The sequence below is a fragment of the Tasmannia lanceolata genome, unplaced genomic scaffold, assembly GCF_043159265.1.
Source record: "Tasmannia lanceolata isolate RefF3 unplaced genomic scaffold, GAP_Taslan_0.1 ptg000016l, whole genome shotgun sequence".
Classification (NCBI taxonomy): Eukaryota; Viridiplantae; Streptophyta; class Magnoliopsida; order Canellales; family Winteraceae; genus Tasmannia; species Tasmannia lanceolata.
This window is the reverse complement of record NW_027518693.1, coordinates 6,104,462-6,247,869: the sequence shown is the minus strand read 5'-3', so window position 1 is coordinate 6,247,869 and position 143,408 is coordinate 6,104,462. Positions and strand designations below refer to the sequence as shown.

At 38.1% G+C, this 143,408-nt stretch overlaps 10 protein-coding genes, 2 long non-coding RNA genes, 1 other non-coding gene and 1 pseudogene across 14 annotated transcripts in view; 4 read left to right on the top strand and 10 right to left on the bottom strand.

The window, feature by feature from the left end:
- The window catches only part of LOC143848345 (microtubule-associated protein RP/EB family member 1B-like), a 6,920-nt gene extending 3,192 nt beyond the window's left edge, over nt 1-3,728 (top strand). The window contains exons 4-8 of the mRNA XM_077357265.1: nt 2,199-2,305; nt 2,429-2,568; nt 2,652-2,728; nt 3,042-3,155; nt 3,339-3,728. Coding sequence (XP_077213380.1) covers nt 2,199-2,305; nt 2,429-2,568; nt 2,652-2,728; nt 3,042-3,155; nt 3,339-3,464 — 564 coding nt within the window. The 3' untranslated portion in view covers nt 3,465-3,728. The remainder of the gene's footprint in view (nt 1-2,198; nt 2,306-2,428; nt 2,569-2,651; nt 2,729-3,041; nt 3,156-3,338) is intronic.
- Nucleotides 3,729-6,971: 3,243 nt separating this feature from the next.
- Nucleotides 6,972-13,926, top strand: LOC143848339 (mucin-like protein). The gene is made up of 3 exons (XM_077357258.1): nt 6,972-7,564; nt 13,108-13,297; nt 13,523-13,926. The coding sequence occupies exons 1-3, from the start codon at nt 7,038-7,040 to the stop codon at nt 13,730-13,732; spliced, it is 927 nt and encodes a 308-aa protein (XP_077213373.1). The 5' UTR covers nt 6,972-7,037; the 3' UTR covers nt 13,733-13,926.
- A 4,913-nt stretch (nt 13,927-18,839) lies between these two features.
- Nucleotides 18,840-23,258, bottom strand: LOC143848852 (HVA22-like protein a). The gene is made up of 6 exons (XM_077357911.1): nt 23,080-23,258; nt 22,741-22,767; nt 22,448-22,570; nt 20,990-21,233; nt 19,900-20,007; nt 18,840-19,104 (listed from the first exon to the last, which is right to left on the bottom strand). Exons 1-6 carry the CDS (start codon nt 23,133-23,135, stop codon nt 19,096-19,098), a joined length of 567 nt encoding a protein of 188 aa, XP_077214026.1. The 5' UTR covers nt 23,136-23,258; the 3' UTR covers nt 18,840-19,095.
- Nucleotides 23,259-27,482: 4,224 nt separating this feature from the next.
- On the bottom strand, nt 27,483-34,429 carry LOC143848977 (transcription factor BHLH062-like). Of its 2 annotated transcripts, none has more exons than XM_077358016.1 (5): nt 34,301-34,429; nt 33,122-33,229; nt 32,185-32,303; nt 28,593-28,720; nt 27,483-28,406 (listed from the first exon to the last, which is right to left on the bottom strand). In XM_077358016.1, the coding sequence occupies exons 2-5, from the start codon at nt 33,163-33,165 to the stop codon at nt 27,921-27,923; spliced, it is 777 nt and encodes a 258-aa protein (XP_077214131.1). In that variant the 5' UTR covers nt 33,166-33,229; nt 34,301-34,429; the 3' UTR covers nt 27,483-27,920. The 2 variants fall into 2 exon arrangements, with proteins under 2 accessions (XP_077214131.1, XP_077214130.1); XM_077358015.1 differs by having other exon boundaries at nt 34,187-34,407.
- Nucleotides 34,430-40,498: 6,069 nt separating this feature from the next.
- On the bottom strand, nt 40,499-41,825 carry LOC143848262 (transcription factor TCP15-like). The gene has a single exon (XM_077357160.1). It carries the CDS (start codon nt 41,585-41,587, stop codon nt 40,697-40,699), a length of 891 nt encoding a protein of 296 aa, XP_077213275.1. The 5' UTR covers nt 41,588-41,825; the 3' UTR covers nt 40,499-40,696.
- A 5,025-nt stretch (nt 41,826-46,850) lies between these two features.
- Nucleotides 46,851-58,977, bottom strand: LOC143849109 (uncharacterized). The gene is made up of 4 exons (XR_013235562.1): nt 58,769-58,977; nt 58,543-58,578; nt 58,323-58,451; nt 46,851-47,155 (listed from the first exon to the last, which is right to left on the bottom strand). It is a non-coding gene; the product is annotated as an uncharacterized LOC143849109 (long non-coding RNA).
- Nucleotides 58,978-67,580: 8,603 nt separating this feature from the next.
- Nucleotides 67,581-82,897, top strand: LOC143848012 (thyroid adenoma-associated-like protein). Its single transcript, XM_077356787.1, has 5 exons — nt 67,581-67,708; nt 67,874-71,234; nt 71,424-71,695; nt 78,302-78,877; nt 80,199-82,897. The coding sequence occupies exons 2-5, from the start codon at nt 67,899-67,901 to the stop codon at nt 82,672-82,674; spliced, it is 6,660 nt and encodes a 2,219-aa protein (XP_077212902.1). The 5' UTR covers nt 67,581-67,708; nt 67,874-67,898; the 3' UTR covers nt 82,675-82,897.
- A 6,462-nt stretch (nt 82,898-89,359) lies between these two features.
- On the bottom strand, nt 89,360-89,433 carry TRNAE-UUC (transfer RNA glutamic acid (anticodon UUC)). The gene has a single exon. It is a non-coding gene; the product is annotated as a tRNA-Glu (tRNA).
- Nucleotides 89,434-91,320: 1,887 nt separating this feature from the next.
- Nucleotides 91,321-93,910, bottom strand: LOC143848917 (1-aminocyclopropane-1-carboxylate oxidase 5-like). Its single transcript, XM_077357963.1, has 3 exons — nt 93,531-93,910; nt 92,363-92,687; nt 91,321-91,587 (listed from the first exon to the last, which is right to left on the bottom strand). The coding sequence occupies exons 1-3, from the start codon at nt 93,908-93,910 to the stop codon at nt 91,321-91,323; spliced, it is 972 nt and encodes a 323-aa protein (XP_077214078.1).
- Nucleotides 93,911-103,478: 9,568 nt separating this feature from the next.
- LOC143848337 (NAP1-related protein 2-like) lies at nt 103,479-113,562 on the bottom strand. The gene is made up of 10 exons (XM_077357255.1): nt 113,125-113,562; nt 111,265-111,387; nt 111,073-111,123; nt 110,861-110,932; nt 110,594-110,707; nt 110,433-110,494; nt 107,341-107,401; nt 106,929-106,985; nt 106,770-106,820; nt 103,479-103,990 (listed from the first exon to the last, which is right to left on the bottom strand). Exons 1-10 carry the CDS (start codon nt 113,239-113,241, stop codon nt 103,919-103,921), a joined length of 780 nt encoding a protein of 259 aa, XP_077213370.1. The 5' UTR covers nt 113,242-113,562; the 3' UTR covers nt 103,479-103,918.
- Nucleotides 113,563-116,350: 2,788 nt separating this feature from the next.
- On the top strand, nt 116,351-120,354 carry LOC143848633 (origin of replication complex subunit 6-like). The gene is made up of 10 exons (XM_077357623.1): nt 116,351-116,730; nt 116,819-116,865; nt 117,167-117,271; nt 117,360-117,440; nt 118,646-118,757; nt 118,860-118,922; nt 119,004-119,091; nt 119,280-119,365; nt 119,847-119,943; nt 120,021-120,354. The coding sequence occupies exons 1-10, from the start codon at nt 116,611-116,613 to the stop codon at nt 120,098-120,100; spliced, it is 879 nt and encodes a 292-aa protein (XP_077213738.1). The 5' UTR covers nt 116,351-116,610; the 3' UTR covers nt 120,101-120,354.
- A 1,247-nt stretch (nt 120,355-121,601) lies between these two features.
- LOC143848916 (secreted RxLR effector protein 161 pseudogene) lies at nt 121,602-126,912 on the bottom strand (annotated as a pseudogene).
- Nucleotides 126,913-131,977: 5,065 nt separating this feature from the next.
- Nucleotides 131,978-134,389, bottom strand: PKS1 (phytochrome kinase substrate 1). The gene has a single exon (XM_077357112.1). It carries the CDS (start codon nt 133,673-133,675, stop codon nt 132,182-132,184), a length of 1,494 nt encoding a protein of 497 aa, XP_077213227.1. The 5' UTR covers nt 133,676-134,389; the 3' UTR covers nt 131,978-132,181.
- A 6,503-nt stretch (nt 134,390-140,892) lies between these two features.
- The window catches only part of LOC143847806 (uncharacterized), a 5,538-nt gene continuing 3,022 nt past the window's right edge, over nt 140,893-143,408 (bottom strand). Inside the window, exon 4 of the long non-coding RNA XR_013235234.1 lies at nt 140,893-141,182. This is a non-coding gene — a long non-coding RNA (uncharacterized LOC143847806). The remainder of the gene's footprint in view (nt 141,183-143,408) is intronic.

Sequence of the window (143,408 nt, the reverse complement as noted above, 5' to 3'; positions counted from 1 at the left end):
TTATTTTTAGTATACTTTTCTACTTATTTGCATTTTTATGGTGATATATGCCATTGTTTTCCTTTTTAATATATATTCCACAAATTTTTAGTATGTTTGTTGCAAAATAATTTTTGTAAGTTTCACTCATGTTTCCTACACTTTTCACATACGTTCTCCACGCATTTCCCAAACGCGTGTCACGTATTTCACACATGTTTCACATAAGTTTTCCATATATTTCCCACGCACTTCCTATACATTTTGGAAATGTTTCCCCAATTTTTTTTATCACGTCTCAGAAATGTTTTCGAAACGCATTTCATGGGAAACGAGTTTCCCACTTGCCAAAGATGTTTCCGGGTATTTCGATTACAATAGAAGAACTTTTTTGGATTTTTCCGGGAAGAATAAATTTATATCTAATGAGAATAACCATTGCCAGGAACATTATAAAATCTGAGCATGGATGATTTTGCCACTGTACTTCACATGCAAGATTGTTGAATGCATAGTTTTAAAACTCCCCCGTGTCGTCGTTGACTCCCTTTTACCTTGGCCGTGTTCTGTGTTTTGTTGCCATGTTCTGCGTTTTTTCGAACAAAGCCAATAAAAGTTCCTTTGACTCTCCTGAGTTACGACCACGTCAACTGAGTTCTCAGCTGTGTCGTGCCGAGTCGACTAGGATTTTCTTTGGCTGCGTTTTGACCAGCATCCGTGTTTTGAAGCACTGGTTGAATGCGCAAGGTCAAACCGTCAAACAGATGCTCCCATCAAAGAGTTGTGCGAAAAAACCATGGTTTTAAATTTCGGCCGAAACGAAATATTTTGGTTTCGGTAGAAAACGAAACGAAATTCACAGTGAGTCGGAAAAGTACCAAACTTCGTCAAAACGTTTCGGAAATTTCGGCCGAAACGAAAACGTTTCGTTTCGGTAAAATTTCGGTGAAATGTTTCGGAAATTTAGGTGAAACGTTTCGGTTAAGTACAAAATTTCGGGAAAATTTCGGAAATTTCGGTGAAATTTTTACAAGATTTCGTTCGAAATTTTGTACCGAAACTGAGATTTAAAACCTTGGAAAAAACACATGATGTTTACAGGCAATAATGTATATTTTTACCAATCCATTTTGATAAAGGTAGTGGAGTTATTGTAATACCAAATAATTAGGATTATATGATCAATTGGGTCGTTTCCACTTTGAAAGGGGATTTTGTTGAGATACTTGGACCACATTTTGCAATATTTTCATTGTGCATATCTTCTATTCTTCAAGATACATATAATTGGGCATATCGTTTGTAGAAAGATTGTACACCTTGTTGCTGTCAATCATTATATTGTTGTTTATAAACTTCAATATCTTCTTGTTATTGTCCCACTCATTAAAATATTCTAACAGAACTGCTAGAACTTTTGGGAGCACCCTGCATACTATATGGAAGCCTCTGATGTTTGCACTTCACAGCAGAACTTGTAAAATGTAACAGTATCTATGCAATTTTGAAAAATACCTTTTCTGTCTGCCAAAATTACTTTACAAAACTAGCTTACAGGTTTCTTCATGAAATAGGGGACCTTTTTTTTTTTGACAATGGGTTATGTCGGTAGCGATCAATGTGTACTCTTGTGATCAATTTCCAGATATGTCGGCTTCCAGGGATAAGGATACTGAGATGGCTCCAAGTTGATTATTATATCAGACATCTATTTTATGCCAAATTGTCTTCTTTCTAGTATGGGTATGTGTGGTATTAGTAAGAGATAAATCTTATCTTTCTAATATGGGAATCTGTGGTATTAATATGAGATAAATCTTACCATTAACATGCTAGGCATGAATCTAGAACCAAACATGGTGATAATCTATTAGTCTATCACTTGCCTATGCACAACACTTTCGGATGGTCTCTGAGTGATGGATTGAGTAGGGCACTGGCATTTTCTTTGTTTTTACCGTGTAATGTAGACCAATACATGAGATGCAAGTCTTCTTTTAGGGTATGCATTTTAATTATCATTCAGTGTCATCAAAACTCAAGCCTTTTATTCAATTTTCTCAAACCTTCGCATTTTTATTTAACATATGGTATGCTTTGTAAGTGTGCCTATGCATTGTAGAGTTCCTTTAAAGTTATGCCATTTAACTTCAAGTCATACTATTTTTCATCGTGTTTGATGTGAGTTCCTTTATTTTCCTTACCGGGCATTATGGTAGCATATTGAAGTCAACAAACTTATCAAAGGACGGCCACTGGACAACCTGGAGTTCCTACAATGGATGAAGCGTTACTGTGATTCTGTAAATGGTGGCATAACAAATGAGTACTCTCCTCTTCTTCTCTTCTCTTTCTGTGACCCATTTGCATGAATTTCTGAGTTTGGCCCAATCATTTTCATAGAATTAGGATAGAGTGGAAAATCTTAACCATGCTTTATTGCATCTAGGAATTATAATCCAGCGGAGCGAAGATGCAAGGGGGGCAAGGAACGGAATCCTAAGGGATATCAAAAAGGCTCGAAATCTCTGCAAGCTAACAATGTACCTACGCTTAGTTCCGTAGATGGAGCAGGGCTTAATATTTCTGGTTAGATTTTATTGTTAGTTTGAATGAGGGTGCACACTTCTATTGGTGCTTTCTATTGTCATCCGAAAAGTTTATACATGTAGGTCCCAAGCAAGCACAAGTCTCGGCATTATCAGGTGTGGGAAATTCTGAAGCACAGATTCAGGCATTATCTGAGCAGGTACTATCATCTAGAACTTGTGACCTGCCATTTTTGAGACAATCTATGGCTTACTATGTTCCTTTATAGTAAAAGTGACGGTATTTTGCCTGTTTGATAGACAGAATTTTGTGTCTTATTCTTTACAGTTTACATGGTTCTTTCTTTAGATTCCGACTATATGTGATAGATAGATCACTATAGTTTGTAAGCATTCTTTTCTTGCTATTTATAAAGTGAGAAGTCATCATTCAGTTTCGTTGGACTGTTAAATGCTGATTTTATATGCAAACGTAATGTCACATGAATAGATTTTTCTGCTCTTCACACGCAGATAGCAGAGCTTAAGGTTTCAGTGAGTCATTCCCAGAAAGAAAGAGATTTCTACTTTGGAAAGTTGCGGGACATTGAAATCCTTTGCCAAGCTCCTGAGTTGGACGTGCTGCCGGTATGAGTTTATTTACTTTCATGAATCTTAGTTCTGTGAATATTTTTTTATTGCGGTGTGTCTATCATTAGGTTAACTATTAGTATCCATATGGTTGTTAATTTTAAAATTTTTATTTTTGATTTGCTTAGTTTCCAATGATTTCTTTTAGATCTTTTTAACCGGCCACTTTTTACCATGCAGGTGGCAACAGCAATTAGAAAGATTTTATACGCTGCTGATAATAAGGATTCTGCTCTTGTGGAAGCTCAAGCAATCATAAGCAGATTGCCGGATACTGGTGCGGAATTAGAATATCGATCCAATTAAATAAAATAATTTGACTCATCTAATGAGGCAAGGCTAGGAGTGATTAGCCCTTCTTAACAAGCAGTCGTGGTATCCCATTTGAAACATATCAAGCCCTTCCTCAACTCATGCAATGGAAAAATACTCTTCTAATCATAACATTGAGACATTTTCCTTTTATCTTTGGATCTTTCTTTGTAGCATGTACTGGATGGTTGTTAATTGCTTTCTGGTAGAAGTTTGCACAAATGAATAGAATGTTATCTGATTCTGAAGTACTTAAAATCGTCTAAAACTTGTCGATGTCCATGTTTGAACCACATTTCAAACTTGCTTTCTTAAATGGGGACTGGTAGTTCCTTTCAAGCTTGTTACCTTCCATTTCATGTTCTGCATTAATCTCTCCTGGTTATTGATTGCTAAGAACCTCTTTTTCGTGAGAAAGCATTTTTGTGTTGAATTCTTCTTAATCCGGTATCACCTCCTCCTACCTGAGGACAAGTCGACAAATTCACAATGCAGGTACTATTCTGAACCCGACTAAGGGAAGGACCATTGTTATGACGAAGGCAGATCAGGAGTTCGGTATGCTTGATGCGTAACCTTTGATTGGCGTATTTGGATGTAAACCCAAAGTGGAATTCACATGTAATTTGAGTCCTGTTAGATTGCAGGTTATGGTTATATGGTACACCACATTTTAAAAAGGTCCAAAATTGTAGGCTATTTCTTATAGTTCCTGGTTTGAATGTGCTCGCCACTCCTCACCCTCATCAAGGAGCTCGTAGTAGAGTAGTGGTAGGGGGTGTTATTACCAAGCCCTAGAGTCTCCTCGTAGTTACCTCGTAGTAAGCAGTGTTTAGTTGTCATACTTTCTGAGTAGTAGAATACTGGTAGGGGGTGTTATTACCAATATAGAGAATGGAGTGAAAGAAAGAAAAAGCATCAATCCCAAGAAAATTTAGTGTTTTTTTTGGTAGAATTTTGTTGGGAGTTGGTTGGCATGACACCTCACTAGACAAGGAGACATCCCTGGTAGAGTTCAGGGATTTCGTTCCTCTAATGGCAACCTAACTTATGTTTTTTTATGACGTGGCACCCAAAACCCTACAAATGCCCGGCTTTTGTGCAACCAGGCGTTTTTATGACATGGCACCCAAAACCCAAGTAAAAACCCTACATATGCCTGCCTTTTTTGCAACCAAACCACCAAACAACACCACCATTCTCATCGCCTAAAAAAACCCACTCTACCATCTTTCTGGTGAATGGATTAGTTAAAGGGTTAATGGTGGTTGTGCTGTAAGTTTCTGCCATTATTTTTGGTGTGTTTGACTGATTCAAGTGCTGTGGTAGAGCTGCTTAGGCTTTAAAGCACACGCCTTGCCTCAGCCTAAGGCGATATGATGAGCTTGCACTTTTGAGATCGTTGTCGAGTTTAATCTCATTTTATATCTATAAGAAATAGGCCCACTTCAGTCTTTTGTTGGAGTCCTTGAGATGGTCCTCCACTCTTTCCCCATGGGAGCAAGTGATGTTACCTAGTACAAAAGGAGTGTCCCCATATCATTGTAGGTGGGTCCTGCTGCTTGCCGAATGAAAAAGTGAGTTTTTTTAATTTTTGGATGGCAGGAATTTTGTTGAAAAGTTTGGAAAAGAATAACTTTTTCCAAAATTTCTTACTTTTCCATTGTTTGATTACAAATGAAAAAAAGTAACTTGAACCACAGCAGTCCAAGTTTTATTTATCCGGGTTTTCAATTTATAATGATATCACTCTAAATAAGCCATAACCATATCACTTCCCTCTAACTCTAAATTGAGGAGACAAAAACATTTTCTTCAATCCAAACAGGGATGTTAAATTAAACTCACCCCCTTTGTTTGATGGTTTTAGGATCGAAACTAAAAGATAGTGGGAAAACTTGGTGGCCCGTAATGCTTCTAATACCCTACAATGTACATTTACTTCTATACATAATGGGAAAACTTGGTTAGCCCATGAAATTTCCAAGACCTTACCACTGTGAATTTTTATACTGTCTAATCTATTGAATGTATAAATTTGCAAATATCTATTGAATAACTTATAATTTTAAGATCTGGCTCTATTTTTACCTCATAAATTTATGCGTGAAATCATATGTTTTCTGTGTGACTGCTGTTTCACACATGGCGCGTACTAAAAATCATCAAAACCAATTCAACTTTTGGAGGTTTTGCTTTGGATCTCCTTGTAAAACTAGGATCAGGGCATTCAAACCATGCATTTAGAATTAGAATACCCTGATCACAACCGTAGATCTAATGGAAAGTATAGTTGAGATTTATAAAAATTAATTTATAAACTGGTCTAATCATGCATTGAATCTAGAATACATGGGGGATTAAGAACTTATCTCAATCAGCCATGACCGATCAACGTAAATCTTCTATTGTCTCTCTGACTTGCCTAATCTCCGATGAGGGATATCTCTTTTGTTCAGGTTAGATAGTTGCAGAAACTAAACCCTTATTTATAGAAATTATTTCAACCCACATTAGAGCTCTAATTTACTTAATCCATTTAACCAAGTACATTACCCAGACCTAGTTGATGTGGCTGATTGGGCTATACTAATTATCCATGTCTCTATAAAAATGGGATGAGATTTGATTAACCATATAACTTTACTCATTCTTCGGTCAGTGGATAACTCTAGTAGGCCGTTTGGATACGCGGATTTTACAACCTTGGATTTCCTCAAAAAATCCTAGATAGGAGACCACAGAAGGAGACCGTCCATCGTTTTATAATTTCTCACCCTTCTTCCCGTTGAGTGAGAGAGTAGGAGATCGTTCCGTGTTTCCAGGTTTTATAAATCTCATGATGGGGGATAGATTTCTAAAACCTGAATTCCTTACTTATAATCTAGGATAATGGATTATAAAATCCAGAATTTTACACCGCTTTCAACCTAAAACCTAGATTCTAAAATCCACGTATCAAAACAGCCCTTTAGGCCACGTTTGGATACGAGCAAGATTTGGATTTGGATTTAGTTGATATTTTGAACTAGATCATATCCTTAGAATTTCCAAATCAGTTACAACAGTGCAAAAAATTCCGATTTTCAAATCTTTTTTGCGAGACATTTTTTGGAAATCAACGTTTGTGGCAACTTCCGTCAGCATCGCTGCTCCTCGACATTGCTCCGGCAGCAGCGACACATCCCTCCCTCCCTCACTCTCTCTCTCTCTCTCTTTCTCTCTCTCTCTCTCTTAAAACACGATCATGAAGATTATTGATGTGTTTTATATCCAAAACTCAAATCCAAATCAAAATACAAATGCATGAGGTATCCAAACGGGCCTTAATCTCCTATAAAATGAAGCCAGTATGTAGTTTCCGGAATGTTATTGGATGTTAGGATTCCGGGTGGATGGTTCAGATCAATCAAAATCCATAAGAGATTCAAAGCAAGAGTTATGAAATGGACGGTTGAGATAATCAAAGTGGTGGTGGGACCTATAAAGCATTAGCGGGCATGACCCACTTTATTACAATGAGGTTAGAATAGAATGAGGTGTCACCACATTTAGACAGGTGAAGAAATGCAGAACCTGAAACGAGTTCCTCTCCCTCCTCTATTCCAACTAACCTCAAAAACCCATCTCAATCTCACTCTTTTCAGATCAAAATCCACCAAACCTACCTCCACCAACAAGGGCGACGATGAATGGAACGATGCCTGGGAAACCGCGTGGCTTCCTGAAGACATGGCTGCGAAAAATCGCGCACCTTGGGAAACCGACGTGAATTTCTCAGGAGACAAGAGCGTTATTCTCCCTTCGGAAGTTGACTCAGACACTAAAGCGTTTGTGGAAGAGATGGACGAGAAGTGGAATGAGAGGAGGGCTCTTAAGAAGCAAATTCAAGTGGGAGATTCTGTCGAACAGGTGGCGGGCGGAGCGAAAAAGACGAGTGTGGAGAACATGAAGAAGGATTATAGGTTAAAGAAACAGAGAATACATGCTGGGTTGTGGATGAAGGAGATTGAGAAGGAGGAGGAGGCCAGGTTGGGGATTTCTAATGTTGGGGGAGGTGATGATATTGAGAGATTGCTCGATAGCTGCTCCGAGTAAGTGGTTTTTTTTTGGGGAATCTGGTGATTTAAAGGGTTCTAGCATTTGATTGCATGTATTCAATTTAGGGCTTTGTTTGCATATATAGAGTTTTGAATTTTATACTTCAAGGGGTTTATGGGTTTTTGTTTTGTTTCATTTTCTCTGATCATTGAGTGCCTGTGATTTAAAATTTTTGTTAGGTACCTAACAATACACCAAAAGCTCCTGTCCCATACCATGCTGAGCCCCACCTAGTCCCTTACCTAGGCAGACCCCACTAGACAGTAACATTCGACCGTGCTTCCGCATCCGCCATCTTCAGTGGCCCACTCTGCGATGCCTTTCACTGTGGCCTTTTTTCCAAGTAGCCATTTCCAAGGGTCGCCTCTTCTGCAACGACCCATCATGTGGCAATTTCACTTTGGCTTTTTACTTGGTAGCACTTTTAAGTAGTCCTTTCCTCTTTCGTGATTCAAACACGGGATGTGGTGGCTGCCATGATACCAAATGTTAGGTACCTAACCAATACACCAAAAGCTCCAGAGCTGATTGAACACGCTACGGTAGCCCCTTTAAACCTGTCTCAAACTAAGCTGGGTCCCACCTAGTCCCACACCTAGGCTGTCCCATACCTAGGCTGGTCCCATACTTGAGGACAACGTTGTTTGAAGGGGAGGCAAATGATGCGTGCTACACATCATTGATCTCCTTGAGAGCTAGCCTACAGTTCCCTGTAGATTTGGCATATCCTGGTTGTTACCAGCAAGACTCATTATTCGCCTTGAGAGCTGGCCTATAGGTTTTTTTTTACCCCGAAAGATAACACTTTTATTCAAAATAGAAAGATTGTAGAATGTGAGGGACAAGGTGTCCCGGGGTACAATCCAGGAATATATCCCAAAAGAGCACTATACTTAGCCTAAAAGAAACAGTAGGCTACAACTGTCGAAGGTGTTCAGAAACAATAACGAGAGGTTTTGATTTCAGTCCCCCTTCCTTCGTTAGACCGTCAGCCATAGAGTTTGCCGACCTTCTTCTATGTACTAACGTAGGATGCAAGATATGAACCAAGTCCCGTATTTCATCCAGAATGTTATATAATCTCCAGGGTCCCACTATCCGATTAGACGCCCATGCGATATAGTTCCTTGGAGAAGGAAAGGAAAGATCCTATGGAACATGATACTGTTAGCCGTGATATGGGTCCTTTGGAAGGAAAGGAATGCCCGCATTTTCAGAGGTTGGGTCAAGAGTTCCCAGCATTTATTCACCAAGGTGGTGGCATTAACCATTGCCTGGGTATGACCTAGTTTCAGATTTGTCTCGGCATTTGACCTCTGGCATGGGTGGAAGGAGATTTGCGCAAGCTCAGAACAAGCGAGCACCCCTATCCAGGAATGGGAGGCCCTTGAGCAGTGTCACCTAAAGCTAACCTTTGATGGATTTAGCATGGAAAATCCGGGGCCAGACGGGATTGGCAGAGTTATTAGAGACAATAGTGGATCTATGAGATGGGCCTACTGGGGTCCCATTAGCACCTTTGAATCTAATGAGGCAGAAGTTAGGACGGTGCTTCAGGGTATGAATATGATAGACAGAAGTCTTATGGATCAAGTAATCTGGGAAGTAGACTCCCTCAATGTTATAAGGTGGCTCAAGGCCGGGGCGGAGCTACATGTAGCATAAGGGGGGGCAGCTGCCCCTCTTGAGTTGGGTCAAACTCTTAAATAGGCCCAACTCAATTGGGCTCAGCCCCCTTTTAATTTTGAAGCCTGCCCCCCTTATGTATAAGCCTTCCCCTCTTATGTAGAAATCCTGGCTCCGCCACTGGGGGTCCCATGACTTCCCCATGGAGGGCATGACTTCCCCATGGAGGTTTGCTTCATGCTTCGAAGTGATCCAAGATAGAGTGGCCAGGTCCTCCATTTCTTTTCAGTATGTTAGGTGGTCAGCGAATATTGAAGTTGACAGGCCTGCTAGGGAGGGGGTGACCAAGGAGTCCTTAGAGATGTTTCATGTTTGATTATCTCCCACCCTGAGGGTCTTTTGTTTATGTCTATCCTCTTGTCTATACTTTTATCTTTCTTCAATTTGTACTGACCATCTCGGTCGTGAGTTATCCCATTTTTTCTTATCTAATTAAACTCTTTGCCATTAAAAAAAAAAAATTCCATTTCAGGACCTGTGCATGATCATCTAATAAAGTGATGTGTCAATAAAGGTGGAGTCCAGGAAATTTTTCTCTTATGTTTCCAGATTGTTAAGTTTATATTTGTTAGGATTCTAGTAGCTTCATCTATTCTGGTTGTTAGGTGTTGGTCAGGGTAGCGTCTACTTAGGGATTGGGATAAAATTTAAAATTGAGTTGTTTTAGGAGACATTTCAGCAGCTCATTCTTCTTCTTCTTAATATTTTGTATTTAAAGATTGGATATGCATTAATGAAAAGCACAATCTTGAGTGGCAACTGAACTTGAGGAGGAAGACTTCCCTCGACGGAAGTCAATTTCTTTCTTTTAAAAATTGTTTGCACAGTTATTTTCTTTCTTTCAAAACTGCGAGCATGCATCAATTTTCCTACCATTTTATTTTTGTTTTATACTGAATTTCAGGGTTTGATTTTTTATTCTTGTTTGATGAAGTAATTTGAATATTCCAGGGTTATTGTTCCTTATATGGATTTAAGCAAAACCTTAGCTAATTTCAGTTTTTCTTTTTCCTTTTTCTTTTTTTTTACCATTTCAACCTATGGATTATCATTACTTCTTGGAGTTACTCGTGATTTGTTATTTCAGTTGACGTAAAAGTAAGAACTTTGGTAATTTCATTTTTTTAACTTTAGGGGAACATCATCTATGTTAATCTATCATCAATTCCAGCAATGATGACTTCTTTTTTGATTCATGGAGGAGAGTGAGAGGAAAAGTATCACTTTAGTTGAATTTATATACAAGTCTATCTCTTCTTCAGGGAAAAAAATGAGTATTTTTCTCCAATTTTCATCAATCAAGAAATTTCTTTGGTATATAAACCCTTGGCAAAACAGTTTCAGACTTCAATAGTTTCATTCATCCATCACTGGGACATTCTAATTCATCAGTTTGGATCCTTCATGACTCCAACTTAAAAAACTTCATTATAATCATTTTGTTGCTACTGTTATTACATGTATCATGTTATTATGAAAATTTGAGAAATGGTTAGGGTTTGAAGGTCTCATGCCAGCCTTTTTACTTGGAGAAATGGGAATTCGGGCACTGATCTTTTCATTAATTTTATGATTGTGCATCATATCGTGCATATTCGTTTGTGCTATAGATTAGAAGGTGCCCTTGCTAAAGAACTTAGAAGACAAACATGGCCCAAACTTTGGCTATCATTGGCTTCGACACAATATTTTTATCAGGAAATTTATGAAGTATTTGAAACACCTGAGGGATAATACCTCTTTAGTCATAATGTGATGGTGTTTTCCTTCCTCGAATCATAGGCATAACACATGATCTCGCAACTTGTTCAACTATTTAACTTTACCACTCTTGTTCAATTATTTAACTTTAAACACACAAATGTAGTACACCTATTTCCTTGTGTGGATGTCAAGATCTCATTGGGTGTTAATTTTTTTTTTCTTTTTTCCCCTTCAAATCTTAACCTGACCTGGTGTGTTCTGGAGATATACTAAAGGCATGCCCTATGATGGTTCTTATTTGACACACCATTGACTGTTCCTCTATATCGGTCGATTTATGATCCTCTTGCAAACTACTTTCTCGTTACTCAAAGTCCCTGATGTTCTGGAGTTATACTAAAGGCATGCCCTATGATGGTTGTTATTCGGCACAGCATTCACTGTTCCTCTTTATCGGTCAATTTATGATCCTCTTGCAAACTACTTTCTCGTTACGCAAAGTCCCAGGCTGCCCTATGATGGTTGTTATTTGGCACATTGTTACTCTTTATCGGTTGATTTATGATCCTCTTGGAAACTACTTTCTCATTACGCAAAGTTTCAGGTTTCAAGAATTATATTTAGCACTGGTGGAAGGGTAGTGACACTTAAGGTTGGTAGGACATTGAAGCCAGGGTTAAGGCCCTGGACACGGAAATAAAAAATGGCGTGATTGATGACAATAAGTATCATTATGAGCTATTGTACATAATAGTCAAAGAGATCAGCTGGAGACAAAGGCCTCAAGCTCTGTGGCTCAAAGATGGAGATAGGGGCACTTCTTCCATAAGATCGCTTCATGTAGACACAGAAGGAACTCCATTAGATGTATTTTACATAATGGTCATATGATTGAGGATGCGAATGGGATTGAAGACATTATCATCAATTATTATCAATGTTTATACCATGGTAGGACTGGATGGTTCCCTAAACTAGAAGAGATTAACTTCAAGTCGCTACTGCCGGAGGCTCGAGCCAGTTCAAAGAACAGGTTTTATGAAGTAAGAATAGGGTTTTTTCGATGGGCCTTGATAAAGCACACAACCTAGATGGCTTCACATGGCACTCGTCCAAGACATTTGAGATTGTGTTAAGGTTGACATTATGAATGTGCTTGAGGAGTTCTACAGGAGGGGCAAGCTCAACTATATTCTTAAGATGACCTTTATCTCCTTGATCCCTACGGTTTGGAAGCCAAGGAGGTGAAGCATTTTAGACCCATCAGCCTCATCAATAGTATCTACAAAATCATTGCCTAAACCTTGGCGGAAAAGGACCAGCTACTCAGGGTGGCATCTTTTATCGATGTCATCTTCTGCAGTCACTTATTGATAACTTATGTTAACGATTGTACCTTGTAAAACATTGCTTGTTTCAAGGATATGTTTCTATGATATCTTTGATGGAAGTCATGTTGATCTCCTCTTCTCTCTTCGGTCTCCAATGATTATGTTATGCTATCAATTCCCTCCTTCCTTAGCCACAAGCATGACTCAAAATCTCCTAGCAACATGGCAGGGAAGAAGCTTGGCATCCACTTTGATCTGCACTGCATGGAGCTTATCTTTTCCGGAACGTGATAAGTACCCAGAAAGACCAAAAAAAAAAACAACTGAAAACAGCTTATTGCAGAAGCAAACTCGTTTGCTTATAGACTTGCTAATTTATGAGTAACTTTTCTTGTGTTTTAATACCTCCTCTTACTACTGAAGGTAGGACGGAAATTACTACTTTTCTGTCTTACTACTTTTCTGTCTTTCTATTTTAGTCATCCATTTTTTTCTTCCTTACTATTAAGAAAATAAGAAACTCTTAGTTCTTGCAACCATGCTCTTTCCCTCTTAGGGTGGCATTTGAGTGTATGTTACACAGTTTGATTGCTATAGGCTTGAGTCTTGTTAAGCTATAAATCCTTCTGAAGAAATTTTAGTAAGGCTTCCTTTTGATCCATTTCTGTCTGATTGTATCATTTGTGAAATTCATCTTAGTTCAACTTTCTGAATGCATAATTAATCTCTCTTGGTTGTTTAATAGATTTTTCCGAATTCTTATCCTTACTGTTTATGCTTGCTAAGTTTCTGTGAACTTTCTGAAAAAAATGCAGGATTTTCGACTCTGGAAACAATGAACTAAATGACTCGAAAGTTCCTAGTACTTCCGAGTTCAAGAGTAAGCCTGATGGTTGGGAAACAACATCCAAATCTCAAGATGGAAGTATCTGGGAGATGTCGCAGAGGGAGGAAGACATCCTCCTCCAAGAGTTCGAGCGTCGAATTGCATTTAGCAAATTTCAGGTATATTTACCGACACACTGCGCATCCTTTTCCATATTATTCTGACAGACAAAATTGGAACTATCCTTTGATTCTCAAGCACCTGCCAATACATTTTGATCTGTTGGTGCTACTAATTGGGATATATCAAAGTTTGAAAAAAAAAAAAATCAACCCATAAAAAGGCAAGCTTGGAATTTGAACAAATACTAGATTCTGATTAGGGTTGGAAATGGTGGAATGCAGATTGCTAGCTTCATCAAATCTCATATATTTAGCCGACGGAGGCCCATTGATGGGTGGAAATACCTGATAGAAGAGCTGGGTCCAAATGCAAAGAGGGGGAAGGGCAGTGTCTTGAGGTTGCCTAGTCTATCTGATGCATCAACCCAACCCTTCAAGGAAGAGAAGGTATCCTCAATTGGTAGCAGTTTCACCCCACGCAGAGGAAGATGAGACTGCGTGTAACTGATAGATGAGAGTTATAATTTTTGAGCTTTCTATTACTTGGATCTATATAGTTTGTGTGAATTTTAATGTACATTTTGTTATGAATAGCTCTATTAAATGGTCTTCTTCATCTACCATTTTTTAATCACCAAACCCATTTTACTCATTAATGAGCGTTATACTTTTTGAGCTTTGTACTACTTTGGATTCAATACTTTTATGAGATTGCCTTCATTTTCTTGCTCTACAACATTGGGGGTCTTCTCAAGGGAAATTTTAGCAATTGGATAAATTTGATTGTTTTTACCACATTCACATTCAAATTTTATACATCTCAGACGAGGAAGCAAGGATTAATTTTCAGATAAGGCTATCATCTCTATGGTTACTCCTGCTGCCGAACAAGTTCGATACCAACTGGAGTCTACGGTGCCAGAAAAAAATCCAGCCGATGGAACGAAATATAAAATTAATATTTGATCTATTAATTTCTGTTCTTGGTTTCAGTGAGAGAAATCTTGTCTTTGTTCTTCCTCCAATATCTCATTTATATCGACACAACTATTCATTTGTATCTGAGAAGAACAAGTATAAAAGTTAATACTTCAATGTGACATCAATTAAGCTTTATATAAATAAAGACTGCACCTCAAGCGTAAACTATAACCTTACTTTTCAATTTAGCAAAAGGTTACTTAACAATTACTATCCGTAATTGGAAAAATTCTTTTTTAATCATAAACAATCAATTATTTTACATAAAGTAAACTTAAGCATAACTGTAGCATTAAAGTACACATAAAAAATACGGAAACAAATCCTTAAGCTTACTTAAGTGATCATCTATTACCACTCTCCATATTTGCTTCTCATTATTTTTGTTTAGTAGTGTATCCCATATAGCTTTTATAAGTTAGAATTATGTAAAAAGATGAGTAGTTTGTTCACACTTTTTACATTTTTTTAGAGAGGCCAATCACAAAAGATGAATAATTCATGCGAGGAGAACACTATGATCATGCTGTTTGCACTAGCATAATGCATACAAGTGTAGCAAAAAAATAAAAAAAATACAACAAGGACCACATGATCTAAATCATTTATTTTTTGGGGCCTAGAAGTAGATAGGCCGCGAACCAGAAATCTTCCCCGTAGGATGATCCTAACCCTCCGATATGTGGAGATTTAAAATGGACAACATGTTATAGAAACCTCCACATTGGCGGATCAGGATCATCCTATGGAGAAGATTGGACACGGCATGCATATCTATGCCAGGACCCAATACATAAAATGGCTTAGATCAAACAATATTGAAGGTCCCACAGTATCTTTTTTGCTACACTTAATGCACAACCGTCCACCATATGAAAACTCAATAGGTACATACATGGTCAAAGTTATGTGAATAATGCATGCCATAGATGGACGGGAAATTATATGATGTCCAAGCATGCAAGAAAAAGTACATGGGACACCTATTTAGATGATCCAAGTCATTTATTTATTGGCCATGCTCCAAAAATTTTCTCCATAGTAAATTAGTCTGGCCCCATAAGTGTAAATTCCAGACTCCGCCCGTGCATGCATGGTGTGGTGCATTTTGTTTTGACCTTAAAGAGTTATTTAACTTGTTTATTCTCTTTTGTTGTTGCTTAAATAGAGAGAGTGTGTGTCTAGATTTTGTGTTAAACCTTGGTATACAAGGTATCTAATATACCTATGAAGGGACAAGAATGAAAAAGTCTTTTTATGGAAAGGAGAGGGAGCGGCTATGTTCACTCTTGAAGAGTGTAGAGGAATGCTTGGATGATTTTGTGGGTTGAGATAGAGTAAGGATTGGTTTCAATCTCTTTGTGATCCTTGTATATGTTATTTCAGAGTGGAAGTCTTCCATCTCTCCCATGCACATAAGGCATTTTGCCGAACCACATTAATCTTGTGTGTGCTTGCCTGTTTGTGTATTTCCATTATCTTTGCTTTTCTTTGGGTCTGGATTGTGTTTGATTCGCCAATAAATTTTTATAGTTAGCTTTAGAATTTTGATTTCCCCTAAAAATAGGACTTCACTTTATATATAATTTGGATATCATGATCGACAAAAAGCATTCTCTTATCATTTTTCATGCTTAAATACCTTATATATTCATAGATCATGAGAAAAGCCCAATTATTTTGTCAAAGAAATACTAATTACCCACTTAATCCTATGGTAATTGAGGCATAGTAAGAATCTCCTTGGAAACCCCATACTCGGTTTGAGGTGACTTTCAAAGCTTTCATTTCTATATCCCCTTAGAATCTATCCTCACCTTCATGGATGCCGAAACAGCTTTCATTTCCAGATCCCCACATTCTTATGCTCTAGAATCTATCCTCATCTTTATAGATGCCCAAACAGATACTAAATTTCAAAAAGCCCTAAGATCGGTTTACCAAATGAGATGGTCTTAGGCCCTTTAGGGTGCCTTTGGATTGGCGGAATCAGGAATTGGAATCACTACTGGGAATATTCGGCCAGCCAACCTGCCGGTGCTAGGCAAGGCGAGAGAACATTGACTGAGACCCCACTAGGTCAGCTATTAGAGATCATGTGGCTAGTCATTTGAGCCCCACTCTTCCTCCTAAGAGTTGTGCCACAAGCCCATCTCTAGTTGAGATGAACATGGGTCACACTTTTGAGACCCAAACTACAGTGTTACTTTCAAATGTTTCGAGTGTGTCTGGTTGTCCATGTAGGACATTCGATCCTCAAACTACAGTGTTCTTTCCCTCTTAGGGTGGCATTTGGAGTGTATGTCACACAAATTGTTAACCTATAAATCCTCTAAAAGCAATTTTAGTAAGGCTTCGGTTTCATACCTTTCTGTATGATTGTGTCATTTGTGAAATTCATCTTACTTCAACTTTGTGCATGCATAATTAATTTCACCTGGATGTTTAATAGATTTTTCCGAATTCTTATCCTTACCGTTTATGTTTGCTGAGTTTCTGTGAACTTTTCTGAAAAAAATGCAGGATTATTTACTATGGAAACAATGAACTAAGGCCACATTTGGATACCTCATGTTTTTGCATTTGGATTTGGATTTGAGTTTTGGATTCAAAATACATCAATCATCCTCATGCTCATGTTGAGAGAGAGAGAGAGAGAGAGAGAGAGAGAGAGAGATCTGGCTGCAGCAGCAGCAAGGTCGAGGAGCGGTGAGGGTGAAGGTAATTGCCACAAATTTTGATTTCCAAATAATGTCTTGCATAACAGATTTAAAACTCGGATTTTTTTCCCACTGTTGTAGCTGATTTGGAATCTAAGGATCTGATCCAGTTCCAAATCTCAACTGCAAATGTGAGAAATCCAAATCTAAATCTTGTGGGTATCCAAACATGGCCTAAATGACTCGGAAGTTCCTAGAACTTTTGAGTTCAAAAGTAAGCCTGATGATTGGGAAGATACATCCAAAGCTCAAGATGGAAGTATATGGGAGATGTCGCAGAGGGAGAAAGACACCCTCCTCCAAGAGTTTGAGCGTCAAATTGCATTTAGCAAATTTCAGGTCAATTTGCCAACACTACGCATCCTTTTTCATATTACTCTAACAGACAAAATTTGGAAGTATCCTTTGATTCTCACACACCTGCCAATACATTTTGATCTTTCTGTGGTACTGATTGGGTTATATCAACATTAAAAAAAAATAAAAAAATTCAACCCATAAAGGCAAGCCTGTAATTTGAACAAGTACTAGATTCTGAAAAGAGTTGAAAATGGTAGAATGCAGATTGCTATCTTCATCAAGTCTCATATATTTAGCCACGGAGAGTCGGAGACTCATTATTGATGGGTGGAAATACATGATAAAAGAGTTGAGACCAAATGCAAAGAGGGGTAAAGGCAGTCTTGTGGTTGCCTAGTCTACTGTTACATCAACCCAACCTTCAAGGAGGAGAAAGTATCATCAATTGGTAGCATTTTTATCCCACGGAGAGGAAGATGAGACTGCATGTAACTGATAGATGAGAGTCATAACCTTTTAAGATTTCTATTACTTGGATCTTTATATTTTATGTGAATTTTAATGTATATTTTGTTATGAATAGTTCTCTCTTTGTATGGTCTTCTTCATCACCAAACCCATATTACTGATTGATGAGCATTATACTTTCTGAGCTTTGTGCTACTTGAATGCAATACTTTTATGAGATTGCCATCACTTTAGTGCTGCTACATGGTGTTTTCTCAAGAGAAAGTGGATAAATTTGATTATTTGTACCACAATCTCATTCAAAAAGATAGAATGATGATATGGTAACCGAAGTTGGGAATCGGTTATGGAACCAGCAAATAGCCTCTTCACTCGTTAACAACTACTTGGCTTTATCTTAAGTTCCTTTTTTGGCCTTTTCTTAAATGGCAAAACTACCATACTTGGCTTTATCTTAAGTTCTTTTTTTGGCCTTTTCTTAAATGGCAAAACTACCATTCTCTATGCCATATGGCGTGTGCGGATTTGTTCGGTTCCACTCTCGGTTAGGCAACTGGTTTTCACAGCAGCACTCAAGATGGTGCCTGCCGGAGAAAGAGTCCAGCCGGCAAAACAAGGTCGGCCGGCCACTAAGGAATTGTAACATAGATTTTTAATTGCAACATGGGCTATATGTTTTTGCCAACCATAACAATACAACCATTATATTTATTTATCTTCAAGGTTTGTAATGAAATCGAGGGGCCCTTTTGTTGTTGGGAGCCGATATCCATACCCTTTTATATTGATAGATACAAGCCCCTCTCTTGCTATTAAACTTGTTTCATTGGTCGTCTAAGCTATGACAGCTCATTTGGGAATTGCAACATACAATCCAAAGAGTTTAAAAACAAAGAGAAGTGTGTGAATATTAAAACAAGGGAATGCAAATAGCAGTCTCCAAGCTGTTTTGATCAAAAGATGATTGTCCCATCATTTCTTTTTCAATTTCGTTCAATTAACAGAGATCCATCACATGGCCTCAATGGTGCGACAACTGGGCCACAAACGATCGGAATGGAGGTGGACCCAAAGTTTATTCAAAATGAAACCAGACATAGGAGCTTGAATATAAACATAAGAAGCAGAGAGAATTCAATACACAATACTTAATAGACTAAGTGTAAAGTAACCATCAGGGAACAAACATGTCCCTATATTTCAACACTACAAAGATGATATGGAGCAAGAAGATAACATATCAAGTATCACGAAAAACAAAAGGCAGCTGTACTAGAGCATTATGAAGTCTTAGAAGTACAACTGTGAAGACTTTATATAGATCTGCTGAACTCCCAAACTTTTGCATCACCAAGTAGGGAGTAAACAACACGTTACGTCAGATGATCAATAAGCCTGTAAAAAAATATGCAGCGGAAGAAAATGGGACTGGTCAAATTTCATTTTCATAGAAATAGAAACGAGTTAACAAAAATGTTTGTCGGATGATCGTCTACGAATAAGCCTGTAGAGGCAGCAGAAAAAAAGAGCGAGAGGTCAAATTACACTTAAAAATACAAACTCTGCAACAAGCACGCAGCGTCTGTTTTGTGTGAAAGAACCCATTACTCCAAAAGCTTAAGCTTATTTAATCATTTATGGTTCAACACTTCCCTCACGTGTGGTCCCTCGTTTTTGGGTTGACCGACTTAGGGGTGCAACTCGGGTCGAGTTCAACGAGAAAAAAAAAGTCGGGCCGGCTTGGGTTTTCCCAACCGGGGTTGAGTTCAGGTCGGGTTCGGATTGAGGGTTTGGGCAACCCGACAATTTTTCTATTTTTAGTTTTAGTAAGCTTAAAAACTCGGGTTGGAACTCGGGTCGGATTGGAAAAAGGGTTCTTCGGGTTGGGTCGGGTTGAATCTCATCGGGTTTGTACTCAGGTTGGGTCGGGTTGAGTAAATGGTTCCTTGGGTCGGGTTCGGGTTGGCCTCAACCCGACCCAAGTTACCCGTATTGACCATGCACGTGGCACATGTAGCCCCTCTTTTGGGTTGGCCATATATGCGGATTTTTAATATCAAGTAGTTGTTGAGTTTTGAACCCCCATGAGAAAATAGCTCTGATACCATGTGAAACAACTAATTACTCCAAAAGCTTAAGGTGTTAGAGTTGGTGTTATTTAATCATTTATACTTCAACATTTTGCCTCACCTCATGAAATGGATTGTGGAAGTAGCTCGCTGAACTATGGGCATTATAGCTCTGATCCTCATCAAAGATGTGAGTGCTACTCCTTTTGGACTTCATTTCCCTTCCAGCCTGCAAAATGAAAGCCATGTAAATTCACCTCAAGTGCAAGTCAATGGATAGCAGAAGTATAAGCAGCTGCGGAAATTCTAGCAGAAATGACGAGACATAACTATTTTAGAATCCAAAATGTTTTGGAATTGTGAAATTCTTGTGTGAGAGTGGCGCCCACACCCTTAGTAGAACATTCAAGCAACTATATGCGACTAACAAAGATTCCAATGCAGTGAGGATGTGTAACAATGAATTCTTAATTCTAAAGGGGCTGTTCACCACAGGGATAGAAATCCTTAGATAAGCTGTTCCAGGGATTGGTCATCCTGCATCCTTAAGTCTAACTTGAAATTATCTTGTCTGTTGTTCACCAATTTTGTTCTGCTAATCTTTTACCCAAGAACAAAGGTTGACATGAACAGAGGATAGCAAGTCCATCCAAGGATAAAATAAAACCGGCTTGCTATCCCCATGGTGAACTACCTCAGAGGGGCTGTTCTGCATGAGATAGAAATCCTTGGATAAGCGGTTCCAAGGATCAGTTACCCTGGTTGTATATACCCTACACTTTTTTTTTTTAATGGCAGCAGATTTCATTCATAAGAAGACGACCGAGGAGGTCAGCCCCGATAATACAAGGAAGAACACACACGAAAAGGGAACAACGAAAATAAATACAACCAAAGTCTCAAATCACGAGGGCAAAAATCAAACACCACCAGGACTTGCTTGTCTACACCTTTCCTAGCCAGGCGATCTGCCACATTGGGGCCATTCTGAAGGTGAGTGGAGCGTAGCAAGCCTATCTGAGAATAAAATGAACCTTGGCTTGTTATCCCCATGGAAAACAGCTCCGAATGGATTAAGGGCATGTATTTATCAACTTTCAATGCCCTCCTCACATCTTGTCCCTCAAAGTTCAGATTCTGATGTTATCTTAGTACTTTGAGAAATGGATAACAAATGCAGAAAATAGAAATTATATTTGAATCACTCATACCTTGCTGATGAGTTTCTCAAATGCTTCAGGCCCATTTTCTTCAATGAATTTCTCTGCAGCAAAAAGAACATCATCTGGCCTACTGAAGAGATCCTTCTTTCGGGGAATGTACCAGATGTTGACTGTTTGTGAGTTCACAAAACATGGCCTAACAAAATGTTCATAAACGTATGCAGCACCACTGAAGTACGGTAAGACCAGCCAGCAAGTAACAATGAGCTTTGCATAAGGCCAGAAAGGAAGCCTGTTATATAGATGGAAAAAAAAATCAGTACCTACATTGATGAAAATAAAGGATGGTTTGGAATTAATTGGTGGCAATCATTATGTATTCAGAATAACCAAGAACCTCCCTTTTGTTAGCTTGGAAACATTAAGGATTTCATGGAAGTTTGGCAACATATCAAGAACTAAAATACTACAATTTTTAGTGAACGATGAAAATAATAGAATTCTATAAAGGAACCAATCAAAACCAAGTCGTATTAGTTCACGGCGATAAAAAATAGAAGACATATTGGGCAATGGAAGACGACAATTTTCTGGAACATGAAATAAGCCAACGCTACAAAAATGCAACCAATGTATATTCATTATCACGGAGATCAAAGCACCTTTTTCTTTAATAGTTAATATACTTAAATAACCAACATATCTAAAATGACCACAATTTTCTCGTGAAAGATGAAAACAAGGGAATACTACAAAAATGAAACTAATTGCAGCCAATGCATATTCATGAACCTACTCTTGAATGATCAGGGTCCCCTTTTCTCTAAAGAACTTTGAGAAAACTACGAACACATTTTGCAATTGAAGACCACATCTTTTTAATATGATTTTTCTCTTCTTCTTGAGCTGCAAAAAGGTAGAGCTCTCCAAGCTATAAGCATATGCGCAAGAAAAGACCAAAATGTCCTTGCAAAAGTTCTCCAAGCACCAAAAAGTAACAGCATTTGCACACAAAAAAAATGCATCATGAACAGGAAAATAAGAGAAGGCTCTTACATCAAAGTAATTCACTAATCAATCCATGCGATAGACTCCCCAAATACAGGCATCTATACTTTTAAAATCAAGAAAAAAAGAATCCCAATCTGGCAATACAAACAAAGTCAAATATGATTATAACGATAAAATGGGGAGCATACTTAGTCAACCGCTTTAGCTTCAATTTAGCAAAATGAGCTTCATGGATGTCAGTGTGGATTCGGTAAAACATGCACATGCATTTCTCCTAAATGTAAAAATGCCCATGTATATTTTAAGGAAAAATAAAAAGCAGCCCTACATTTTAGAACTGAAGTTTGCATTAATTCTGAATCAGAAATTTTCATCTAATTCTGAAAACAAATATCCAGTTCAAGCAAAACTAAGGCATTGACAACCTAAAAAAGAATAGAAGAAGAATGCCAAATCATCCAACAAAATAATGAAATTTTAAGAATGTGAATTTACCATTCAATGACTTTCGCAAATGTAAGCTCAAAGAGTGTGATCAGAGAATACAGAACCCAATATGTAAGCCATTGCTGATCATCGATGCGTGATTTAGTTTCTATTGCCCTAACTGAAGCATATCTGTTCAGCACCCAAAAAATACAAACCCTAATTTTCACTTTTTCTCATACTAGAATTGTGAAAATAAAATTCAAATACAAAAGACCCATATCACAACATTACAAAATTAAAAAGTCATAAATAAATCCTTCCACAGCTTATTACATAACCATAAAAGCAAATCTACTTACAGAGGATAAACCAGAGTAACCAGAGGCCTGCAAATAAAAATTAGGAAAAAGAAATTAAAAAGAAGAAGAAGAAGAAGAAAAAGAAAGATAAAGAAATAAATCTTTAAAAGAAATTAAAAAAACAGAAACAGAACCATCATCCTAAAAATCACAACTCTTCTACATACAGTTCATAATTTCCTATTAAACAAAAAGGACCCATCATGGGTTCTGCCCTAAATATCCTGAAACTGAAATTTTCAACAAAAAAAAAAGAAAAAAAGAAGCAGAAAAAAATAGGAACTTTAAATGTATTCAATTTAGATTTTCATTTTTTTTTCTGGAATGTAGAATGCATACCCAGCTAGAACATCAAAGTTCTGGGCCAGCACCTTAAGAAAAGTTCCGGATCCCATTCTGTTTATAGCCTTTCTTTCTGTGTTATTCTGATCTGACAAATTTCAGATGAGAATTTCTGTTGTTTTCTAGTCTGAAGGAGTGTGTAGAAGAAGAAGAAGAAGAGGAGAGTTAAAAGACAAAGTAAAGTGAGTGAAAGATGCCTACAAATAATATATATAGCCTTGAGCTAATACATAATTACAGCACTACCCTTATTCTTGTTGTCCTTTCAAAATAGGGGTCGAGAAGCTTGACGCTGGCCCACCCCATAATATGATCCGGACCCTTTTATCTGAACCTTGACCCGGGCCCACCCACACAATTTTAATATGATTCGAATCCTTAATTGATGGGCCCAGATGAAATTTAAAAAGGGAAAAATACACTTAGGACCCCTGTGGTTTCTGACACATTCAACTTAACCTCTAATGTTTAAAAAAGTTACAAGTAGACCCGACCCCTCAGTTGACGGTTCGTCCATAGATTGAAGGGTTAGGGTGATCCTATGGAGCTGATTTTTTAGGCACACCCTATCTATATCAGGGCCCATCAAATGAATGCTTTGGATCATCCAAACAATGTAGGCTCACTTTGTTTTTGGTAGTGGGCCCAAACCCCATATCTGACCAGCTAGATGCATGTATGAAGTTCAAATTAATTTCTTTGTTTGCAAGTATTCTTTTACTTATCTAGACGTTTAGATTAGTCAGTATTGCTTAAACTGCGTTCACATATATGCTAATAGCGGACATAACATTTTAACTTTTTCAAAAATTCTGACCGGCTTTCAATAGACGTACCTAGGACACTCCGGTGGACACTCTGTTTCGAAATGGGCCGGAGACAAAAGTAATTAAGAACACTCTAATCAGGATCGTTGACATTTTACAATCCGCATTGGATCCCTCTGCCACCCGATATTCTTTTATTTCATCTAAGGAAGTGATATATGTGCCCCTTTTTTTTACTTGGGAGAGCCCCTTCTACTCCTCTAGTGTAAAAGGGCATTTACCAAGTAGGGGTGTAAACGGATCGAATTCGAATCGGATATGGGTATATCCGAATTCGATTACAGTATAGACTATCCGAATTCAGATTCGGATTCGAATTTGATGGATATTTAATATTTATTACCGAATTCGTATCCGCCGGATATTATTCGAATTCGGATATTATCCGCATCCGTTTATCCGGTAAATTCAAACATTTTATTCCAGCACTTTATCTTTTTTCTCCTTCTTACCCCTCGAATGAATTTTCCAAACCCTAAAACCAGACCTCTACTTTCTCTTCACAAAATTAACTCTCAAACTAAAATATATGAGATCCTCTTCTTCCTTTTAAAACAAAGGCAGAGAAAGAGGCGATGGGGATGGATCATGGTGTTGGTAGTGATCTTTGGGTTTTTTTTTTTTTTTTTTTTTGTATATGATGGAATGGGTTTGGGCTATTTTGAACCGGAGAAGTGGGAGTGCTGATTGTGGAAGATGAAGAGAAATGAGGATGGAGATGGGGATTGGGTTAAAGATGGAGGTGAGTGGCGGTGATGGAGGTGGCTGTGAGAAGGTGGAGAGGGGTGGCGGTGGATTTTAGTGGGTTGGAGGCACCAAGGAATGCCGAAGATGGTGTCTCAACCTCCTCCTTTCTCCTCTCACTTGCTTCTCTTTGTAAACCTTAGAAGTCCCATCTTTTAATTGCATTTTGGATTTTTATATAACCATAAGTTGGGAAATTGATCTGAGCCATCCATTTACCATCAATGAAGATGGCCTTTTTGCTTTAGAATTCTCTAGAAACTATGACATCTTCTTTCAATCACCACCACCCATTTGTCTCTTTCATCCCACAGCCCACATTTGTTGCTTCATAAAGACGCCATGTCAAACTCCAAGAATGCCCGGGCGACTATATCATTTCCCTTTATCTAGGGAAATGTTATCAACACTACTGTATTTTGATGATGGCACTCCTTACTTATTAAACGTACGGTAAAGCCATCCAAACCTTCCATTAGATGGGCCACAGCCTAAATGGGTTGTACCCCAAAAATCATTTACACAGGTTAATCCTAACCCCCCAATCTGAATGTTAGACGGTTGATCCTAACCCTCCATAGATCGAAGGGTTAGGTTCAACCTATGGAAATGATTTTTGGGGCACAACCTATTTAGGCTGTGGCCCATCTAATGGACGGTTTGGATCATCCTTTGGTGAGGGCCGTACCGTACTTTTAATAAAGTGAGGAGTGCGATTATCAAAATACAGTAGTGCTAGTAACATTCCCTTTATCTATTGTGACCTTTGGGAAAATTTTATCACCGTGGTTTTTTGTTAGGGCGATGATTTTTTTTTTGCCCCCTTGTAGGATTATGCGCCGCTCAGTGTTAACGTGATTTGACGTCAGAAAGGGTTTAAAGTCTGCCTACAATTCATGTAAAGGGGGCGCATAATCCGGGGGGACAAAAATCATCTACCTTTTTGTTACGGTAGTCAATAGTCTAACTCTATTAGAACTTTGGTGGGAAAAAAAAAGGGGGATTCACTAAGGGCCCGTTTGGATGCCGAGAAGATTTTGATTTGGAATTCTCACATTTGCAACCCTTTTTGCGTTGACATTTGGATCCCGATCAAATCCTTGAATTTCCAATACAGAGACAGACAGTGAAAAAAATCAGATTTCCAAAAAAGCTGTGGAAATAAGAAATTGGAAATCTACAGATCTGGCAGTTTCCTTCACCCTTTTTGCTCCTCAGCCTCTACCCTGCAGTAGGAATTACCCCCTTCCCTTTCTGTCCAGATCTATTCATTTTGTACTGAAAACTCAATTCCAAATCCAAATACAAAATCTGAGGTATCCAAACACAGGCCTGAGCGATTTATTGGAACGCTATTTCCCGGCTCACTTTATCCGGAGATAAAGCTCAGATGAATTAAACGAACAAAATAAAATCTGCTAAGAGTAAGCCTTAGTGGTTGTTTTGTCATGCAAAAGCAAATCCCTACATGTACAGAGACCCTCCAATGTATGAGGTTCCTTTTTCAAAGATTGCTTTTTTGACGGTGCTTGCTTTGGGGAGCATTAAATTACTTTTAATTATTCTTTATCAGAGCCATCTTACTCAACCTTTTGCAAATGTTAGTATTTTATTAATTAAACAAAGTTGATAAGAAAATGTAATTTTACTTTTGCATGCATCAATCATGATGTTTGGGATGTTGATAATAAATTATTGTGGGCTTGAATAGACACCTTAAAATTACTCAGGACTACCATGCTGGTCTGTTCTATATTAAAAGGAGGTAAATGATCATCAAACAAGACTAATTGACATTGTGGTGTTAGTACTAATTCCTTGAATAATATACGAGAGATGCCAACTTAGTATGCATTAGAACAACCATTTGTACTAGACACTGTTCGATTTGGATTGTTTCTAATTTTGCGTTTGGACTCAAGATCCAAAACGAACAGGGCTTTAAAGAGTGAGCAATATTTAATAAGTTTGTAAAGGACTTTGATAGTTGGTCAGTTTTATGGGCTTCTTTGGATACAAGGGAGGCCCTCATTCATGTTGGGTAATCCTCCTATACTAAGCTACTGTTCTGAGCTCCATTGCAGTAAATTAACATTTCAAAAAAGGTGAAGGGGTGAGTTAAAATAAGGAAAAATTGCCAGCAGGGGACATCAAAATATGAGAATTGCCAACAGGGGACACACTTTCGAAAAATTGAGGGGGACGAAATGGGGGTTATCAACCCTCTTTAACCATTTTTCGACAGTGTGTCCCCCATTGGCAATTTTTCCCTAAAATAAAAAAGCAACAGTGTTGCAATTGCTGTGAAATCAGTCATTCAATGAAGATGAGAAGGTAAAATTGAAAACTAAAAGTAACATAAGTTAAGGCTTCTAAAGTGGCCTTAGCTACTCATTTGCAAATAAGATCAACATTACAATTAAGGACCCATTCAAGTGGCATCCAAAGAGGGCCAAAGGCTCTCATCACCCCTTATTATTCTGAAAAAATTAAATAATAAAGCATGAGTGAAAAAAAATTTAACGAGCTCTCCTAGGGACATCTGAATCCAACCGAGTTTGGAACTTGTGACTCGATCTTCACTTGATTAAGCCTCATTTCTTGACTCAGATATGTTGACATGGCAACTCAAGCGGGTCATGGCATTACATTTATACGGAAAAATCATAAAATTATTAAAAACAAAAGAAATGAAAGACTCCATAACAGAGAAAAATTATCAAAAATAAATAAATTCAAATAGAAAAATTACAATAAAACAATTTATAGTCTCCATAGCAGAAATCGTGTACCATAAAAATGTAACAAAAATGAGTTAAGAAAAATAAATGCATAAAATTGTGGATGTATATAGAAATGTCGAAAAAGAGCTCCTTCCTGTTTCAGTTATTGATTCATACAACTCAATAAAATTCATTCCCATCTCATCTAAAAGGAAAAGTTTACGACTCAGTTTGTATATGACTGTGATTCAACAGAGTCAAGTGAGTCACAGTAAACTCATAATCGAGTTGACAAACCTAGATTACACCAAAGTTGACTCGGGATACGGCAGAACTGGGTTGACTCAATCTGGTCAAGAGAGAAATCATGTGTTCTGCAACTATGAATAGAACGTCCAAGCCATGAAACAACCCCTTGATATATTATAAGCCACGGCATGCTTCCATCACCATCTAACTGATTTCTCCAAAGCTCACTAACAAATATGGGAAGATCAGAATATGCAGTTGGGTATGAGAAAGGACCAAATACTTAACCAATGTATCACTCTTCATTATCAACCATACCATGACTAACTTCCCTATCAACTGACCCTTCTTCCCCACTGTTGCTGGTGCTGGTGCTACCACTAATCTGACCTTCCTCCTGACTTGTCTTTGACAATTCCTGGTTGAGGAGCTTCAATGGCCACGAATCCAAGGGGGTGGGATACCGGGCCTGTGGTCTGCTAACGTGTGAGGATGGCTTAGGTGGAGCCTGTGAGGGGAGTTCATGATGAAGGGGGATGACGAGGACGGGACCAACAATGGGTTGGGGCTGAAACACAGGGTCTACAACAGGCAGTGTACGTTGATCTTCTGGCAATGATGCAGCTGGGTTGGCATTTTGCATCAGGGAAGGAGCTACATCCCTGCCATTACTCCATGCGGGTCCAGACTGCATCCTCTCATGTAACTCATGATGCAACTTCCCAATCTCCGTTTCAAGGACAATAGTCTCATCTCTCAGCTCGTTCGTCTCGATGGTTACCTGTTTCCAATAATTGCAACAATCAAACATACAATACATGGGTTGGGAACTTGACAAAAATAAAGCAGAAAACTCTTAATGCAGAATTCGCTTCAATAATTGTGCACAGAGAAGAGGGGAGAGGATGCAAGTGTCATAAAAATAGAATAAGTAGGGAAGAAAACCATCTGGGTCTGAAAGACCTACATAGTGAGATTCCGTTAACAGAGCTGCATTTTCCTTTTTGAGACATTCCATTTGTGCAAGTAGATCCCGTAGTATTCGAGCAGCATCCCCCAATATAGAGGCCTTGCCATTATTTTGCCGAGCTGGCTCTGTAAAATAGACGAATTGAAATTTGAAAACAAAACACTCACTATTTTTTCTTTTTAAACGGTACCAAAATATATTCAGTAGGCATAAAGATCTTGATTCCATAATACAAATCTCTCAAATAGATTGTCATTTTATTCTTTTGTTACCAGAGATGAAAAAAATATTGAAAAAAAGAAGAAAATTACAAAAGATGCTGAGGTTGACCAGCATCCAACTATACTGCAGATTCCAGATACACCCTGCCTGCTAAAATACCTACCGTTTCAGCACTTGCGATCTTCTGAGGAGGCGTAACGTGCTTCTTGCAAGAAGTTGTAGTCATTGCAAGGGGGCAGAAGAATCTATAAACCATGTCTTCCTCCATTGCTCTTTTTCATCGATTGTATGGCATGCAATTATTAGTATCTTTGGTTTCTCTTGGGTTTTACATAGATCAATCTAAAAACTATTGCTTTTCAGGCCTAGTAGCCCATTCGGCGAGTCAGGCCGTTCCCTTTGGAGCACGGTCCCATTTGCTATATTGTGGAACATTTGGCAAGAGAGAAACAAAAGAATCTTTGATGATAAGGAAAAGAGTATCACAAGAATCATATCGGAGGTTAAGATTAATCTCATATCATGGGCAAATTCAGCCAATCTTTTAGCATCATACTCAGTGGCCAATATGTTGAGAAATTAGCAGGCGATCATTTGGGAGAAAAGAGTCAAAAAGCACCCTTCACCATCTTGGAAACTGTCCATTCATGGCTGGTTTAAACTCAACTTTGATGGAAGTGCCAGAGGTAAACCGGGTCCCGCAGGGATCGGAGGCCTCATCCGTGATGAAGAGGGCGATACATTAATCTCTTTTTCAAGCCCGGCTGGAATATGTGAGTCAAATGAGGTGGAAGCAAGAGCAATATTGTATGGTTGTATGGACTTAAGTGGTATGTTATTCATTGTCTCGGACCCTTGATAGTGGAGGGAGACTCTTTCAATGTGATTGCTTGGGGGAGTATAGAAGCCATGGGCCTGGAAAACTCTCTAACATCATTTCGGAAATTCGGGACTGTTGCAAGGTCATTTGCCCATCATTTGACATAATTACAGGTCCTTTAATGAAAAGGCTGATGAACTAGCAAAGGCTGGAATGGCGTTACGCCATGTGGAAGAGATTTGCTTCATCGATGTGTAGAGGAACATGGTCCAGGCTTTTAGAACAGTGTATCTCGTGAATTAGCATATGTACACTATATATTGTTGGGGAACAACTTGTCCCTTTAATCTTTCAGTACGACTGGTTCTTAATTAATAAAGTCCAAAAAAAAAAAAACCTGCAGTTTCATTCACATCTCTATAAGGAACCTACATATCTCTAGTCAATCCATGATATTTTCAATCTTCCAAGGCACGAACTCCTCCAAGTTGCTTAAGATTTCATCAATGAAATAGATGCCCATTGTGAGAAGACAGAAAGACATTCCCAAAATCTTAAACAGCAATAAAGAACAATCAACCACTGTAATTAACTGGTAGGACGACCCTTACATGATCTGAACACTAGATTTAGCAACAAATTGACAATAGTTCTGCCTTACTATTTTAAATTATTAAATTATTCAATACTTTTCAGGACTGGTTGGGTCTTGTGGATCTAATGAAGCAGAAGCACAAGAGTTGCAATGGGGATTAAGATGGTTTGTTATGTCCATGAATGACCCTCCTATTGTAAAAGGAGATTTGGCGAATATTTTAGCTTGGGACACGAATAAGGGCATTGGACATGGCAGCTAGCTGACATAATATTGGAGATACACGATTTGTGCTCCCTGATCCATCTGACATTCAGCCTCAAGAAGTGGTCTGCAAACAGCCATGAGGATAAGTTGGCAAAAAAAGGTGTGAAATAGGAAGCAATCTTGTTCTCAGGCCATATGACAATGAAGTGCTGTTGTTTTACTGCTAGAGGGGCTGCAGGCCTGGAAGTTGGCCGCTGTGCAGCATTTTTGCTGCAAATGGGCTGAATACAGCATAGATTTAGTGGTTGTAGGTGGATTTATCAGACATCTTGTCGCCAATTTTGTGTAAATCGGCTGTTGGTTTATTAATAAAATGTGCTATTTTCAAATATATATATATATATATATATATATATATATATATATATATATATATATAGAGAGAGAGAGAGAGAGAGAGAGAGAGAGAGAGAGAATAGTGTTCCTGCGCAGCTGCTCAGATAGCTTATCTGAGCAGCTGCTTCAAAAACTCATGCGGCTCACATTTTTGGGGTGATCCAAAGCATTCATTTGAAAGGCCCTTCCATGGATAGGGTGTGTACCAAAAATCAGCCCTATAGGATCATCCTAACCCAATCAAAGGCGGAGGGGATAATGGACAGACACGTTTCTGACCATTTTTTCCCTCCACAAATGGCAGGGTTAGGATGATCCTAAAGGGCTCATTTTTTGTACACACCCTATCCATGGAAGGGCCTTCCAAATGAATGCTTTGGATCACCCCAAAAATGTGGGGCCACATGAGTTTTTGAAGCACTTTTCTCATATATATATATGAGGAAATGGTTCGTGAGCAGCTGCTCAGATAAGCTTATCTGAGCAGAGCTCACAAACCATATGGGGGCCCACATTTTTGGGGGGATCCAAAGCATTCATTTGGATGGCCCTTCCATTGATAGAGTGTGTAGAAAAAATCAGCCCTATAGGATCATTCTAACCCTGCCATTTGTGGAGGGGAAAGATGGGCAGAAACATGGACACACAGTATCTGTCCATTTTCCCCTCCACCTTTGATTGGGTTAGGATGATCCTATAGACCTGATTTTTGGTATACACCCTATCCATGGAAGGGCATTCCAAATGAATGCTTTGGATCCCCCCAAAAATGTGGGAAATCAGCCCTATAGGATCATTCTAACCCTGCCATTTATGGAGGGGAAAAATGAGCAGAAACATGGACACACAGTATCTGTCCATTTCCCCCTCCACCTTTGATTGGGTTAGGATGATCCTATAGACCTCATTTTTGGTACACACCCTATCCTGGAAGGGCCTTCCAAATGAATGCTTTGGATCCCCCAAAAAATGTGGGCCCCCCATGGTTTGTGAGCTCTGCTCAGATAAGCTTATCTGAGCAGCTGCACGCACACATACACATATATATTAGTTAGCCATTTCCTAAGGAAAGCAGAAGTAACTGTGCGCATCTTCATCTACAATTCATCGGAGAAAAGAAATCCTACGATGGCATGTATAATTTGGTCTTTCCTTAAAATTTAGGGAAATTAGAGATCATAACTACCCCACAAAAACTATGTAAGTTTTTTCTTTTTTTTTTCAATTTGAACAAAGCAACCAACCTCAATCAAATCTATCCAAAGAATTTGTCAAGACCAAGCTTTAATTGCAAATAAAATATCATAGAAAGATGACAACAAAAGACATTCAAGAGCAGGAAAAGTTACCAAGTGCATGGCCTAGCTCAATGAAGAGCTCATTCAAATTTTCACGTTTCAGCTTCTCCCTCTCAGCCTTGTGAATTTTCTTTGGAACTTTCCCTGGGTTCTTTTTGTTAGTGGAAGACCTGCATCATGAAAAGGTGTCGGATATAGAATCAATATGAGAGAACAGCACGAGTCTACACACATCATATCATCACGCAAAAGATACTCAGAGCTCTAATTGTAATTCTTCCACCAAAATAACGATGATAAACAAACAGAAGTGGGATAAAAAAATTCACATTTTTACACAATAAGGAGCCATCTGAAAGTGCCAAGGAGGTAGAGCTATCCTAAGTATAGATTCTCCCCAAGCATAGTAACCATTGAAGAACTCTAGAGAGAAAAACAATCCACAGAGATAACCCCTTTCTGACCTATTGTAAGTGGATGATAGTTACTTGATATGAATATAGATTAAACCTTTAGTGCCATTGTGTATACCACATACAATCACAAGGTCTGATTTCATCTAACACCAGGCAAAATGGCTAGATAAGCATTTGTAGCATAACGAGAAGGCTGTTGTGTTAAGTTGGTCCAGCTCTTGTATTACTATGTTATCCAGATATGGATATGGGTCACAAATATGAAAAGGTATGGGGATCCTCTAAATTTCATCGGCCATGCATTTTTTTTTTTTCTTTAGTTTTTTCTTGAGGTCAAGCATTATTTATATTCTCTAGATTTTCTAAGAAGTTTGAAAAAGATTCAAGTCTGTAATCCAATTTTTCAATTAGATTACATCCAGTTGCCATTAAAAAAAATTAGATTACATCCAGGTCCCTTTCAATTTTATAATAATTCAATTTTGAGACAATGTCATTCCTATTATAGAACCCCTCACTGTTTGAAAACATGAAGTTTACCATTTAAAGATCTGTAATATCTAATCACTGACCTGATCTTCAATTTTTCAGGTACCAAATGAGCCTCTTTAGTCATGGTAATGGGAACCTCTGTCACCGTGATCAGGTAGTATAATCAGTTAGAAGTACCAGAAAGGAACCTGTGAAACCCATCAACTTAGATTTAGCTTCTCTTCATGATGCCCAAATAAACATAAGGAACACACACACACACACACACACACACACACACACACACACACAAACACATAAGGACCACAATAGGATTGCGTTCTTAGCAAAGAAGCAAAGAATAAGAATTTCCAGAAATGCAAATCAAACGCAATACTTCAAAACTAAATCAAGATGAAACCATAGAAGCAATATTCAGATTAAGAAAGCTGATTCCTCACTAAAATAGACATTTCAACAAGTTGAAACAATAATTTAAATTACTTTCCCTTGAAAGTCTGAATAAACATGGAAATACAGGGATTGCCAAAATTCCTATATTTCTCGACAGTGTAGCACCAGTTATCAAAAACTAGAATTTCTAAAACCAATATTCTTCCTACAAATACAGAAAATCCAATATGAAAACGTGCCCCCCCAAAAAAAAAAATATTGTGGCTTGAACTAGAATAATTCTAATGCTCCTCCACCTTTTCCTCTTCTGTAAAACAAAAAAAAAGCCCCTCAACCACAAGAAATATCTTTAAAAAAAAATGGACCCCAATTCAAATCGAAATCTTAAAAACATAACAGAAAAAAGAGAGAGAAAACGAAGAATAGAGAATGGAAATTTCTCCAAAACAAATTATCATCCATTAAAATTAAATAAAATAATCCGATGACACAGAAAACAATAATGAAAGAGAGCCAAAAATCATATAATCTGCAAATAAAATCCTCCCACAAGCTTTAATCCCAAACCAAAATCAACCAAATGCAGATCGAAATTAAAGTAGAGCTAAAGAATCTCAACAAGAGAATTCCTTAAACAACAAACCCTAATCTTAACTTTAAAAAAAAAACCCTAAATCATGCGAGTGAGAATAAAATGAAAAATTCATTAGGGTTAATAAAATATAAAGAAGAGAAGACTAGGGAATTATTACCTTCAAAACCCTAAGAAACTGCCTCTCAAACAGGTAATTTCGTAGCACAAGTAAACCAAATAAGATGAGAATAGAGGGTGAAGGAAACGAAGACGGAGAAAATGAATTTCATACCCTCGTTCTTATTTATCTATCGCTCGCTCTCTCTCTCTCTCTCCCGCGGGCTACAAATTAGACTGTGGAGAGCCCTCCTTTCACACGAGGCGCGTGTGGAAGCCACTCGCATTTTTATAACGAGAGATTAGAAAAGCGCGTGCGTGACTGCCACGTGGGAGGGGGATCGTGTTCGACCCACCTCTCGCTTTTGGACCTTTGATGGAACTACGTCGAAACCACACGCAATGAACAAACTGATAGGAAGACACACCAGTTGTAGGGACTTTTAGACCTGGCAAACGGGCGGGGCGGGGCGGGCCTGGTCAAAATAACCCGGAAAATTTTATGGGCCATGTACGGGCCGGGTCAATCTGCGGGTCACCCGGATTTTTGACATATTTTTTAAGATTTTTATTGTTTGTACAGGGATTTGCTAACCACCTTCGCCAACCATTTATATTCACTGTTTGAGAGATTTGTCTTATTATCGACCCGGTACAAACTGCAAAGATTGGCAAAAGTACGATTTGTGAAAAAGTTGTTAGCAATAAATAATAATCATGGGGTACTAAGTTTTAAATGAGAAATTATGGAAAATGGTAGCAAAGTATAAAAATTAAGAAAAAAAACTGAAGGAATGTAGTAAAAGGCGACAATTACTGAAAAAACTACAAAGAAAAAGCAAAAATTATGACAATTACTGAAAAAAAAAGTCAAAAGGTGCCAAAACAAATCCTTTTGCACTTCTCTACGGGCACCCGCGAGTCCACACGGCCCGACCCAGTTTTGACGGTCCAGGTGGACCCACGGGTCCGGGTCACTTTTTGCCAGGTTTACTACCAACAATGGCCAATTAGAAAAATACAACCTTGTATGGTTTATTATCTGTTACGGTCTTGAGTGGGGCCCACCTGGGTATGGGACTGGATGGGACCTAGCCTGGTATGAGATGGGTTTAAAGGGCCTTGCCTAACATGTTCCATCAGCTTTGGAGCTTTTGGCATATTGGTAAGGTACCTACTCATGCAATTCCTAATTCCGATTGGCCCAAAAAATGCGCACTTAGTAATGTAATTTTCGTGTCTAAGAACGCCTTCAATGCCCGCTGCCCCTGGATTATCCAAACTAGAGCCCTAACTTTAACCATCTTGCGTTAGAGGGGTGACATCTTGGGATGACAATCTCTCATGCAAATCTCCTTCCAGGAATATTACAAGCTGGAGCTAGGAAGGATTTTAGCACAATAAATGATCAGAGATATCATCGTTGAATAAGAAGAGAATGCACTATCCTAGAATTCTTAGATATATTCCCAGAACAAAATGTGTGAACGGCTGAAAATATAATTTCAAGATAAACTGATCCAAGCTGAATAACCAATCCCTGGAACAATATATCCAGAAATTTGTTATTGGATGAAATATTACTAGAACAAAATTTGTGAAAAACAGAAAGATAATTTCAAGATAAACTTATCTAAGGCGAATAACCAATCCCTGGAACCAAGAATTCTATCCCTATGGTGAATAGACCCATTAGAGGACAATCATGAACCCACCAGTGAAATGATAAGGACCCGTTTTGGTAATCCGGGGTCAGCGGGCATTGGGGGCCTTCTTAGCGACGAGCACAGATGCACCAAGTTGGCCTTCTTTGGACCAGTTGCCTTTCAGGACTCCAACGAGTTGGAAGTCCGATTTTGCATGAGATTAGACTGATGGTGGGAAGAAACTAGGACTAACCTTGTAGTGGAGGGCAACTCCCTTAATGTTATCAGATGGTATGGTTGGGAGCGAGATCTCCTAAACCTTGGAGATTTTCAGAGCTTATTGATGAGATCATCGATCGAGTGGAGGGTCGCTTAGTCGAATTTCACCATGTCAGGAGATCGGCTAATGGTGAGGCTGATAGGCTTTCTCGATCGGGTGTGACTAGACATGCATTATAGAGTTTTTATTTTCTTCCCCTTTGAGGTTTGTTATTATATATTTGCCATTTTCCTCTATTTTTCTTGTATTTGTTGCCTCGACTTCCTCCGTCGTAAGCTTGCCTTTCTAATAAACTCTTACCAGTTAAAAAAATGATCTGTACCCGTATTTTGGCTTGGTCAACAACTTACACAATCTTTGTTTCCACTGAGTTTTTGCAATTTTTGCACATGACGGACATCAAAATTCACTGTGGCTTGGGCAATGGTAAAATATTGTAGTGACTAATTAGGCACAAACCAAGCACAATGCATTGGTCAATCATTGGTAGATGCAAACAAAGTGCAAAGTTCTGAGCGAAATTTTACTTGACAGCCCTCTCATATGTCACCGAGGTGGAGTCATGCGAAGGGAAGCTGATAAGAAAAATCACAGGCAATCATGTCATATCGTCTCGCTTAGGCCCTGTTCATTTTGGATTTTGAGAATTGATTTTGAGTCCAAATCAATTTTGGGCTCAAAATTGTGTTTAATTTTATTTATTAGTTTTGAACTGAAAATAAACTCTCAAAATGTTAGAGTATAAAAGATAAATGACTCTTTTCTCCAACAGCTTAAGCTTTTGGAGAAGTTGATAACTTAACATGGTATCAGAGCCAAAGGTCTCGAGTTCAATCCTCCCGGATAGCAAAAATCCACATGTGTTGGTCGGCTCAAAGTGGGACCACATGTGCCAAGTGTTTGCCAAGTGGGCCACATGTGCGGGTGAGTGTTAAAGTATAAAAGATAAATAATGCCTTTCTCCAACAGCTTAAGCTTTTGGAGAAGTTGGTAAGTTAACAAATAAAACAAAACTTAACTTATAAATTATAATAATACAATTACTGTCCCTTGGAACACATCTATGACAAGCTTGTCTAGTACTGTAGTGCATGTCAACTTCTAATTTCATGCATGCGTTAGATCAATAGATTTTCCTCAGATATCCCTAAGGTCTAAAATATTTATCATAATTAGAAAATTTCGACGAAATCTTTTAATTTCTTATCTTAAGTGTGTGATAAATTGATAATAAGGTGATGTGATCAAGTTGATGGGTCTGACTTGAAATTGGATATGAGATACACATCTATGGCATGTTTTTTTAAATATACGTACGTCCTTGACTCATCGAGCCTTACGTTTGTCTTCTGTCCGAGCAAGTTGTTTCACCCAGTAGGCCTCTAGTCGACCTCTACAAAAAGCTTGTGGGCTTTAATGTTGATGAGCCATAGGCTGAAAATTTTCACTAATTAAGCAATCAAAATCATTCAATTAGTAGACACAATTTTTAGCTGCATGGACCACTATTGATTTTTATTTTTAACCACCCTTGACAAGACATCAATGAAATGGTTAGATAATTACATCAATGTAAATGATAGGGTAATCTAAGGATTTTTTTTTTTATGTTGGGCCTAGAGCAATGCGACTGTGCTAGATGTAAAGTAGGACGATGTAATGGACCCATGACCATTTTTTATATCGGTTCGTTCATACTAGTTCGAAATACATTATGACTTATGACATTGATCAAGCCGTATTATAAACCAGTTTGTGCATACCAACTGGCATATTTATGGTGATCCATATTAGGAACCGGTTCATGCACACCGGTTCAGACTCACTTTGTGTCACAGTTTGTATCTCAGGTAATCTCATTATCAGACCCAATTTGATACTAGACAAATTTATATTAGCCAGTAGATCAGCTCATGGATTTATTAAGTCATATTGTTCCTGGGATCGGCTACCCTGTTCGAACAAACCCTTGAGATTGGCTACCATGGTTGCCTAGTATTCCCTAGTCATTGGGACTGTTCTTGAGACTTGAATTCATTTACCCATGGCAAAGTAACATCGCCGAAGCTTTTCTTCAGTGGCAAAAGTATGGCTCTAGGAGTGGGAGGGCAAACAATATATGTTGGAAACGTTTTCATTAGTGTGGCCCACCTTGTCCTCATAGTTAATTAGGTAGTCGGTGTTCTTTAGAATGAATTTAGAAGGCAATTAAGGTTAATCTCTGTTAAGGTCCATAATTAGAAAGAGATGAGGAGACCTAACCGTAATACCTGTATACAAATGCAAGTGTTAACTTAATTAACAGGAGCAACACATTACTGCGGCCCTGCTTGTTTTGGATTTTGAAAACAGACTGCGAGTCCACAATTGATTATTGGACTTAAAATTAAACTTAAATCTTAGTTAAATAATCAATTCTTACATCCTCCACGTCTCCATTGTCTTGGGATTAGCAGATAAAAAGCAGGAGGAAATTTCCTATTTCTATCAAAAGTACACCTTAACTTCGAAATTACCATTATGTCCCCGATTAACGCGGGCACCATCGTAACTGGACCATAGCTGGCGAAGTCAATTCTTATTATCCGTTCATTGGTAGGTCCCATTGGTCTTCGATTATGCGGTTGGGATCATAACTCGGTTTACGTTTTGGGTTGGGGACATTAATAGTGGGACACATGATTAAAACCTTGAATGTCATGTGATCATGATAGATTGAGAATGAATGATCCTTGTGGGCCAGATCTCAATTGTCCTATAGTTCGAATTCGTAGACTCTCTCTCTCTCTCTCTCATGTCGAATTTCCAACACAAGAGAGAGGCTTCAAATGTCAATAGGGAAGATACATTCGCTTCGTAACAGCCTTCCTTCTTACCCCGGCCCACATGTCAAAATCGTGTACTGCATTATAGCTATATGTTGGGAAAGTTGCCTCATTTCCCATGGGTTCTAATGGGAAGGTAGAAACCAAAAATACAAAGGTTTTCTAGGTTGGTTTTTGTGAACCTAGGTATAAATAGAGATATGTGATTTCTCTAGGGAGCGGTAAGTGTTAACACACAAGAGAGAGAAAAGAGGAAGAGAGGACAGAGGAAGAGAGAGGAGAAAGAAGTGGCTAGCCTTCTTGGGTATTCTCTTCTTGAGGTTTTCCTCGGATTGCTCTTGGTGTGCGGTCTTGGGTGAGAGAAGCAAGGAGAGGGTTGAGGGTCTATGGGTTTTGGTTTTAAATCCATTGTAATCTTTGTATTTTGTTTTTTTTCATAATGGAAGATCGTGTTTCTTACCCGTGGAGTAAGTTTGTCCGAACTCTGAACCACGTAAAATCTTGGTGTTAATGCTGTGGCTTGATTTATTACTTTTATTTTTCCTTTTAATTTGTGCACGATCGGATTGATTTGCCCTGCGGATTTTCTCAACACTATATTTTCATTATTTTTTTTGGAGGTAAGTTGGGGTTTGGCGGGGACTCCTACCAATTTATTAGATAAATAAAGATGTTACATTAGGAACACGGTACCATTCCTAACTAGGAACATATAAGAGAAGGAGATCCAAAACTCGAAATAGATAAATATAGAGCACCAAACCTTTTTTTTTATGGGTTTGAGCACGAAACCTAAGAGTTCGAGCTGATCAATAATCTTAAGTTGCATAATTGGCAAGTTTGGTGGGAACATATTGGATTCTTTGTGAGCGTCTTGGGCGAGGAATGCGGGAGCATCATTTCTTTCAAACCATCTGTCATGGTTCACCTTCGAAGTCGGTTTCTGAAGATGTGCGATAATCGCTTATCGAATTTGCTTTATCCGGTTTAGTGTGAGTTTGAGTCTTGCCTAATGGGAGCTTGTTCTTGTAAATGATCAAGGACAGGAGAACTGCTAGTGGGTTAGATATATTTTTATGACAAGAATGCACTTATATTTTTAATAAAGTAACAAATGTAACCCTACGTGGCCTACGTTGAGATATTAGGTCTGTTGTTGTATCATCGGTTCACGGTCAGATAGAGTATAAATGGTATACAATGCCAGCAGCAGCAGTGTAGCCAATCCAAGAATAGCTTATCCCCTTGAAGAACATCCCAGCCAAGAAAGATGCTTTGGGTCGTGTGGCAACAACTAACGAGTGGTGCCAATATCTGTTCCCTACAATGTTTATGGAGAGAGAGAGAGAGAGAGAGAGATTTCCATCCATGTCAAGACTCAAGTATGTTGATAATCTCTAAACCCTAGGCGCATGATAGCTCATAGCAATAGAGAATTAAGTGGAAACCCCAAGCAGGGTTTCCCTTTAAAACCCCATTTCAGGCCGAAAGAAACAGACCAAAAATGAAATCAGGATATGATTATGATGATAATAGTGATGGAAAATTAACATAAACCCAAAAGAAAGAAGAAAATCAAAACGAACAAGAAGAAGAAATTAGAACCATGGCCAAAACACCAATACTCAATTCAGTTTCTTCATTTCAATCCTTAAAACCCATCTTTCTAATACACACAATAAAAAAATTGCCATAAAAATCCGAAAATTACACCAAGCAAAACCTAACGTGTTGCAAGCCTATACAATTTTATTTTTATTTTTCCTTAAAAGCATCAACATAGAAGTGTGAATAATCTACGAGTGACTATTTGTATCATGTCATTCGTGCCCTCCCGGAGGCAACTCTGAAGTATTGTTGCTGCCCATGAAGGGCCGGTAAGCATTCAGCATGCCCATGTGCCCCTCCGACGTGCCGCCAATGCCGGAACCCAACTGTTGGCTAGGCAGTAGAGTCATAGTTGTAGGAAAATTCATAAAATGCAAGCCACTAGATATAGAACCTCTATACATTGTAGGGTTACTTACAGATGGAAATGTCCATATGGGGTCACCACTCATTCCTTGGTTGTTAGGGTTAGGGTTAGTCACCATCCAAAGTGTCGCCGGATTATGACTCGGTGGGAACATTCCGGCCGCCGGTTCGCATAATTCTTGCTTAGCTTGTAACCCTTGATTAATGTTATTGGAGTGGAAATTGAGTGGGAATTGAGAGTCACTACTCATCCTCAATTGTGGGGTCCCCAATGTGTGACTGAAAAATGAACTCTTTAGCGGCGCCGACATACTCGAACCGGAGCTACGCAAGGAGATGTTGAGGGAGGTAAAATTGGCTGGAATTGTACCAGTTCCGGTAGCGGCGATCACCGCCGGCTCCGCTTGTTGGAGTAACCATTCTATGGTTTCTCCATCGGACTTGTGCCCGAGTTCCCGGGTCAATTGGAAGACCCGGGCGGCACAAATCGCCGGCATACGGATGCGACGGCCTCGTCCGTCGACCTTGGTGTGCCTATCCTTAGTAGATGTCCTCTTTGGAAGTGGCTTCTTGGATGCCTCCACTATCTCTAAATCGGAATCCGATAGAATTTCGGTGGTCGTTGCCGCCGATATCGTCAAGGAAGGGTACGCAGAACTCGAGTATGTATCATTTTCTTTCCTCTCTAGCAATTGCAATGGAAAATTTGGCCTACAGATTCCATTACTGTCGTTCATGATCACATAGGATTATCCTATGGGTTTTGTAGTGAACCCTTAATTGGAATTCTAATCTCTCTCTGTTTGTTCTGATTCCTTTGAAAGATTGATCTCACCAGGGAGGAGATGATAAGGGATGAAGGCAAGCTTTAAGAAACAAATACAATGAGTGGAAATTATATGATGGGAAGAAAAGCAAAGTTTTTTGGAAAATATTTGCTTTAACAAGCTTTATTTTTTTTGCTTTTTCTAAGTCTTCCTCCCTTTTATTGTGGTTGGCCAGTCCCTTGGTTCAGACTCCACGTGCGATCTTCTTTAATCATTCAATCCATAAAGACAGTGGTGCCCGAGGTGGGTCCCAGCTCTAGGTCATGAAAAACGAGATGCTGTAAAAGAAAGAATAATCAAATGGGTCCCACTTCATTCAAGCAATCATTGTCTTTTCCCTTTGGCATTTGCCTTTTTTCCTAACCATGGTTGGGACTATTTCAAGCCTTCAATGCCTTGGCTTGGATTAGGGTTTTTTCTTTGGAGGAGATGGAGAGCTTGGCTCATTTCTCCCCCCTTTCCATGAAAACTCAACAACCAAGGAAAGTAAATGTTTACACCCATGTACAGTGTAAATCTCTTTTACAATTAGCTAACCTAACCCTTATTTGAAGATTAAATGATTAAATAACACCACCTCCAACAGCTTAAGCTTTTGGAGTAATTGGATGATGAAAATGTTATTTTAAAAGACTAACAAGCTCTACTAAGCAAACTTCCATAACAGCTTTCACTGAAGTTCAGAATTGTTCTCTAGGCCCAGTATATTCCAATCAGAGTAAAAGGTGGTAAAACAAAGTTTTGCACAAAGTCAGGTCGTGTTCCATTAGTAAATATTTGCTTTAATGCCCAACCCTCTGAATTTAAATTCCAAAAGCTAATTTATCATAGACCCCAAAACCCTCTTAATTAGATAATAAAAGCTAGTTTATCATTGCTCCATCCTTTTTCTTTTTTTTTTTGTAACGAAGGGTGTCCCCACCCCCCTTCGGGGTAAGACTATTTCCCTACGGATGCGCGCAATCACCCAGAAACCACGCGCATCAGGTAAACAAGGGGGGATTCGAACGCTCGTCACTGGGGAGCAAACCTATGACTTTACGCCAAAGAGCCACACCCTTCCGGGCTGTTAATGCATTTGGGGAAGTAACATTGTTAAATTTAGGCAAATGATTTGAGTCTCGAAAATAATGCTCAACGACATCCTAGCTGTAAGACCACCGTCGCATCAGTGGTTTTCTGTTGTATAACACAACTTTCAACAAGAAAATCTGATTGGGATTGTGTTAACAATCAATTAAGCCCAGCCAAAATGACCATTTGAAATGACTAATCACTCTACAGAGACCGACATGATCGAAGATTTGGACCTGTGTTTGACTAGGTGACATCTTGATTAAATAGACAAAGGAGGGTTAATTGATAATAATATGCTTATCACTTCTCACAGGCAAAGTACACCGAATCTCAATGAAAACTATGCGCTATTATCATACAATTTTAGGGTGAGAGTGTTAAGGAAATCCATTTATCAGCTAATAATGTTTAAGCCCAATACACAAATCCTTCTCCCTTTTAAGGATACAACATGACATTTAGGTGGAGTTTTAAGAGGACACAAGGCAGATGGTGTGGGTTGGTGGGATCATAGAGAAGAAGGGGAAGAGGGAAAAAAAAAGAAAGAGGAAGGATTGGGATCCACATGAATAAAGAGAAGTTGCACAATTAAGAGTAACTGAAAAAGAATAGAGGAGTAAAATGGTTTTAATAGTGTTTAAAAAGTTGTATGAAACATTCCAAAATTAAACAAACCAATGCATTGATAATCTTGATTAAACAAACCAGAACTCATGACTAGATCCATTAAATTAAAGTATTGAAAGCTAAAATATATGATTGATAAATACAATTAATCATATGCTGCGTGTTTTTTTTATGACATAGGGTATCCCCACCCCATTTTGAGGGCAGGGCTATTCCCTACGGATACGTACAATCACCCGTAAACCATGCGCATTGGGTAGGACTGGGATGAGTCGAACTCGTGTCCATGGGGAGCAAACCAGCTCGTGAACCAGAGTGTGGAACATGGTCACGGTGTTGCGACTGTGGGTCCAGTCTTGGTGGGTAGCATCATGCATCTGCTATAATTAGATGATTGTCACTTCTGAGATCAGATTCTGATTGTTGGAGGGTGGGGGCCACCAGCTTTCAACCCTAAATATATGACAATTGTCCGATCAAAGATCAAACTAATCACAACTTAACTTTGGTGGAAGCACATTTTAAGATCTTATTAATCTTTGTTTAAACATCTAATCAGGTGTCAGAATCATAACTTTACAGCTAATCAAGCATGGGAAACACCACTCACTGAGTTGGTCTACAAAGATGACACTTGTTATATCAAAGATCCAATTAATCAGATCCTTATTTGATTTTGGTGTTTACAAGTGTGAAAAATTGCCCTAATCAAGCATTTGATCAATGGAGGCAACAAGCTTATTTTAGTCATATTGGGGACAGCGGAGTCAGCTGAGCCGGGCTATACTAAAACTGAGCCGAGCTGAGAGAGAGAGAGAGTTATTTAATGGGACAGTGGAGCAGTTAGAGGTGGGCCCCGCTGATGGTAGGTGGCCTGACACTTGGAATCTTCATGTCGAGGGGAGCAACCGCCTCGTTCTCTCCTTAGGGCTGATGTCAGCCCTCAGATTCGAACCAGCTACGCTGCTTCAAACGAAATTAAATAGTGGGTCCACAAGATTGCAGAAAGGGTGGGCCCTTGAAACACCGACCCTATGTGTAGACCTGGCAAAAAGTGACCCGGACCCGCGGGTCCACCCGGCCCGCCCGTAATTTACGGGTCCGGGTCACCTATTGGTGGCCCGTTAGAAATTGACCCGCGGGTCCACCCGGCCCGTCAAAAGTGGGCCGGGTCGGGTGGACCCGCGGGTGCCCGCGGGTGCCCGTAAAAAAAGTGCAAACGACGGTTTTTTTCTTATAATTTCTTTATTGTTTTACTTTTTCCGTAGTTTTCTGATAATTGTCATATTTTATATGTAATTGTTTTACTTTTGACCTTTTTGCGGTAATATTTCATTTCAAACTTATAAATTCAGAGAATCTTTCAAAAATCCGTAATGATTACTTTTCTTTATTCTCTTTATTGCTAGCCACCTTTGCTCCAACCGTACTTCACCCAATCTTTGCAGCAAAGGAGGGCGTACAAGCCGAAAAATAGCCCAGGAGAAGGTGGCTAGCAAATCCCTAAATAAAATAAAAAAACTCTTAAAAAATACGTCAAAAATCCGGGTGACCTGCGGGTTGACCCGGCCCGTACGGGCCGGGTGCGGGTCCAATGTCAATGACCCGTAGAATTTTCCGGGTCACTTTGACCCGGACCCGTACGGGCCGGGTCAAATCCGGTCCGGCCCGCCCGTTTGCCAGGTCTACCTATGTGGACATTTCTTGCGAGAACTGCTAGTAAGAAAGTTACCGTTAGAGTGAAAAGGGACACTAGATTAGAGGACTACTACTACCTTGAAGAGGTTTCCTCAATAGAATCCTCTTGTGTAAAAGAGGACAATTAAACAAACACAAAAGTTTCCTAAGAATCTCCCAAGAAGAATATATCCTGGGCGGATGACATAATCAAGTCCACCTGATTCCAGTCGAGCATGAGGATACTGGTGAGAAAGAGACTCAAGAACTTGAGGAATCAAATAGATCATGGCAGCAAGTTCACAAGAAAATTTGGCCAACACAAAAAGCCCAACATACCCCTTCCAAATTAATTGATTATGTAATTCACAAATATTGAGCATTTTGATCTCTTAGGATTAGTGTTTGTCGCTCATATGTGCAGAGCCTTGGTTCTCCCTCTCTCAGCATGTTTCAAGGGTGGTTTTGTGCTTTTATTATATCATCTTTCTCTTTATCTAATAAATCGGTAGGGGTCCCTGCTAAACCCCAGCTTACCCATGAAAAAAAAGAAAAAAAAAGAAACTCACCATTCAGATCGATGGTAAGAGGCATTTTTTTTGGGGTCCAACAGGTGGGAAATTTATGTGACAAGACCGTTGTTCTTTTTTTATTTCTTTTTCTATTTTTTGGTAACGAAGGGTGTCCCCACCCCCTTCGGGGGGTAGGACTATTTCCCTACGGATGCGCGCAATCACCCGGAAACCACGCGCATCAGGTAAGCAACGGGGGATTCGAACGCTCGTCACTGGGGAGCAAACCCATGACTCTACGCGTTGTTCATGTAGAACATGATTAGGCTGCCGACATGGAATTGGGTCCCATTCAGAACAGGGATCCCATCGGTACGATAAAGCATTACAAAAATCAACGGCTTGGCTTTGCTTAGCAGAAAAATAGACGAAGATTGGGATACGATCAGGCACAAGTGGGGCCCAATTAGTGCTTTTAAGAAGGAGGGTAACAGCCGTTGTATGAAAACGGGGTATTGCAAAAGAAGTCTTCTACTCTCCTTTACTTGCAAAAAGAGACTTCTAGTTTGAAAATTTGCAAATAGAGTCGGCCACGTGACTCACGTTTGAGTTTATTTTGCCTTTTTTGACCAAAATACTTGTGGTAGATTTTATTTTTATTTTTTATCCTAAAAAGACCAAACTGTTTCATATACACGAAAAGACAATAGTTACCTTGGGAATTTTTGTAGGACTTGATGATACAGATAGAATGTCTGTTAGGCATGAGACCTGAACTGTGGTTGCCTCATGATGGTTTACATTGTTGGGATCCCAGGTCAACGGCTGGGGATCGAGATGATCAGTATGCTTTGGAGAAGATTTTTGGGGCACATATATGATATATGGCCGCGTGGACCAACAAATGTGTTGCGTACCTTACCAATACGTGAAAAGCTCCAGAGCTGATGGAACGCATTAGGCAAGGCTCTTTAAACCTGTCTCATACCTAGCTAGGTCCCACCCAGTCCCAGACCTAGGCGGGCCCCCACCGAGGACCGTAATTCTGATACCAAATGTTAGGTACCTTGCCAATACGCCAAAAGCTCCAGAGCTGATGGAATAGGCAATGCCCTTTAAACCTGTCCCATACTAGGTTGGGTCTCACCACCCAGTCCCATACCTAGGTGGGCCCCACTTAGGACGGTAACAAAATGAATGGTTTAGATCATCAAAACAGGTGGGGTCATTGTACCTTACCGTGCCAATGTAAATCCTCAGAAATACACACCCACATATCATATAAAATCTCTATTTAGATTAACTTCATAGAAACAAGGAACTATTCCTAGACTTTTCCATACAAAAATCATATTCAGACTAACATACAGTTAATTCTATCAGCACTGTACTGTATATATCACACATTGACATGTATTACAATTCTAGAAGAGACTCCGTGTTGTTGAAACGTATGTACGTACCCATTGTTTGATACTCCATCAAGTTCCTGCACCAAAAAGATTCCAGTAAGGGTCCTTTAAGCTCGAGATTGTGATTTTGAAGACTTCTGCCATTGGCAAGAACCCAAATTGTGGAGCAGGCACTGCTAAGACCAAAAATAATAATAGATTCTATTAAAAAACTGTTATTTACGGTTCAAATCATATAATTCAGATCAACTCACATATAAATTATCATTTTAAAAACAGCATACAGGAAATGATTCATGTAAGACATATAAACAAATCGTTCAATTTCTTGAAAAAAATAGTAGGCATAAGTTTCATGAGAACATGCAGATGTTATAGACGTGCGATATTAGTAATGGAAAAAGGTGGATCCTTCTCTAGCAATATCGTGTTCTGTTTCAGCTAGTCCTTAAATCTGCACATGGTCTCGTTGAATATGCATTTAGTGGGCATGAGAGAGCGCCTATATCCAGTTTTATTTTCCAAAATGGCAAGGCTGTATGTGTTCTCGCTATCTGTACCTCAATATCCATGGCTGGTCATCAACTAATCACTAATGGCTTCCGGAAGTTATTATATGTAAATTTTTTACCTGGTTTAACTGTCACGTTTCCCATATTGGTATCATACCTTACTCAAACTTTTCTTTCTTTCTTTAATTTGTAACTTCTCAAGAAACAAGACAACAAACCATGAAATGTATGAATGTCCTCCCAGTACTTCCTTCCTTGTTACAGCCAAGCCAGTACATCATTGATTGAACCCACTGTTGACTTTTTATGCAAAAGTCTTTTTGTAATTCAATCTTACAAAGGGGTGCTTTTAGTCTTTTACATTGGCTTTGCTTTTTGCTTTAGGGCTTCTCACTCAAAGTTAGAGCTTCCCTCCAAAAGGACTAAAGCCATGAGAAAACTTTAGTCCTAGATGGGAAGTGTGAGAGGGTGAGAGTGGCCATATATATACTTTCACTCTCTTAGTCTTGTGAATGAGAAAGAGGTCATGAGAATCCTACGCGCACGGATCACCCACTTGGGTCCGGTGGGCTTTTGGTATTACCACACACGCGCGCCGCTCGGCTCGGCCGGCCGCGCGCGTGGGCCCAAAGCCTTTTTATTTTCTTTTATTTCTTTTCTTTTTCTTTAATCATTATTTAATACTTTTTACCGTTTGAGATTCCTTAAATCTTGGTTTTGTGACCGTTTGGGAAACGTCTCTCACGCACTAAAAGAGTGCGACGTTTCATCCCAACGTGTCTCTTATTTTTCTATAAAAACGGTTTTACAGAGATAGAAAGATACACAGAACGGATTCTTCTTCTGCTATCTTCTCTCTGGTTTTCCTTCTGGTTTTCCCCAACCTTTCTGATCAAGGCTTTTGGCACATATAAGCAAGTTGTTAGGCATCCGGGCTGCGTGAGTGCACACCCCTGGAGCGAGAGTTGTTGTATCCTGGAGGCATACGCCGTGACGCCCATCTGCACCGTTGATTCGTCATAGTGGGGGCGAGATTTGCCTTAAGGACAGCGAAGATTCTTCGTGCCTCAACTCGATAAGTGATCTAACGATTTGTTCTTCCTTTACAGTTTATTATTGCAGAAAATTGTTACTGTTGAAATCTGCTTTTGGAGTTACCAGATTAATTTCGTATAAGGTATTATCTCATCCTAAATTACAGATTTGCACATCAATTTTAATAACAATCTTAAGGCAAATCTTTACGATCTGTGATCTGTAATTTGGGATTCCGATTATTGGAAATTAATCATCATGACTTCCCAAACCGAAAGACCGGAAAAATTTGATGGATCGGATTTCGGTAGATGGCAAGAAAAGATGCGATTCTTTCTGACCTTTCTGAACCTAGATTATATCTTGAATGCTCCTGAACCATCACCTGATGAGGAAGAACCTGCAAGAACCCATCTCTCTGAGAAAAGGAAAAGAGACAATTATCTCTGTAAAGGCCATATACTGAGTTGTCTCAGTAATCAGTTGTTCAATGTATTTTTCAGAATTGAGTCTGCCAAAGAGTTGTGGCAAACTCTAGAGCAGAAATACCTGGTTGAAGCCGCGGGTTCTAAGAAACATCTTATTGGAAAATATTTTCGATATCAGATGATAGATGGAAAATCTATTATGGATCAAGTAAATGAGATCCAGTTGATTGTTTCTGATATTCTTGCTAGAGGTATTAAAATAGAAGAACAGCTCCAAATTGGTGCAATCATTGAAAAATTACCACCTTCATGGGAGAAATTCCAAGACACCCTTCTGCATGACAGAAACGATTTTTCTCTTCAAGATCTATTTGTATATCTTCGAACTGAAGAGGAAAACCGTTTCAGAAAACAGAAATCAAAGGCCTATGAGTTTAACTCTAAGGCAAATCTCACTGAATCTTCATCTGGAAAGAAAATCTATTCTAAACCTGGGTCTGGATCTGGAAAAGGAAATTTCAAGAAAAATAATAAGGACTTCAAGAAAAAGAAAGGTAACTGCTTTGTGTGTGGGAAAGCAGGTCACTATGCTAAAAACTGTCGCAAAAACGACAAGAAGAAAAACCCTCAAGGAAATAATGCGCCTCAGGCAAATATGGCTGAAGATCAATATCTGTCGGCTGTAGTATCTGAAGTGAACCTGGTTAGCAACGTGAAGGACTGGTGGGTGGACACTGGTGCCACCAGACACATCTGTAGTGACAGAAGTGTATTTTCTTCCTACGAGCTTGTAGGGGATGGAGAGCAGCTTTTCATGGGAAACTCGTCATCATCTGTTGTGGCGGGTAAAGGAACAGTCCTATTGAAGCTTACATCTGGAAAAGTTCTGAAGCTCTGTGATGTCCTTCACGTACCAGATATAAGAAAAAATCTGGTGTCTGGGTCACTTCTGATCAAGAAAGGTTTTAAACTAGTTTTCGAGGCTGATAAATTTGTCATTACTAAGAATGGTGAATTTGTGGGGAAGGGTTATTCCAGTGAGGGTTTATTCAAACTGAATGTATCTGAGAACATTATGAATAAAGCATCTTCTTCTTCTGCTTATATTATTGATTCTTCTTGTTTATGGCATGGTAGGCTAGGTCATGTTAACTATGCATCTTTAAAGAAAATGATGACCATAGGTCTAATTCCTAAAAGTGATCTAATAGTAGATAAATGCGAAATTTGTGTGCAATCAAAGTACTCTAAGAAGCCTTTTCATAGAGTAGAAGAAAGAAAATCAGAACTTTTTAGTTTAATTCATAGTGATGTATGTGACTTAAACAATGTTTTAACTAGAGGAGGAAAAAGGTATTTTATTACATTTATAGATGATTTCTCTAGATTTTGTACTGTTTATCTTATTAGATATAAAGATGAATCATTTGATAAATTCATTTCATTCAAATCTGAAGTAGAGAATCAGTTAGAAAAGAAGATCAAAATCCTAAGATCTGATAGAGGAGGTGAGTACACATCTAATGATTTTAGTGCTTTTTGTGAATCTCATGGCATAATTCATCAAGTAACTGCACCTTACTCTCCACAACAAAATGGAGTTGCTGAACGTAAAAACAGAACTTTAATGAACATGGTAAACTCTATGTTAGGGAGTTCAGGTTTACCTCAGAACCTATGGGGAGAGGCTCTTCTCTCTGCTTGTTATATTCTAAACAAAATTCCATTTAAAGATTCTGACAAAACTCCTTACGAGTTATGGAAGAATAGAAAACCGCATTTTAAATACCTTAAAGTGTGGGGGTGCTTAGCTAAAGTTAGGATTCCAGATCCTAAAAGTTCTAAGTTAGGTCCTAAGACTGTTGATTGTGCATTCATTGGATATGCACAAAACAGTAGTGCATATAGGTTCTTAATCTATAGATCAGATCATGTTGATATGCATCCTAACACCATAATTGAATCCAGAGATGCTGAATTCTTTGAAACCATATTCCCTTATAAAACTAGTCTAAGTGAGAACACACTAAAAAGACCCAATGAATCTATAGAAAAAGAGCATCAAGTGTCTGAGGAATCTGTAGAGCCTAGAAGAAGTAAAAGGGCAAGAGTAGAGAAAAACTTTGGTCCAGAGTTCATTGCCTATCTTCTAGAAGGAGATCCAAAGACATATAAAGAGGCAATGTCACTTCCAGATTCTTCATTCTAGAAAGAAGCTGTCAAGAGTGAAATAGATTCTATTTTGAGTAATGGGACATGGATCTTGACAGATCTGCCTCCTGGTTGTAAACCTATTGGTTGCAAGTGGATCTTTAGAAAGAAATTAAAAACTGATGGAACTATAGATAAGTTCAAAGCTAGACTAGTAGCTAAAGGGTTTAAGCAAAAAGAATGAATAGACTTTTTTGACACTTACTCACCTGTAACCAGGATAACCACTATTAGAATCCTTATTGCCATAGCTGCAATCTATAACCTTGAAATCCATCAAATGGATGTCAAAACAGCCTTTCTGAATGGTGAATTAGATGAAGAGATTTATATGGATCAACCTGAAGACTTTGTAATCCAAGGCCAAGAGCAAAAGGTATGCAAACTTATAAAATCTCTATATGGTTTAAAACAAGCACCAAAGCAATAGCATGAGAAGTTTGATAGTGTGATGCTATCAAATGGATTCATAATAAATGAATCAGATAAATGTGTTTATAGCAAATTTAGTGGGGATAGTGGTGTTATTGTTTGTCTGTATGTAGATGATATGTTGATCATCGGAACAGACATAAGTGTAATTAAAGACACTAAGAAATTTTTATCAAATAATTTTGATATGAAAGATCTGGGAAAGGCAGATGTAATTCTGGGTATCAAAATAAATAGAAACCCAGAAGAAATAATTTTAACTCAGTCTCATTATGTAGAAAAAATATTAAGGAGGTTTAATCAATTTGATTGTAAACCTGTGGCTACCCCATATGATTCTAGTATAAGATTATGTAAGAATAAAGGGAGTGGAGTAGATCCACTTGAATACTCTAGAGTTATAGGGAGTTTAATGTATTTGATGAACTGCACTAGGCCAGACATAGCCTATGCAGTGGGTAGACTCAGTAGCTATACCAATAATCCTGATAGTGATCACTGGGAAGCACTAATTAGAGTATTGAAATATCTTAAAGGAACCATAAACTATGGTTTGCATTTTTCTAAATATCCTGTTGTACTAGAGGGGTATAGCGATGCCAATTGGGTAGCTGGATTTGAGACCAAATCTAGGAGTGGATATGTCTTCACTCTAGGAAGTGCAGCGGTTTCTTGGAAGTCTACCAAGCAAACTTGTATAGCCAGATCCACTATGGAGTCTGAGTTTATTGCTTTAGAGAAAGCAAGTGAGGAAGCCGAATGGCTTAGAAACCTTCTGTCTGATATTCCACTTTGGAATAAGCCAGTACCAGGTATTACAATCCACTGTGATTGTCAAGCTGCTATTGGAAGAGCAGGTAATAATGTATATAATGGAAAATCCCGACACATTCGTCGGAGGCATAACTCCATAAGACAGTTGTTGAAGAATGGAGTGATAACCATAGATTTTATAAGATCAATTGATAATATATCAGATTGTCTTACAAAAGGACTAAATAAAAATTTAGTCATAAGCACATCGAGGGGGATGGGGCTGAAGCCCACTGTTTAGATCACCTATAACAGGAACCCAACCTATCTGACTGGAGATCCCGAGAAGTAGGTTCAATGGGAAAAACAAGTTATTTAAGTGATCTGTTTTGCACCAAGTTGTATGTGAATTAAGTTCACTAAGCCTATCCCTATGGTGTGGGTGCAACCTGTAACGGTAAGAGGATGAGTTGTAAAACTCTTAATGTTATCTATAGCTGACTAGCTGTCATGCTGATTGTCAGTGGGGTGCGTAGTTACAGGGCACTCCTGATAGATACACCTATATGAGTGTGGAAGTGTGGCCGCTTCCTATGAGAATTGGGCTAAATTCTCTAGAGCTCTCATGAAATCAGGATATAGCACATGGCCGAAAAGTGCAACACCGTATGAACTTGCTTATGCCTTCTGTGTTGTGTGTGTGGTATGTTGTTTCAGTTTATTACTAAAAGTGCTTGGTTCAAGACGTATATTCACCAAGTACTTGATAAACTCGATATACCTGCACTAAGTAAAGGTTCAAGTCCAAAAGACACCTCTACTGATGCATAACACATCTTGCTTTGATCAAATCTATTTACATTTATGATTTATTTCTTGTAATTTTGAATTAGTGGGGGATTGTTGACTTTTTATGCAAAAGTCTTTTTGTAATTCAATCTTACAAAGGGATGCTTTTAGTCTTTTACATTGGCTTTGCTTTTTGCTTTAGGGTTTCTCACTCAAAGTTAGAGCTTCCCTCCAAAAGGACTAAAGCCATGAGAAAACTTTAGTCCTAGATGGGAAGTGTGAGAGGGTGAGAGTAGCCATATATATACTTTCACTCTCTTAGTCTTGTGAATGAGAAAGAGGTCATGAGAATCTTACGCGCACGGATCACCCACTTGGGTCCGGTGGGCTTTTGGTATTACCACACACGCGCGCCGCTCGGCTCGGCCGGCCGCGCGCGTGGGCCCAAAGCCTTTTTATTTTCTTTTATTTCTTTTCTTTTTCTTTAATCATTATTTAATACTTTTTACCGTTTGAGATTCCTTAAATCTTGGTTTTGTGACCGTTTGGGAAACGTCTCTCACGCACTAAAAGAGTGCGACGTTTCATCCCAACGTGTCTCTTATTTTTCTATAAAAACGGTTTTACAGAGATAGAAAGATACACAGAACGGATTCTTCTTCTGCTATCTTCTCTCTGGTTTTCCTTCTGGTTTTCCCCAACCTTTCTGATCAAGGCTTTTGGCACATATAAGCAAGTTGTTAGGCATCCGGGCTGCGTGAGTGCACACCCCTGGAGCGAGAGTTGTTGTATCCTGGAGGCATACGCCGTGACGCCCATCTGCACCGTTGATTCGTCATAGTGGGGGCGAGATTTGCCTTAAGGACAGCGAAGATTCTTCGTGCCTCAACTCGATAAGTGATCTAACGATTTGTTCTTCCTTTACAGTTTATTATTGCAGAAAATTGTTACTGTTGAAATCTGCTTTTGGAGTTACCAGATTAATTTCGTATAAGGTATTATCTCATCCTAAATTACAGATTTGCACATCAATTTTAATAACACCCACTAATTCCAAATTACAGAATCGAAAAGCATAAAGAATGGCTTAACTTTAATTATTATGATACAGGTCCAGGAATCAATCGTTTTAGAAACTTGCTAGCCGTGGAAGTTCTTTGGGAGAATGTGCAGACTACCAACGGACCATCTGAACATATCAACATCATAATATGTGAGAATTCAATTCATGTTGAAAATGCAGTACAACATATCTACTCCTGAAGTTGGGATTTGTGTGCATATGAATCTATCTTCCTGATTCCAACTTATGTTGACTATGCAAATTTATCATTCTATACAATTCCTAAACTAAAGCAACATTTGGTTTCTGCTCTATGACGCACTCAGCTAAGATATCACTTATACAAGAACCAGGGGCAGAGGTAGTAAAAGATGCACAGAATATGTTAGAACCGAAAGACTTTCTCTGACATTATAGGTATAGATACATCATACATGTATCGGATACTTCATGGATACTTCTGTTAGTCACAATGACTACCATGTTCAAAACAATGTCTCTTTCCTAAACTAAAGCAACATTTGGTTTCTGCTCTATGACGCACTCAGCTAAGATATCACTTATCACAAGAACCAGGGGCAGAGGTACTAAAAGATGCACAGAACATGTTAGAACCGAAAGACTTTCTCTGACATTATAGGTATAGATACATCATACATGTATTGGATACTTCTGTCAGTCGCAATGACTACAGTGTTCAAAACAATGTCTCTTCAAATTCACTGTTATGCATTTTGCTTGTTGGTATAGCAACTTTGCAATTCAAATTTTAAACATGTGTGTCTTAAAGATGTTATCTTAAATTTATTATCAATTGTATCTTCCAAGTTAAATCTGGTTGAGTTCTTAAAGAAAAAGGTAGCAGAATTTTATTGAAGTGCAAAGGTACAGAAATCCCCGATCGAGATAATGAAGCTCAAAATGGAAAAACAAAAGTACTACACCATCCCAGCCTTACAAACCATACTGGCATATCGTCGATAACAATAAGAGAGGAACCATTCACCCCTTCCCCTTGCAAACCTGTCTCAGTTTGCCTCAGAATTAGTTCTCTTTCCACTCATGAACGAAATGCACCTGAAAATATTCTAACTGTACTAGATTTCTTTCTAAAAGGCTCTGTGGGAAGCAGTGACCAGATGTGATCCATCTAATGGCATTTAGTAAGTCCTTCAATAAACGATGTCTCACTAATTTTGACTCCCTACCTCCCTACTTGAGGGTCTCCCTCTCTCTCTCCCTCCCTCCCTCCCTCTCCCAAGTCAAACTTCATCATTCCCATCTCCTAATTACCCAACTAGAGCCGTCAAAACTCATCTTTATATTGTGCATTGTGGGTGGTTTCCATGAGGAGACTATAACTCTTCTAGGAATCGTACTGTACAAAAAATATTTCCACGTTCTGTGAATCATCAACATCTTTGTATTTTTAAACAGCTTAGTCGTAAATGTCCACTCCACAGATCGGTTTAGCACCTTCTTCGTGAAAGCCTCTGTACTTCTGTCTTTTACCTTGAAAATTCTTCCATCCTCTCCTTTTAGATAGTCAACAGTGTCGCAAGAAGACATTAACTCCAAATAGTCTTTCCATTAAAAAAAAACTCTCAAAGCAGTCCTCTAGCCGACCAAGACCTTACCGCCCTTGCTCCTCTGCTCACTAGGATAACTGAAAAGTCTCCCCCAGCAGTCTGAAATCTGAAGTTGTATTTTCCTATCCTGGCATTGTTTAATGAAGTTGTTGTCAAAAACATCCATGGGAAAACCCACCTTCTCGGCATCCCAATCCATAAAATTCCTTCTAAATTAAAGAGTCCACATCGCATTCGCTCTGTTGCGAGAGTAAGAGTAATGACCAAAACATCTTTATCACTCTCTAAATCGAAAAGGGACAGGAAAGGCGATTTGAGAGATATCTTTTCCCACCAATAGTCATCCCAAAAATGAACTCATCTCCCACCCACATGGAACATCTAATCATATGTGAAAAGTCATATGTTATGCCATCAGTTGCTCTCCAAATGCCTGAACCTTTGCCTCTCATTAGCCTTTGACGTAGCCACCCCTCTTTACCCACTCCATACTTTCGTGTAATAGCTTCTGTCCATAAACTGTTTCCCTCCTCAATAACCATTTACTGAGTAATGTTCAATTCATCTCCCTCAGCCTTCTAACCCCAATCCTCTCTCCCTCTGCAGACTACATCCCATTCTATTAGATGATATTTTCAAGTCTTCTAGTCATTCCACAACAACAAGTTTTGAAGGATCTCAATACGAACCATCACACTGCATGGACAAGAGAACAAAGTAGAGAGGTTGGCAATGGATGATTTGATCAAAGTGATCCTACCTCCAAGAGATAGCATCCTTCTTTTCCAAGTTGAAAGTTTCCGCTTATCTTTCCATTACAGGGTTCCACAAAGCCACAAACTCTTGACCAGCTTACCAATGCACAGGAAGTCCCCAATAGGAACTAGGCAATCTCTCCCACCACATACTCTAGAGTCCTCACTCCCATGACAAGGGACTTGGCAAAGATTACCCGTTGGTCCAAATACCATCCTAATACACAGCCTTGAAGTGCATCACTTGGTCCTCTGATGCAGCTGAGGAAAGTGTCACCTACAAAGACGCATACCTCCACCTATCTCCAAAACTCATTCTCCTGAACATATAATCAAGGAAATCATGTTTCGCCCTACCATATGCCTTCCCCATATCCACCTTGCAAATGATTCCTTCTCTTCTACTCGTACGACGAGCATCAATACATTCATGAGCTATTAAGAGTGTCATCTAATATCTTCCTTCTCAATGACAAAAACACTTTGAGACAGTGAGATAATTGGTTCAAGTAACCATCGGATTCTCATGAATTAAGATTTGCACAGGGATCTTATATATGCTCGAAAACTAACTTATGGGTCTATAATCTTTAAGCTCCTCTTGTCCTCTTTCTTCGGGGTCAAGGTGATAGAAGGTCGAGCAATTACTTGTATCCAAAGCTAGCACTGTGACAGAACTCCTTAAAGAATGTGATTATGCTCTCCTTCACGAATCCCCAACAAGCGTGGCAGATAGCCATGAAAAAACCATGGGGTCTGAAAGCCCTATCCCTCTTCATTACACGCAGAACTTTCTCAATCCCTTTTTCTGAGAAGTCCCCTTCAATCCTCCTCTCTTCATTGCAAACCTTCCAATTGAGGCCTAAAATGCAAATCTGGTGTGTGTAGATCTTTATAGAATCATATTGCTTCATTTGGAATAGATGAAAGATCCTGCTTCAATTGAGGAGGAATGTCTACTCATACAATTACCCCCTCTCCTCACTTCTATCAAAGGTTTAAATCTTCCTAACGTGTGTGTTTTCCTAGCTTCAGTTTCTCCTTGATGCTTGGACAAAAATTATAGCTTTTGTTTCACCTCCCTCAGCTTATTTGCAAGTTGCTGCCAAGCCAAACCCAATGGCTCATATGACTACCACCATTCCTTCATCATGCCCTTCATTCCTAATATCTGCAACAACCATAGGTTAAAATGGAATGTGATCACTGATCAAGCCTCATGGCCCAGAAATAGATTCACATAAAATAGGGCAACGATATGAATTTAGGTTTGGTAGAGCTTTCAGAATTATCCTTGGGCAATGTCACAGCCCACAACGATAAAAAAAATCCATCATTTTTTGTCGTAATTGGATCAATCTGATGAATGGACCAAGCAAATTGAGCTCAACGTGAAGAAATAAAATCACCTGAAGGAATTAAATCACTAGAGCACACTGGGTTTATACATGAATAGCAATAATTGAAATGGCAGTAATAAATTCGATGGAGTACATAGTTTGACAAAATCAATGGATACAATGATTCACTCTGTCTAAGGGTATAACCCTTTGATGGTACGAGTGTTTGGAGATTAGATCTTACAATTAGTTACTGTTCAACAATAATGCACTCAATGTACAACACATGAATGGCCACTTCCCATATAGTGTTTGGTTTCTCATAGGTTGTGATGCCAGTTTAAAGAAAATGGGAATTTGTTAAGGCAAGGCGCTCCTTTATATGCATAAACATAGGAGAGAAATAAAATATCAGATTTATGCATGAAGTTACCATGCTTCCTTCTGTATTTTGCTTGGTAGCAAGGACTTAGAGGAACCAGCTAGCACTTCTACAGCCTTCAATATCATCTAACAGCTCAAAAATCAGGCTCTCATCATGGCCAGGTTCAGCAAAAGCCTCCTTTGATCATTGACAGAAACAAATGTGTTTAATAACTTAACCAATTACTATTGTCATACTACAACTGATTAAAGCAAAAATATAATCCAACCTGATGATTGGGAAGGTCACGTATGTTGCTGATGCCCTACAATTCCAAAACAGAATCCACCCATTAGTCATCCTAAGATTTTGAATCACAACCCATTGATTAAGTTTCGCAACTGGGAGTTTGGATGCAAGAAATAAGCAAAAAAAAGTGAAAGAAATAAGGAAAAAGGAAGCATAGCAATATATATTAAAAAAATATCTAAAGCAGACAATTTTTTATTAGTAACCTGCGATTGAACCTCCAACCTCAGGATTGAAGAACAAAGCGATGGCCAATTGAGGTAGAGGCTGAACCCTGTAAAACAGAGATTCAAGTTACCCTGAGTATGTAAACCAAAATGATGGGTTCTCAAAAGTCAAAAGATAACAATAAAGTATCATATTCATTTATGTAACTACTTTCAATTTACAACAAGAAGATAGAGAAATCAATGATAATCATAATTTCTCTGCCAAATTAATCAAATCCAGCACTTCGATGGAAAATTCAAGTGGCTGACTATGTCTGCACAGTCATCCTTTCCAGAAAATTAAAATGACTCATAATTTTTTAAAAAAAAAGAAAAGAAAAGAATAACTACTGAGAGGTTCTGAATGGTCTTGAGAATTGTGACAGTAACAAAATCAGTTAGGTAAACATAAATAAAATGAAAATCAACTATAGTTGCAATTTCTAAGCAAACAAATCAAACCCACCAAATCATCTGAAAGTTCTCAAGTGGACAACATTGTCTAAGTAGTCATTCATTTCCAAGACAGTTAAAAATAATAAGTTAGAAAAATTAGTTTTGGAATCACAATCAGTTGTCATAATCCTAAACAAACAAGGCTCAAGTGTGTCAAGATTTTATTTTTAAAAAATGTATGGTGTTTTTTTTAGGTAATGGCTCAATGAGTTTTTTCAAAACTAGTTTTGTCAATATGGTAGAACACTAGATTAGTCTCTCATTTGAGGGCTTGTATGACCCACATTGCCACAAATTCTTATGGGTTAAGTACACGTTTAGGGCACGTTTGGCGACCATGAATTATTTTTTTTCCCTAGAATATTAGCTTACCCAGTCATGAGGCAGGAACACTGGATGAGTCTCTCATTGAAGGGCTAGCATGACCCACATTGGTACATTCTTATGGGTTAAGTACACGATAAGGGCACTTTTGGCTATCATGAATTTTTTTTCACTGGAAATTTAGCTTACCCAATCGTGAGGCAGGGGTTGGGAGATGCCAAGACGGATAGACAAGAGGGGGGCTGAGTCCTGAGATGAGGAGATGGTAAGAAAATCCTAACTCAGCTTGTCTTTTACTTTTTAATCGGCTCTCCAGAGCTTCTTGGGTACTGTAATAACATTTGATAGCTATTTAAATAATAGATGACAAGCTGAGTTAGTGCAATTATCAAAACATGGTAGTGCCGACGTCATTGGCTGAGATTGATTGTCACGATCATCCTATTGGATTGCCTGAATCAAGAACAAGAATCGGCATCCTATTTCGATTCCCCTGTAAACATATACAATAATAAAAATAAAAAAATTAATTAAAAAAACCAATATAAATATCATTCCCGCCAAGGTAGAATCAAATGCCACCTACTCGGGTGAGAAGCAGATTCTAGTTTTTTCCCACTTTTAATTTGGCCCATATCAATTCCGTCCTTCCATTTTTCTGAAAAAAAACGTTGGAATTGTGTATAGTTGGAATAAGATGCCGATTCTAGTGCTTGATTCGACCCGCAATCCAGATGCAGGTTTGCTCAATAGCATTCGAATCCATGGCACTGGCCACTGCACCAGCTAGAGATAGGGCCTAATAATTATCTTTCGGGTAGGAGCCTAACATATTTGTCTCCATTCACAAGGTGGCAGGTCCGACATGCGACAGACCAGCCGTGAAATGCCTTTTGCGATGGACCCTAGTAAATTCCCCAAATTAGATGCCTAACTGAAGAGATCACTAATCAAGTGGCCTCCAATTATGCTTTTGGACCCTCCATATTGTTCAAGAAAAAATTAAGTGCAAGCATATCATATAAAAACTCCTTAATCAGGTCTTAGTGCCTTCATATGACCCCAAATAAACAATTCACGGAGATTATTCAAGCAAAAAATACTATTAAAGAGATTTACATCTACAAGCTATTTTTCTTGGTGGAAGAGAAACTTAGTAAGAGCTTGTTGGGATTGCAAGAAAAACATTTCTTGAGGACAAATTTCTCTCAGTAATTTTTTTTGTTTACACAATTTAGTGAGAATTATAAAATTTAGTGTTATCTTTATAAATTGCAGGCCCCTATAAATAAAACTTAAACTCAGGTGGTACATGTCACTTTTTTGTATGTAAAATCACAATGTATGGTGAAAAATCATGAAATTTGGGAAAAAATTTCTTTTCCAAACTTTTCTAAAAAAAATTCCTGCAATCCAAATCGGAGCTAAAGTAAACAGAAATTACAAATGCCACTTACAAACTATTTTAATAACTAACGAAATTTATTTGTATAAGATATTTAATAATATAAAAAATTTGTAAATCATAAGGTTTTAATAACACAGGCCCAACCAAGTTTTCCTATTATATATCGAAACGAGTGACGACAAAAGTGCACGATTCCATGATAAAGTATGGGTGACCGGTGATGATTTATTCGCACCCACTGTAGGATAATTAACACCTATCGAAGTCAATTCACTGTAGTAAAAAGAGGTAGAGGCAAGCTGAAAACAACTTGCGTAGAAACAGTGAGGAAAGACTTGAGGGCTACGAATATAACAGAGAATATGATCTTGGATAGAAGAGAATAGAAGAAAATGATGCATGTAGACGAGCCCAGCTAGTGTCAAGATTAGACTTGGTCAATATGAGCCGGATACATCCTTTCACCTTCTTCATGAAAAATTTCTAAAGGAATCATTAGCCGACCCCAGCTAGTTTGGAACAAAGGCTTGGTTGAGTTGAGTTGAGTTGAGTTAAAGTCAGTTCAGGTTAAAGGGGTGTGAATTTATCATGGCCCTAGAATATTAGACGTAAATTTATAATCGAGACGCAAGTGTTCAATGATCCAAACCGTTCATCTGCTTAGAGCGAATGTAGATGGGTCATTCATTCCGAAAAACCAGTTCTCAGTTTTAATTGGATTGAAACGGGCATTCTCAACCTTGCCCGGGGATTATAACACCACAAAAAGGTGTTGTCATCTCCCTATCCGCAATAAAAAAAGGGGAATAACGTAACCCGTGTATAGCATTTCTGATTCATGGGTCCACACATAACGGGCCTACTAGGTTATCAAACAAGTGGACCCATTTGTAATTCTACCGCTAGTTTAGTTACTAGGGAAATACATGAGCATTTCTCCTCACAAAAGAGGAAGAGGAGCTGATATGGCTGCAACCAAGGGCATGTTTGGCAACCATGAAAAAGTGGATTGGAGTGTGAGGGGAGAAAAGAAAAGACCATCGAGTAGGAAAAAGGAAACAAATTTAAAGTAGAGTATTTTTTTTACTGCTTTTAAGGGATTTCTCACTCTCTCCATGCCTGTGTCCTTCAAGTCTTTATCTCCCTCCCTCTTTCAATTCTAAGCTCTCCTTCACAATTGGACCCCATGAATATTCCATGGAATATTTTTTCACAGTTGCTAAACATAACCTGATAATTTTATAGAGACACCCCATCTCTTTTTTCTAATCAATTATCTTATAAAACACAGCGGGAGCACCTATGCACCACCCAAAATCAAGAAGCAAACAGATATGCAATGTTGCAAAATCAACCATATAGAAGAGAAGACGAAAGAAACAGATGCTAAAGTTAGCTTATTCTTCTTATTGTCCCAGGCACAGATAAAACAGTAGGGGGCTCCATTAACGGCCTACATGGATTCCGGCACTGGGTCGATCGTTCAACCCTCAGCAGGTATAGATGCATTCACACTCATCAATTTGTTTACAATGTGAGCTATAGTATGTGGGATATTTTGTGTCACATATGGCCTTGCAAACCCTTTTTGTGCACACCACTTTCATCCCATAAACCGTGCCGCATACTCCTTCCGCTGCGGCTCCGCCACCTAATAACATAAAAATCACACAAAAATCGAAATAATTACTATTCTAATTAATAAATTGGAAAATTTTCATTAACAAACTAAACTCAAGGAGTCAAAAGCAGAAATTAAAGTATAAGCACATGACTTAAGTGAAGTATAGACTCTGAAGGAATAGAATTGTAGTAGAACCTATGCAATCTTGGGTGCCTTTGCATTATATTTAGGCCAGTGATAAATTGACCCCTAATATGTTAGATAAACCATCATCTCTCTCTCTCTCTAAGCACTGCCCATATAGGGGTCGATTTAAGATATATGGGGGTTGATTTATCACTCCCCTATATTTATAGAGGTTTTTATGAGTGATTTACATGAAAGGCAGGAAAAACATATTCATAACTACCTAAAACTATTTATATCTGAACTTCAGAATACATAACTAAAAATAATTAAAAAATAATTGCTAAGTTGCCTAACATACCACCTTACCGATTCCACGGTCTAATTTTTCCAGATCTGATATGATATATCCTAACAAGGGTGAGCTTCAATGTTAATGGACCCTTTTGGGCCGCCACAAGTCCATCTCACATCCACATAAGGGCTGCAAATAACAATTTCTGACACTTCTAGACAAAAGCCTAAAAAAATCAAGGGAAAAGGTTATTTTAAAAGAATATGATTAAAGAAAATATTATTTTGTAATTTTAAAAAACTATTTCTGATATTTTAAAAAATATCGCAATATTTTGTAATTTTTTTGATAAAATCCTGAATTTTTCTTGAGTTTCTAAAAATAATTTTGTTCTTAAAAATATCACAAGAAATTCTAAAAAATAATTAAAATATCTTGAAATTTTATTTTTTATATTTTTAAATATTTAATTTTTTAGATTTTTCTCCTTATAAACTAAAAAATAATGATAAAGGGTGGTGATATTTTCACCACCCCCTGCATTAGTTGCACGCTCTTATAACCTGATTTGACATAAAGTTGCCTACTTTTCACGTCAAATCATGTTATACGAGGAGTGTGCACGTAATGCAGGGGAGTGAAAATATCATCTCCCTATATTTAAAATATATTTAGATAGAGATACACGCTTCTCATAAGTCATAACTTCCCCACACAAATACTTGAGATGGAAGAGGCAGGATGGTCTTGTGGTGGCCCACACAATGAACGGCCACAATAAGAAATCTCACAACTTTAGTGTATTGGGTAAGCATATTTAATCGACGAATACAATAAACAGTTTGGTTAGAAGGGAAATGATATCAACACAACCATATTTTAATAATTGCACAAACTCAGCTTATCTTTTCCTTTTTAATTGGTTTGTGTAGAGGTGTCAGTGGATCCACTTCAGATCGGATCCACCTATGTCTTAGTCATGATCCATTCAAATCCCTTATCAGTCGGATCAGATTCAGAGTGTTCTTCGGATCCTATTTTTTGTGTCATAGTCATGATCCATTTCAAATTGGACCGTCCATTGGAGTGTCCTAGTAGGTCCTACTTACAAAGCAGCAACAAATCTCAGCTTTCTTCATTTGAAATGAATTCTAAAACTTCCTCAATTCATACAAAACCGATTGAGGAAAGGAAGAGAAAAAGATGCATGGAAAAGGAGGGAAGTGGAAAGTCGTAAGCAATATTTAATTCATTTTTATGAAAATATCCCTCTTTAAGACTTAATATAAGAAATATTTTGAGGGTATTTATGCTAAAGGACTTCGGATCGTAACTATCCATCAGATATTTTTGCCATGTATTGATCACAACCCAAAAATTTTCGGATCATACAAAGAGGATCCAAGATCCTTCCAATGTACCTAGATCTTGTCTATTAAGGTTCAGATTCAGACAATCCACCGGACCGTCTGGGTTGACACCCCTAGGTTTGTGAGAGCTTTTTGAGAACTGCAATAACATTTGACAACTCTTTAAATAATAAAAGAGAAGAAGGGTTAAAATAATAAAAGAGAAGAAGGGTTAGTGCAAATATCAAAAGATGGTTGTGCTGATATCATTTCCCGACTAGAAATACCAAACAAATGACAGAAAGAAGAAATTCCAAGACACACTTACCGAGGGAAAAGATAAATAGAAGTACAAAGAGCAAGGGGAAAACCACAGAGAACTTCAGCATCTCTACTTCTTTTGCAGTTTCAATAATAAGGAAATACACAGACATTCATCGAAATATATTGAAATTTATTAGCAACCTGCATTTCTACTTCAGGCTTAAACTAAATCCCTTATTTTTAGTAGTCTATATCTTCTCATCAATGCACCCCCTGACAGATGAGAATCTTTGAAATCTGAGGGAAATAAAGTAGTAATCTAATCTATGTAACTACTATATATAAAGGCAAAATGATGGGTTAATGTCTTCCACCCTTTGCCAAAAATTCCATCTATATCCCAGTTGTATTATGCCTATTCTCTTCAATAAGACGTTATGATATTACCTACTTTCTTTAGGGTAAAATCGGAATCTACATCTACATATATAAAGGCAAAATCTTGCTTATTTTCTTCCACCCTTTGTGAAAAATTCCATCTATATCCCACTTGGATTATGCCTATTCTCTTGAATAAGACGCTATGATATTACCTACTTTCCTTAGGGTGAAATCCTAATCTACATACGAAAAGTACCAACACGGGTGCCTGTCCATGACAATTACGGAAAAAAGTACCAAGAAGAGGTACATGCATATGACAATGACGAAAGAACTACTTGATATTATTCATGCAGGACACTTGCAAAATATTGACGGATTCATGGCACCTTAAGATGAACAACAATTATAAAAACCTCTATCGATTGGAGGGCTAGGATCAACCTATGAAAATGATTTTATGGGCACAACCTATTGATGTTGTGTTCCATCACATGGACGGTTTGGATCAACCTATAACCCTCTATAGATCGGAGGGTTCAGATCAACGATGAAAATTATTTTTCGGGCACCACCTATGTAGGCAGTGGCCCATCTAATGGACGGTTTGGATCATCCTACGGTAAGTGCCATACCGTACATTTTCATGAAGTGAGGAGTGAGATATCATTTCCCGATTAGAAATACTAAACAAATGACAAAAAGAAGAAATTCCAAGACCCACTTACCGAGGGAAAAGATAAACAGAAGTACAAAGAGCAAGGGGAAAACCACCGAGACCTTCTTCATCATCTCTTCTTCTTTTTTGCAGTTTCAATAACAAGGAAATACAGAGGCATTCATCGAAATAGATTGAAATTTATAAGCAGCCTGCATTTCTATTGCAGGCTTGAACCAAATCCCTTATTTTTAGTAGCATATATCTTCTCATCAATGCACCCCCTGACGGATGAGAATCCTTGAAATCTTAGGGAAATAAAGTAGTAAATACTAAATAATGTCTCTGTACCATTTGGATTTCATTTTATTGGGCTTAACAGAGAAGAAATCACGGAACATTAATCTGGACCGTAGATTGATGGCCAATCATGATCTAACGGTCATATAACAGTTCTATTGCACTATAACGGTGAAATAAATCGAACGGGTCTAGTCTGAACTGTTATTCAGGGTCACATAAAAATGCGAATTGATTATGATCTGAACAATAGTGTCTGATCAGGTGCAATCTAACGGTCATTTAACAAGCCTCAACGATAGGATGTGATCAACTGGTGTAAATCCTTTTAGAATGGCACTAATATGTCTATAAAAAAACCAGAAATCTAATACAGAACACAAGTGTTTCCAAGGCTTTCCATCCTCTCTATTTACTTGATATTTTTCTCTAGTCGATAAATATAATTCCATTTCATTAACTTAGTACATAAATATATATAAAGAGAGGAGGCCCTTAAAAAATGGAGTTTTTATAAGGTGTTCGCATATATAAAGAGAGGAGGCTCTTAAAAAAGGCATTTTGCGGCTGGTTTGTCGCACGTCAGACCAGCCACCTTTTGTCTCCATTCACGAGGTGGCTGGTGTGACATCCATCACAAAAGGTTTTGTCTCCATTTGAGAGGTGGCTGGTTTGACATGCGGCAAACGAGCTGCGAAATGCCTTTTGCAATGGACCCTAGCAAATCCCAATGTCTAATATTCTATTTATTCTTAAAGATGATGTTCACATAAATTCACATGTCCAAATAATGTTTGTTGAGATTAAAGGAAGTTGGAGAACACATGCTCAAATGCAATTGGTGACATGGAAAACTATTTGATATGATGAAAGTGAGCCGAAAAATGGCTTTATGCGAAATTGCCCGCAAATCCCATCAAAGAATTATAACTAGTCAAAAGGAGTGTGTAAAATAAGTCATTAAACGAGGGATTGTCACAAGGCTACTGATATACCTACTACCTAGTTTAGACAATGGGCGAACTCACTTTGTTTTACACTGTTTAACCAGCTGTCAAAGGCTATTACCATTCCCTAAAAGCTCTCATCAACTGATTAAAAAGTGCAGGACAAGGTGAGCTTGCCACATGATCAAAATATGTTTGTGTGGATATCAGTACCATTGCCACAGTAGTCTTCTAGGGTCTGTTTGGTTTCACCAAAAAATAGGAAAAATCAAGGAAAATGATAAATGCGCCCCTTTTCATCACTTGGGACACCTAGCTGCATTGTACGTGGCAATCAGGTCAGTTCATTCCTTCAAATGTGAAGTACATCAGCACCTTTTCAGTCAAAGATACACTGTAGCTGGTTCCTAGTATTGAAAAGGGGCGCATTTATCATTTCTCAAAATCAAAGTAAATGGACATATTTTCCTCTCCCAAGTATTGTTTGGTTCTACACAGGCAAAATCAAAGTAAAATGACATATTTTCCCCTATGTAGCCTTGTTTGGTAGCACCAAAATAGGCAAAATCAAAGTAACAAGGCAAATGTTCCTCTTCAAAGCATTGTTTGGTTGCACTAACCTTTCTTTGCCCTAACTATAAAGTCAGATGAATGACCCGCCGTTTTTCAATCGTTAAAGTACCGCACTATACTTTCTTCCCCACTTCCTCGCAAGGAAGTAAAGGGAAGAGAGAAAAACCCTAAAAAACGAGAAATCTAACGTTCAACAGATTTTAATATTTCCGCAAAAGAGATAAATCCCCTGGTACAAATTCAAAACTCAATTTTTCTTTCCAATTCTCAGTATCTATTTCTTTGATTTCACTATAAAAATGTTGAGATTACTCATAAACCCTAGCCCTTTTTTTTTCCATTTCTGAATTCAAAATCAGATATTGAATTAAATTCCTCATTTTTCTTAAATTTTCAGGTTTATTCATTCCATCAAAGCAAAGATGTCAGCAAAATGGAGAGCTTTGCAGCACCGGCACCGTTACACATACAGTGCCGTTATCTTCCCTCGTTCGTATATCGAAACCCTAAATGAATTACCTCTGGAAATTTCATCTTTAAATTTCTTCTCCGAATTGAAGGAATTTGTTTCTCTAAATTCTGTATATTCGCAAATTAATGCCGCAAAAAAACTCGCATCCACTTTCGCCAATTTGCTTGGCAGTAGAGATATGATTGTTGTTTCCGCAGCATCGCGATTTTATCTTGAAATTCTGTTTATTGAGAACTCTCTCCCTTTGCATCGAACCCTAATTTCCGTTCTTGCGAAGAACTGTAGCTTCCAATCTGTTCTTACTACTTGTTTTAGGACGCTATGTGAGGAGTATAGTGTCTCAGGGGGTGGAAGGGGGAGGAGATTTTCCGTCCCTAGGGCGGCATTGTCCTTATTGAGTTACCCTAAGTTAGGGTTTTTCGTGGAAACTGTTGAGGAATGTGCGGTTTCAGTAGCTTTGGATGTGGGTTTTGGTTTGAAATCGGTGATTACGGATATTAATAGTGGGTCCAGACCTTCCCCCATTGTTATGGAGCAATGCCAAGAGGCAATGTCTTGTTTATATTACTTGCTTCAGAGGTTTCCATTGAAATTCGTTAATGGGGAGTGTATAATTTCTGAGGACTCAACTTCTTTTGAGATTATCGTGAGGACGATCTTAAATGTCATGAAGTTGTCGGCCTTTTCGAGGGATTGTTTGGTCGCAGCGGGAGTGAGCTTTTGTGTTGCTCTTCAGGCATGTTTTAGTCCTCAAGAGCTTGCTGTTTTTATAGTTAGAAGTATTTTCCAGGGATGTAAGTATACGATTTGTAGTGAAAGTGGGTTTGAGAGTCTAGGTTCAAAAATGCCATATAAGGGGGATTTGTATTCGGAAATTGGAGATTTCTCAGTTTTGAGTCGGCTTTGCTTGCTGAGAGGAATAGTTACGGCTGTTCCAAGGACAGTTCTCAACATCCATTTCGTTGAATCAAGGGAAGGACTAAATGGATTTGATATTCATGGGTCGAATAGTAATGTGATTTGGACCATACTATTTGATGGCATTTTGCCCGAGCTTTGTAACTATTGTGAGAATCCAATCGACAGCCATTTTAATTTCCATGCTTTAACCGTCACTCAGATATGTTTGCAGCAGATAAAAACCTCGATCTTAGCAAATATTACCAATCTTTCGGGAAATTATGATCCTTTTCCTGAATACATGACAAACCGCATATTGAGAATAATATGGAATAACTTGGAAGACCCTCTAAATCAGACAGTTAAACAAGTGCATCTTATCTTTGAGCTCCTATTAGATATTCAATCCACTCTTTGGTCTGTTGAGGGCAGCGAGAGAAAAAAGTCTTTTCTACGCCGCTCTACTTTGGACCTTCTACATTTAGGGCCGCGTTGCAAGGGAAGATATGTTCCTTTAGCTTATCTCACCAGGCGATTGGGGGCAATGACTGTTTTAGAAATGAATCCAAACCTTTTATTTGAGACAATCCATGCCTACATTGATGATGATGTTTGTTGTTCTGTGACTTCATTCTTGAAGTGTTTCCTTGAGTGCTTGCGTGATGAATGTTGGAATGATGATGGCATTGAGAAAGGATACATAGCTTTCAGGGGGCTGTGCTTGCCTCCTATACTACATGGTCTTGTTTCTGGCCTGTCGAAACTCCGATCTAACTTGAACACCTATGCTCTCCCAGTTGTGCTTGAGGTGGATGTGGACAGCATATTTCCCATGCTTGCTTTTATCTCCATTGGACAAAGTGGAGAAGAGAGCAAAAACACTTATCCTGAGCTTGCCAGTGCTAACATGGCTCTAACACTTGACCAGTGTGTGGCGGCATTGGTTTCTTTGCTTAAAGTATCACGTTTGCTGGCTTTAATTGAAGGGGACATTGATTGGTGTTCTGATGCTTCAATGCTTCAAGAAGAGACCAATCTACATAAGAAAAGTTTCAAAAATTTTGCTTTTGTCCATGTAAAGATGATAAATGTTAAAATCCCCGTCGAGTGGCTTGTATTGGCATTGACCCACGTTGATCACAACCTTCGCATAGATGCTGCAGAGTCTCTCTTTATAAATCCCAAGGCGGCTAGTCTTCCTTCCCCTTTGGAACTCAGTTTGATGAAAGAGGCAGTGCCCTTGAATATGCGATGTTGCTCAACGGCTTTTCAGATGAAGTGGAATAGCTTGTTTAGGAAGTTTTTCTCTCGGGTTCGAACGGCATTGGAAAGGCAAGTGAAACAAGGTGGTTGGCAGCCACTTGCTTCTTCTGGCAATAATGAAGATAGCATTGATAATGATGCCGAGAAATTGGTTGTCCAAAGAGCAGTCGATCTTTTCTATTTTATGAAGTGGCTGAGTTGCTTTCTTTTTTACTCATGTTATCCTTCTGCTCCATATGAGAGGAAAACCATGGCCATGGAACTCATCCTAATAATGATCAGTGTCTGGCCTATAGCACTTTCTCAAGAGAAATGCAGCTCCATTTCTGCGTCTAGTTCTCTGTATCCTTACAGCGAAGGATTTACTTTACCAGATTCAACTTTGTCATTGGTTGGTTCAATAGTTGATAGTTGGGATAGATTGAGAGAAAGTTCTTTTCGCATTCTTTTGCATTTCCCTAGTCCACTTCCTGGCATTTCCAGTCAAGACGCCGTGAAGGAAGTAATTACATGGGCCAAGAGGTTGGTGTGCAGTCCCCGTGTTAGAGAAAGTGATGCTGGAGCGTTGACTTTGAGACTTATATTTAGGAAGTATGTCTTGGAGCTTGGGTGGACAGTTGGAGTTTCTGTTGATGTCATTTGTTTACATCCTTCTGAACTGATAAATTGTGATTTGCAGAGTCCTGTTATAGAATATATACTATCTCTAGTTGATTGGTTACGTGTAGTTGTTGAGGAGGGAGAAAGGGATCTTTTGGAAGCATGCCAAAATAGCTTTGTTCATGGAGTGTTGCTTACACTACGTTATAGTTTTGAGGAATTGGACTGGAATTCTGTGGCAGTCTTGTCAAGTAGTTCGAAAATGAGGCGTGCACTAGAGAAGCTGCTAGAGCTGGTTATGCGGGTCACTTCATTGGCACTTTGGGTGGTTTCTGCCGATGCATGGTATATGCCTGAGGACATGGATGATACGGGTGGTGATGATACTCTTCTCTTAGATATACCAGTTGATATGGTTACTGGTTCCTCATCAGAACTGCGCGTCAAAGATTTGGAACCCGAGGAAAGTCCAAAACCAGAAGAACCGGTTGTTATGGTTGGCTGTTGGCTTGCTATAAAAGAGGTGTGGAACTTATTTCTATTTTCTGAGTGCTGGTACATTTGTTTTTATGTTGTTAATTACTCCATTGTCTTTCTATTGTTTCATGGTTGCTGCCTTCCCCATTAAAGTTGATAACTTTTTTTGCCGAATGCCTTCACAAGCAAGTAATATATTTACATGTTTTATGGCTGAATGATGTTTCTCTATCAGGTGAGTCTTCTTTTGGGAACCATCATAAGGAAAATTCCCTTGCCAAGTTGCACATTTTCAGATCGATGTAAGCCTGGAGATCCTCTTTGTGAGGCCACTGATGTACACCCAATGCCAATGTCTGATGTAGTGCTTGATTTAGAACAACTTGAAATGATAGGAAACCACTTCTTGGAAATACTTTTGAAAATGAAGCATTATGGTGCCATTGATAAGACAAGGGCTGGGTTTACTGCTCTTTGCAACCGTCTCCTCTGTTCAAATGATCCAAGGTATGTTTATGTTCATGTGGAGATTGATGGCTTTTTGACTTTTTGCAATGTTTCTTTCAGTGCCTCAGCTTAACCATGTTAAAATTTTCATAAGATCTATCTTTTATTTGTATCCCTCAAAAAAAAGAAAATCATTCTGCTTTTAGATTCATTGTTAAACCGATGTTGTCGCTAACTCAAGTAGCTAGCCCGGGTATATACTACTTTATAAATTTTTGTGTAGATTAGAAAACTCTGTGGATGGAGCATGGATTCAAGTTTCCACCATATCGTGTTGGTTTCTACATTCACCGACACAAAGCTCTAATGGAATCATTTGAGTACTGTTTGTCAGACGAAACATACATGTTTCTATCCATTTCTACCAAAACAATCAAAACACAACATAAAATCTTCGCTTATAGCGCCCATGATCATCGTCCTGTTCAATAATAACTGTAAATAAAAAATAAAAAGAAATACCTCAAATGATGAGGTCGTTGCCTTGCATTAATAGACTGTTCTTCCCCATCTCCATCTCCTTCTCATTTTTTGCAATTCATCGCATCTCCCACCATCATAAAAGATGAACAGAAGGTTTCTCGTAGAATCCGAACATCAGTGGTAAAAGTAGCTATGAAAAAGATGAAATTAGGTAAGGCTACGGGGTCTGACAGTATTCCTATTGAGATTTGGAGATGCTTGGGTGATGTTGGTTTAGTTTGGTTAACTAGATTATTTAACAATATTTTGAAGAGTAAGAAGATGCCTGATGACTGGAGGAAGAGTACATTAGTAATTATTTATAAGAATAAAGGGGATATTCAGAGTTGCACCAATTACCGGAGAATTAAGCTAATGAGTCACACCATGAAGTATTGGGAGAGGGTAATTGAGTATAGACTAAGAAAATAGACTAAGGTGTAGAGAATCAGTTTGGCTTCATGCCCGGACAATCGACGATGGAAGCTATCTTCTTGATTAGGTGGTTGATGGAGAGATTTGGAGAAAATAAAAAGGACCTTCATATGGTTTTTATTGATTTGGAGAAAGCGTATGATAGGGTTCCCAGGAGTGTTCTGTGGTGGGTCCTTGAAAGGAAAAAAGTGCCTACTAAATATGTTAATATGATTAAGGATATGTGCGATGGAGTGGTAACTAGTGTCAGAACTACGGATGGCACGCCCAGTGATTTCCAATTACAATAGTACTGCACCAAGGATCAGCTCCAAGCCCTTATCTTTTTACTCAAGTTATGGATGAACTTATGGAGGGTATCCAGGATAAGGTGCCATGGTGTATGTTATTTGCAGATGACATAATATTAATTGACGAAACCAAAGTAGAAGTTAATGCTAAGTTAGAGTTATGGAGAACTACTTTGGAATCCAAAGGTTTTAGACTGAACAGGACTAAGACAGAGTATATGGAGTGCAACTTTAGTAATTTAAGGAGGCGGGGCGAGGATGTTGTAAATATGACTGGGATGAAGTACTTAAGAGAGATATCTTTCGCTATCTTGGTTCAATCCTACATAAGGAAGAAGAGATTGAAGAGGATGCTAACCACAGAATAAGAGCAGGTTGGTTGAAGTGGAAGCATGCTTATGGAGTTCTGTGCGACTGTAAAATACCTACCCAGTTGAAGAGAAAATTTTATAAGACAGCTGTGAGGCCAGCCATGCTGTACATCTCAGAATGTTGGGCCCCCAAGAAGCAGCATGTGCATAAGATGATTGTAGCAGAGATGCGAATGCTTAGATGGATGTGCGGCCACACAAGGTTAGATTGAATTAAAAAATGAAGACATCCGTAAAAAGGTGGGGTTGGCACCAATTGAGGAGAAGATGAAAGAGCACAGCTTAAGATGGTTTGGGCCAAGGTTTTAAATTTCGGTTTCGGTATCGGTTTCGGACCCCACGAATTTCGAAATTTCAGTAAATATTAAATTAATTAAAAATAAAACAGGTTTTTTGGGTTAAATTTATGAAAAATCGAAATTTCGACCGAAATTCCGAAATTTCGGACGAAATAAAGTACCGTTTCGAAATTTTGAATTTCGGTCGAAATTTAAAACCTTGGTTTGGGCATATCCAAAGTTGGCCTTTGGATGCTGCAGTGAGAAGAAGTGACTCGTGCCAAGTTGAAGGAGTAAAAAGAGGTAGGGGCAGACCGAAAACAACTTGCGTAAAAACAGTGAGTAAAGACTTGAGGGCTAGGCCTAGGAACATAACAGAGAACATGACCTTGGATGAGAGAGAATGGAAGAAAATGATCCATGTAGACGAACCCAACTAGTGGCAGGATTAGACTTAGTCAATTTGAGCCGGGTAGATCTTTCACCTTCTTCATGAAAATTTTCTAAAGGATTCATTAGCCGACCCCAACTAGTTTGGGACAAAGGCTTACTTGAGTTAAGTTGAGTTGTATCGCATCTCCCACCATCGTGAGCTTCGCCATTTTGCTCATCATGCAAAGTGCCGTTCGCCAAGTGTCTGTAATTGCTTCAAAAAACCAGCAAGGTAACCCTTTCTTCTTCTTCTTCAATTAAAAACTTGCCTTTTCTTCGTTTGGTAAAGGGGAGAGGAAAGAAAACCTAAACCGTAACCCCTCTCTATTAGGCTTCATAAAATGGACTCATATGAACATTACCATATTTTTTATTTATGACATAGGGTATCACCATCCCATTTTAGGACGGGACTAATCCCTATGGATGCACACAATCACCCGTAAACCATGTGCATCGGGGAACTCCAAGGGGAAACATTACCACATTTTGATAATGACAATACTCTCTTCACTACCATAATGGCTATAAAAGGCTATAAAATGAGGAGGGTGGTATCATTATCAAATTATGGTAAAATAAAAAGAAATATTACGGATGGAAATGTTTATTAGATGGATGATTGTCTGTAATACGTATAACAAAATATCTAATTGTCCACTTTTATAAATTATATCTGTCTATTTATTCAGCACTACCATATTTTGATAATGCACTGTATTGTTCCAAACATGGCTACAACGCATTTCACTAGGTGTTCGATGTTGTTAAACTGTCATTAATGGTTGTCTTGCTTACATGATGATTTCTAAGTGTATATTTGCGCTTATGCTAGTAGTTGCTGAAGTTTCATCTTAAATTTTCATTCTTTGAATAGGTTTTCATATGATTATGTGATTTTACAAGATTTCCAAACCGAAATTTCCAACCCAAACCGCAATGTTTCCGTTTCCATGATGATTGAAATGCATACCAAAACCAACACTTGATTCCATGGGATTCCGGTGAATTACTAGGTCACAAGTTGTCTTTGAGTTGGGCCACTTTTTATTTATTTATAGAAGGAGGCTCCCTCAATGGAGTTGGTAGGTTCCATCCTTGCCATCTAAGCTTTGTTTTCTATAGTATTGTATGCACACCTAAGTTTTTTTTTCTAACACATGTAGTTATCTGGCATGGTCAGAAATATCTCTGATATTTCGAAAATATCGCGATAATTTGCGATTTTTTTTACAAAATTTTCAAAAAAAATTGCGATTTTTTGATAAAATTACAAAAACCTAAATTTTTTCCTAGATTCTGAAAAATCGTTGAGATACTTTGAATTGTTAAAAATCATTTGGAGATCTTTATATTTTATCTTTTACTGCAAAAATATCACAAAAACATCACTATATATTCATGATATTTTTTTGTTCTCCTGATTTTTGTTCTTAAATTTAAATTTTATATATTTTAAAACTTTTATTATTCTAGTTTTTTCCCAATCTGAGCCCAAAAATAACAAAAAAATTTAAAATATCTTGGGATATACCCTTCTCGGGAAATTCTCAAGACAAATATATTTGACTATAGTCTCTGACTTGTATCAAAACATTGAAGAGTTATGCAAGTGTCACCATCTAAAATAAATGTCCTGCAATGTTGCATATGGGACATCCCATACCGGTACCTTACGTACAAACAAAACCCACTCTGGGTATAAACCTTACATTTGAAGCTGTCTAAGCACTAATAAGTACCTTCTTTTATTTTCTTTTTATTCTCCTTAAATTACAAGATAGAAACACCTAAGCAAATAATTCCCAAAATCATAATTTTGAAAGTTGGAGAGAAGAAGAAAACATTGTAGAAAGAAGAAATCGAAGAAGACGTAAAAGAAAAAAGATAAGAAATATCAGACAATATACATGCCATATCTCATTGCTCTCTTGTTTTTTCTATTTTATATACCTGCCATATCTCATTGCTTTCTTGCTTTTTCTATTTTGGCCAATGCGAAGAATCCTTCTCTCTTCTCATTTTTATTTGAAAATTTTTAAACCTTGTAGCCTTATTTTTCAAAATCTAAATCAGCAGAGAATCCTTCTCTGTTCTCATTTTTATTTGTAATTTTTTAAACCTCATAGCCTTACATTTCAAAATCTAAATCAACAAATTTTAAGTAAATGTTTTCTTTTGTAGGCGCCCCTATGCCCACTGTCTGGTGATGGGTATCTTTCTTTTTTGTGTTAGAGGTAGATCACTCTTATGGATTTGATCACTTTTTATATGTTTTTCTGTGTTGAAATGTCTCTAAAAAAAGAACAGAACCTTGTCAGACATTCTGGACATGAGTTGGAATGAGATTCTTGTTCTTGTCTGGTTATGGAGGAGAAATACAGCATGTAGGATTGCGTTGTTGTTTCATGCGTTTATGTGCTTAGGAACTAAATTCTATGCTTGATAGAAGGGCTCATAATGGTGTATTAATAATTGAGAAACTTAATTCTATTTAACGACTCCTCTTTTTTGAGGCCTTTCTGTTTTGCTGATATCATTTCTCTAAGTTTAAAATATTCCCCAGAAAGCTTCACTATTCAACAGTTCATAAACTCAAGCATTCTTAATTTCTAGCTGTGTTTAAATGACTCCCTACAAATTAAGGACTTAATAATTGATGAATTGCGAGACCTTTATGGATAATTGTGTGTTTGTCATCACCTGAGGGGAGAGATCAGTTTGTCCATATCCTCATTTACATCACAAAGAATCCTGGTAAGGTGGATAAGCTATCCACGCAGAAAAGACCTCAGGTTACTTTGATGGGTGCAGCATGAGGAATCCAGGAATCCAGGCAAAGCAAGACTTAAATGATGATTCCATTTAGCCTATGTTACATGGATTCTTCTGAATGGTTGAAGAATCGGTGTTAGACACGTCTCGGATTCAATACTACAGGACGCACAGAGACACTTCCAGGCCTCTTCTAATTGTTTTTTTTTTCTGAATACTGCTCCCATAAACCTTACATGTACTGCATTTATTGAGTTTTATCCATTATTTAAGGAAGTTTTTTGTATTTTTTATTTGAAAATAAAACATTATATTTGCTCAACCTACTAAATATCTTAATATATTATTTATTATAATTAAAATTTCAGAATTAATTAAAATATTTTGGCGAATCGATGAATCTTTCTTCTTTAGGTTTGCCGAATCCGACACTCGATATCGATGAATCTTTCTTCTTTAGGTTTGCCGAATCCGACACTCGATACCCGTGCCGGATTCCGACACTCGTACCCGTACTGATGCAACATAGCATTTAGCCCACCTCACTATGCCAATTGATGCAGCTTACATACTGAGATTTGTATGTTTAAGTTCTACTTATTGGTCTTTATTTGTGCCAAACATGGATGTCAGTTGTTTTGTGGAATATGGTGACATGGAAAAGATTTTTGTATGTGACATTATTTCAATTTTCCCTGGCAACTAGCAGATGAGTTACACAGTTCTCAGAAAAACGAGGATGTTGAATGCAACATCTGGAGAGATTAGCTCCATTAATTGGCCCTATTGAGAACCGGAGCACATGTTACACAATATCTCTTTCCTAAAGAAGCAAATATTGTTTCTCATTCTGAAATATTGGGATTCATCTTGAGTTGCTGCAAATTTCTGAGATCTCATTTCAGATGTACTATGATTTCTCAAGTTATTCTATGCACATAGTGGAATAGAAACTTTTTAGTGTATCGCTGTTCACATACATAACCTTCTGCTATTAACCTGTTGTGTCTCTTATAGTCTGACCCAAAATTCTCGACACAAAGTAGATTTTTTTTTTGGAAAGTTGACAATTTCATTGATATTAGAAAGGCATTGGGGACCAAGAGTCATTTCAATAAGACTGGACCAGGCATATCCGGAACTAGAAAAGGTAAAACTAACCAAAATATCTTTACAACAAAATAGGATTTCCTTCACTATACCATTCAGACCCTCCTATGATTCCAAAAAAAATTGCGGCATTCCTCTCTTTTTAAAGCCAAAGCCCATTTCTCAAGTTAGCGCCAATAGAAAGAAAAACCAGAAGTTAAAAGCAGCAGAGGCAAACACACCCAAAAGGCTCCTGCTATATCTATAAGATCAACAGGGACATACTGCGAAATCGACACAATGTAGATTTATTCTTTATTACTTACATACTGATGTTATTTTGAGTATTTAAAGTCGTGATGTCCAATTTATACTTATTTCTGTATAATCTTGTTAATGACATAAATTGGTGAAAAGGTTTTCACTCTTTATTCAATCTTTTCACAACCCTGAAGTCAGTCTTTCCTCTTTCAGACTTTGCAAAATGACAGAGTCTTGGATGGAACATCTGATGGAAAGAACAGTGGCCAAGGATCAAACAGTGGATGATTTGTTAAGGAGAAGTGCCGGGATTCCTGCCGCATTCCTTGCTCTTTTCCTGTCAGAGCCAGAAGGAACACCCAAGAAACTTCTTCCACGGGCATTACGGTGGTTAATAAATGTTGCCAGTATGTCTTTGCTGAGTCCAGGTGAAGTTAATAGCCAAAATGGTGAGGCGCGTAATAGTTCATCGGGGAGTTCTCCAGTGACAGAAAAGGATGTGAATGGAAAGATATCAAAGATCCGAGATGAAGGTGTAATTCCCACAGTGCATGCATTCAATGTGCTTAGAGCTTCTTTCAATGATACACACCTTGCGACGGATGTATCCGGTTTCTGTGCTGAGGCTTTGATCATTTCAATACGTTCATTCTCTTCTCCTTACTGGGAGGTGCGGAACAGTGCTTGTCTTGCATACACTGCTTTGGTTCGTCGCATGATTGGATTTCTTAATGTCCAAAAACGTGAATCTGCACGCCGTGCTTTGACCAGTCTTGAATTTTTCCACAGGTATTGGTTCTTATTTCCAGTTGCAAATTTTTACTGCATGAAGTTCTTTCCTTTGTGCTTCATCCGACGTTCTCGTTTCACACTTGGCTTCTAAATTTGATAGGATTCCTTGATGTACAAACGTGAATCTGCATATTGTGCTGCTTGTGCATTGGCTGGGATTAAAATTTTCCATTTAGGTGCCGTTGTTATTTTCCAGTTGCTATTTTTACATGCATGTTATTACTTACGTGTTCTTCATATAAATATGGCATTATTTGTGCCATTGTAGTGTTAAAAACCGGATAACAACCTCCACACTTAGGAGAAAAAGTAGAGGTAAAGCTTATTTCGTGCAAATTAGTGCTAGCCTTATTTTATAGTATGCTCACCATGCTGATAATACTTTCATCTTTTTCATGCAAATTGTGTAGCTTTAATTCTTCTTATTATCTAGATAGATCTGTCTCCATCTCATGCTTTTATGTACTAGTATTTATATGGTGATATACCTTTTAACATTTACCATGTTACTGAACAGAGATACCAGTGTTTTTGAGTTTTACATGTTGCCCATGTCAGGTGTCTGTGTCGGACAGCAAGATATTTCCGTAACCAGTATACATTAGATTGCAGCCCATGTAAGGAGGCAGAACTACTTTAAAAGTGCATTGCTCGTGAGACATTTTGGGTACAAATTGACATGGCTGTTAGGATGAAAGTTTAGGGCCGGCTATGATCACATCGAATTGCATTTTTTTATATCTTATATCGATTCTACTTGTATGGATTCATTTTTCTAACTCTTACATGAGTTAATATTCACATAAAGTATGTCTTTTGATATTATTATAACTGCCTGGATGCACGAGTCGTCGGTTCATCAGTACATTTGCATGTGTGTCCAAGATATATATCATTCATTACAAATCTCGGACATGAGCACCAGTGCCTCTTTCTGTTTTCTAAGCATTGGAGTCACTCTTATTTTGAGTTTAGATGTTGAGGGTCATCGTTGCTGTCTCAGACTTAGTAAATCCAAGAAAGTAGGTATGATTTTGATCCAGGAAACAAAAAGTCCCAGAAGACATAATCTATCAGTAGAAGTTCCTAAAAAGATGTCATCGTTTTGTGCATTCTTTATGGCACTGCTCGTGCTTTGGAATCTCATCATTCCAAGATGCCCTGGGCCATAAAATAGCTATATTTTTTACTTATTTGGGTGCCTTTTCCTGCCTCCCGCAACTAAAGTGGCTGAAGTTGTGAAAGTTTTACTTGAGATACAATAGCTTATTTTCCATGGGTATCAAGTACAGACTAACCATACTTTTTTTTCATGAAGGTATCCCGCATTGCATCCTTTCCTGGTCAGGGAATTGAAGATTGCAACGGAGTCACTTGGATACTTGCACCAATCCAAATCCAACCTGGCGAAAGTTGTGCACCCAAGCTTGTGCCCCATGCTAATTCTTTTATCCAGGCTCAAGCCTTCTATAATAAGTAGTGAAACAGAAGATCCTTTGGATCCCTTTCTATTGATGCCCTTTATCGAAAGATGTGCAACTCAAAGTAATCTCCGTATTCGAATCCTTGCATCGCGAGCGTTAGCAGGCTTGATATCTAATGAGAAACTGCAAACCGTTCTTCACAATATTGTATGTGGGTTGTCTCATGGAAGGAATCAGATGACAGTTCCAGAAGGCATTGGCCCAACTTCTTCTACCCTGGTTACCATAAGCAATGGGAGAAAAAATGAAATTCCTCGAATTGCTTCATTCAATTCCATTCACGGAATATTATTGCAGTTAAGTTCACTTCTCGATATAAACTGCAGGAGCTTGACTGACTTCTCTAAGAAAGATCAGATTCTTGGTGACTTGTTACAGGTGCTTGTGAAGTTTTCATGGATTGGCAGCACTAGATTGTGCCCTTGTCCCACCCTCAATGGCTCATATCTACACGTATTGGACCTCATTCTTGGTATTGCAAGAAAATGCGGCATAAGTAGATATGTGTCTACCACCCGAAGCCTACTGCTAGAATTGTCCTCAGAATGCTTAGATACGGACCTTTCTTGTCGGTCGAAATTCTATGATCCAACTAATTTGGAACTCCGCAGGCAAGCAACTGCTTCCTATCTTAACTGCATGTTAGGAGAATCTCTGAAAGTAGCGGAAACAGAGAGTTATGTTGGTGGGCTTCAGGAAAGGGTAATGTGTTTCATTCATGATGGTTCATATGAAGTTCGACTGACCGCACTAAAATGGCTTCTCCAGTTCCTTAAATCAACCGAGTCAGGTAGCACGAACAACCAATGTCTCATAGGGATTGGAATTATTCAGTGGGCTAAGACTACTCTGCAACCTACACTTATCAAGAATATAGCCGTGGAAGAGAACCCCAAATGTGTGTGCTACATTCTAAGGATTCTTTTTGTGTGGAACTCAATGCAGGTTGAGAAACCAAGCAATCTACAATGCAAAGACAAAGAGATAATTTATGTTGGCATGATGGATTATGATTCATTAGTCCAATTTTGGGATACGTTGACTTCCATGAACAAAGTTTTGACGCATATGAAAACTCGCGAGGCTCTCATACGCTGCATGGGGATATGTGCAAAGCGGTTTGGAATTTTATTTTTAGGCTCACTCTCTATCAATCACTCGCACATAAGAAGCGAGATAGTGGTTGATTCTAGCAGGCAAGACCAATCAGAAAGATTGGCCACCATCTATGAATTCATTGATTCTTTCATTATCCTAATCAAGCAACACAGTGCATCATCTGAGCCCGTGAACATGCGAAAGACGGCTGCAGAATCCATGATAGTGTCTGGGTTGCTCGAGCAAGCTCTCTCAATCAGTACTCTTGTCTCTAATAATCAAATACCATCTGAAGTGCCATTTATTCATGGGGATGAGAAGAAAATATCCTATCTGGAGGACTCAAATGTTGTTGATTTGTATGCTCACAGAATACTAGATTTGTGGTTCACATGTATCAAGCTGTTGGAGGATGAGGACATTGGACTTAGACAGGCGCTTGCCATGAATGTTCAAAGGTGTTTAACTTCAAAAGAGTCTGCAAGTCGTCATGTGACTGGTGTTGTGCCCACCCAAGTGGAAAAGGTGATTGAATCAAGCTTTGAGTTTCTATCTTCTATCTTTGGTCACTGGTTTGAATACTTAGATTGTATTTTGAGATGGGTTTTAGACGTGGGAAGTCATGCAGAAGCAAGGGGAGATTTGGTTCGACGGGTTTTTGATAAGGAGATTGATAATCACCATGAAGAAAGACTGTTAGTTTGTCAACTATGTTGTTTCCAGTTGGAGAAACTTTTGATTTCAAGGTCTTGGGCTGTTGGGTCATATGAGAATGGTCTCAATGAACACGTCATTAGGATTTTCTTACAGAAATGGAGAAGAAGATTTCTACAGCAGTTGATATCACTTGCCAGTAACTATCTCAAACCAGAGGGGGGAGTCAATTGGATTGGCGGTCTAGGTAACCACAAGGATGCATTTACATCATTATATGCAAACTTGCTCGGACTTTATGCTCTATCAAAATGTCCCCTTGACAATCATCTTTTGTCATTGGAAACTGAAATCGATAAGCCTCCATTATCTGATATTGTAGAGCTTAGAGGTATTATCAGACCATTTCTCAGGAACCCTTTAATTTCAAATCTATATTTGTTGGTAACTCAATCGCTTGAGAGAATGTTTGGTGTTACATTGTCCCCTTTGGACTCAAAAAACCCAGGAGATCTCTCTGTTTGGGAAGGTTTTGATCCTTATTTTCTTCTGAGATGAGGTTAAGTTGTATTATCATTATGGTCATAAGATCTGTTTCATGTGGCACAATTGTAACTTAGATTTTGAAGGGAGTTATTAAAAATTGTCTCCCAAATGCTTTATACAAGAAATGCCTGTCTATTATTTGATATGTTATCATTGCAAACTTGTAATTTAAGATGTTGTTCTGTTTCTCTAATCCTCCACTTTATAACAAGATTCTTCCATGATTCAAAGACGATATGATATGTTCTTTTTCATGATTTAAAGATGATGTGATAAGTTCTTTTCCAAGATTTTTCTTTCCTTGTTTGATGAGAGAAGTCATCAGTGACGATGAAAAAAATGCTTATTCAACTGCTAGGAATTATTTATTTCCCATATCCATCTTGAGTAGCCCAGAACAGATAAATTAGCTACTTCTTGGGTTGATTGTACTATTCAAAATGTGTCGGATGAGATGCCTGAGACTCAGTTGGCCCTTGATATCAGCTCTTTTTTTTTTATGACTTTTTTTTACCGTGAAGTCACTTGATCTATATCGATCAAGTGATTTGATGGTGAAAAATTTTTCCATGTAAATGCAACGTAACTGATTCTATTTTTCTTGACCGTCCATCTTTTACTGCAAGAAATACACATTAATGGGAGTTAGGGGCTAGGGCGGAGCTATTTGAGTGATTTTTTACCATTAGATCCAGAGCTATCAAGTGCATGGTTTTAAATTTTGGTTTCGGACCCCACTGAAATCGAAATTTCGACTGAAATCCAGTACACCGATTAAAAAACAATATTATATTGATGACGAAATTTTGGTAATTTCGGCTGAAATTTAATATTGACATACTGTTTTTTTAAAACAAAAAATTTATTTGAAGTACGAAATGTGGGCCGAAATGACCGAAATTTTGACCGAAATTCCGGTAAATTTAGTAAATTGCCCCATTTTCTTCCATAGGCCACCAAATCTAAGTGAATTTATGACTGCTCTATTTACCCTAGGGGGTAGGCCAGGGAAGAAGAGGGGACGAATAAATCTTTTCTCTTTTTCACTGTAGTACCAAACTTGCAGGATGATGAATCTACCAAACCCATTGCCTACGGCCTAGTGAATAATCTAACCAAGTAAAAAAAGAATAGTTGCCAACTTCCAAGTAAAAAAGGAGTCATTGCCTACTGCTTAGTGAAGAATCTACCAAACCTATGCTTCACATGCCAACTGCCAAGTAAGAAATTCCAAGTTGAAATTCACCAAACTTTCGTTCGAAATTCTGTACAAAAGCGTAAGTAATCAAATTTCAGTCGAAATGTTGAAATTTCGGACCGAAATTCTTAAAATTTCGGCAAAATAATGTACTGTTTCGGGTATGTTCTGTTTCGGTGTCCGTCCCGACTGAAACCGAAATTACGGATTTCGTTCGAAATTTAAAACCATGATCAACTGAATGGTTCGTATCAATCAAAGGTGGGACACATTATCTAATAGCGGGTGCACCTCATGGCATGACAACGAGTTTGCGCCCAACTAAAGCATCGAAAGTGACATCTTGCGAATCAAATTGATTTTGTAAAAAAGGGGTGCAAATATCAAAACAATGGTATGCCACAATTGAAAGTGCAATGCATAAAAGGTGTTATGGTCCGGATTGCGGCCCACCTAAGTATGGCCTAAGTGGGGTCTGCGGATTTTAGAATCTTGAATTTCCCCAAAATCGTAGAAGGGAGACGAGAGAAGAAGAAGACTATCGTTTTTTTTCCCCTCAGCATTCTTTCTGTCAGCAAGGGAGTAGGAGATCATCCAATGTTTCCAGGTTTTAGAAATCGCAGGATGAGGGAGAGATTTCCAAAACTTGGATTTCTTACCTAAAATCCAAAATTCTAAAAAGAAGCAAAACGGACGGTCTACTTCTCTTGTCTCCCATCCTAGGATTTTGAGTAAATCCAAGATTCTAAAATCTGCGTATCCAAACAGCCCCTTATTATCAGAATAGTTACTCCGTCTGAGGACCGCGGAAGGGGTCACTTGTGGAAAGGGCAACCTTGGAAAGAAAACGCCAAAGTTAAAGCACTCACAAAATGGGAAAATGAGGAGGAATTTCCGAAGTACAAAGAGAAGTGGAAGTTGTTGGAGCACGCAATCCGTGAGATTTATAATGACAAGTTTGGTTTCTGTCTTAATTTCTTGTTTGTTGTGGATGAGGATTTGGTTTTACACAACAATTTGGCATTTCAGATTTGTTGTGTCTTCGTTTTAATTTCGATGTTTTTCTAGCTTATTGTGTCAGGGCTGATTACATTTTGTGTGTAGATTTCCTATCATTTCTCTTGAAGATATGAACATTTGTGGGAAACTCCTATATATAGCCAGAAAAGGTCCATCTAATGGACAGTTTGGAATTTTGGATCATCCTATGGTGTGAGCTACTATTTGAAAAATTCTGGACTATGACGGCTTACACCATATAAAATCTCTCGGAAAATACGACTTAACAACCGATAAAGGACATAAATTTATACTTGAAATGGGTGAACTTATGAGGCCCAAAAAGGATAACATTTTAATTACTTATAATATTACAATTGAATAGGATGAAAAAATTAGGTGCTACTAAGAAAGTAGGCAGGAGCACATGCTTTCTGTTTTGGATTTTTTTTCTATATTTATAATAATACTACAAGTTATTAAAAAATTCTCTTTTTGAAGCTAATAGTTCACCCCTATTAAGTATAAATTCATCTCTTTGCCGGTTGTGAAGCCATAAATTTATCATCTCTTTATTTGTTTTCTGTTTTGGATTTTTTTTCTATATTTTTGGCTTTTGGGTTTTCTGGAAACCAGTCGTCTCTCTCATTGTTACATTTCTTGATGGCAATCTCCTTTAGGATATTTTATGTTTAGCTGTTCTTACTGTCTCGTGACACTTTTATAGATTGCGCATGTTCTCATGGTCATTGCTTAAAACCTACAGTGCAATAAGCACCTGCCTATTCAGCCTATTTAGACTATGATACTACATAAATAGGGTTATAAACCATTAGATGATTCAGAAAGCTTGAAAAGAAGAAGACCTCGATCTAATTAATAATGTAAACAATGAACCAACAGCAAATATCACTACCAAATATAAAGTTTTTTAAGGTTATTTAATATAATCTTCTTTTTTTATTTTACCTGTTTTTAGTGAACATTTTTTCAACGTAGGGAATTACTCTAGAATGTTATGCTGGATGCCTGGTCATATCCCAAAGCGAAATGATTTTTATCCCCCATAAAGGCCTTAATTTCTCCTTTATTTATCGTGAATTATTCTACCATTAAATATATTATGCCAAGTCTGAGTAAGGCATATTTGTGTTTTACTTTCCTCATCCATGCTTGAGCAGAATAGCAGAGCAAATACAAGTCATATCTCCACGCGAATGTCGTGCTTGATGCCCTCTTCCCAACAAAAAAGCATGCATCCTCTTCTTAGGCTCATTGGACTAACATAACCACCCTTCTGATTAGAGTGACCAACAGGTGTCATTTCCATTCTCTTTTGATACAACCCAAAGGAACTTGAAATACAGTCTGTTATGTTAAAACATACCATACATTATAGTTTTTTATGTTCCAGGATGGAAGCACAAAGCTTCTAATGGAGTTTGAAACTTTTTCCATCCCCACCTATTTTTTTTTTAGAGCCCTTCCCTGGATGGAGGAGCTAGCAACTTGTAACACGAGTGCAACTTAAAGGGGTTTCAAATACCCACAATTACATGGTTATGAATCGTTCATGGAAATAACAAGCAAAATAGAAGAATTGATGGCAGAGAGAAACAGGGAAAATATGCTACATGGGTAAAAAAGAAACAAAGCCAAAGCTACGAGTAAAGAGAAATAATACGATGAATTCCATTGCTCGGGCAGTAAATAAAAATCCTGATAAAAACACATTATATGGCACAGTTCTTCATATTCACTGATCATTCAATAATGTCATGAGAGAAAGGTGAGATATGTGAACTGAGGATACCTATTGGAACACCTATTGTTGTCAGGATCAAGTTCATAATGTTTGTTATCTTCACTAATGGCCAATAAATATCCTGAGGGTGTTGAACCCTGCATCAAGAAAAGTAAGCAAGTTACATGGATGACCACACATTCAGATTAGTACACCCATTTCTGTCTAATTCACTTGTATTTTAACTACAATATCTTCTATAGATTGTCTCACGGTTTTTTCCTGTGATAACCTTTTACCCATTTGTAAAATTATAACCCTAGCCTTGTACAATACTACAATGTCCATATAACATTAAGTTGATATTGTATATTTGCACATTCACATAAGAAGCATTAAGTTGATATTGTACGTTTGCATGCTGACAAAAGAAGCCAAAAGCGCATTTCAAAGATAATAAGTACAAAAAGATCTTCAAGAAGATTGGAGACTGAGTACACACTTGTAAAGATAATTAAGCTGCAACTCAACTCAACTCAACTCGACTAAGTCTTTGTTCCAAACTAGTTGGGGTAGAAAGATAAGCTGCAAACTAAAATGTAATATTTAGTAGTTCATAGTGTCAAATACTGTAGACCCTTAGAAGTCGAATCCACTTTCATAAGTTTGTAAACCCTCTATATTACCCACTGCCTTATATTCACTTCCATTTACATCCTCATTTCTTGACTCCTCCCTTTTTCCACCGATACCTTAGACTTTTGGGCCCTAACTTTATTTCTTTTATAACCTTTTCATATTGCGGGCGCACTAGAACATTATTGTTTCTTCTTATTTACGGATGAAACAATTTGGGCCCAAATAAATAGTTTTTAATGTTATCTAATATAATCTTCATTTTTATCTTCCCTGTTGTGAAAGGACATGTAAGGTGATTAGAGACTTCTTTGACCTGCAAATACCACAATAATGGCTAATGGGTGAGCATCAATGCACATGAAATGCCTAACAATTTCACCTTCTATGGAAGTTAGAGTTTTCTATTAAAGGGGAGATTGATTTTTTTTGTATTGGGTAAGGAGAGGAGAGGGTCTATTTGCGAGCCATTCATAAGATGGTCGGGATAATCAAGTTCATAGGAACTTTAAAGTCATCTCAGCTATAGAGCCTACCAAATGAAGGGTTTAGATCATGCTAATGGCGTGTAGGTACCTACCAAAAAAGGGGCTTTCCATGCTTATACATGCACATATATGGGGGACTTTGTAGATCGTTTATCAATATATGCAACCTCCTAGATAGCTATGTTAAGAGAGTTTCTCTTTGGCTCTAGCACCTAAATAAAATACCCTAAATAATCTCACAGATCAATGACTAAAATGTCCCTTTTTTCTTAACACCAATCTCGAGTGTGCAACTAATTTAGCCAAGGGATGCTATAGCAATGAATCCTCTAAGAAAGATTTTTTTCCTGGAAAAACCGTTACGTTAAAAAAATATTCCATGGGAATAATTGTAGAGTTGAACCACAAAAGGTAGATCGGAGGGTTAGGATCATCCCGTGCAACTGATTTTTGGAGCTGTGCCCTCAACAAATGAACCGTGTGGATCTTCCTATAAAAGGGCAGTGTAGTACTTTTTGAAAAATAATGGACTATAGTACTATAAGCACCATATAAAATCTCTTTACTTAGGATATCCAAAATAACTCAAATTTTGCTAGAGCTTAGAGAATAGTTGGAGTGTTATCTTGCGTTATGTTACTAATTTACCACACCATGTTTTGACGGGTGGGCCACATCCACTCAAACCCATGCATTGATGCATAGTGCATTGCATGGCCAAGAATGCTAGTAATATACATACCAAGCATATTTCTTTCTAGAGGAAGTCTAGAGTGAAGGGAGCCCTTACAAAAGAGAAGTGAAAGGGCTCTCCTATTGGCTACACATCACCATCATGCATTAATAAGGGCTCCCTTCAATCTAGAATTCCTCTTCTTTCTATTTTCATTAGCTTTCTTTCCAAGAAAATTCATTTCATCGGAAAACATTTTTCTTTTCTTTATAACTTGAGCTTTGTTTTGGTAGGGTGGGCCCAAAATTTTATACCCAAGCATAGCATAGCATAATGGGTGGGTGCCACCACTTTACACTCAATCTGGTGGGCCCACCATCTCTACCAACTAATGGGTTCACTATTTTACAACTCATGCTATGATAGTATGATGGGTGGTGGCCCCTATTTTACACTTCATGTTCTAGTGTGGTGGCCCATCTCAACCCAAACCTATGAATTAGGGTGGGGCCCATCATTTTACACCTCATGCTTTGATGGTATGGTCCCACCATTTCACTCATGCGTACCAGAATACTAGTCTCTCTCCCCCTCTAATTGGCCCCATGTCCCTAAATCTCAAAAAAAAATTGGGGGAGGCTAAAATCACAAAAAAAAAAAAACCATAGACGATAAAATCACACAAGAAATAAGAGCTCTCTCTCTCTCTCATACATCAGTATCACTTGTTGCTGCCTAGGAGAAGAAGTTACTAATGGTGGTGAAAGGAGACCAACGACTTCAAAAAGATGTATTAGAGGAGAACAAAGGCCAGTCAAAAGCCTGAAGCCTCCAAAAGGAAAAAGTAGAGAAAAAGTGAGTAATTAAACGCTCTCATACAAGTGGTCTTGACAAAGCTGTGATGTGACACAAAATCAAAGGCAGAAAGCCTGTATATTTTTCCACATCAGAAAAAGTTTTTCCATTGCCGGGATTTGAACCCGGGTCGCCTGGGTGAAAGCCAGGTATCCTGACCGGGCTGGACTACAATGGATTTTGAATACTTTTAAAAACAAAACTAATATATAGAAAAATATATACATAAAACCTGGAAAGACCGAACCTCCCTCTCAGAAGCTCAAATTTTTTACCCTTTTGAGCTACTTGATGCCAACAAAGCTCTTCAGTTTTGGAATCTATCTGGTTTTCAGAATTTTAACCTCTCACCTTTATTATTACTTGATATTGTTCCATGGTATTCATTTATTTTGTACAATATGGTCCTCTTCTTCTCCAATAATTTTATTCATATTGCGTTAATCAGTAATCTTAAGATTCTAACAAGTGCTTTGAGATCTATGTAATTCTTTGTTTTGGTCTGGTGCAATTTTCTTAACATTAACTATCTTCTCTTTTAAGATAAAGGTAGATGAATATTGTTCTTAACTTGGTTAAAAACTAGAACTTCTCTCAAAATATGAAATTTATTGGCTTTCCTAAGTAATGATATTTGTTGTTCCTTATTTGAATCTTTCTGTTGCTTTACAATGCGGTCACCAATAAATTTTACTCATGTTTTATGATAGCATGGTGCACCGACACCCATCAAGCTATAACGATTGAGATTGTTCATTTCTATAAATCTCTTTATTCCTCCAACAAGGATCAGCCTCCTACACCATAGGTGATGGATTTTGAGTCCTTGGATCCGTTAGAGATTATGCCAAAAAACTTAATAAGAAATTTCTGTTAATATTTTTACCATGTGTTATCATATTTAACATTATGAGTTATTGAATTGTTTAGAATTACTCATACAAATTTAATTGTGTGTTATGATATTTAATATTCTTTGAAAATATTTAAGCAAATCCTGATAACTAAACTACTCAACCTCAAATTTTGAAGAGGTCAAGGACGGAGCATACTGACGAGGACGATGAGGTAATTTAATTCATTTTAATTTATAATTAGCATCTAAATCATTATACTAATATTAGATTATATGTTGAGGGATTGGTAGATATATTATGAGTCGGGCCACCAAAATGTAATTTTTTTTCGCAATGGATTTTTCCGTCGCTAATTTATGTTCTTAAAAAACTAAATTTCATCACTGGGCATCCGTCGCCAATCAAATTTTTAAAAATAATTAGCAACAGTTATTTCCGTCACCACTCCTAAAACCATAAATAGCGACAGGACATATCCGTCATTAATTCATTTCTCTAAGGTCATTAGCGAAAGTAAAATCCATCGCTAACTCTTTTAAATAAATATGGGGACAGATATCAATCGTCACCAATTTTTGGTTTATTTTTAATTAGTGACAGAATAAGTTATAGCAACAGAATTATTTCATCATCTTATAAGTGGCAACGGTTAACGACTATCATGTATCAGACTATCAGTCGGCATATCCGTCTCTAAAAACCTTTAGCGACACCTTATATAGTGACGGTTATGTGAAAAAGATATAGCGATGGTTATTTGTAAATTGATGACGGATTTGAGCCATCTGAGACATCGCCGATGAGGATATTTCTTGTGCTGATACCCACAAATTCAACCAACATAGGCGTAATAAACAAGGGAGTGTGGATATTATTTCCTTATATTTACATATATTGCATGTTCTCCAGTGTTCCAAAAAATTCATTGACTCTTCTGTGTAAGTTTCTCTATCATGATAGCTACATGAAAGTGTTCAACCAAGAATGCAACAAAGTGAACAAACGACTAAGCTTGTCATTCATTTTCTCACATTATCAGAGAGAGATACATGTACATCTATCCAAGCAAACATTGGTAGGCATCTAACCAAATTTCTTTCTATGGAATCATTCCCACCCTAACAAAAAACCCAAACCTTTTAACTATATAATATGATAGACATTTATCTAAGCCAATGTCATCTTAAGCATGTTTTATTTTAACCAGACTAACCAGTGATTTCATAGTAGGTAATGTCTATGACATCTTCAGGTCTAGAAGGTGGGTGGGTCTTGTTTGTCATCCTCATTTCTTTGTAGTCATCGTAAAAGAACCCTTCGTATTTGGGTGCCTCTCCAAGGTCTTCAGTGAAATGAGGCAATGGTGCAACCCACTTGTTTCCCGCTAAAATATAGAAGAAACAACAAGAGAAACGGCTCCTTTCTTTCCTCACAACCCTGTGAATAGCGCTCTTGAACCTTTTGTTGCTCATCACCTTTGAAATGTTTCAAAAAAGATGAAGAAATTAAGGGTACTCATATGATTTTTTTTTTGTGTTTTTTTGTTAATGGCAAAGAATTATATTAATAAGGGTACTCATATGATAGAAGTAATAATTTAGACATTAGAAAACAGGAGTTTAAAATAGTGCACTCATGGCCAAAGCAAATCCTAATAGACTTGGTGCAGTCCAATCGAGCATTTGGTTAACGTGGCTGAGTACTCTGTGGACACAACCAAGTACTCCGGAGAGTCAAAGGAGTTTTGATTAGCACTAGAAAGTAGGAGTTCAAAATAAGGACGTGGTCCAAAATTCCGCCAAAGCAAAACTTAGTAGACTTCGTATAGAGCAATCAAATACTCAGTATTCAGTTGAAGCAGTTGAAAACTCGGTTAACACGACCGAGTACTTGGGTCATTTAAAGGAAAAAGTTTCTATTGGGTTTAATTTTTGGGCCCATATGGAACCAGCATTTTCTGGCCATTCATATGTTGGGGCCCACCTTGGAGATGCATTACAAAATAATTACTTTGGGCTTAGTATTAATAAAGAAGAAAAAGGCAAAACTACTGAATGCCCCCTCGATCTAAGTATAAACTGAACTCTTATATTTAGGAGATATTGTTCCGTCCACTCTTACCCTTGTTTTGTTGAAATCAAATTTAAAAAAAGGCTTCATTTTTGGACTTTGCTCATGACTTCCAAGGTGGGTTCTAAATGAATGATCAAAATACTTGAAATAATTTATTTATATTAAATTCTCTTTCACCTGAACGGAATCGCCTATGTTGACGACGATCTTGCCCTCTAAAGGCGTCACCGGAATCCATTCTCCATCCTTCAAAACCTCGAGCCCTCCCACATCGTCTTGCCAAACAAACGTAACGATATTCCCATCTTGGTGTTCACTTACACCGCTGTTTTCAGTCTCGGACGTCGCCGGAAAGTAATGAAGCATGGTTAAAAAATCACAACTCCGGTCATTGTTATATTCCTTGAGGAAGTTGTGAGGGAGCCCCAGAGAGTCATTGAGAATTCCCTCAAGAAGAGATGCAGTTTTGTGCAGGTAAGGAGTGATCTCTTCTACTAATTCCCTGTACACTCCCCAAGAACAAGAAAGGAAAAAAAAAAAAAAAGAGGTTTCTCTTCTTCAGTTAAGAAAAAATTGCCGATTTGAGGAGTGATTGAATGAGATGCACTTGTGAGAATCACAAAATGATATGGTTCATTCTTATGATATTAGCATGACACATAGCATAGTTACAAATTTTTTGAATAATTAATGATTTGTTGAAAACCCCCTGAATTTTTTATGCCCCATTTTGAACTTTTGAAAATCCTAGATTAATAATTTAAAAATTCTTGCATTTTTCGAATTGAATGTTAACTCTCCATCCTAACTAAACAAAAATTTCACAATTAGTTTGTCAATTTCTCATATATTATTTATAAATTTTGTGAAAAAAATATTGAAAAAGACATTTTAGGGATCAGACAAGTTATCTTAGGCCTTGCAAATTGGAGGTTTAGAAACTTTAAGAAAGCCTATACAAATTGGAGGTTTAGAATAATCCAATGGGAGGGGATTTTGATGCACGGCCCATCCATAGCAAGACCTTGGAAATAAATTGTCTGGATCATTGAACAAGTGGCTCCCTCGTATTGTAAATAGGTAAATACATGTATTTCCCGCAAATTTTCACCCAAAATTTTCCATTATTTTCAAACGTTGGAACTATGATCCACACTGTTCATCTATTTGGTACCACCTTGTATAGCCTCTAGATCAAATTGGGCAACCCTAACTATTGGTGGCATGCAAATGGGACCACAATAAAATCACATGATCCAATAGTTAGGATTGCCCAATGAGAGTTTAGGGCGCTTCTCATATTAACACCTAACCCAATATAATGCCAGTGGGAGTCGAAACATACCGAAATCCAGGTGGTTCAGAAGGGTAGACATTGAATCTCGTGTTATCTGGACCGTCGGATGGATTGTAGATCATTAAGTTTTCATTTCGATCAATCGAAGTAGCCTCACGCCAATGGTTGTAGCCCATGGGGAGAGGCGATCCAGAGCCGGCCATAGGCAACGACTTGATCTTCTCTTCAGTTGGGTGGCCAAAGAAGGCCTTGGAGAGTTCTAAGACTCGAGCCATGAGGTTAAGTGGCACCCCATGGTTGTCTATTTGGAAGAACCCAACACCAGAGCATGCATTAGCAATGGTGTTAATGGCCTTTTTCTTACCATGCTCATCTCCTTCAACAAAGAAGGGAGAGAGATCTACAGTAGGAATGCATGTTTCAGACATCTTACCCGTCTCTTCTTGCCCTGAAGACCATGAAAGCATTACTTCTTATTAATAGATGAACAGCCTAATTAAAATATTGATAAAGATTAGACATTGGGTTTCAAAGTCCTGTATTTTTCTGAGACAGCATATAGGGATTGTGGGCTAAGAATATAAGAGTATCTTTTATTTTTTAATCATTTTTTGGGCAAAAGTTATTAACTTTGGATGCATATTAGAGGGGGGCTGGGCTATATGCATCAAATGTTGATAAATTTTGCCCAAGAAAGATAAAAATAAAATAAAATATGCTCTTTGATTCTAGTACTACAATCCCTATGTGCTCTCCCTAAAAATACAAAACAAGGAAAGGGATGTCATATCTATGAGGAATGATCAGCTGAAGGGAGTGGCACTGTAAATGACGTTGACAACTGTAACCATAAATGCACTTTGCTTATAAGGACTAGGGGTGTAAATGGATATTCGGAAATTCGATTACCGTCCGCATCCGAATCCGTTTAAAGCGAATATTATCCGAATCCGTTTCAAGCGGATATTATCCGAATCCGTTTATGAGATATCCGGCTCTTAGCGGATGCGAATCTGGTAAATGGTATATCCGATCCGTTTAACATCCGAATCCGAGAAGTAAATCCTTTTTATTTATTATTAATAATATCATTAATATTTATTTTTATTAATGACACACTATCTTTTGTTTCTATAAGAAAAGTGAATATTCTTTTTAGAAAAAAAAACATAAAAACAAAAATAGCCCAAACCCATTCCATCATATACCAAAAAAAAAAGGAAAAACCCAAAGACCACTACCAACACTATCATCCATCCCCATCCCCATCGCCTCCCTCTCTCTCTCTGCCTTTGCTTTAAAAGGAAGAAGAAGATCTTATATATTTTAGGGTTTGAGAGTTAATTTTGTGAAGAGAATGTAGAGGTCTAGTTTTAAGGTTTGGAAAATTCATTCGAGTAAGTAGGAAAAAAAAGATAAAGTGCTGCAATAAAATGTTCGAATTTACCGGATAAACGGATACGGATAATATCCGAATTCGAACAACATCCGACGGATACGAATTCAGTAATAGATATTAAATATTCGTCGAATCCGAATCCGAATCCGAATTCGGATAGTATATAATGTAATCAAATTCGGATATAGCCATATCCGCTCCGAATTCGATCCGTTTACACCCCTAATAAGGACCAACAGGAGCGCACTTGTAACTGCCTTTTTGCAAGGCCCCCTTCAGTCTATCATTCCTCTCTCTCTCTCTCTCACACACACACACACGCACACTGTTTATGAATGGAAAATCAAACAAAAACAACTCATCGTTTTTCCTATGCTTCATAAAATTTACATCCCATCATGCTCATCGTAGGTGAGAGTGTGAGACCAACCATTATACACCATATTTTTGAGGTGTGGAGCCCACTATTTTACACCTCAGGGTTCGATTTGGGAGGGCCCACCATCTCTACGCAAAACCATAATATGGTAGGGTGCACCATTATACACCTCATTCATAGCTTGGATGGGGCCGCTATTTTACACCTTATTTTTTAAATGGCGTGGGCGGTGGGCCCAGCATCTTACAAGGCAGCAACAAAATTCATCACAAGGAACGGTCCATAATAATCTGAGTTCAGAAACTGAAAGATGTGAGGCACTTAAAAGAAGTAGAAGGAAAATAAGAAAGCGTGCACATTGTGGCTTTATAGAATATAGATTAATTTGATCCTAACTATCAAGATTAAGTCTCTCATGACCCACGTAAAGAGTGTGACCATTGATTTGGAAGAAGGGAAATGATATATTCAGTCCTTTTTCTTCCCCGGGCATCCCCCTCTAGTGTAAAAGGTGTAGTCAATAAATACACTAGAGTCCTAGAGGGAGTGGCCTGGAAAGAAAAGGAAGGCAAACATATCACTTCCATTAAAAGAAATACTTATAAGGTCAATGTGGGGTTCAGATGTATATTAACGAGTGATCTACTAAAAGGCCTACATCGACCGTCCAATTGCCAAAGAATTCGTAAGACTCTCATGTATGGAATAAGTACATAAGCAAGAGCAATAAGAACTTGTCTGAAACACAAACATTAAAGTATAAAATGTGTCCACATCTAAAACCTAATTTGCATAGAAAAAGATAATGGCTGCTGTAAGACTAACGAGATAGAGGAGAGTATATCCCAAGTATATCACAGAGTTGGTCACCTAAAGTTCATCTCCTGAAAGGAAACAAAAGAGTATTTACCATAAAGAGCTCAATTCAATGCTTTCATCATTCCACCACAGCATCCTACAATCAAGAAACATCAACCAAGAAAAAATGAATGTGAGATATTGAATAAAAGCAGCGAAAAAGGAGAAGAAAAGAGTGAAAAAAGGAAAGCATTACCTTGTTAGGATTTCCATACTTGTCTTTCAGGCTCTTGCAATAATCACTGAGGATGCGGATTAATAGTGACACCCCAAAAGAGAGAAAAACAAATAGTGCAAGATGAATAAACGGATACGAATAAAGGGATCATCCCAAATTCCCAATCGTACTCGGGGTCATAGGCAAAGATAAGCACGCAAGGGAGAATTTGGGCCGCCCTCACAAAAATGGACCATATAATAAGCAAAGAAGACAAAAAATAGAGCCGAACGAAGGTGATATTCGTCCCTCAAATTGAGCATGAGGGCAGAGAATAGGGCAGTGATAAATCGACTCCCCATGTGTCTATCTCTCTCCTCTTTCTCTCTCTAGCCTAGAGGAGAGAGAAAGACACATGGGGAGTCGATTTATCAATTTGGGGAGTCGATTTATCACTCCCCAGAGAATATTATGATCATAAGCAAGTGGGTCCCCTACCATGAATTTCCTGTTAGTATTTTAATATAAAAGAAGGGACTCTCCTAAAGTCCAGCAAAAAAACAGAATATAACTAGAAAAGGAGGCATTCTATTGATTTTCATCTGAAGATTACAATATAAACGAGGTTACATGATGGAAGACTTGCAACAAATAGAAAATCATATATAAAGCTACACTTAGACACTTGGGATCACTCTTTCTTCAAATCTTAGAACTTGGATGCGTGCAGATAGGAACAAAGAGGTGCATATATCAATTATAAGGCTTCAAAGTTTTTCTCTAGTAGTTTTACCAAGTGCCATTCTAAGAGCCTAAAAAATGTATTATTAATGCTCTTAAATCTGGAAAAGGAATTTAACGATATAATCACAATCAATTACTTGACTAACATTGTAATCCCTTGGACAGGAAGGGAAAAAAAATGAAGAAAAATTCTGCCAAACTGTGTTTTAAGGTGGTGGAACATTTAACTTTATCTTTGAAAAAACACGTATGCCCAACTGTGAGGTTCACCATTTAGCAACCAAGCAACAGAGTTTTATTTTAAACAATTAACAATGAAATTACAAGGTGATGTATCTGTTAAAAATGAACATAAAGCATTACAATGAACCTAATTGCCAAATCATTCAGCTCGCAAGATGTTTAACAAAAACATGAAAAAAAAGACGAAAAAATAACAGAGAAAAGTGTCAGTTTGTGGACTTGTTCTCTTTTCTACTAAAGAAGATACAAAAGCAGGGAAAGGAGTTAAGAAAAAAAATGGTTAACCCCTATATTTCATTCGAGGAGAAACTGCTACCAAACACAAAAGATTAACAAGGGCAAACATAAGATTAGCATGTCATCTTGTAATGGTTGGACTATTTCAACAAATAGATTTTAGGGCTTTTAAAATCTGTTCGGATTAGTTAAGGAAGGATTGTTTGTAAAATGTCTGGGTGCTTTTGAATTGACTATTGAAACATACACCGGCATAATGTTTTTACATTATTCTTTCCGACAGTTTCTCCCTTTGTCGAACTTGAATTGCTACTGTCCAGTTCCTGCCATGTTTGGTTAACTCGAATTGACTATTGAAACCTGTCAGTGTAGATTTTCAAGTACTTGCTTTCACTTGACGTTGAGGATTTCAAAGATGTGAATCTGGGTATTCTGTAACATTTGTGAGTTTCTTCCCCTTTTCTTGGTTAGCTGTTTTTCTATCTTATATTTTATTTTTGTTATTGTTGTTGTCCTAACCTGTTCTGTTTGGCACTTTAAGAACTGTTCTAATTGTTCATTACTTCTGGTGCCTTTGATGTTCCAGAACTTCTCCCCTAACCCTTACTTTGAGGATACAGAGCTTACAAAGACATTTTGCTTCTTCGATGAAGGAACGGCAGAGATAACTGGCACAACTATCAAATGGAAGGAGGGTATGGTAAGACCGTAAGAGTGATGCCTCTCTTACGGTAATTCTTGATTCATTAGCATTAATAAAAACCAAAGGATGCAAAACCAAAACCTTCGAAACTCTAAGCAAAATGTTGAAAACCCAAGAATCCCAAACCAAAACCTTGGAAACCCAAAGGAAAATCTCCGTGAAAAGCTGGCTGTAAACCTTATTGGCATCTTCGTTTATGGCATTGGCCTTTACAGATACAGTGAAAGTCTGGTTTGTGTTGGGCTTTCATGGTTTTTTCCCCATGGAAAGCTGAGATTGGGCTTGTGAAATCGAAAGAAGGACCCAGGTATGTAAGGTTGTGTTTGGCAACGATTTTTTTCTTCCATTTTAGAAACACAAAAACAAGAAACATTGTTTGGCGAATTTTTGGCACCTGGTTTTTTAGGTTTTTGTTTCGGTTCCGATTATTTTGACGAAAAATTTGTTCTAAAATTTACATCGAGTTTTAGGTTGAAAGAAAGAGGAGCGTACGTCTCTGGGTTATCAAACCCTCTTGAAACTCATGTTTCCCAGTTAAAAATATGTTTCTGTAATGCATGCGAGACCCATGGCCGTGCTCCAACGTGGATGAAACCATGGATGAAGAAGATTTTCTTAGCCGTGAGTACAACTGGTCTATACATGTCGAGTGGCATTATTGTCTCTTCACTTCTCTTTATATCACGGTTTTGTTATATATGAGGGTATTTCAATGCTCTAATTTGTTAAAATTAGAGCCAACAACTGAAAAATATCACTTGACCCCAACTTGTTAAAAGATCTAAACCCTTCATTTTTTGGGCCCCAACACCATAAAATCATCTCTATTAATAGGATGATCCTAACCATCTTTTCCAAAAAGAGAACGGAAGATGGTTTTTAATTTGAAAATGACAAAAATACCCTTTATCTAAAGAATGTTGGGGCGACAAAAATACCCCTTGCTTTTAGACTTTTTATATGGTATAAGCATTGATCCAAACTGTCAATTTGATGGGCCGTAATGTAAATATGTTGTGCCCCAAAAATCATTTCCATAAGATGATCCTAGATTTCTGAACTATTATGGAAACCTCTATAGATCGGAAGGCTAGGAACGTCCAATGAAAATGATTTTTTTGAACACAACAACTTATGCTGTTGCCCATCAAATCGACGAGCTCTCATAGGTGAAGAACTCACCTGGGATTAATTGGGGAAAGGTGAAAGTTAGAGGGAAAATCAAATAATGAAAACCCTTTTGGTTAGCAAACTTATAGGGGAAGAAGTTAGAAGTGGCATATCATTCTCAGGAGAAAAATTTTTCTTGGAAAAAAAGACTGACAGCGGGAAAAAACATTTTGTATGGCACAAATTCCACATTCCACATACTGAGCACAGACAATTACAATCGTTGTTGGGCTCAAAACTAAACGTATTTTTTAGCCCAATAATAGGTTAGGGGCTCACAAACCAAGTGTATTTTTCTTCTTTCCAACGAAGAAATTGTTGCTATTGTTTACCCACTCGGGAATCTAAAACGGAATGAATACCAAGATAGCAATAATCCAAAGGGGAGTGATAAATCGACTCTCCATGTGTCTTTCTCTCTCCACTTTCTCTCTCTAACCGAGGAGAGACAAAAGAAAGACACATGTTGCAGAACTACGGCAAAGCGCCTCCCCTTTGAGTGACAAACATGTTTTTCTCTTTTCTTTTTCCTTTTATCTTTGCAACTAGATTTGTGAATTTTAAAGAGATTTCTACTATGTATTGAATTACTCTTGTTAACACACCTTTCTTGGTTGTTTGGGTTGGGAAGGTTTAAAGATATTTGTTGTTGAAATTCTCTTCTTTAGGATTAGTAGCATTATTTCAATGCTTGTATTTTAATAGCTAAACTATAGAATTAATGAGAGTGTTTGAACTATGATGATGGCTTTGACAGTTGACGTGTTACAGCACCATCTCGAACTACTTAAGCTTTCGGAGTAATTGGTTGTTTCACATGGTTTCAGGGCAAAGGTCCTGGTTTCAAAAGAAAATAAAAATCCACATGTATTGGCCAACCCAAAAGAGGGGGCAAAACATGAAGAGAAGTGTTAATAGTACAAAAGATTAAATAACGCCCCCCAACGGCTTAAGCTTTTGGAGTAATTGGTTGTTTCGCATGACGATATGTCATGTAATCTATTTCATCTTGGAAGATCAAAAGGACCTATGGGGACCATTGATTGCGGGACCCATCCATCTATAACACTAAGGTGGGACCATTTAGGAGTTTTCTTGGAAAAAAAAAATAACCATCTTTACTTTCAAGCTTAGTCAAGCACATGGGATTTGTGTTTGAATGTGAAATTTGGTCTTAAGATAACCACATTTATAGTGATCTAGACCGTCCATTCATATATCCTGACTCACTAATCAAAATGCGCCCTTCGAAATTCCAAATTAACCAAAAGATACCAATCGAGATTTGACGCAAGAACTCATATCTACAACCCCTTGTTGTGATAGATACACTATATTATGATGGATGCTCCTTCTCTCCTAACCTGAAGACCTTACTGTTTATAACATAAGGACCTAGGGCAGTCCGATTCAAAATGGATCATGACCCTGACTCAGAAGTAAGATCCAAAAGTACCCTATAAAGGATCCTAAATACAGGGCTCATAAACTAGATGAGTGTGAGAAGGTAGATCAGATTTTGAGGGAGTTTTTTTATATTGTGATTTTTCTGGCTCTTCTTGCCCTATCAGCCCTCTAGCATCTATCCCTCAGCCACTGTCCCTCACCATTGAGCAATCTAATATTCCCTTGAAAAAAAGAAAAAAAATCAAGGTAGCCAAACGCGCCCTAAGGCTCGGTTCACTTGTTTTCTCGCTGCAAGAAAAGAAAAGAAAGGAAAGAAATCTGACGTGATAAAATGGAAAAGAAATGAAAAGAAACCGTCACGGGAAACCTGCTTTCTCGTTATTCACTTGCCCAGATTAAATGGAAAAGAAAGGAAAGGAATAGTGAGAAAATCGTATTTTGAGGAAACCTGCTTTCTCGTTGTTCACATGCTCGTTCCCGTATTTTCCTGCGACAGTGAGAAAATCGTTTTCTTATCAAATCGGTGGGAAAATAGTTGAGGGAAAGGAAAGGAAAGCAGAATTTCCACATAATATTTTGATTTTCCACGTCAGTATCTCTAGTTTCCCGGGAAACAAAGAGAACAACGCTATTTGTGCTTTCTCAGGAAAAAATGAGTGATTTTCCTTTCCTTTCCTTTCTAGCGTCGGGAAGACAAGTGAACAGGCTAAGCCTGAAGGAATAACAAATGTAGCTTGATGACGTGGATCCAATGGGGATGCCGTTGTGGCTGATTTTCAGGCACCCTTTGGTTTAGCATTCCAAATATTTTCGATATGGAAAGTTAAAATTCTAGGGATTAATTGTTAGAACAACTCTCAAAACCAAAATCCGAACCACTGCAATTCAATCTTCTTCAACCATAATTTCCCACCATGAAAATCTAATGATTCTCCCTCTCCCTCACTAGTCCATCAATATCCATCAAAATTCAGCAACATTTTCCAGCAAACCCCAAAATACCTAATATGGAAAACAAACCCAGAAACAAAGAGAAGAAATAACAAATAAGAATAAATGAACAGTTTCCTCCACTGCCCTTTCTCGAGTTGCATATGGAACTCACTGTTTCGGAGTTTCGGGGTACTGTGGGTTATGCAGAAAGAAGTTCCAGAGGTAATTATGAATTGGCGAGGATCTTTCCATGAATGCTTGGGCGAATCGCTATGGAGGGCACTCCCGTTTGCGATTATTTGGTGTATCTGGAGAGAGCGGAATAACAGAGTTTTTCCAGACAAAGCAAAGCACTGGAGACATATCACCTTGGAGATAAAATTGTCTCTTATTGAGTGGGGAAAGGCAGCTGGAAAGACTCCATATTCAACCGGAGTAGGGATTTCGCAAGAAAAGAGGACTCGTAATGTATTCACCCCTCACTGGAATGCACCGAGTGAGGGTTGGCTGAAACTGAACTTCGATGGGAGCTCCTTTGGAAACCCAGGACCGGCAGGTTTTGGTGGGATAATTCGGGATCATCTCGGACGTGAATATGTGACGTGAATGAGACGGAGGCTAGGGGTCTGCTATTTGGATTAAAATGGTACGATTGCAACAATTTAGGGCCTCTAATCGTCGAGGGGGACTCCTCGAATGTAATCTCCTGGGCTCGTAACACTAGAGGTGCCCCTTGGCGTCGGGATTTGGTTCGTAGGCTGAACCCCAATCTTACCCACCGAAGGAGAACAGCCAATTCTGAGGCCGACACATTGGCTTAGAGAGGGGGTTCTAGCGAATGAAACCACTGTATTCCTTTGTACTGCTATGGATCTCACTTGATCTTATAGCTCATTCTCGTTGTATTGGCTCATCATGGCCACGATATCTTTAGCCTCTGTATTGGGACACCTTGTCCTATTTTTTAATATTATATGAAATTGTTAATTTTCAAAACAAAACAAAAGAAAAGAATAAATGAACAGTATTTCGTTACAACCCTAGGTGGTTTAAAGGCCTGGCCTATTTTGTTCCATCAGTAATAGGGCTTTTGGCATATTAACTAGGTACATAACACAATTCAATCTGATCTCCCATATGAGTGAAATTATATGATGGAGCAGACATGCTCGTATTCATCAACCCGCCCTCGATAAATACGAGCATGTCCGCTATTCAGCATATAGTTTCTCCCCAGCCCATTTAATCTAAACAGAAATCCCCTAAATCGAGAAAGAAAAGCCTAACCTAGGGAGAAAAAAACAAAGAAAAAACAAGACTGGAGAGATCAAAGCCATCGCCGATCTTTAAAATCTTCTTCAAATACATAACCTCGTTGATTGCAAAGAGGACTTGAATCTGGAAAAACCCCAACTCCAGTTCAGCAAGTTGTGATGAAAAAAGCTATTTGCTTTTCTACATCAATCAAAGAGAGAAGCCCTTATCCCCTCTATTTCTTAGTTGGTGATAGAATCCTTTTGTTTGTCTAAACCCTAAATCCTTTTCAACATGTTTTTGTTTAAAAAAATTCTCCAATTGAGATGTTCCTGTTCTAGTCTGTTTTGAGTGTTTTCCCCAAAGAACTAGTCGTACGGGTTTCCATAAGATGGGTTTTTTTTAAGTCTTCTAGCAGTTTTTTTTTGGGTGGGGGTGAAGGAATTAGTGGATATTTACTAGTAAGGTTTGAATGTTGGTTAATGTACTGAATGAAACTCACAGGTTTGAAATAAATCGAAAAATGTGAACATTTCTACATTCAATTGATGGCCAAGATTTCCAAAAGACAGTATTGGATGATAAAAACACTTCAAAATACGATACCCTAGCTCTCATACAGATTAGTAGAGCAAAACAACAAATATATTCCGCACACAAATGCCCAAAAAAATGGACAACAGCACTATAGACATGAAAGAGATCTGATACTCGAGTCATACCCACCTTGATAAGAAAAAAAAACCCATAGAAATGCAGAACGTAAGAGAAAAAGAAACCAAGAAAACAGAGAGACAGAACCCTTAAATCACCATTGATAGCAGTTGGTGGCTATAAGAAAAGCTACCGTTCCCAACAAGTTAAAAAGTCCATCTTCTGATTTGGTCCTTCTGCAACCATGGGACATGGCTTCACAAAAGATAAGAAGGGAAAACCTGTCAAAGAAACTCGGCTAGTCATCTTCCTCGTCTTCATCCTCATTTTGGTCGTCATCATCCTCTTCGAAGCCATCGGCACCCTTTTCCTGACATGACAAGGGACACAGGACACTCAATCAAAATTTGGATTTACAGTGTTTGTAAGCCGATCATGATTCAGAAATGAAGAAACAGAAAACAAGCATGGTGGTAGATTAGCAGAAAGTGATGCTTGTTCCCTACGAAAGCAAAGTAACACGTGATAGCTCATCTATCCAATGGTCAAACTACTGGTATTGGCAGTCACAAATTTATCTCGGAAATTTCTCGGGCGTACGTGTCTTGGGATATTTTAAATCTTTTTGTTATTTTGGGTTTATATTAAGAAAAAAATGGAAAAATAAAATATTAGAAATTATCTGATGGACTGGCGTACAAACACATACTCATGAGTAGGGAGAGATGACAAGGATCCATGGCCAAACAAATTTCTTATGGATTTCTATAAGGTGTTTTGGGATCTTATCAGCAATGATCTTTAAAAAAGCATATCGTGATGATCTTATGATTGTGATATAGGAATTTTATGCTCAAGGGTACATTTTTTTTTTTTTGAAAGATGACATATTTCGTTAATATTAAAGTAGCATTCGGGACCATTCGGGACATTAATAAACCTATGAACTAATTCCACGTTCACTACCCTGATACCGAAGACAGAAGGGGATATGAAGGATAAAGATTTCAGACCAATTAGCATGGTCAATAGCCTTTATAAGATAATCTCGAAAGTCCAGTCCAATCATCTTACAGAAAACTTTCTGAACAACATTTCTCTGTACCATGGTGCATTCATTAAAGGAAGACAAATTTTAGATGGCGTGCTAATCGCCTTGAAATGTTTTGATTCTCTCCCCCGAGCTAAGAGGGTATTCTTTACAAAGTTTACTTTTTTAATGGTCTTTACAAAGTTGACTTAGGGAAAGCTTATGGTCATGTTGATTGGGCCTTCATTGACTATATGCTTAGCAAAAATGGGGTCCAGTCAGAAATAGAGACAATTGATCCAAGGGTGTATCCCATTAGTCAGGTTTTCCATTGTAGCAAGTGGCCGCCTATTGGATTCTTTAGAAGCTCTAGGGGTATAAGAGCAAGCATACACCTCACCCCACCCTGTTCATCATCATTGGTGAGTCTTTGAGAAAAATGTCATCTAAAGCTGGGGAGAATGGTTTGATCAGTGGACTGAGACCAGCCACAAATATCTTGATCTATTGCCTCTAATATTCTGATGATACAGTCAATTCATGAAAAATTGCAATTCAAAACTTCAACATCTGCAAGCTGTCCTTGGAGGGTTTGAAGCTATATCCGATTCAAAAATCAACCTCACTAAAAGTTCTTTGGTGGGTATAAATATTGACGATAGAAGCTGCCAGCTTTCTAGCGAGTTTGGTTGCAAATTGGATTGTTTACCCATTATTTTGGTTTACAGGTTGGCATTGGGAACCCATCTAAGAGCTTGAGCATTGTGGTCATGGAACGGGTTGGCCACTAAGAAGAAGAGATACATATCTATTGGTGGTAGAATGATGTTGATCAAGAGGCTATGGCTAATCTTCAGTGTATTTCATGTCTATTTTCAAGATTCCCATTGCAATTGCAAAGAGGAATAACAAACTTAAGAGAAGTTTCCATTGGGTGGTGGGGTGAAGAGCCTAAGAAGATCAAATACTTAATTAACTTGGAAGAGGTCAGTTATCCTAAATAGTAAGGTGGCTTGGGTTTATGTGACATAAAATGGGGAAATCATGTCCTACTGAAAAAGTGGCATTGGAGATATGGGGAAGAAAGAAAGTTCTCAGAAGAATCACATCAGCTATATATGGAGGACCAAGACAGTGCGTGGATCACAAACACTCCTTGAAATGGAAATGGATCTGGTGTGTGTCGTGCAATATGCTTGATTTGGGGGAAATTTGGTGAGGGAAATAGAAAGCGTTGGAACTGGGAAGGAGATCCAATACTGGAACAATAAGTGGTTAGGAAATGAACCCCTAGAAGCTTCTAGCGCAAACCTTTACTCTAAAAAAAGACACTAAGGTTAGTGACATGGTCCAATGGAACAATGGGAGGATAGAATGGATACGGAATTTTCGCAGGTACTTAAGGATGAGGAAGAAGCATCCTTCTTCACCTAAGCAGATAAAGTGAGCAAGTTGTTCATATCGCAAAGCCCATCATGATAAAAGACATTGGATCTTCAAATATAACAATATGTTCTCTACCAAATCTTTCTTCAGGCACTTAACCTAGCCTACTTGTTTGTTTTGGGACTGCTCGTTCCCTTGTTTTCTACTTTTCTTTTAATAAAATTTGTTTTCTTTCAAAAAAAGTACTCTTATATGTTGATTTAAGTCATAAAACCATAGATCGAGAAAAATCCTTTGCAAGAGGCAAAAAAATGACAAATTGAAGTTCAGCTGTTCGGGGAGTTCAAGCAAACATGACATGATTTGGACCCTATATCGGTCGTATCGATCCCGTATTGGCATATCATATGACCTCGCTGATAACATATCGGCTGAGATTTTGAACCATGAGTCTATCTAACCCATCAATATGCCATGCTTCTATCAGAAAATCAATAGTCTGAAGATAGCAAAACCAAGTAACCTTTAGTGAAATGAGAAGGGGAAAACGGGCAAAAGCCCCGATGTCAAAAACAAAACAAAAAAAAAAAGTATTCCAGTTTACTTAGAAATGACCAACAAGAAGCCACAAACAAGCAAATCGAAGAAGCATGGGTACAGAAAATGTAAATCCAGGACTCAAACTCAGTGGACTTGCAAGCAATTTTAATGGAAAGATATTAAGAATAACTACCTCATCGTCATCATCACCTTCTTCTCCATCAAAATCCTCTTCATCAGCCTCCTAAATCAATGAGACCGTAACGTAAAGAAGTATATGATACGGAAGCCCCACTGAGGTGAAATCATCATCAGAAATAAAATAGAAATTATTGGAAAAGACAAAACTCACATTGTTGAAATACTTCAGAGGATTTGGCCATAGATCTTCCTTGATTATCTCAGCCACCTGCAATGGTAGAAGTTAATGCCAAAAAACAGAAGAATATTTGATGCGAGATGAAACACACAAGATTCTAAGTGTCATTTAAGTTCCGGTTTCCTGCACCAGGAAAACCCAAACAGACTGATTGGCAACAGTGGCTATAATTCGAATTCATAAAAGCAAAAAAAAAAAAAAAAAACGGCAGCAAGAGTAATGACAAAGCATTTTTTTTTTAAAGATTAATGATAAAGAATTGTTAAATGTTATTAATTGTCATTACAACAGTCACCATCATGTCAATGACCAGAAACATGCAATATACACAATTTTTACATGGTAGGAATATTGAAAGGGTCAAATCTACAGATATAGGAGATACCTCGTCATTAAAACCTTCTGAAAGATCTTTCTGCTGAGTTTCACCGAACCAGCTGAAAAAGCTGCACTCACACAAAGTATCACGAGTATCATATCTTTGAAGATAGATATTCTTCCAAATCAATTATGGACGTAAACAAACAAGGAATCCACCCACAACCATGGAACTCTTTTGTCTTTAAATTTACTCCAAAAAACAATTACAATTAAGAGTATGTGCAAGGTATATATATAGAGCATGCATTTGCTGCGCTCAAGCACAGAAACAGGGTGGGGCCACATTTTGGGTGGGATCCAAAGCATTCATTTGATGGGCCCTTTCATGGGTAGGGTGTCCAGCAAAAATCAGCTCCATTGGGTCACCTTAGGGAGTCCATTTGTGGGGCCAAAAATGGACAGATTTGTGGACAAACAGTATCTGTCCATTTTTTGCCCCACAAATGGACACCCATTGGTGATCCAATGGAGCTGATTTTTGGTAGGCCCCACATCCATGATGGGGCCTTCCAAATGAATCCTTAGGATCACCCCCCCAATGGCCCCACCCCCCTGTTTCTATGCTCGAGCGCAGCAACCGTTTTCTCATATATATATATGACAAAAGGGTTGTTGCGCTTGAGCATAGAAACAGGGGGCGGGGACATTGGGGGGGTGATCCTAACCATTCATTTGGAAGGCCCCATCATGGATGGGGGGCCTACCAAAAATCAGTTCCATTGGATCACCAATGGGTGTCCATTTGTGGGGCCAAAATGGACAGATATTGTTTGTCCACAAATCTGTCCATTTTTGGCCCCACAAATGGACACCCTACCCATGAAAGGGCCCATCAAATGAATACTTTGGATCCAACCCAAAATGTGGCCCCACCCTGTTTCTGCGCTCGAGCGCAGCAACTCTCTCTCTCTCTCTCTCTCTCTCTCTCTCTCTCTCTCTCTATATATATATATATATATATATATATATATATATATATATATAGATAACGGTTCCTACACATATGTGTAGAGAGTTCTCTACACACTAGCTTAAAATACAGTGGGGGCCCACATTGTTTGGGTGATCCAAGCCATCCATTTTAAAGGCCCTCACATAGATAGGGTGTCTACAAAAAATTAGATCCATAGGATCATCCCAACCCTACGATTTGTGGAGGTAAAATGGATGTCTTTAAACCTTCACAAATTAGTCCATTTTTTGTCTCCATAGTTCGAATGGTTAGGATGATCCTATGGATCTGATTTTTTGTGGACACCCTATCTATGTGAGGGCCTTAAAAATGAATGGTTTGGATCACCCAAATAATGTGGCCCCCACTGTATTTTAAGCTAGTGTGTAGATAACTTATCTACACATATGTGTAGGAACCGTTTTCTCATATATATATATATGTGTGTGTGTGTGTGTGTGTGTGTGTGTGTGTGTGTGTGAAATACAGCATGCAGATGACTTAAACTTTTGCCAACCCCTGTATAAATGCATTTGCACCTAGAGCTTCCAAGCATCAACCTACTGCCATCAGTAGTAGACTATTAAGTCAAGCAGAGACAAATAGTCCATACCTGTTTGCAGACAAACTAAATGTAGTCTGAACCATCCTGGATGTGTGGATTATTGTATTTTCCACTCCTCTTTATGTCCTCTAACTCATAGAGCATAGGCCCTTAGTTAACAGATGCAACAACTGAAAAGCAAATGTGTTACCCCCTCATCTCTGAGGACTCCACGGATACCAGCTGGCAATGGGTTACCAATAGTGGATCCGTCGAAATTAAATTTTAGCACGGATTGGCTTGGGGGTATCCAACTAGGCGTAGGGATGTGTGCTTGCACTCCACTAGCACACATCTCCCTCTATCCCGTCCATAAGTCATAATAAGAGATGAAGGAAAAGCTCGGAAGAAACCGGGAAGGGTCTTAACCCAAGATATGATGAGTGCTATCACTTTTGCGTACAGGAAGGGTGAACTCTTTGTAATGCCCCTAAATACCCTATTGTTCCTTTCCTTTCAAATCACCAACAACATAGCTAGGTACTACATGCCATAGAATCTTTCCCTTCTCCGGGCAAGGGACAGCAAGCCAATCCTAGAGTTTTGTCAGGAAAGACCTTATCCTGTTATCTTAAACGGCCAATCCCCATCATGGTGCGATCGTGAATCGAATTTCCACACAGATATTAAAGTAATGGGTGCTTATCACTAGTTTTGTGAGGAAAAACCTCATCCTGTTATCCACCCAACAATCTGCTATCCACCAACAGTCTGTCATGGACACTGGAGAACCTTTCCATCACTCATAATTTTGTGCCCATTAATGATTTTTCGACAAGACAACAAAAAATGCATCTAATGCATTTGATTCATTAAAGAAATCAGGTTAAATGATTGTATAGATGTTATAGGTCATATACAAAATACAAAATATTTCATAAATTGGTCATATCATGCACATTGGACGCATAACAGAATAAAAATATATTACATGAGAACATAAAGTGGCTAATATATACACAATTTGGAGAGATGCATCTCTATCACGGTTTTAAATTTCAACCGAAATATGCCGAAATTCATTATGTCGCCATTTCAAAATTTTTGAATTTCCCGAAATTTCGGTAATTTCGGTCCGCAATTTCGGTCTTAAATTTCAATTATATGTCTTTTTTAAATATTTTTTTTTTTTAAAGTGTTACAAAATTTCGGAATTTCGAACCAAATTACCAAATTTCGGACCGAAATTTTGGTTTTCGATGGGGTCCGAAATGGTTACCGAAACCAAAATTTTAAGCCATGATCTCTATCAAAGACAAAAAAAAATTTTTTTTTGAAGATCTCTATCAATGACAATTTAACTTAGGGAAATGATATATTTGCCCTCTTTTTACTTGGGACAGCCCCCTCTAGTGTAAAAGAGTAGAGTCATAAATACACTAGAGACTTTCCGGAGTAAAAAAAAAAGGAGGCAAATATATCGCTTCCCTTCAACTCATGAAAATTTTGGTGAATGAGACACGAAAATTTAATAACCAACAACCAAATAAGAAAAAATCAATATATTAATTTCTGGAAAAGCATAAGAAAGAGAAGAAACCTTTCTTCAGCATGGGGCCGCTTGTTCCCCTTTTTATCATCACCAACACCGTTAGCAATATCCTGCAAACATTATACAGAGCATATTTCAGACTAGAATTAAAAGAGCACGTAATAAATAAACACAGAAATACTAGAGAGACATCACTCTTACGGTCTTACCATACCCTCCTTCCATTTGATAGTTGTGCCAGTTATCTTTGCCGTTCCTTCATCGAAGAAGCAAAATGTCTTTGTAAGCTTTGTATCCTCAAAGTAAGGGTTAGGGGAGAAGTTCTGGAACATCAAAGGCACCAGAAGTAATAAACAATTAGAACAGTTCTTAAACTGCCAAATAGAACAGTTTAGGACAACATCAATAACAAAAATAAAATAAAGTATAATAGAAGATATTAAAACAGCTAACCAAGAAATAGGGAAGAAACTCACAAATGTTACAGAATACCCAGACTTCACATCTTTGAAATCCTCAACATCAAGAGAAAGCAAGTACTTGAAAATCTACATTGACAGGTTTCAATAGTCAACTCGAGTTAACCAAACATGGCATGAACTGGACGTTCAACAAGGGGAAAAAGCTGTAGGAAAGAATAATGTAAACACATTGTGCCAGTGTATGTATTATAGAAAAGAGGTAAAACCTTCTGATCTTCCTCGGTCAAAAGATCACAGAGCACGGGATGACTCAAAAACTGCATAGTTCACCATTCCAGACATCAATTGGATGAGCAGGCGATTGCAATTCCATTAGAATTATCATAAAGACTGGGAAGTTAAAATCTGATAATAATAAATGAGAGAGTAAATGAATTGAAATAAGGATGGAAACAAACTGCGGTTAACCAAAAATCAGGAATTGATTGCATGATCTCATTCCGTTTATTGTAAACCGGACGGCGTATCTCATTATACTTCTGTTCCACTTCCAAGACTTTGTCACTAGCTTCCTCATTGACCTGTTGGACATCAACAATCATTTAAAAGGTCAAGCAAAAGGCTGCAGCGTGAAAAGCACAAGTAAGAAAGAAATAAACAAGATGGTGAGGTTAAATTAGAGCAGAAATATTAACAAACAGTAACATTTTAACTTCTAAAAAAACGTTTACAATGCCAAATAATAATTGGAATTTGGAAGTCCTTCCGGTGATAAAATAATTCAAATCAACAAAAAGGAAATTAACAGATTCAAGTGGAAATAGAACCCTTCCTATCCAGAGTAGATATCAAAAGGACCCATGAAGCACGGACTATAATTACACAATTTGCATAAAAGTTCTAAAAGAAAATATTCCGATAAAGACGCGTGTATTTATGTCTAGTTTCTTGAGTGGCAAAGCAGTTGTAAGATCAAATTGTGAATCCTACAGGTACTTAATGACGACTCCCATTACATTAAAAGCTCTAATGTGAGCTTTTCTGAAACTATTTCTCCTAATAAACGCCATTGAAAATTTTGAAAGGCAGAGACAACTTTAAATGTTTCAAAATTGAAGAGGATAATAGGTGTGATAGAACTATCACATAGTCCATTCATCTTCATTCAAAATGGAGATATAAACCGTTACTACATAGAAATTGGATAAGGATAGGGGTATGGGCTTAAAATCGACCAACAGCATCAAGAGATGAAATTCGAAAACGATGACAAAATCACATTTAGGGTATCTCTGCTATAATGGAAAATAGACACAAAAAAAAAAACCTAACCAACCCCATAGCCACAAACCCAATAAAAGAAAGCAGGCGCACACACCAAACACTTCCTATCCTTCGCCTGCCATTTTTTTAGTGATAACATTTATCTATTTGGGTGTGTTAATAAAGATAGAAGCATTTACAAGTAGAGGGACGAACTGTCTCACTGCCTCCCAAAGCATACTACCTTCAAGAAGGCCTTCTTAGACAAACAAGACAATAACCCAGTACAGTCCACTGCCTTGGAAACGGATGACAACGAAAGATCAGAAAAATAAAATTGTTGAGGAAACAAAATGAACTCCTGGCTGGGGCTGTGCCACATACTTTTCGATCGACACACGGAAGCAAGCCCAAAACGATTGATAGCTCGCGTTGATTGAAAGAGGAGCTACAAAGGGGATGTTGGGCCCTCGTCATTATTTATCAACAGAAAATAACTCATTAGTATCCGGAATCCAAATTTTAAATTTACCTATCGGGCAATGCGATATACTCAGCATGAGCTTAAGCAATCATTTTTCAACTAAAACCACACCACATCCAAGGTTCGCTACTAGCACCAACCTTAGAAGATCTACAGCCACTAGCTCTATAAATCCTATTATCTGCTTACTTTTCTTTTAGCGTTGGGACTTTGCTCACCTACAAACACACAAGAAACTCATCTTTCTGGTACCTAAAGACTGGCAATACGTTTCATTTTCGGGTTTTTCTTCACTCGTAGTGGAATTCCTTAAAAATTCCAAAAAAGTGAGTCTTGCAAAGTTTTTTGTTACATGATACAAGAAAGTGAGTCTTGAAAAGGTGTCTTCAATCAAACCCAAAAAAAAAAAAAAATTCTATATACAGAACTTCTTCCGAATGTAATTTTCTTCGTCGGTGTAATAAAAAAAAAACATTAAGTGCAAGAACATCTTCGTGCCAAAATATATTCAAACATATGGAAAATAAAAAATGGCAGAGTAGAATCTGGAAAAAAGAAAGAAAAAGGATACCTTTTCAAGCTCGTCTTGAATTTCCTGCAACTTCTCAATAGATAGAACAAGCTCTCCGTCAATGTGATCGGAATCCTCCTCCGAAACCTTCGTTTTCTTTCCCTTGTCTGCAACCATCTTCCTAAACCCTAAATTTCTCGATCTTCCTAAAACCCTAACCCTAATTTCCAGAGAGAAGAAGGTATGAGAGAGGGGAAGGGGTTTTGGTTTTGGTTATAGAGAGAGTAACCAACGAAGGGTTTATCATATGAACGGAACGGAATTTATAGGATCTATGTTTTATTCAGTTGTTCTGACTGTGAGTGGGACCCATCTTAGTGAGATCGACAGGAGAACCGAGCGATTAAGGGTTTGTGTTTGCTTAGAAGGCTTCGAATCAAGTGGATAAGATATTTAACAAACCCTAACCCTAACCCTAGGAAGATTTTGTTCCGATTCGTTGCTGGCAATAACCACTTTAATTTATAACCACGCGCGAGCTGTAACCCTAGCACTAATTAGGATTTTGCTAGGCAGTTTCGCAGAAAATCGTTTCGGGGCTGACTTATGTAGGAGAGAACAGCAACCTAAGATGAATCAAATGAATAAGACAAAATCTGCTAAAAGTGAGCCTGACTGCTTTCTGGTGTAAAAGTCACCCTCGAAATGGCTTTATTTATGCGAAATTGCCTAGCAAATCCCCACTTATGAAGATGAGAGGTTGTATGATTCGCACGGGTAGTGATCTTGACCGTTCATTTGATGGAACAAATTTGCCGGACGTGTAGACTAAACTCTAAAGGCATATTTGGATGTGAGGAAGTTTTTTTGGCTGGGAAGATATTTTTCAAGTAAAGTTTTTTAATTAATTTTTTTCTTGAAAATTGTTTAGAATGCTTGTTTCATATCCTTCAATTTCTTAGAATTTTAAATTCCACTGTTTGGCCAACATATTTATGGAAAATAATTTAGAGGAATGCTAAAGTAAAGGCGCCCTTGCAAGAGCATAAGGGCAAGGTCACCCCATTCAATCCACCTCGCCCTGCATAAATGGAAAACTCTACTTCTCACACATATAGAAAGAAAACTAAAAACTCATATCTCTTAAAAGGAATTCCCTAGCGTCCATCGCAAAAGGCATTTGGCGAGTGACATGTTGCATGTGAGAGCAGCCACCTCGTGAATGAAGCCAAAATATGCTTAAAGGCGAGCCTGTGTGGCTGCTCTCACATGCAACAGGCCATCCATGAAATGCCTTTTTGCGATGGACGTTAGGATCCCCTCATAGATGTCAATCTCGCATGAATAACCAGACCACCCTTATCTTATAGAAAATGTGCCAAAGTACCCTCGTGATGAAGAAACTAACTCGCGGATCTTGTATACTTCTCAACTGAATCAACCAAGTCAAGCTCATGACCAAAGACATTTCTACAAAATTGGACCTACTAGTTCACTTTTCCATCTCAATAGTTAAGAGCAACCCACATTCAACCCCATGGTAACCCTATATGACCCTATGAAGTCGCTACACTATAAATCATGCCAATGTCGGATCCTCACATTGCCGCCCGCCTATCCAGAATCCAGCTCCTCTTCAGAAATCCTCCAAATATTTCATAAAATCTAACCACACAAAATATCACCCTCCAAAGGAGAAGCTGTAGTTCTCATAAATCAAAATTCTCCGCAAGGTGTCTCTATCCTGTCCAAATTTTAACTTCCATTTTCAAGCAAATCTCTCTTCATATACCTAATAGTACCACTCTCATCCTTTTATTTGCGGGCGAATATTGACTCTTTAAAACCTGCTTCATTCATAGGGGCAACCGATGACCTTTCACAATAAATAAATGGGTTCTTGATTGGTTTCACCATCCCACTCAATGAATCATTAGAATTCTTATCCAACTGTTAAAAGCTATGACAGTTCCCAAAAAACCTATCAGCAACCCGTTAAAAGGAAGAGATAAGGTGAATTCAGACCGGCATTCCCTCATCTCCACTTGGAGATATTGATTTATCATGGGGAAAAAAATTCATGGTAGCCAAACGTGCCCTTATAGGAAAACTTGAGATTCAGGATTGTTTTTTTGCTTCATGTCAAGATTTTTTCCACCTGCACTCATCTTACTCTGAGAATGCATGACATGAATGAAGTGCTATTAAACAATAGTGCAAGATGATTCAACTAACAGTTTTGGGTCTGTAAATACTTTTCCATTAAAGATATCTTTGATGCAACTAATGATTCTCACTCTGGAGTTTAGAGAAATAAAGGAGACCGAAAGGAAGAAGTGGAGGGATGCTATTGGTGCGTCAGGCACAATGAGTGTTAAGATTTTATCTTTTAAGTTATAACAAAGAATTCGGATTTTTTTTTTATGTCATGAAGCTTGAGTAGGGTCAAGCTGGACCTTGGGTTTTTTTTTCTTTAAACCTCACCCGAATGGAGATAGTCAGAATTTTCAATGTGAAAACCCAACCACCTAAAAATCTAACCAAACTAAGACCTATGATTTTTGAATCTGATCAAGGTATTTTCAGATTGAGTCAAAGCGTGTTGGGTTTTACGCAACCCAAGTTGCAACCTTAGGGCAGGTTTGGCCACCATGACTTATTTTTCATGATAAATCGGTGTCTCTAACTGGAGATGAGAGTGAAGTGGCTAAACAACAGGAAACTAATGTCTCCAAGTGATGATGAGTGGCTAAAAATCATAAACAGGACAAAAAAAAAAAAAAAAAAAACTCTACTCCAAGTAGGGTTGACTTTTTCTTGATTTTTAGCAACATCTCAGGCTCATCTCAATCGTCCCCTCTCAAATCTCTTTCTTCTCTCACTGCCTAATCCTCTCTCATCACTTGGACACATGTTAAAAAAAATTCCTGGCTGCTAGAAATGGCCTTACCAACCTTCCACAACTGTGCCCTTTAAAAAGAGAGAAATTACATGATGATGATGTGCATGCACGTGTAGCCTAAAAATATAGTGAGGTCCACATTTTTGGGGCGGTCCAAACCATTCATTTGTTGGGCCTTTACTTAGATAGGGTGTGCCCAAAGAATATTTTTCACAGGATGATCCTATCTCTTTGATATGTGGGGGTCTCAAATGGAAGGCATAGTATAAAAACCACCATATAAATTCCCTTAGATAGATAGCTTTAAAAGATAAAAAACGTAATGTTAGACAAAACAATCAACATTAATCTCGAAACAGACACACACACAACAACAACAAATGAGTAATGGTCAAGCTAATCCCACCTAAGAAAATTTTGGAGCATGGTCGCAACAAATCTACATATACGCAAGCTAGTGACTATTTTTATTTTCCCTATGCTTTTGGCGCGGGCACGTTACGTATTTGAAACGAAGCATTATTTTTTTTTCCTTTTCCCCCTCTTTCTTCCCGCCGTTTTCTTGTTATCTTCTTTACCTGTCAGCGCCATTTTTCTCAAATGCAACAGCAACAGCTTCTTCTCGTTCCCGCCAGAATTCGAACATGGATATGCCCTGCATTGCCAGAAAATTAGGGCTTTCCGAATCCAAGCCCTTGATCAGAAAAGCCGAGGAACTCCGACGCCTCTGCGACATCCAATTCGATTCCTCCATCATCGGTGTTGTAAGAACTCTTTTTCTTTTCGATCTCGATCTCGATCGATCTCGATCTCGATTCAATCTCTAATGAAGTGTCAGTAAATTGTATGCAGGGGGAGGTTTGTAAATGGATAATCTGTCTGGAGATTGCTGCAAACAGGTCTTTTGTGCATTTCTTTTAGGATACTGATATTGACACTACCATTTTTTGATAATTGCACTAACTCATCTTGTCTTTTATTATTTAAACATCTGTCAATAGTTAATACAGTTCATCAAAATTCTTTCACTGGCAGATTAAAATAGAAAATACAAGCTGAGTTTGTTCTATTATCAAAATATAATGGTTCCAATATCAGTACCTTCTTTTACCTAAACAAATTTCTTTTTTTGTTTTGGAGATCAGTAACCCCTTATTATTCATGGGTTTTCTGTTTTTTTTTTTTTGTTGATTGGCACAGGTTGCAGGTTTTGTTTGATCGGCAGAATGCCATAAGGTTGAGTGGGATGTCTGACAAGGCATATATTAGGTCTTTCAATGCACTCCAGAATGGTCTTGGTGTCAAGTAAACTTCTTTTTTTTTTTTCATTTGTGCTCTCTTTTTCTTCATCTTCTCAATTCTACTCTAATAAATTTCCACATCAATGGTGTAGAGCGAAGCTGGATATTCGAGAATTAGGGATCCAATTCGGCTGCATTAGACTCATTCCTTTCGTTCAGAAGGGCTTCTCTCTGTAAGTTCTCTTTCTTTCTCCTGATTTGTTTATTTTTATTTAATTTCGTGTTTTGGTAATATTGCTCTTTTGATCTCTATGTGCTTGATTAAATGCCATCTATAAGTTAATCGTCTTTTGTCATATGTGGGCAGTATCATCGTTTCTTTAATGTCACCTTATTTTTTCGACATCCATACTAGTATCATCAGCCCATTTCTCGTGAGGGATTTGGGTCGACTTCACTTCTTATGTAGTGAGATTTCTTTTTCTTCTTTGGGTGATGTCATGGAAAGGACATGACTCCTTCAATCTAGCCTCTTGTCCTAACTTCAATGACTGCAAAATAATTGAAACCATACCCTTGTCGGATGTGAATTTGCGCATTACGTCTAAGTTCCCTCTCTTGTTTTACACTGACAACCAATTGATGACTTTTTTCAATTAGTTTACCAGCTGTTTTGGCATCTCCCAAGCTGTGCTCATCCTTAATTAGCCCACACATTACACATACCATGTTTTATCCTCAAGCCGCTAAATTTTTTCCTGTTGATTGCTACATTAGGGCCATCACTAGCTGAGGTCTTATCCTGTCCTACGCTTTGACATTGGGTTTGATCACCTATCTACTTTGATGACGATTCTCCTGGCTACTTAGGTGCTCTCTGCCCTACCAGTTGGTAGTTGGTTTTCTAATGGCTCTATTCCCGCCTCCTGGAGGATCAAGAAATATTACATGATTGCCAATTCTATTGCAGATTCCTGACATCTAGGTCACCTACTCTGTGCACCTTATGGTACCTGGGGTTCAACTCAAATCCCCTGCACAACCTTACGATGGCAAATCAAAATACTCTCAAGGTCGCCATCAAAATACTGTCAGCCTTCCAAGCTTATTACCATCTGCTATCACTTTATCAAACATATTTTCAAAGAAGCATCATCTGTGCTAGTATATACTACTATATAGCTTCTGAACAACAACTTGCCACACTTGTATACTATGCCTGTTAATCAAGGGAAGCTCTTCAGCTTGGTTTGCAAATTCTCTATTCATTATCAAGTGTATTTGAAAGTAAAATTTCACATCCTTAAGATTTGGGAACAAAAGTTTCTCCCTCTCTATTGGTTCCAAACTACTTCCAACTCATCTTGTATGTGGAAGCCACTGCTTCTATGTTCATGTCCCCTTTCTATGTAATTAACTCATTGACATTCATTTTCAGCTACAAGGACCGATTTCTTGTTTCGTTGCCAGCATCCCGTCGGGCCGGTGCTGACTTCAGTCGTCCTGTATTTACAGCAGTTGCGTTCTATTTATGTGCAAGAAGACACAAGGTAGTCCATAACTTCACGTTGAGATTTTTCTTTTAACTTTTTCAGATTATCATGATTTCCCTCCCTTGTTTGCTTATCCTTCATTGTTTACCTGTTGTGCAGCTTAAAGTAGATAAGCATAAGTTGATTGAGCTTTGTGGCACCTCTGAATCAGAATTTACTAGTGTATGACCCATTTTTGTACTATTAGTATTGTCTATGATGCTCTTTGTTTATGTATAGTAACATTTTCAATTTCATTTGCAGGTTTCAACTTCAATGAGTGACCTCTGCTTTGATGTTTTTGGAATTTCAAAGGAAAAGAAAGACCCAAAAGTTGTGAAAGGACACCGAGGTAATCCTTGTTTTTAACAATTTAATGAAGCAATCATTTACTTTATTATCTCATTCCCATTCTGTCTATGTATCCTTATTAATTTACATTTGTTTGATCCATTTGAAAGACTGTTAATACCATGCTACAGCCATAGATTTTTAGTATGCGGCTGAGCAATTATTTGCTAATTCTAATTTCGGTAACAGAACTCTTAGATGCATTACCTGGCAAAAGGAGACTCGAGGATGACGGTGATGTATCTGAGGATTCTTCAGTTGATGATGGACTGGAGGTACTTATGCCTTTTGTGTTGCTCTTTTATTCTATTACAATAAGGCTTATGTGAGTAGAATGCTACACAATATAGATACATACATGTAAATAGGCAGACAGACTTGCATACATATTGAAGATCTAGAAGTAGTTTGCCTATGAATTTCACCAAATGCATCCCTTCATACAATTAAATAAACAATAATTAGTAAGGATAATAATTGGTTATCTATATGTAACCTATCAGAAGTTCCCCATTGGTTGGTAAGACCCACTCTTCCAAAAACTATGAAACTTTGAATAAGACAAGGTTCCGATTTTCTCATTGGCACCAAAAGAAAATTGTAACCAGCCCTTTTAATTTGTTTCTTTACTATGCTTGCGTTTGCTTTTGTGTCTGTTTCTAGGATTAATTGTTATGACAGATTTTGGCATCATCCTTGCCATCATGATTATCATCGATGTAGTGTGATTTGACCTAAAGACAAGATTATTTGCAGATCCCAAGCTTCAAGAGGCATAAAAAGATGGATAAGCTTGCATACAATGAATGGAAGTCATCAGTCATTGCATCTAATAATCACAGTAAGGCAAAAGGTGTGTTCTCTTAGCCTCTATTCACTACCAAAGGCCAATTAATAGATGACTCATTTTCAGCAATCTCTTTTTAACAGCTCCTGAGAAGACAAAGAGGCAAGCTCGACTCAACTTTACTAAGAAATCCCCAAAGACAATTTTTCTAGATGCTTCATAAGAGGTTATTTATTACTTCTATTCATCATGTATGCAGTCTGATGGACTTGGATTGCTGATTGTCTGAATAACCAACAACTCAAATCCTACATTTTTAAGCTAACATGGAAGAATATAATCCAGGAATAGTCCTTTATAGCTCTTATGAATTTGAAATTATCATACAGCTCAAAACCCCACTTCTTTTATTGTTTCTTTTAACAACATCAAATATTCAGAAATTCACTTTCCTGAATAAAATATTGTATCCTTCTAGCTGTAGCTTCTGAAAGTAGCATTTTCTATTGGGAAAAAATAGCAAGGCGTGTGGAGTATGGCAATGAAGAACATGTCTTGATGTCTGTTCTTAAGAAGTGATGGGAAACAAGACAAAGTTAAGATAAAATCTGAACTAAAATGTAAACAATAATGAAGCATCTTAGTAGGCCTTCCTATGAAAAATTTGGATGAGCAGGAACTTGTTGAAGTATAAATCAGTTGGATTTCAAATTGGGTTAATTTTTCAAAGTGTGAATGATTAAATTCTTGAACCCAACAACTAGGATCTTGAATCTCATCTTCCTTTACAATGGGTGAACAAACTATGACTACCTTACAATAGAGCCCATGGACAATGCTCAAGCACAGCACAAACATGTCAACATTATTGGCTACGGTGCGGCTTTCACATAGTTTTAGACAGGGCACATGGACTGGGCTGGTCTATGGGTCAAACAAGTTTGCTATTCTCTTTGCTGGATTTGGTCAATGGGCCTGTTAAAGGCGCAAGTGATATTTAAGCTAGGCTTGGTTTGCTGTTGGTCGCTAATGTTAGTCCGGTACTGCTTAGTGCCAAATGGGCCCAACCCAGCTTGGTTGCTTGGGCTTGACAGGCCCATTAGAATAATATATGAATTTTTTAAAGCCGGATTTGTATTGGGCTAGGTTCATCTGGACCTCAGTCTGGCCCATTTGAGTCTAATGAGAACTGAACAATTGGACTTCTAGAATTACTTGTTATTTGTAGAAAATGCAAGTTCGTGTGGGTGCAAGCAATGTGACCCATACCAAATCAGTGCCCAATTTCACTTCACAAGTGCTCATTTCTTGCACCAATGGAAGCCTCAATTACTATTAAAATGAAAGCTGCCAAATTGATGCTAGCATCTTCCACAGGTGAAAATGTCCATTAACAAAGAAATCCTGAACATCCTTCTGCCCTTAATTTTTTTCTAATATGAAATTGGGAAAAAGAAGTCCATGAGAAACTATATAGCACTATGCAGGTGTCTAATGGTTGCTGATCCAGAGATTGCATCTTGTGGGCTGTGACATGGATGGACAATTGGTGTAAAAATAGCAACAATTGCAAGTCTGATCCTAATACTTTGATCAGTTGGTTAACAAATAGCCCACTAAAACTGAATGCCTCACTTGATCACTATCTAGTCTTGATGACAATCTCCCATATCTTCGAATGGTAAAGTGCTTGCCATCATGGCAACGTTTCAAAATAGTGTCCCTCACTGAATCATTTCCCAATAATCTCTTATGGGTGCATTTGGATAGCCAGAATCAGGTGTTGGAATCGGCATCCTATTCTGATTCCGCCTGATATCTGTGATGGAATTAGGGGGCAAAAATGACACTGGTGAGGAATTAAAGCAGGAATATGCCAGAATCTGTTTACTGCCCCAAGAGGTATTTTGATTCTGGCAATCCAAAAGCAGCTTAGAAGTTTACGGGGCAAAGTAATACTTTGAACAAATATTTCAACGCTAATGGACGGTTTGGATCATCCTATGGTGCGAGCCATACCATACTTTTAATAAAATGGGGAGTGTGATCATCAAAATACAGTAGTGCAGATTCTGTCTAATTCATCTAATTCATTTGAGGTGGCTCTTTGCTCTTGCAAAAGTGAGACTCAAAATGGCTTTAGGAAAAATTGCCGAGATAATCCCTTGAATAAAAGCTTATGTAAAACTGCCTAAACTGGATTTTGTTCGTACAGATAATGTTAACACATACATTTAACAACATAGTGCTTCTTTACTGCTAATACATTCCCTTCAGAGGACAAAGAATAAACCCTTTGAAAATTCATGGCGTTTAATCTCTTTTGTATTGGTAGTTGGTACTGAGAGAGAGAGAGAGAGAGAGAGAGAGAGAGAGAGAGAGAGAGAGAGAGAGAGAGAGAGAGAGAGAGAGAGAGAGATCATCCTTAAATCTCTTATGTTTCCATTTGATTAGGGGGATTAAAAATTTAAGATCATTCCTGTTGGATTTTACAAGTTAGATAAGTTGGATCTTCACAAAAAGACTACTATACTTCAAAAGTTATTAGTATACTAAGCTTCTTCTCAGTCTTTGTTTCTTTAATTCTAAACTTGTGAAATGTCCGTGCCCACCTTATATCAGCTTCATAATCATTGAACTTTTTATCTGTGGGTTGTCATCTTTTAAGCGTTTGTGAGAATGTTTCCCAGTATTTGACGATGACTAGCATGTTCTTAGTCCATTCATTCAATGCAAGTATACTTTTGAGTGGTCATTAAAGGAATATGAGTCACAAACCATAGGAATGTTTCACCCTCCTTTCCTTCTCATTTCATTCCTTTGGAATGTCTTTCTGAAACTAACATCCATTACCAGATTTAATGGTTTTGAAGGCTCAACATCAATCCACCTAAAGCCTTTCGTCACCCCCAAAACATGTGGTGAAGCAATGGAGGTCTGATCTTCCAAGTGGATTACAGCAACAGGCAGGCTCTTCATGGTCCAGAGCTTTTTGCTGACATTTATAACCAACCCAAGTTGGGCGGTTAGAATTGCTTGTGTTCAATAGAAATTTGCCTTTTTTCTCCGGAGATCTCTCTTGGCCTAGCTGGCCATCACCTTAAAAACTCAACCCCAATCAAATTTAGCTGGCCTATATTCTTATCCCTTGGATTGTGATTGGAATGAGTCTGACCCTCTTCATTTTCATTGCATTTATGACTCATCTACCTGCAGCTTTTTTAGTATTATCTTAATGTAAGGTTCCTTTCAAAAGGAATGCTTAGGTCTGATCTCACTATCTAAGGATTTATGGCTTGACTCCCCTTGTAGTTAGGCTATCAGATTGAGGTGGGAAGGTGTGAACTGTGAAAGTTTCTCATTTATAAACAAAAATCAGACTGAATATGCCTTCATTGCAGAAACGTGACAGACTTCGACATGAAGAAGCTGATAAGAACTCTTATCCGTCCTCTTACGGATGCTTTACAATTCATCTCCGCAAAAGTTAGCGTTTTTTTAAGACAAAGACAAGTTCTCTTGGCACATTCACTATATTCTAAATGAGATAAGGGGCATATTATCTGCTATGGATTTTGTTATTAATTGCATTTTTGCTCTGATTCCAATCACTACACTCGTCAAGAAAAAAGCCGCTACTGCCCTTCACATTTTTTGAAAATCATGGCGTCGAAACACCTCATGCTTGCTGTTTTTCCTAGTCAGGGGGGTTCATCTGTGATTTGTATCCATCCTTACCCATATGAGGTAGTTGTCTGTAAACTTCCTCTGTCATCATCCATGGCGTAATTGAATGCCCACTTACATCATTTGCAATCCAACCTTTCTATGGAATGAAAGAGAGATGTAATATTATGGGATCCACCCTGGTTGTAAGGTGGTTATGGAATTTAATAGTGGCACCCATGATATCTTGTGGGGCATCTCTAGATATGATTGTTGTGTCAAACCAAAAGACATTCTTTGGTTCATAGCTGTCCTCACTAACTATGAATTTGAAACTGAATGCAACCCACAGAATGTCTACAGAAAGACGAATTGCATCTTGGCAAGTGTTTTTTTTGCATTAGACATGTCATTTTTCTCTCCTCTCGGGAGCCACCCAAGGGCCCTACACTCTAGAGTGGAGAGCATCTGGTTCTAGTCTACTCCCAAGTCCAACCATTGCTTAACTACCAAAAAGAAAGAAGTTGTTTATGCAAATACTTGTGTAAGCGTAGCGAGAATTGATCAATGGTTCAGAACATAGTCACTAGAAACTTCCTAGTTGGATGGGAAGCTCAAACAAGTTCGATTCGGAAGATAAGTGCTTCTCGCTTTTTAAAATTAAGCGTGCTTCCCAAAAAATAATATTAAATCTATATTATTAAAACATGTAAAATTATAAATCCATGAAACATGTAAAATTATAAATCCATGAAACTTGTAATCTATTAAGTTGTGAAGTCTTGTTTACTACTTGTAACCCTGCTCTGTCTTCATTAATTGTAATCCTTACCTAATTAATGCAAACCTACAAGAACCTTAATCTTTTTTGGGATTTGCCAGGGTCCATCGCTGAAGGCATTTCGCGGCTGGGCTGTTGCATGTAGAGCAGCCACCTCAGGTGAATTAAATGATTAAGACAAAATTTGAGTCCGTGTGGCTGTTCTCACATGCAACAGCCCAGCCATGAAATGCCTTCTGTTATGGTCCCTAGCAAATCCCCTCTTTTTATGAACTGTTTGTTCACTTCCAATAAGGCTTACTTTCGATTTCCTTGTCACACGTTTCTTCTTTACTTTCCTTTTCCCGCATTGCTTTTACCACTCACTTCCCAGTCTAACAACTACTGCTAAGAAAGCAATCACACTAATTCTGTTATAAAAAGTTATAAAAATTGATGTGCAAATCTGTAATTTAGGATGAGATAATACCTTATACGAAATTAATCTGGTAACTTCAAAAGCAGATTTCAACAGTAACAATTTTCTGCAATAATAAACTGTAAAGGAAGAACAAATCGTTAGATCACTTATCGAGTTGAGGCACGAAGAATCTTCGCTGTCCTTAAGGCAAATCTCGCCCCCACTATGACGAATCAACGGTGCAGATGGGCGTCACGGCGTATACCTCAAGGATACAACAACTCTCGCTCCAGGGGTGTGCACTCATGCAGCCCGGATGCCTAACAACTTGCTTATATGTGCCAAAAAACCTTGATCAGAAAGGTTGGGAAAACCAGAAGGAAACCAGAGAGAGGATAGCAGAAGAAGAATCCGTTCTCCCTTTTTTCTATCCCTGTAAAACCGTTTTTATAGAAAAATAATAGACACGTTGGGATGAAACGTCGCACTCTTTTAATGCGTGAGAGACGTTTCCCAAACGGTCACAAAACCATGATTTAAGGAATCTCAAACGGTAAAAAGTATTAAATAATGATTAAAGAAAAAGAAAAGAAATAAAATAAAAAGGCTTTGGGCCCACGCGCGCGGCCGGCCGAGCCGGGCGGCGCGCGTGTGTGGTAATACCAAAAGCCCACCGGACCCAAGTGGGTGATCCGTGCACGTAGGATTCCCATGACCTCTTTCTCATTCACAAGACTAAGAGAGTGAAAGAATATATATGGCCACTCTCACCCTCTCACACTTCCCATTTGGGACTAAAGTTTTCTCATGGCTTTAGTCTTTTTGGAGGAAAGCTTTAACTTTGAGTGAGAAGCCCTAAAGCAAAAAGTAAAGCCAATGTAAAAGACTAAAAGCACCCCTTTGTAAGATTGAATTACAAAAAGACTTTTGCATAAAAAAGTCAACAATCCCCCACTAATTCAAAATTACAAGAAATAAATCATAAATGTAAATAGATTTGATCAAGGCAAGATGTGTTATGCATCAGTAGAGGTGTCTTTTGGACTTGAACCTTTACTTAGTGCAGGTATATCGAGTTTATCAAGTATTTGGTGAACATACGTCTTGAACCAAGCACTTTTAGTAATAAACTGAAACAACATACCACACACACAACACAGAAGGCATAAGCAAGTTCATACAGTGTTGCACTTTTCGGCCATGTGCTATATCCTGATTTCATGAGAGCTCTAGAGAATTTAGCCCAATTCTCATAGGAAGCGGCCACACTTCCACACTCATATAGGTGTATCTATCAGGAGTGCCCTGTAACTACGCACCCCACTGACAATCAGCTTGACAGCTAGTCAGCTATAGATAACATTAAGAGTCCTACAACTCATCCTCTTACCGTTACAGGTTGCACCCACACCATAGGGATAGGCTTAGTGAACTTAATTCACATACAACTTGGTGCAAAACAGATCACTCAAATAACTTGTTTTTCCCATTGAACCTACTTCTTGGGATCTCCAGTCAGATAGGTTGGGTTCCTGTTATAGGTGATCTAAACAGTGGGCTTCAGCCCCATCCCCCTCGATGTGCTTATGACTAAATTTTTATTTAGTCCTTTTGTAAGACAATCTGATATATTATCAATTGATCTTACAAAATCTATGGTTATCACTCCATTTTTCAACAACTGTCTTATGGAGTTATGCCTCCGACGAATGTGTCGGGATTTTCCATTATATACATTATTACCTGCTCTTCCAATAGCAGCTTGACAATCACAGTGGATTGTAATACCTGGTACTGGCTTATTCCAAAGTGGAATATCAAACATAAGGTTTCTAAGCCATTCGGCTTCCTCACTTGCTTTCTCTAAAGCAATAAACTCAGACTCCATAGTGGATCTGGCTATACAAGTTTGCTTGGTAGACTTCCAAGAAACCGCTGCACTTCCTAGAGTGAAGACATATCCACTCCTAGATTTGGTCTCAAATCCAGATACCCAATTGGCATCGCTATACCCCTCTAGTACAACAAGATATTTAGAAAAATGCAAACCATAGTTTATGGTTCCTTTAAGATATTTCAATACTCTAATTAGTGCTTCCCAGTGATCACTACCAGGATTGCTGGTATAGCTACTGAGTCTACCCACTGCATAGGCTATGTCTGGCCTAGTACAGTTCATCAAATACATTAGACTCCCTATAACTCTAGAGTATTCAAGTGGATCTACTCCACTCCCTTTATTCTTACATAATCTTATACTAGAATCATATGGGGTAGCTACAGGTTTACAATCAAATTGATTAAACCTCCTTAATATTTTCTACATAATGAGACTGAGTTAAAATTATTTCTTCTGGGTTTCAATTTATTTTGATACCCAGGATTACATCTGCCTTTCCCAAATCTTTCATATCAAAATTATTTGATAAAAATTTCTTAGTGTCTTTAATTACACTTATGTATGTTCTGATGATCAACATATCATCTACATACAGACAAACAATAACACCACTATCCCCACTAAATTTGCTATAAACACATTTATCTGATTCATTTATTATGAATCCATTTGATAGCATCACACTATCAAACTTCTCATGCCATTGCTTTGGTGCTTGTTTTAAACCATATAGAGATTTTATAAGTTTGCATACCTTTTGCTCTTGGCCTTGGATTACAAAGCCTTCAGGTTGATCCATATAAATCTCTTCATCTAATTCACCATTCAGAAAGGCTGTTTTGACATCCATTTGATGGATTTCAAGGTTATAGATTGCAGCTATGGCAATAAGGATTCTAATAGAGGTTATCCTGGTTACAGGTGAGTAAGTGTCAAAAAAGTCAATTCCTTCTTTTTGCTTAAACCCTTTAGCTACTAGTCTAGCTTTGAACTTATCTATAGTTCCATCAGTTTTTAATTTCTTTCTAAAGATCCACTTGCAACCAATAGGTTTACAACCAGGAGGCAGATCTGTCAAGATCCATGTCCCATTACTCAAAATAGAGTCTATTTCACTCTTGACAGCTTCTTTCCAGAAGATAGGCAATGAACTATGGACCAAAGTTTTTCTCTACTCTTGCCCTTTTACTTCTTCTAGGCTCTACAGATTCCTCAGACACTTGATGCTCTTTTTCTATAGAATCCGGAACCATGCACAGCTGCAGTCCTAACCCTGGAGCGTGCCAAGCCTGTGCTGACTTTGACGCGGCCTAGGACACTGACGGCGGCACAATTAGCAGCAGAGCCATGCTGCAGCCGATCGATCAATGGCGTGACTCGCCCCTTTGAATCTCCTTCTAGAAGATAGGCAATGAACTATGGACCAAAGTTTTTCTCTACTCTTGCCCTTTTACTTCTTCTAGGCTCTACAGATTCCTCAGACACTTGATGCTCTTTTTCTATAGATTCAATGGGTCTTTTTAGTGTGTTTTCACTTAGACTAGTCTTATAAGGGAATATGGTTTCAAAGAATTCAGCATATCTTGATTCAATTATGGTGTTAGGATGCATATCAACATGATCTGATCTATAGATTAAGAACCTATATGCACTACTGTTTTGTGCATATCCAATGAATGCACAATCAACAGTCTTAGGACCTAACTTAGTACTTTTAGGATCTGGAATCCTAACTTTAGCTAAGCACCCCCACACTTTAAGGTATTTAAAATGCGGTTTTCTATTCTTCCATAACTCGTAAGGAGTTTTGTCAGAATCTTTAAATGGAATTTTGTTTAGAATATAACAAGCAGAGAGAAAAGCCTCTCCCCATAAGTTCTGAGGTAAACCTGAACTCCCTAACATAGAGTTTACCATGTTCATTAAAGTTCTGTTTTTACGTTCAGCAACTCCATTTTGTTGTGGAGAGTAAGGTGCAGTTACTTGATGAATTATGCCATGAGATTCACAAAAAGCACTAAAATCATTAGAGGTGTACTCACCTCCTCTATCAGATCTTAGGATTTTGATCTTCTTTTCTAACTGATTCTCTACTTCAGATTTGAATGTAATGAATTTATTAAATGATTCATCTTTATATCTAATAAGATAAACAGTACAAAATCTAGAGAAATCATCTATAAATGTAATAAAATACATTTTTCCTCCTCTAGTTAAAACATTGTTTAAGTCACATACATCACTATGAATTAAACTAAGAAGTTCTGAATTTCTTTCTTCTACTCTATGAAAAGGCTTCTTAGATAACTTTGATTGCACACAAATTTCGCATTTATCTACTATTAGATCACTTTTAGGAATTAGACCTATGGTCATCATTTTCTTTAAAGATGCATAGTCAACATGACCTAGCCTACCATGCCATAAACAAGAAGAATCAATAATATAAGCAGAAGAAGAAGATGCTTTATTCATAATGTTCTCAAATACATTCAATTTGAATAAACCCTCACTGGAATAACCCTTCCCCACAAATTCACCATTCTTAGTAATGACAAATTTATCAGCCTCGAAAACTAGTTTAAAACCTTTCTTGATCAGAAGTGACCCAGACACCAGATTCTTTCTTATATCTGGTACGTGAAGGACATCACAGAGCTTCAGAACTTTTCCAGATGTAAGCTTCAATAGGACTGTTCCTTTACCTGCCACAGCAGATGCTGACGAGTTTCCCATGAAAAGCTGCTCTCCATCCCCTACAAGCTCGTAGGAAGAAAATACACTTCTGTCACTACAGATGTGTCTGGTGGCACCAGTGTCCACCCACCAGTCCTTCACGTTGCTAACCAGGTTCACTTCAGATATTACAGCCGACAGATATTGATCTTCAGCCACATTTGCCTGAGGCGCATTATTTCCTTGAGGGTTTTTCTTCTTGTCGTTTTTGCGACAGTTTTTAGCATAGTGACCTGCTTTCCCACACACAAAGCAGTTACCTTTCTTTTTCTTGAAGTCCTTATTATTTTTTCTTGAAATTTCCTTTTCCAGATCCAGACCCAGGTTTAGAATAGATTTTCTTTCCAGATGAAGATTCAGTGAGATTTGCCTTAGAGTTAAACTCATAGGCCTTTGATTTCTGTTTTCTGAAACGGTTTTCCTCTTCAGTTCGAAGATATACAAATAGATCTTGAAGAGAAAATCGTTTCTGTCATGCAAAAGGGTGTCTTGGAATTTCTCCAATGAAGGTGGTAATTTTTCAATGATTGCACCAATTTGGAGCTGTTCTTCTATTTTAATACCTCTAGCAAGAATATCAGAAACAATCAACTGGATCTCATTTACTTGATCCATAATAGATTTTCCATCTATCATCTGATATCGGAAATATTTTCCAATAAGATGTTTCTTAGAACCCGCGGCTTCAACCAGGTGTTTCTGCTCTAGAGTTTCCCACAACTCTTTGGCAGACTCAATTCTGAAAAATACATCGAACAATTGATTGCTGAGACAACTCAGTATATGGCCTTTACAGAGATAATTATCTCTTTTCCTTTTCTCAGAGAGATGGGTTCTTGCGGGTTCTTCCTCATCAGGTGATGGTTCAGGAGCATTCAAGATATAGTCTAGGTTCAGAAAGGTCAGAAAGAATCGCATCTTTTCTTGCCATCTACCGAAATCCGATCCATCAAATTTTTCCGGTCTTTCGGTTTGGGAAGTCATGATGATTAATTTCCAATAATCGGAATCCCAAATTACAGATCACAGATCGTAGAGAATTTGCCTTAAGAATGTTATAAAAAGTTATAAAAATTGATGTGCAAATCTGTAATTTAGGATGAGATAATACCTTATACGAAATTAATCTGGTAACTTCAAAAGCAGATTTCAACAGTAACAATTTTCTGCAACAATAAACTGTAAAGGAAGAACAAATCGTTAGATCACTTATCGAGTTGAGGCACGAAGAATCTTCGCTGTCCTTAAGGCAAATCTCGCCCCCACTATGACGAATCAACGGTGCAGATGGGCGTCACGGCGTATGCCTCCAGGATACAACAACTCTCGCTCCAGGGGTGTGCACTCACACAGCCCGGATGCCTAACAACTTGCTTATATGTGCCAAAAAGCCTTGATCAAAAAGGTTGGGAAAACCAGAAGGAAACCAGAGAGAGGATAGCAGAAGAAGAATCCGTTCTCCCTTTTTTCTATCTCTGTAAAACCGTTTTTATAGAAAAAATAATAGACACGTTGGGATGAAACGTCGCACTCTTTTAATGCGTGAGAGACGTTTCCCAAACGGTCACAAAACCATGATTTAAGGAATCTCAAACGGTAAAAAGTATTAAATAATGATTAAAGAAAAAGAAAAGAAATAAAATAAAAAGGCTTTGGGCCCACGCGCGCGGCCGGCCGAGCCGGGCGGCGCGCGTGTGTGGTAATACCAAAAGCCCACTGGACCCAAGTGGGTGATCCGTGCGCGTAGGATTCCCATGACCTCTTTCTCATTCACAAGACTAAGAGAGTGAAAGAATATATATGGCCACTCTCACCCTCTCACACTTCCCATTTGGGACTAAAGTTTTCTCATGGCTTTAGTCTTTTTGAAGGGAAGCTTTAACTTTGAGTGAGAAGCCCTAAAGCAAAAAGTAAAGCCAATGTAAAAGACTAAAAGCACCCCTTTGTAAGATTGAATTACAAAAAGACTTTTGCATAAAAAAGTCAACAAATTCCCCTTCAGAAGGTTACTGTGAGTGCCTCTGCTACATTTCACTTCCTAAGATAAAAGGAGAATCAGATTGTCTTACTTCTTTGAATGCACAGAACATGTTAAAGCTTGTCGTCATAGGATTCTCCATGTTTCACTTCTGGGTTTCATGCCATGTTACACTGTTAGGTTTCATGTGGGGTTGCATACATGAAACCAACTGTGTACATTTTACTCTAAATTGGTGGGCCTTCAATTTAGATCATGCTAGGAGTTTTTATATGGCAAGTTGCCAACCCAAGGCTGTTTATTTGTAGGCTTCTAAACATGCTATACAAGGAACTGATTTGAAGTGAACAAGACCTTTGATGCATTAAGGGTAGACAAGGATGGCTCACAAGCTTTTTTCTGCTGACATAAAGCCAACCATATATTTCAAAACAAAGCAAGACACTTAGTTTTGAATCTTTGGTGCACTAAAAAAGGGTTTTGAAGAAGGAAGTAGAAACCCTTTTTAATTTACGGATTTCCTCTCTTCAATTTACGGATTTCTTATTAGCTTACTAGAGTCTATTACAATTACCCCATACGTATCAGCATCCAAAGAGAAAAGTGCTCAACAAAGTTAGGCGTGCCATTGCCAAAATATAGCAGTGTGAATATAATTTCAATACATAGATGAAGTAGAAGATACAAGAGAGCTTTCAATAAGAAAAGCCAGCTAAAACCAACTTAATGAACATGAAGTTTAAACATGATCTAAGCATGATTAGAAATGAAAATCTTGCAATTTCCTTGAGGAAATTTTTTTGCTTAACCAAGTAGTTCACACTAGAAACAAGTAATAGTGCACTAATACGTGCCCACGGCGTGTTGGGCATGTGCAGACTCGAAGTCTGTCAACCGTGTCTCGGCCGGAAACCTCCCCAGCGGTGTGACGGAATCCGATCGGAGACGTTTCCGCGGGTCGGATCTCGACTTCTCAGGCACTTTGTACGTATTCTCAACAATGTTCACGGCCTTGGCGCTCCTGCAACTCAACATCGAACCGGGTTGGCGTCTTTGTGCCTCCTTAACCATAGAGGTCTTGGTGGTAGGAGACTTGGTCCTCGTCCTGGTTGTGGTTGTGGCCGTGGTGGTGGTCGTTTTAATAATTGTGTCAGGATCCATCTTTTCAGTCAGTTTCCGATCTTCATAATCGGTCTGAACAGAAAAGTTGGCGGCACTAGCTGTAATGACACTCCACTCAATGCTCGCCTCACTCGGCTCATAGTTTGTCGGAGTGGCGGCGTAACTCGACATGTCATCCGATGGCCGGCCGCCGGCGGCTAATGCGTGGGAGTTGGTGGAGAGACTCCGTATCTCGAACAAGTCGGAGCTCGAATCACTCCTAAGATCCTCATCGTCCCTTCCTGTGCTTGCGCCGATCGAACCCGCCGGAATATCCTTGATTCTCTGGCCACCGCCGCCGTCTAAACACATCATCATCAACCGCCTGTCGATATTCGAATTTATATCCTCCTTTCCCATCAAAGGAGATCCAAAAACCTCCAATGACATTCGCGCCTTTTCGTCTACTTCAAACTGCCTTCCAACAGTCAGATTTCCTGCCACAGGGTTTATAACAGGGAAACTAAAACACTCTTCTCTCTGGTACCCAACCTTATCAATTTTCAAGCAATTTGTCTCTTTTTTGTACCGGAATTCCGACCACTTTGGCATCTCTCTGGCGACATTCCGGCCGATCTGGACGGGAGTTTTCATAATAATATCAGTACTTAGAGGCTCCCCCAAATCAACAATTCTTCTACAATTGTTTGAATTTCTGTTCTCCCCAACTTTCTCATCAATATGAACAGATTTCATACCTAAACAAGAACAGTTACACCGAAAACCGCCGAAAATTTTTTTGGGCTGTTTTTGCACATTGTGATGTGAGTTCAGTAACACGCTTCGACTGTTCCAACTCACTTCTGAGCAAGAACTCGGAGTTCCCACTGTTTTTTGCCGAGTCAGTTTGATTTTTTCCTCTCTGTTTGGCAATTCCTTCACACACTTTTCGTCATCCATGCCTCCACTGAAGTATTTTTCGGCGCTGAAAACGCCGATTTCGCCTTCTTGGGCGTATTTTCTTCCTATGGTTGTGTGGTAGAGAGGCTCTGTGGAGGCAATTAGAGAAGAAGGCGAGTTCCGAGTTGACTCGGTGATTTTTAATATGAAGGCTTTTTCTTCACCACTGGCTAGGTAGGAAAATGAGGCGTCGCGGAGATGGGTTCCGTCATTTTCGAAGACGAATTTTGGGGAGAGATTGGTACTGGAGGCTGATTTTACTGCGACCGTGGCCATGAAATTTGAAGAATTATGTTACGTTGGATACAAAGGAGGACTGACCCTTCTCTACAAATGGGTTGAGAGACTGATATCAGCTCTAAGAGGATCAATCACGTTGCGAACTGATTTGGGTCTCTAACAAACAAACTAGGCCGGAAGGCTGATGTGAAGACACAAAAAGAAATGGACCCAAGGGTAAAGATGTAATTTTAAGAAGGTTCAAGTCGTAGGAGGAAAGTGAAGAATTGATTTTAAGAAGCTTTGTGTAAAAGTATCAATTTCCAAGAGAGAAATTGAAGAAGCTGAGATACTCTGGAGGAGATTGATTTCTTCCAAGAAAAAGAATGAAGCAGAGAAAGATACAATAGAATGGCTTCAATTGGATGAATTTAAGAGATATGTGAAGAACTACGCCTGTGGAAAGGGAGAAAAGAAGAAAAAAAAAAAACAGAACTGAATTTAAAAAACTTTCTGCTCCAGAAGAATTACTTGTCTCTAAATCCCAAGAACAGAGAAAAAAAGACACCCAGTAGAAGAAATTTGATTTGAAGAAGGTTGTGATCCTCTAGAAGACCCCCAGATCTTCAAGCATCAAAAATAAGTTCAAAAGGCTCTTGAGAGGAAAAGACCCAATGGAAGATCTTTGATTTTAAGAACAAAAGAAGAGGAGATGAATTTGCAGAGAAGAAATTTCAATTTGAAGGGAAGCATTGTGAGGGGCTGTTCTTATGCAGAAGCACTTCTCTAATTAGTAGACTAGGTGGTGGATAGAAGGTACTAGAAAGGAGGGGCCCATTTTGGATGGAGATGTATCTCAGTCCCTTTAAAACTTTATACTAAAAACGTGTATTTTAGATTTTTAGTATTTTATAGAGATTATTTGTTGAACACCATAAAAAATACTTGATTTAGAACCTTTATGCTAGTAATAGTTGACGCTTTCATGATGAGTCCCACTAGATGAAGCGAAAAATACGGAATGCCACGGAGGAGATAATATAGGGAAGGATACAAAGTTAGGATTCACATAAATTAAGTTTGTAGAATTCACTTGAAGTTGTAAAATTCACATGATGTTGTGAATTCACTTAATAATGTAAAAAGTCTAAAAATAACAAAAACATCTAAAAGGACAAATAATAGTATCTAATGAAAAAGTGGCCTAAATATACTTGTCGATGGTATTTTTATGAGATATAGATATTTTGGTTAGGAGTGTAAACCGATCGAATTCGAAGCGGATATGGCTATATCCGAATTCGATTACAGTATACACTATCCGAATTCGGATTCGAATTCAATGGATATTTAATATCTATTACCAAATTTGATTCCGGCGGATATTGTTCGAATTCGGATATTATCCGTATCTGTTTATCAGGTAAATTTGAACATTTTACTGCATCACTTTATCTTTCTTCTCCTTATTACTCCATTTCCTCTCAAAACACGTTTTATTTTTATTTTTTCTAAAAAAAAAATTCACTTTTCTTTTAGAAACAAAAGATAGTGTGTCATTACTAAAAATAAATATTAATGATATTATTAATAATAACTACAAATGATGTACTTCTCGGATACGGATGTTAAACGGATAGGATATACCATTTACCAGATTCGCATCCACTAAGAGCCGGATGTCTCATAAACGGATTCGGATAATATCCGCTTGAAACGGATTCGGATAATATTCGCTTTAAACGGATTCGGATGTGGACGGTAATCGAATTTTCGAATATCCATTTACACCTCTAATTTTGATTATTTCATGACATAGATTGGTATTGATAGAGAGAGAGAGAGGTTTGGCGTGTGAAAATTCTAGAGAAAATGTTCGTTTTCTATTGCTGTATGACAGAAATCAATAGACAGAGCTAAGGTAGCCACAAGCCATGTGGGCCATCGAGGAATCCAGGACTTTTTCCCATAAACTAAGAAAGCAGCTAAAAGCCCAAAACATAGGTGGAGGGGGAAATAGAGGACTTTCCTCCATGTTTTTTACAGCAAGCTATGCAAATAAATGGGCCTGCCAGAAAAGTTTGTAGAATTCATGTGAAACTATGAATTCACATAAGGTCTGTAGAATTCACGTACTGTTGTGAATTTATGTAAGATTGTAAATTCATGTAAAGCTTGTAGTATAAAGGTAATGTTGTGCATTCATAGAGTTGTAATTTGTAGAGAAAGATGGATTTCACAACACTGGAATATCAGCTTCTCAAATAGTGAAACTGAGATTTACAAGTGCAACAATAACCAAAATAAAAGAAGAACAGTGACCAACAGGAAGTGCTTCAATATGTATGATAGAAGAATAAAACTACAAGTGGAATTATAGAAAAAGAAACCTTCAAAACACGTAGAAAATTCAGGGCAAGTTAATCGGCAATTTGCTTCACATCACGAGCTTACACACAAGAGCTTCAATGAAGGTCTTCCTAGTGGAGAATCTCTATGAAAAAAATCTCAGCAAATATGAGTAGATGGAGATAGGATAGCTTAGTCAATGGAAAATAGAGACTTAATAGTTTAGGAAAGTGGTGGTGGGTACGAGAAAGTGGAGATTTCATGACTCAGGGAAGTGGTGGTAGGTTTAGAGTTTGAAAGAAGGTTACATTGAAATAGGAAGAAAGTGGGAAGACTGAGAAACAAGATGGAGCAAACATGTGTGACTTACACGTGTGAGCAAGGCAAAATGGCCGAAATGGTCTTGGACACAAAAATACATTTCTGTCCTCACTGCACCTCTCAAAAATTAAAATAATGTAAACAAAATAAGTTTCCAAAAAACTTTAAATTTAACAGAATTTACCTAAAGTTTGTAAAAAAATATGTAATATTGTGGTTTCACATAATGTTGTGATTTCACGTAAATTTTATAATACGCGTAATATTTTGGATTCACGTAGAGTTGTGAATTTGCGTAAAGCTTGTTTGAATTTGCATAATGTTGTGTATTCAATAAATTTTCCGTGGATTCATTCATGTAAATTAAGTTGTGAATTGCGTAAAAGTACTGTCTATTCATGTAAAGTTATTAGGTGTGAAAGGTTGATTTTATCCCTAGATAAATTGTGGTAAAAGTGTAGAATTTGTAACAAAAAGATAAAGGTAGAAAGTTTCAAAACAAGAAGTTGGCAATACCAGCTTCTTTAAGAAAATGGGATTTTTTTTTCTTTCTAAAATAGCATAATTTTTTATTCAAGATAAGAAGGCCCACCACCGATGAGGTCATGGAAACAAAGAGAACAGGGTAAAGATTACGGTAAATGAGGTTAGAAAACTAAGAGACATGCCTTCTGCTTCATATATATATATATGAAGCAGCTACACCAACGGCTTAAAATACAGAGGGCCCCACATTGTTTGGGTGATGCAAACCATTCATTTGATGGGCCCTCATATAGATAGGGTGTGCCAAAAAAATCAGCTCTATAGGATCATCCCAATCCTACGATTTGTGGAGGCAAAAATGGACTCGTAAAAACCTTCACAAATCTGTCCATTTTTGCCTCCACAATTTGAAGGGTGGGGATGATCCTACGGAGCTGATTTTTTGGGCACACCCTATCAATGTGAGGGTCTATCAAATGAATGGTTTGGATCACCCAAACAATGTGGGCCCACTGTATTTTAAGCCATTGGTGTAGCTAAGTTAGCTACAGGTGTGTAGCTTCACTTAACTCTCTCTCTCTCTCTCTCTCTCTCTCTCTCTCTATATATATATATATATATATATATATATATATATATATATATATATATATATATATATAGGGGGAGGAATTAGAGATTTCTTTTCTTTTTACGTCATTACTCTTTTACCATTAACCCATTTGCTGATATCTAACATCTATCTCTATGAGAAATTATTTGAGGAGTAAATCGTAATCTACATATGAAAAGTACCGACATAGGTACCTGTCTATGACAATGACGGAAAAAAACTACCAAGAAGAGGTAAAGACATATGACAATGATGAAAGAACTACTTTATATTACTCATGCAGGACACTTGCAAAATATTGACGGATTCCGGACATCTGAAGAGGAACAACAATTATGGAAACCTCTATCGATTGGAGGGCTAGGATCATCCTATATTGATTGGAGGGATAGGATCAACCTATGGAAATGATTTTACGGGCACAACCGATTGATGTTGTGTTCCATCACATGGACGGTTTGGATCAACCTATAAGTAGAGATCAGAGGGTTCGGATCAACCTATGGAAATTATTTTTGGGGCACAACCTATGTAGGCAGTGGTCCATCTAATGGACGGTTTGGATCATCCTATGGTACGGGCCATACCGTACATTTTAATAAAGTGAGGACTGCGATCATCAAAATACGGTGAGTAGTGCGATTATAAAATATGGTAGTGAGGACATTTTAACAAACGCACCCATTAAAGCCTCATAATTTCAATCCTACCTCTCTCCTATATGCTTTTTAATTATGGAAATCTTTGTAGATTGGAGGGCTAGGATCAGCGTATAGAAGTTGTGTTCCATCACATGGACGGTTTGTATCAACCTATGATGTGGTCCGTACAGTTCTTTGTCGGCCCGTGCATCGCACGGGGTTTTTTACTAGTGTGCATATATATATATATATATATATATATATATATATATATATATATATAGTGTTTAGATATTGGATATTTTTCCGGTCTGAACGCAATTGGAAATTTGTTAGCCACAAATAGACTTGTGGTCCCATGAATTTGTCTTATCTTCATTTCATTTAATGCTAATTTCGTACTTCATTTAAAACAAGCTCAAAATATTATTTGTTTTAATAATACGAAAGTGCAAGTATATATTATTTTGTGTTCGGATGTATGTATGGGAAATGAATCTTGTACTTACTCTTTTTTTTTGGCTAACAACTGATCTGCAATTTGTAGCTTTTTTAGAATTATAATTCTCCAGTAGATAAAGAGAGGAGTGCCGTTATTAAAACATTAAAACAAGTAGATGTTATTACCCATAAGTATTTGTATAATAAACCTGAGCTTCATGTGTATCAATGAATCATCTCTTTGGTTGGCTACTTGGCTGCATATCCATCTGAGGCGTTGAATGAACCTAATTTTAAGTCATCTGATTGATTGGAACATTCTCGCAGCTGGTATGATTTTAAGTCTGTGACCCCACCCAAGTGGTATCTGATCATTGAAGGGTTTTGATCGGTGGGCCCACACACTCATTAAAAGGTGCATACACTGAATTTCAGTGTATATAGATTAACACTGAAATTAGGATATTAATGTCCTAGTCTGTCCAATAAAGACAGTCCTTTTTCGCGTTCATTGTCATCTCTAATTCTCTAGGCACTGCGTGGACTATCAAAGCCGTATCTTTCGATATTAAAACCTAACAGCACAGGGGGGCTGATATGCGCACCACCATATTTTGATAATGACACTACTCACTTTGTTTTACACTTTTTAATTAGCTGTTTCAATACTTATTATGCTATCAAAATCCAATCAGAAAATGTAAAACAGAGCGAGTATACCATTATAAAAATATGTAGTGAGGATTACGGTCCCCAAACATGTGTTTGGTTGCACAAAAGCTAGGATGGTTTAGGGTTTTTGCTTTGCATTTGGTTGGCATGCCAGCAAAATCTCGTTTGGTTGCCAATGTAGCATCGAAAACCCTGAGACCACCAGACATGTTTCATAAGTAATTATTGCATATTTGGTGATGTGGCATCCATGTTCTCTCCTTATACCTTCCAAGCCAAATTTCTCAAAAAGTGGAATTTGGCTTGGAGAATAGAGCTCTCTCTCTCTCTCTCTCTCTCTCTCTCTCTCTCTCTCTCTCTCTCTGTAATGGTAATGACACCCTCCTCCCACTACTCTATGAGGTCGGCAACCAAACACCACCTATCACTGTTCTACAAGGTAAATTATAGGTAGGGGTGGACATGGTTCCGGTTCAACCAGAAAAACCGAACCGAACTATGGTTCGGTTCTAGGATTTGGCGGTTCAGTTCCGGTTATGGGTTCTTGGAACCGTGAGAATGCGGTTTGGTTTTGGGTTTGGGATCTTGGAACTGAGAACCGAACCTAGAACCGAGTAGGACCATACCCACCTCCAATAAGATAAAATAACCCCCCCCCCCCCCCCCCCCCCCCCCCAAAAAAAAAAAAAAAAAAAAAAAAAAAACTCGGTTTCCTTGAGAAAATGCTTTAGACTTTACACTTACTACTTGAGGATAAATTCACCCATTTAACGTCTTGCTTTGCCTTTTAAAGTTTTAATCGTAAGTTATTAAAAACGAATAAAATCTCAATCGTTATGTGAAAAAAAATTATATAATAAATGTTGGGTAAACCTATAACTGAACCGATCAAGTTCGGTTCCAAAGATATATGGTTCGGTTCTGGTTTCAAATTCTAGGAACCGATTGCGTATGGTTCAGTTCTGGGTATACCCCGGAACCGAACCGAACCATGTCCACCCCTAATTATAGGTAAATCAAATATTTTTCTCCTTCGTATTGACTGCTTATAACACTAATCTAAAGGTAACTTACCTACAGGTAAATAAAATCTCACGAAAGAATATGATTTGTTATATTCTTTTAGTTAGTCTGTCACATCATCATTAAGGCATGAATAGTATTTTCTACTGAAGTGGGCCTTACGTAATGCTAGGCTTCCTGAATAATGAGGTGTAATGGGTAATTGAACTCAAAAGTTTCGTAACCTAAAGTTGCAGACTGTCATAAGTTTAGTGAACCTCCACACCTTGGAAGTCACATCTGAATTGTGGCTGCACCTTTGGGGTGCAATTAATGGGATCTAATCTCTATGCAAGGGGTCCCCTACCTGCTGCAAGGGAGGCTGTATTTGTCTATACAGCTTCCCTTGCACAAAGGACTGGATGTGACTTCGAGGGTATGTTGGTCTGGAAACACACATGTTCCTTTCCACCTGTTCTTTTTAAATTAGTTCTGTTTCTTTCGACATAAAATGGGTGTAAAAACAAATTTTACGCTCATTTTTACAATTAAAAATGAGCATAAAATTTGTTTTACGTCCATTTTTATGTGGAAAGAACTGAAAATTAAGAAAATGAATGGTGACGTGAGAGCGTGCCCTGTGGTTTAGTAGAGATTCAAGAAGTCGAATGGATCAATCTATCCTAAGAAATTTGTGCTGAGAAATAAGTGGGGTTCCAGCCTCATGAGGAAGAAGATGAGGAATTCAAAGGCCTTTCTGCCCAAATGTGTACCTGAGGGACAGAAAACCCCGACTCTCTTTTATGAGCACTTAGCTTTCACAAACAAGTCGGCAGGAGCTTCTACCAAATGTTACATGACTGTGCAAAGCTTATGGGCACTCTTTCCTTTATACCCACTTTAATGTGTTTGCATAGGAATATTGACAAAGTAATGAAATATATTACACATTGTCTCCTTCGTATCTAGATAAAAACCAAATTGATGAATGCTAACAAGTGGACTGCAGAAAGAACTCCATTGGAAATGAAGGGAAGACCTGGGCAACAAAGAACACATTTATTCAGCATCTGCAGACTGATTAATTATGAATGCTTATAAAACTAAGAGGGCTGCTAGCAAAACGGGATTTCGTTTAGATAAAGACAAAATCCCGTGTGTGACAGTCATTCAGAAAAAGAAAAAGAAAAAATCCCATGTGTGACACATTCACAAAAGACAAGGAAATGGGCTCGTACCCCACAAAATGCAAAATAATCTGTGGAATTGACCAAACAATCGGTCAATTCGACTTCCGTCTTTACTCTCCAAAAGAAATCCTATTTTGGAAGTGTTTTCCTAAGACTAATTTACACAACTTATTCCATAGAACTGTTAAAGTATAAAAGATAGATAACACCTTTCTCCAATGGCTTAAGCTTTTGGAGAAGTTGGTAAGTTAACATGGTATCAGAGCCAAAGGTCTCGAGTTCAAACCTCCAGGATAGCAAAAATCCACATGTAATGGTCGGCCCAAAGTGGGACCACATGAGCCACGTGTTTGCCAAGTGGGCCACACGTTTGCGGGAGTGTTAAAGTATAAAAGATAGATAACACCTTTCTCCAACCGCTTAAGCTATTGGAGAAGTTGGTAAGTTAACAAGAACCAGTGTATATAAATATGAAGATCATAAAAAAAAAACAAATATGAATTTCACTAATCCAGAAGATTGCAAGACTGATATCAATCGAGAAATTATACGATGAAGGGGCGTATAAACATGTAGTCATCATCCCATCCTTGATATTTGATCCAACAGCAGCTCACTTTTTGAGAAGCTTCTGTTGGATCAAATATCAAAAAGTGAGCTGCTGTTGGATCAAATATCAAGGGTGGTACTTTTATCGTACCACCTTTACGTGTTTAAATGGCCATTCATCATATAATTTCTCGATATCAATCATTGGTGGAATTTATTTCAGCAAAATAATAAAATACTTGAACTGTACCATTACCATAAAAAGCACTTAACCAATTCTTGAAAGATTAAGAAAAGCAAATGAATTCATGGGGAGTTTTGAGTTACTCAACTCAACTAAGAATTTGTCCCAAACTAGTTGGGGTCGGCTAATGAATCCTTTAGAAAATTTTCATGAAGAAGGTGAAAGGATCTACCCGGCTCAAATTGACCAAGTCTAATCCTGACACTAGTTGGGTTCTTCTACATGGATCATTTTCTACCATTCTCTCCTATCCAAGGTCATGTTCTCTGTTATGTTCCTAGCCCTCAACCCCGACTGTGTTTTTCATAGCCTGTCCGGCTGTCCCAAGGCAGGGTAAAGGAGGAGGGTTGGCGTCAGACTGCCTTTCCTGAAGAGTGAAACAATCAAAACTTGGCAGCCGGCCGTAAACTTTGCCACTTTTCTATGAAATGAATCCTGAGAGTTTTGAGTTACTGAATCACAAAAAATAATATGGGAAATAGAAACTAAGAAGACTGAGCAAATAAGGGAGAAAAACAGAACCCTATAATGAGAATATCCTCGATGCCCACCATATTGGAGAGTGGAGACCAATAAGTCCTAGCTTGCCCACCAAATGATTAAAGTTGTTAGTTCTTAATGCTTTAGTCACTATGGTTAGCTGATTTTCAGCTTCATCATATTGCTTTTGAAATGCGATATGCATCAAAATATATATTTAGAAGTAAGATGTTAGCAAGAAGATTTGTGATTTTCACTCCATTTCAATAAATTTCAATCGGAATCGATGTCTTTCGAGTAAGCTTTCTATTTTTTTCTTCTATTTTCCCGCAAAATTAGGCTCTTGATCTTACCCAAATGGTGAATAAAAAAATCAAGATATCTATTCAATACATTCAACCTCTTTCCTAGAAATAAAGGAAAGAAATAAAAGTTCATGTTCCAACACTTCCGGTTTTGAAGGTTCGTTCCGGGTCGAACAGGGGGACTTCATTATGCCTTGCTGTCACCGAGTTGGCTCTGCCACTTTCGTGTACTTGTTTTCGGTGAGAGAGTCTTTCCTTTATCCGTCTCGGCCAGGTGCATGAGTTTCCCAAGGCATCTTAATGATTGCCCGCTGTAACCCTCTCGGCATAGGCCCCGCCGCTTATTAATTTTAAATGACATGAATTTCTTCTTTTTTATAAGGATTTTGAGGTTTGATTGCTCATAGCTCTATTTCGTTTTCAGCTAATCTTATTTGGTGTTTGCCTTACTGTAAGGAAATTGGTAGAAACATAAGTAGACAATTTTCCGAAGAAAA

Excerpts from the sequence above, each read along its gene's own strand:
- LOC143848339 (XM_077357258.1), top strand. The coding sequence starts at position 7,038 with ATGCAGAACCTGAAACGAGTTCCTCTCCCTCCTCTATTCCAACTAACC. Across the intron at positions 7,565-13,107 it reads TTGCTCGATAGCTGCTCCGA|GATTTTCGACTCTGGAAACA; the intron begins GTAAGTGGTTTT and ends AAAAAAATGCAG. Across the intron at positions 13,298-13,522 it reads TTGCATTTAGCAAATTTCAG|ATTGCTAGCTTCATCAAATC; the intron begins GTATATTTACCG and ends GGTGGAATGCAG.
- LOC143848852 (XM_077357911.1), bottom strand. The coding sequence starts at position 23,135 with ATGGGATCCGGAACTTTTCTTAAGGTGCTGGCCCAGAACTTTGATGTT. Across the intron at positions 21,234-22,447 it reads TTTGCGAAAGTCATTGAATG|GCTTCCTTTCTGGCCTTATG; the intron begins GTAAATTCACAT and ends TCTATATAACAG. Across the intron at positions 20,008-20,989 it reads TTGAGAAACTCATCAGCAAG|GCTGGAAGGGAAATGAAGTC; the intron begins GTATGAGTGATT and ends TTCATTTTGCAG.
- LOC143848977 (XM_077358016.1), bottom strand. The coding sequence starts at position 33,165 with ATGACTAAAGAGGCTCATTTGGTACCTGAAAAATTGAAGATCAG. Across the intron at positions 32,304-33,121 it reads CCTGAAAAATTGAAGATCAG|GTCTTCCACTAACAAAAAGA; the intron begins GTCAGTGATTAG and ends TTCATGATGCAG. Across the intron at positions 28,407-28,592 it reads TGTTAACGGAATCTCACTAT|GTAACCATCGAGACGAACGA; the intron begins GTAGGTCTTTCA and ends TATTGGAAACAG.
- LOC143848262 (XM_077357160.1), bottom strand. The coding sequence starts at position 41,587 with ATGAACGACAGTAATGGAATCTGTAGGCCAAATTTTCCATTGCAATTG.
- LOC143848012 (XM_077356787.1), top strand. The coding sequence starts at position 67,899 with ATGTCAGCAAAATGGAGAGCTTTGCAGCACCGGCACCGTTACACATAC. Across the intron at positions 71,235-71,423 it reads GTTGGCTTGCTATAAAAGAG|GTGAGTCTTCTTTTGGGAAC; the intron begins GTGTGGAACTTA and ends TTTCTCTATCAG. Across the intron at positions 71,696-78,301 it reads CTCTGTTCAAATGATCCAAG|ACTTTGCAAAATGACAGAGT; the intron begins GTATGTTTATGT and ends TTCCTCTTTCAG.
- LOC143848917 (XM_077357963.1), bottom strand. The coding sequence starts at position 93,910 with ATGTCTGAAACATGCATTCCTACTGTAGATCTCTCTCCCTTCTTTGTT. Across the intron at positions 92,688-93,530 it reads TCTGAACCACCTGGATTTCG|GGAATTAGTAGAAGAGATCA; the intron begins GTATGTTTCGAC and ends GGGAGTGTACAG. Across the intron at positions 91,588-92,362 it reads ACATAGGCGATTCCGTTCAG|GTGATGAGCAACAAAAGGTT; the intron begins GTGAAAGAGAAT and ends AACATTTCAAAG.
- LOC143848337 (XM_077357255.1), bottom strand. The coding sequence starts at position 113,241 with ATGGTTGCAGACAAGGGAAAGAAAACGAAGGTTTCGGAGGAGGATTCC. Across the intron at positions 111,388-113,124 it reads TTCAAGACGAGCTTGAAAAG|GTCAATGAGGAAGCTAGTGA; the intron begins GTATCCTTTTTC and ends GATGTCCAACAG. Across the intron at positions 103,991-106,769 it reads AAGGTGATGATGACGATGAG|GAAAAGGGTGCCGATGGCTT; the intron begins GTAGTTATTCTT and ends TTGTCATGTCAG.
- LOC143848633 (XM_077357623.1), top strand. The coding sequence starts at position 116,611 with ATGGATATGCCCTGCATTGCCAGAAAATTAGGGCTTTCCGAATCCAAG. Across the intron at positions 117,441-118,645 it reads GTTCAGAAGGGCTTCTCTCT|CTACAAGGACCGATTTCTTG; the intron begins GTAAGTTCTCTT and ends ATTCATTTTCAG. Across the intron at positions 118,923-119,003 it reads CTGAATCAGAATTTACTAGT|GTTTCAACTTCAATGAGTGA; the intron begins GTATGACCCATT and ends TTTCATTTGCAG.
- PKS1 (XM_077357112.1), bottom strand. The coding sequence starts at position 133,675 with ATGGCCACGGTCGCAGTAAAATCAGCCTCCAGTACCAATCTCTCCCCA.